This window comes from Apium graveolens, chromosome 3, assembly GCF_009905375.1.
Source record: "Apium graveolens cultivar Ventura chromosome 3, ASM990537v1, whole genome shotgun sequence".
NCBI lineage: Eukaryota > Viridiplantae > Streptophyta > Magnoliopsida > Apiales > Apiaceae > Apium > Apium graveolens.
The window spans coordinates 6,656,842-6,801,020 of NC_133649.1; the positions used below are offsets into that span (position 1 = coordinate 6,656,842).

At 33.4% G+C, this 144,179-nt stretch overlaps 3 protein-coding genes across 34 annotated transcripts; 2 read left to right on the forward strand and 1 right to left on the reverse strand.

Annotated features, from left to right (window-relative positions):
* The first annotated feature begins 28,456 nt into the window (after positions 1-28,456).
* LOC141710550 (uncharacterized) lies at positions 28,457-40,992 on the forward strand. 5 transcript variants are annotated; one of them, XM_074513109.1, is made up of 9 exons: positions 28,479-28,596; positions 29,621-29,719; positions 29,827-29,931; positions 30,596-30,682; positions 33,961-34,002; positions 35,233-35,368; positions 35,484-35,586; positions 39,506-39,635; positions 39,979-40,992. In XM_074513109.1, the coding sequence occupies exons 7-9, from the start codon at positions 35,565-35,567 to the stop codon at positions 40,775-40,777; spliced, it is 951 nt and encodes a 316-aa protein (XP_074369210.1). In that variant the 5' UTR covers positions 28,479-28,596; positions 29,621-29,719; positions 29,827-29,931; positions 30,596-30,682; positions 33,961-34,002; positions 35,233-35,368; positions 35,484-35,564; the 3' UTR covers positions 40,778-40,992. The 5 variants fall into 5 exon arrangements, with proteins under 5 accessions (XP_074369208.1, XP_074369212.1, XP_074369211.1 ...); XM_074513107.1 differs by lacking the exon at positions 29,621-29,719 and having other exon boundaries at positions 28,457-28,596; XM_074513111.1 differs by lacking the exon at positions 29,621-29,719 and having other exon boundaries at positions 28,457-28,596; positions 35,492-35,586.
* Positions 40,993-43,103: 2,111 nt separating this feature from the next.
* Positions 43,104-77,181, forward strand: LOC141711527 (transcription factor MYB60-like). Of its 28 annotated transcripts, none has more exons than XM_074514008.1 (13): positions 43,104-44,032; positions 44,125-44,238; positions 55,102-55,284; positions 58,937-59,029; positions 60,155-60,285; positions 60,401-60,497; positions 64,090-66,668; positions 68,875-68,940; positions 70,044-70,174; positions 70,326-70,441; positions 75,593-75,748; positions 76,019-76,148; positions 76,489-77,181. In XM_074514008.1, the coding sequence occupies exons 11-13, from the start codon at positions 75,613-75,615 to the stop codon at positions 76,973-76,975; spliced, it is 753 nt and encodes a 250-aa protein (XP_074370109.1). In that variant the 5' UTR covers positions 43,104-44,032; positions 44,125-44,238; positions 55,102-55,284; positions 58,937-59,029; positions 60,155-60,285; positions 60,401-60,497; positions 64,090-66,668; positions 68,875-68,940; positions 70,044-70,174; positions 70,326-70,441; positions 75,593-75,612; the 3' UTR covers positions 76,976-77,181. The 28 variants fall into 28 exon arrangements, with proteins under 28 accessions (XP_074370109.1, XP_074370104.1, XP_074370112.1 ...); XM_074514003.1 differs by lacking the exon at positions 55,102-55,284 and adding an exon at positions 56,988-57,301; XM_074514011.1 differs by lacking the exon at positions 55,102-55,284.
* A 2,791-nt stretch (positions 77,182-79,972) lies between these two features.
* Positions 79,973-80,659, reverse strand: LOC141713798 (uncharacterized). The gene has a single exon (XM_074517371.1). It carries the CDS (start codon positions 80,657-80,659, stop codon positions 79,973-79,975), a length of 687 nt encoding a protein of 228 aa, XP_074373472.1.
* Between the last annotated feature and the right edge of the window lie 63,520 nt (positions 80,660-144,179).

Here is a 144,179-nt window from a genome sequence, read left to right on the forward strand (position 1 = left end):
GAAAGTATCACCGTGGAAAGGACTAACGAGGTTTGGGAAAAAAGGGAAGCTAAACCCAAGATATGTCGGACCTTTTGAGATCCTAAAGCGCGTTGGCAAAGTAGCTTACGAATTGGCGTTACCTCCGCACATGGAGCACATTCACAATGTTTTTCATGTATCGATGCTCAAGAAATATAATCCAGACTCCAGGCATGTAATAGAATATGAGCCAATAGAGCTTCAGGCAGATTTATCATATGTACAGTGTCCGATAGAGATTCTAGAGGCAAGAGAGAAAGTATTGAGAAATAAAGTGGTAAAGTTAGTAAGAGTATTGTGGAGAAACCCAAAGGTTGAAGAGTCAACCTGGGAGTTAGAAAGTGATATGAGAGAAAAGTACCCTCATTTGTTTTCTTAGGATATTCTGAGGACAGAATCCTTTTAAGGGGGGAAGGATGTAATATCCGGGATATATCGTGTAATTATTTTTGATATTATTATGTGTGCCCAGTATCTATTCTGTGAGTTAATTGTTAAGTGTTATCTGTACTTGAATATTCAAAAATAATATTAATTGAGTATTTTAATTTTTATATGTCCAAAATAAAATATAGATAATTGTCATATCTTCCTAATTATTTTTATGTTGATTTATAGATTTATAAGAATCATATGAAATTTCTAAAAAAAAATTTCGGGTAATTAAAATCTATTTTATAAAAACGGGAACCAACCGACGTCAACCGTTGTTATGTTTTTGGAACCCGAAATTCTTCCGAGAACTCCTTCCTAACCTAATTGTAATATTCCGAGCATTTTTCATGTTTCGACTTTTTCGATCCGGCTTACGGTTTGTCCTGTGCGGGTCCCGGCGCAACATTTTCGATACAATATTCGTTTCGGTAAATCAATAAAACCCGTATTTTCGATAAACGGGAGCTTTTTATTAAACTATCCCAATTATCACTTCGTAATACGTGTAACCAGGCGCTGAGACCAAGACCGCAGTACAAATTGTACTAATTTGGATAATTATCCCGAAAACCGATACCGTTTGGATCAGTTTTTACAGATAAAAGTACTGTTTTATATCCAGAATGATCCAACGGGATACAAATTTTCCGTAATTATAAATAGCCTTTTTCCGTATTTTATTTCGTATCAAAATCATTTGCAGATAGTTAATTATATAATTTTCAGAGAAAAACCCTAATTACATAAACTGTTCTAAGAATCAAACAGCAAAACGAAGGCGTTACCGATCTCTGTTTTTAAAGCTTGAGTAACCAAAACGAAGGATTTGAGGTGTTCTATCAGATTCTGAGCTTTATTTCACTGCAGAAATCAAGGGTATTTTTCTAAAAATTTATTTATTTTCGAATTTATTTTATTAAAAATATGAATTTTTGTTCGGATGATTGTTTGTATGATTTGATGATTGCATGTTGTAGAGCTTGTTTTCCTGATGATTTTCATATGTCATACGTCTGATTTGGAGTTCAATAACATGCTCAAAAGTGGGTTTAATTTTCGAATTTCAAAATTAGGGTTTATAACCCGTATGAATGTTTTCAATTGAAATTTGGGGGTTTTTGATTCAGGGGTTATTAGCTGTTGATTTATAGTGGGTTGTGTTCCTTATAAAATTTGCAATCGATTGATATATAGCTCGTTAACAGAGGATGCTTGAATCGAAGAGAGTTGTGTTTTAAAGATTTGCGATGTTCGCCGGAAACCGACGATGTTCTTGGCCAATTTCCGGCCAGAACAGGGATGATTAGAATGTTTTAAATGCATGAACAAGTTCCTGGTGTTGTGTAGTGTTGATCTGGAGGTATTGGTGGGGTGAGGACGCCGGGATCGTCTTCTCCGGCCACCCCCGATTTTCCGGCGACTGAAACTGTAACATTGCATTTTAGTCCCTGTATTTTTGAAGATGGTGAAGTTTAGTCCTTGTAGTTTGCAAAGTTTTCAAAAATAGGATTCCTGTTTATAAAATGTTTAAAAATCATATTTCCTATTTTATTTTTATTATAAAAATTCATTTTTAATTTCTGAAAATTCTGAAAATTATTATTTTAATTCCGAAAATTATTTTTAATTCACAAATAAATCTGAATTAATTAGTTAATTAATTTCAGTTAATTTATAATTGATTAATTGGTCAATTAATTTGAAAATTAATTGATTAATTGATTTAATTAATTATTAATTGATTTTAATTAGTTATTTAATTAGATTTAATTATTTAAAAATGATTTAAAAATTCTGAAAAATAGTTTCGAGCTTTAAAATATTATTCTAAATTATTTCCAAGGCTCGATAATTATTCTAAAATTATTTCGGAGCCAAAATGGGCCAACCGAACCCTGTTTATTAACCCGAAATTGATCCAACGACCCGTTTTAATTCCGAAAAATGTTTTAAAAATCATTTTAAATACCCGAAAGCATATTTATGACCCGAGACTTCTTTATAGATGATATGTCATTGATTACGTGATGTATTATGTGTTATACGTGACCTGTTGTTTGACTATCGGTCTATATATTCGGTGTTTACTTGGTTATTGCATAGATTTCAATCCGTTAATCGGATTTGGGTAAAACGAAGAGTAGATAGAAGTATGTGTTGAATAGAATCCTGTGAGTTGATGATTGATAGATGCTTATGATATGTGAGCAGAAGAGGCAAGGCGTAGGAAAGGGAAACAGGTAGTTGAGGAGTAAGACAATTGTGATTGAAAGCAAGTGCAGGATAGTAAGCTAATATCAGGCAAGTGTTCTGAACTTTCTCGAGATATTGTAATTCTTGATAGTCTTGTTGACATTGCAAGTGCTTTGAAGCACGGAAACCTAAATCCTGATTTCAGTTATTGTTCTTGAGCTATGAACCATATTCTTTCTAAGCCATTGATTATTGTATACCCAAACACGAACCACAAATTTACGATACTACTCCACAAATACATACAAACTAAATACCAGACACTGAACTGAATTATTATATACTCAATCCATGATATCTTATGCTTTGAAAGACCAAATCCTTGAAACCCTGAAACGTTGTTTCTTTTGTCATCCAATTCTTTCATTACCCAGCATTCAAGCTTTGAAAGTACCTTGTTGATCCTTACAAGGATTGAAACCCTTTCATTGTTAAACATTTATTGTTGTTAATGATTTCGATTATTGTTTATTATTGCATATTCTGTTATTATGCTAGAATTGGATTGTTTTTATAAAATTGTGTACCAGATTCGTGGTCAGACCATATAATGGTCAAGTTAGGCCAATGTGTGCCTTGGATCCAGTAGTTAGAGCAATGCTGTGTGCCTTGCTCGGGGTTAGTGCGTGACTGATCAGCAGCCTAACCTTAGTTTAAATTAAAATTATAATATCCAATTCTAAATCATAATCCATTGTTCACTTGATATCATAACCATATTCACCTGATGATCATTATTCTCAGTTTTGTCATTGTGACTTGCTGAGCTAGTTAGCTCATTTGTGCGATGTTGTTTATATTCTTTCCAGTTAAAAAGAAAGCAGTTGGTAAAGAGGATCCCCAGTCCAGCGCGAGAGCTAGGGGTTCAGGTTGAGAAAGCTGAGCTAGTAGGCTTCTTTTGGAATAATTTAAGTTTGTAAAAGTTTGTAATAATGTTTAATACTCAGTTTGAATTTGAAATAGTTGGGATTTGAACGGTTTGTAATATATTAGTGTGTTTGGCTTGTGTGCATAATTTAACCTGTTGCGGTCCGTGGTGGTTGGTAAGTAGGGTCATTGCATATATTATTAGTATCTTTATTATTGTTATAAGCAGGTTATAATTAAGGTGTGTGTGTGGACCCCAAACTTCTGACCCGGGTTTGGAGGGCGCCACAAAAACTTTTTGCTATTTAGAGGAAAATATACTAATCGGGAGACATCACAACAATACTTTAACTCGTGTTATCCTTTATTTAAGTTCTAGGAAGTTCTCATACGGAACTTACTGCAATGCTCTTCCTTGACGTCTAGTCACATATAACGTTTATTCCTTTCTTCTTGCCATATCATTAGAAAGTCTTCTTCTACATCTATATATTTTATCATATTCGCGGAACAACTTAAATTTCTCGAGTTACCGATGTTTATCCATATTCCTATCTTTAGATTGTTCTACTTGGTGCTTGTTTATCCTTGGGTGGTTTATACTATTCCGATTCAACATAGTTCACAATATTCTCAATATCTCGACCAATATCTTAAATCAAATAATAATATCGATTAATTACAATCAATACTTGAATCTGATGACATGCCACAATCTCCTTTAAGCTGTATCGAACTTAGTTATCGGGTAATATTGTTCATTAATAAAAGAGAATGATTAGGTTTGGTTAACCTATCAATAATAATTCAAACAACGCTTCCTTCGGCTTTGGTTCTCAAGTGATTTTACTACGACGTCCCTTAACGAGATGTACTCATTTCCAAAATGGTTACGATAATATATTCGGCCTTTGATGTTGGTCTTGATTCTTCGTTAAATATAACATTTACTTATATATTCCACAATCTCCTTTCTTATACCAAGTCTATCAATATTTTCTTTTCGTACCTGGTCGTTAATATCTTATTTTAACTTTCACTACTTAATTGTACTCCCGTAATGCATTCCCTATCTCAATTTACAAATGTTTCATCAAATTCTTCACTTTACTTCTGTCACACATAATACCCATATATTATCTATATCATGGGGCATCTTGTAAAGTTTCTCTATCATCCTTTTGATTCCGCTTCCTTTCTCAGTTAAGTGCTCCATTCCCCTAGCTCATTATTTCTTCTTATCATATGCGAATCTTTCTTTCCAATAGTACTGACTGGTTCATCATTATATAAACTATTCCTGTGGATGACTTTGGCATGAAAGTTTTCAATTCCTAACTATTCGAACTCTTTTACTATCCTTGCTAATAAAATTAACAAAATCCATCTTTCAGTTTCGCGTTGCTCAATTAACTGTTAATCATGCAATTATCTTTTTCAATCAACTATAACTATCATCTTTAATCAATTCTAACCCTCATCCTTGTCTTATATTTGACTTTCTCTAATTGAAGATATATTTCAAATTTTTGGAGTCTGTGTAATTTCCGTACTTTTCCTTTAATAATCCGGGCTTCCACATCTTTAACTCACATACTATCATCGTCAATTCCTATCATATGTCGAATACTTTTATTCATAATCTTCTGGTATTTTTAAGTATTTATCATTACTTTATTGCTCTGTATATATATACAGCCAAATTCTTCATGAAATATCATTGTAAATGATAAAACCTTTTTTATTGTCTAACAACATCCATATTGGTGCAGATATCAATCTCTTCTTTATTCCTTCTTCCTTCTCTTTGCTTTATCTTGAACCTTTAGTTCTTGAAAATATTCTTCTCACTTGCATGTACAAACAACTTCTTATTTCTTTTGTCTATTACAAAAGGGCATATTCATCTAGATAAAGCCCTGCACAAATTTGCAGTAATATCGCGCTAATTCCACTAAACTTCTGAATTTTACTGGCGTCCTTACTTTTTCCAAATTCCTAATTGCTTTGATTTCAGATCTGAAAATCGCATTGGAAAAGTAACTTAATCTAATTGGAAGCGATTTCCATCTAACTGATCATTAGTTGATAAAATCAATCAATTAACTCATTTTAATTGATTAATTGAACCAAGTAATGACTAGCTAGATGATATCAAAACCAATTATATGAAGTCGGTTAGGTTATAGAAACCTTTTTTCAAAAACTGAAATCGCAATCATTTGGAGTATCAACCGGAAAATCAATAACACATGAAAGTATATTTTCTTCCTTTAGAAGTAGGGTATTTTCCAAAAATTTGGGTAGCATCCCCTCTGTATTGTTGACAACCAGTCGGACTCAAGCCGACACCAACAATCAACCAACAACCAACAACCATCTCAATCAACCACCATCAACCAAACTCATCATTTCTCCATACTTCAAAATATATCATGCTGATAACCCCATATACTATTAACTAACATAACATACATATTTTAATCGAATTAAGGTCATAAACAAACAATTAATTAATATAACCATACCTTATCTCAATTCTTTCAGAATATCACAAAATATCACTAATGAATATAAGATTATTCTACTATTTCTCAAAAACTTGATTCTAGGATTCTTCTAGTTCCTTTTTCAATTCAAGCTCTCTAATTAACAATTCATATTACTTATACATGTTCATAAATCCGTTTTAAGGATATCTTTTAATCTTATTTTCTATTGTTGACACTTGTATATAAATAATTTTAAGAAATTATACTGCACCTTTCAACTGATGGAACAACTCATTTATTCTTGACAATATGTGTTTATTCTTAATAGTTAACTTGTTTAACTTCTGATAACCAACACATGGTCTCAACAAACATTATCATTATCTTATGAAAATTTAATTGGTTTTAAAACATTACTTCTTAAAAATTTTGCAGTTAGATCACCATTCCTTCATCTCCACTTATGTCTTTCCATACGGAACCTTCGTCGCTGGCTCAGTCATGAGCGTCAAATTCACCATAACTCACTTACTTGAGTCGGAAAGCCTAACAATTTCTTGAAGAACACACTCGAAATTTATTCATAATTAGAATTTTTTCGATTCTCAAACCCTTATGACAAGTATCTTCCACATTGTTAGGTAATGAATTACGCACAAGGGGGGGGGGTGAATGTGTTTTTGTGTTTTATGCTTTTCTTGAACTATTTATGATTTGAACAAAGTAAATGTAAATCTTGCAGTGATATGTGTTAATACTGAATTTAAACAAGCAATAGAAGTGAACACATATCTTTCAAAACTCACTTAATTTTATATTTAAATTAAGAATGTTTTGCTAAAAAATTTCTAGGCTCTTTGTTGATAAAGAGCTTAGCTTCTTCCTTGAGAGAATACAAGATTTTTTATCTAAATTGTGTTACAACTAACAAAGGACCAGTGTTAACTTTATATTTCAGTTAACTGCTGGTTTACACAGTGTATAATAAGACATGCTATTAAATTTAGTAAGCTGTCACTAATCATTCCATTTTAGGAAAAGTATATCTTCCATTTCTGGCTTAGCATATCTTTGCATACTATATTAACTTTGATCTTCCTATGTCAGTTAATCTTCACCCTTGATACTGCACACTCTTCAAGCTGCTTTTTGTAGACTTGTCAATCCAACTGGTTGGATTATTTGTTGATTGTTAATCTTGGATATTGAACTGGTCTGCAATTTGTACTTTGAGATTTTACCTCGAGATCTCCAGTTAGGCATATAGAGATCTTTACATCTCGATAAGTATAATGACTTATCGAGATCTCTAATACTCTATAGTTAATTTGACTTGTAGAGGTCTTTGAGTTCTTTATAAGAGAATTTGGCTTATTGAGATCTCTAATTTTCATATCTTCACTTTGACTTATCGATATCTCTGAGTTCTCTGGTGACTTATAGACTTGTCGATAACTCAGAGTTCTCTAGTCAATTTTGACTTGTCAATAACTCAGAGTTCTCTAGTGAATTTTGACTTATAGATATCTCTGAGTTCTCTAGTGAAATTTTGACTTATCGATAACTCAGAGTTCTCTAATGAATGTTGACTTGTCGATAACTCTGAGTTCTCTAGTGAAGAAATGACTTGTCGATATCTCCAATCTTCATGTCTTTAATTTGGCTTGTCGATATCTCTGAGTTCTCTAGTAGGTTTCCTGAGTTCTCTATAAGTCATTCTAGAGTTCTCGAATGACTTCTCTATAACACAAAATCCGTGACTTGTAGAGATCTTGACTTAGAACATTTTCCCCAAAACAGATTTATTCAACTCCAAGCTTCTTCATAATTCTTCTGAGGCATGATCTTCTTGATCTTCTTTCAGATAGAATTCTTAGGCTTGATACTGTTTAAAGAAAAAGACTCAAGTCTGCTCCTTTGATAATTTTACAGACTTTAAATGTTACAAGTATAAAATGCAAACTAAGATTACAATACAACTTACTTAGGGTTGTCAATTTGACTTAGTCTTGTTATTGTACATGCATGTCTTGCACAACAATCTCTCCCAATTTGTGAGAAGATTGTTTAACACAAATTCATGCATGTTAACAAGACTAACCCAAAGTTATAATGGAAAATAAGATTGATATAAAGATTGACACAATTACAGCAATTGTACATTAGATGATTTAGAGTTTGAGTATTTACAAGCATTAGACAAAGACTGGAACTTTTGATTCTTCTCTAATGAGGTCCTTTAAATATACAAGAATTTCATGTTCCTCTATAATTGGAGTCCCTGTTAGTGCTTCTATCAGCTTGAGTCTGTCTTGCTTTGGATAACCATCTAACATTTCAATTCTGAATTTTGATAATGAGCCAGCTTTTACATTCAGAAATCTTCCATCTTTAGAAATTCTGCTCATCCCTTTAGCTTTAAGTTCTTCTGATCTTTTGATTTACATCTCAATTTCTTCATCATACTTTCTCATTTTCTCCTCATACTCTGCTATACCCCTTGTTCTTTTTTGCTCTCTTGCAATCAACCATTCAGCTATAACTGATCTCCATGATCTTGTTGCAGTATCCTTATCTTTCAACAAACTTATCACTCTCTTGATTTCAGTTGGAGAGAGAGTTTTCATCAAATTGCTGCCCAGAAAAGTGAAGGACCTATCTTGAAAGTAGATTCTTACTTCCTTTAAAGTAACAACCCATACTCTAACTATTTCCTCAGCCAATTGTTGAAAATAGACTTCATCTGAACTGCACCAGTTTAAGGGTAGAAAATCATCCTGCTTGAAACAATTCCAGATGGCCCTTTCAGTAACTTTAACTTTTTCTGTAGGCTTAGCTTTCTTAGGTTTTCTCCCAACAGACTTGAAATGAGTTTTGTGTGATGGTTTGACAGAAGGTAAGGTTGAGATTTTCTTAAGAGATGTTTGGCTTGTGGTGATTGGTATTTTTAGAAAAGAGTTAGCAGTTTGTCTGTATAGAAATTTTGGCTTAGAGGATTGAGGTGGTTTGATGTTTGAGGTTGTTGACTTTGAAGATTTAGCTAAAGGTTGAGCAAGTTGTGTTTGGATTTTTAGGGTTTGGTGTGGTTCTGAGCCATCATGATTCTTTTTACTTATCCTCTCACTTCCTCTCTTTTCAACCTCCTTCTTCTCTACTTGACTTTTGTCCTTGCCACTAGTTGCTTTAGAGGCTTGACTTAGATTTGAACCAGAAGGCTTTTGATTGTCATCTTTCTGCTCATCATCATCCTTGTCTTCCTTCAAATTGTAGTATGTTGTGGGCAACATAGTTTCAACATTTTGTAGATATCTCCCCAAGATCCTGATCATTTCCTCATCTTCAGGCTTTTTGTTGATTTTGGTATTTAGATCAGTTTCAAGGGTCACGATCAATCTCAAGTTATTCCTCACATAATGTTTAGGAACTGTGAAGTGTCTGCACTTTCTGGTTTGTGGGCCTATGTAGGCAATCCCCCTGCTTGGATGAAGATAGGTTTCAGGGAAAGTAGCTATCTGAGCATTTCTGAGTTCCTTTAGCAGCTGGATGTCCTCTGGAATAACTCTGTCTACTTTGACAATTATTACATCCATCTCAGATGCTCTCAGTTTTTGAAGATTGGTGAGAGACACCTGGAGACATCTGTCCAGTCCACAGTCATTTACATTTGCCACTATTCTCTTTTCTAGAAAGTTGTCAACCTTGACTAGCACCACTCTGAGAAATTTTATATTTTTGGCCAAAGATTTCTTGTATGTAGCATAATTGTTGTGAAGAGACACCCTCAAGACTGTCAGAAGTTCATTAAATTAATTATCTTGAAAAGGTCCTTCTGCAGCTTTCAAGAGTCTTTCTTTTCCAACATCATGAGTGATTTGAACTATTGAAGAACTTTGACCATGTTGAGTTGTAGAGATGACTTCTTTTGACTTGCCAGCATCCTTGGATTGTCGAATCCTAGCTTCCATCTCCCCCTTAGTCTTGGTGACAGGCATGATTAGGGGAGTTGGCAGTTCTAGCCTCACAGCTTCAGGCAGTGCATGCAATGGAATGTTTAGCTTTCCCGTAATGGCTCCCAAGGAAACAGAGTTTTGCATTTGAAGGTGCTTGTGGGAGTCCAAGAAGGTTTGAATGTCAGCCTGTTGACTTTGCACTAGAGTAGTGAGAGCTTGCACCCGAGCTGTGAGATTGTCATTAGAGGTTTGCAGAGTGGAGACTTGTTGTTGAAGTGCTTGAATTTGAAGATTTGTTGAAGTAGATGCAGGTGGATGAGAGCTTTTGGAGCCAAAGGTTGCTTCCACAACCTGTTTGATGCCATCCATGAGCAAGGCTGAAGGCTCATATCTTCTTTGATGAAGTTGTTCCAGCTTGACCTTTGTGTCATTTGAATGAGTGATTTGTTGTTGGAGCACTGTATGAAGAGAGATGAAGGATTGTTTGAGATTTTTGACTTCATTTTCAATTGTAGTAAGATCCATCCTTGACATTTGATCAGCAAAATGCTTAAACTTGGAGGTGATCTGTACTTGAGATGGTATAATCTCATCCATTTTGTCCTTTACCAGCTTTCTTATCTTGTCTTCATGACCAGTCAGCTTGAGTTCTAGAGCTTTACCAAACAGGTGAAAAGCCTTGAGTTGAGCTTTATAGACCTCAGCGACTGTATCATAGACATCTTGTGGAGTCAAGACCTTGGCATAGCTGCCAAGAATTGTAACATACTCATCCCTGAATCTAGCCAAGACTTGATCCATCTCCAACATAAAATCCTGAGACAGCCAGGCATCTACATTCTCATCATGTTCTTCATCATTCACAATCTTCTCCTTCTGTCTTTCAACATCTTCATTGTATGTGAGCATGATGGCTTGATAGTCTTGATTGCTCATATCAGAAGTGAGTAGATGCTGTGAGATATTTTCCAGTCTAGAAATCTGCTCAACTAGAAGATCATCTATAGATGTAGTTTGAGAGCCAGATTCTTGCAGCCATTGAGATAGAATGTGTGATTGTTAAGATTGTGAGGTTGAGGGTTGAGGGTTGAGCTGTTGAGGGATCAGAACCACCTGTGACTGAAATCACAGTTTTACTCACAGATTGCTCTGTGTTTATGATAGTGTGTTATCCTCCACTTGTAGTAGGAACCTCCAATTGAATTGGAGGGGATTTGACCGGGTTATTGTCATGTACACCAACCTCAAACCCTTGTGCTTCTTGGAAAGCACTGTCACTTGAAAGTGATAAACTTTCCTCCCCTATAGCAGGATCATTGGCAATTGTACTCTTAGTATCAACTGCTAATGTAATTTCTGCTAGGATTTTGAGGGGAGTTGTTCATACATAAGGAACCTCCAATTGAATTGGAGATGATTTAGATAGCTCCCTCTCAGGAGTACTACCCTCAAACCTAACAGTCTGTGAAGACTAATTTGCACATGAAGGTGCATTTAGTACTTCCATGGGGTCTTTAGTAAAAACTGATGAATCCCCCATGGTTTTGATGGTGTCATCAAGGTCTACCCCAGCTAGTAGCCTCTCACCATCTGATTATAGTATCTGGGTGGTGAGAAAGGTTTCTTGAACCAAGTCACTTGATTTAGCTTGCACTTGAGGATTATATTCAAGTGTTGTAGATGGAAAAGAAATTTGTGAGATAAGAAGTTGTTGCTCAGAAGTGAATGTTGGAAGCTCCCCCCGAATGGATGAGGGAGCTTCAATAGATGTGCTCTCATTGTGTGTGCCATCCTTGTTTCTCCTACCATACACTTAGATTTGATCAAGTGCAGGTTGTGCAGACTCTATACATGATGCATCGGGGTTAATGCTCTTTTCAATAGACACGCCCTGTTGAGAGGATGTATCTAGAGTCTGTTTGATCCCCATATTTACAACTGCATCTTTTTGGGAGGATACAGAGTTGGTTTGAGTGGTCTGCTCAGATTTCTTACTCTTTATTGATCTTTTGACCAATGGTGACTCAGCTTCAGTTTGGTCCTCACCACTCTCAGTCATAACTGATAGGGTCACCTCCTTTCTCTTCCTTTTACTCACCTCATCCTTTTGAGAAGATGAGGTGGTTGGTTTGCTAGCTACTAAAGGTATTGAAGAAATGGTTTCAGCTTGAGAAGGTCCCTGTGGGAGTTCCTGTGTTTGTACTTCCACAGGTTCAGGGACCATAGTTGTGCTAGGCTGTACATTTGATCTCATATCTGGCATTGGGTAAGAGTAAGTCCTAAATCTCTCCATCATATATGGAGTGATTTTCAGACTCACGTTTACCTTGTTCTTTGTAGTAAGTAAACCAAATATTATTTTGGACACTTGCTTACAGTTGCCAATTTTAGTATCAATATCATTCAACAAGTGTATGTCTGTGACTTTATGATTTAAAGTAGACATAATGAATCTAGGAAAGAATATTCCTTACCTCTAGCAGATAGGGCATGGTCAACCTGGTTGCAAGTTCTTCCAGGATTAATAGACCAACATTCAAGTGTCTGTTGTGGGCTATTGAGTACACAACTTCTGCAGCACACTTGAAATATTGTCATACCCTGTCTTCCTGCATGTGAAGGCCCTTACCACATAATCAAATATAAAGGACCATTCCTTCCTTAAGTTAGTCCTGTTCAAGCTTGACAAGTTGATTCTTCCACCATAGTTGATGAAGTCCATAAACTCAGTCAATTCATCAGGAGTTGGCACCTCCACCAAGTTTACAGTTGGCAGTCCCAAAACTCTATTCACATCTTGCTCATTGAACTCTATTTGTTGGCCTCCAATTGTGCAAGTTACCACCATAGAGAGAAAGTTATCATTCATATCAGTCCTACTACTGCAGTTGTCCAAAACTCATGCAGAACATCCAGATACAAAACTGGGTTAGCAGTCAAAGCTCCTGCAAGGTAAGATTCAGACAAAAGTTTCACAAACCCATTGAAACTATCAGGAGCTTGGTTAGCGTCAGTAAAATCCAGGTAGTTTGTTCCTTTCTCTGGAATAGTAGCTCTAACAATATTGAGTGCCATTGTTGATTAGTGAGAGTGAATGGGTAAGAAAAAAATAGTGAGAAAGAAGTAAAAACAAGAGAGAAATCGGTTTTGGATTGAAAAGTTAGGTCACTTGAGATCTCGAAAGTTGTAAGTATGTGTATGTATCGAGATGTCTGGGTATTTATAGTAAATTCAAATGACTTGTCGAGAACTCAAAAATAAACATTTGGAATTTGTCTATCGAGAAGTTATTTTAAGATATGAAAGACATATCGATAAGTTATTTTGTTAATTTTTGTAGAGAACTAAAAATTTAACTTATCGAGATGTCAAATAAATACCCAGTTTGTCCAAAATGGACTGAATTTGATTCCAATTTTTATTTGAATAAATCAGAATAAATTTGTCAAAAGTATTTTACCAAAATAATTTATTAAATTAAATTATTTCAGTTATGAGTTATTGATAAGTCTAAAAATTATACTTGTAGAGAACTCTGTGAACTAACACTACTAGAGAACTCTACAAGGACTTATCGATAAGTCATAATAAAGCTTATCGAGAAGTCACTCGAGAAGTATTGAAATGACTTGTCGATAAGTCATTTAGACTTATCGAGAACTCGGTTCTCTATATACTTTTGATCATTTTAAGTCTGCCTTGTGTTAATTTTACATATTAAAGATGTAAATTAACAGCTTAGCAGTTTACTTAGAATTTGAAAATTTCCAAGTTAAATTTTTGTTTTTGAAAAATAAATATGCAGAGATTTCTGAAATATTTATAATTCATATTTCAATTAATTTCCAATTAAATCAAATTAATTTTGATTTATTAGAAATTAATTTGCTGCAACACATTAGCTGAGTTCTTGCCTTAGGATGAAGAATTAAGCATTCCAATTTCACCTACAAGTCTAGTGAAAGTTGGTTCATCCAAAGGTTTAGTAAAAATGTCAGCTAACTATTTTTTTGTTGGAACAAATATGAGCTCAATGGTACCATTTGTAGCATATTCTCTAATAAATTAGTATCTTACATCAATGTGCTTTGTTCTAGAATGATTAACTGGATTAGCTACTATAGATATAACACTAGTATTGTCACACATGATAGGAATTTTGTGTAATACTAGGCCATAATCTATTAGCTGATTTCTAATCTTAAACACTTGAACATAACAACTTCTTGCAGCTATGTATTCAGCCTCTGTTGTAGAAGTTGATACAGATTGTTGTTTCTTGCTATACCAGGATACAAATCTTTGTCCAAGAAACTGACAACTTCCATTAGTCCTCTTTCTGTCAACCCTGCATCCAGCAAAATCTGCATCTTTGTATCCAACAGCTTCAAAACCAGTTCCCTTAGGATACCATAATCCCAAGTTTGGAGTTCCCTTCAAATATCTAAAAATCCTCTTTACAACCATCAAATGTGATTCTTTTGGATTGGATTGAAATCTTGCACATAGATATGTTACAAACATGATGTCTGGTCTACTTGCAGTTAAGTAAAGCAATGATCCAATCATTCCTCTATAGCTTAAAATATCTACACTCTTGCCTTTTCTGTCTTCATCCAACTTTGTTGCTATAGACATAGGTGTAGAAGCAGGTGAACAATCAACCATACCAAACTTTTTCAATAAATCCTTGACATATTTAGTTTGGCTGATGAAGATCTCATCACTTCTGTGACTAACTTGAAGTCCAAGAAAGTAGCTCAATTCCCCCATCATGCTCATTTCATATTCACTCTGCATAAGCTTAAAAAATCTCTGGCAAAGCTTTTCATTAGTAGAACCAAAGATAATGTCATCCACATAGATTTGAACTAGGATCATATCATCACCATGGTTTTTGTAGAAGAGAGTCTTGTCTATGATACCTCTAGTAAAACCATGTTTAAGTAGGAATTCTGACAATGTATCATACCAAGCTCTAGGTGCCTGCTTTAGTCCATATATAGCCTTGAGTAACTTGTACACAAAATCTGGAAATTCTGGATCTTCAAAGCCAGGTGGCTGTTGCATATAAACTTTTTCTTCTAGCTCACCATGTAGAAAGGCACTCTTGACATCCATTTGATACACTTTAAAATTTGAATGTGCAGCAGATGCTAGAAAAATCCTTATTGCTTCAAGTCTTGCAACTGGAGCAAAGGTTTCATCATAATCATTTCCTTCCTCCCGTGAGTAGCCTTTTGCACCCAACCTTTATTTATTCCTGGTAACTACACCATTTTCATCCATCTTATTCCTGAACACCCATTTTGTTCCAATTATACTTCTGTTCTTTGGTGCAAGAACTAACTCCTAAACTTTGTTTCTTTCAAACTGATTCAGCTCTTCCTGCATGGCAGATATCCAATCAGATCCATTAGAGCTTCTTCTATTTTCTTAGGCTCCACTTGAGACAGAAAGTATGCATGTAGGCACTCATTAGAAGTTGCACTTCTAGTTCTCACACCAGCAGTGGGATCACCAATAATTGCTTCTCTAATGTGACTTCTATCCCACTTTCTTGTGTGAGTTTGTTGACTTGTGCCTTCATCATTTTCTTCATTATTGGCATGACTTGTAGATCCTTCTTCTCTTTCTCCCCCTGAGTTTGTGCTATCAAATTCAGGTGTTTTAGATGAGCTTCTATTTTCATGATTTTCCTATCAGTAGTCTCTTCATTCAACATCTATTGTGCATTGACTTCATCTTCACAATCGAAATCACTATCAATATTGAGGTTATCAAATGCAAGGGCTTCAACTTCATTTTCATCAAGGCATTCCAAGCCTGGACATGTTTCATCATCAAAAGTCACATTTATGCTTTCCATAATCTTCTTTTGATCAATCACATAACCTTGTAGGTCGTCCTCACCAATGAATATCCCAGAAAAATTGCTTCAAAAACCTTTGAGTCAAATTTTCTCACATATTCAGAGTTGTCTTTCAAAATGTAACACTTGCTTTTAAACACATGAAGATTCTTTACAATAGGCTTTCTCTTAGACATGATTGAGTAAGGTGATTTGCCATAAGCCTTGTTGATGAGATATCTGTTTTGAGTATAGCATGCAGTGTTAACAGCCTCTTCCCAGAAACTTGTTGGCAAGTTGATATCTTGCAGCATTGTTCTAGCAGCTTCAACTAATGTTCTATTCTTCCTTTCAACTACTCCATTTTGTTGAGGTGTTCTAGCAGCTGAGAATTCTTGAACAATGCATTTGCTTTTGCAGAATTCACTCAATGTTGCCTTCCTGAATTCTGTTCCATTATCACTTCTCAATCTTTTTACACAATTATGATCTTCAGCCTGTTTTTCTATCTTCTTGATGTGCTCAATTATGATGTGTTGAGTCTCATCTTTAGAGTGCATGAACTATACCCAGGTGTATCTTGAGAAATCATCCACCATCACAAGTGCATATTTGTTTCTTGAAATTGATAAGACATTTAATGGCCCAAACAAGTCCATGCGAATAAGCTGCAATGATGGACTTATAGAATTAACAGTTTTTGACTTATGACTAGATCTCTTCATTTTACATTTCTGGAAAGCTTCACAGACTTCAACTTGAGCAAACTCCAGATTAGGCATGTCTCTTACCAACTCCTTTTTGACCAAGGTGTTAATTGCCTTGAAATTTAGGTGAGACGACTTTTTATACCATAGCTTACTTTGTTCTTCTCATGTCTTGGTGTAGAAGCAACAAATACCATCCTTATTTGTTGAGTCCAAGTATGCAAAAAACAAGCTTCCTTTTCTTGCTCCTTTCAGAGCAACTTCACCAGTTTTCTTGCTGATAAAAGTGCATTCTTCTTTGTTGAATAAAACTTTAAAGCCTTTGTCTGCAAATTGGCTAACAGTGAGAAAATTCACTTCAAGTGCATCTACCAGTGCTACATCATCAATGACAATATTTCTAGAAACAATCTTGCCATATCCCATTGTGAATCCTTTGCCATTGTCTCCAAAGGTCACCAAAGGGCCAGCCTTCTCCTCAAACTGTGATAGTAGGGCCTTATCACCTGTCATATGTCTGGAACACCTACTGTCTATGATCCATATGACCTTCTTCATATTTCCCTGCACACAATGAGTTTTAAGTGTGTTTAGCAACCCAAGCAGTGTTGGACACTTTATTCTTATTAACTGATTTAGCAGAAGTAGAATGAGTTGTTTCTGATAAAATAAAATTCAGTGAATGTTGTGCATTTTCCCTATCTGCTGTAGACCCAATTTTTTTTCTTTGAGGTCTACTTTCAGCTTGTGACAACTTTTCATTCAAGTTGCAAGGGATGCAGTCAAACTTGTCACAAAATGAGTAGGGATCATTTGAATCTGCTTCATTGCATTTGCAGGCTTCTTCAGCTGGCTTGCTAACAACCTTTTTATAAAGGTGAGTTAGGTGATTCACAGAGCCACATTTTTCACATTTCTTTCTTGGAGCATCTGCAACATAAGCAAAGTTGTTGCTTTTATTTATCCCAATTTTCTCATTTCTATTCTTCTTCTTCTTTCTTGCATCATCAGTTTTGGTTTCTTTGACAGGTGTCTTGGAACCTTGGTTATCCATGAGTTTTTCTTCAGTTTTGAAAGATTGAGTTGCTTCTGCATCTTTCTTCTCATTGTCTTCATCAGCAATTTCTTGCTTGATAATCAACTCTTCTTCACTGAAGTTAACTTCACATGCCTTGAACATAGGTCAATCAACCTTTTTCAGGATTGTTGGAACATTTTCATTTTCTGTTGCTTTTCCTTTGTAACCTATATTTTTATTTTTGTTGTTCAAGGCATCATAATCAAGACCAATAGCAATATTTGCACATGGCTTGTTTTTTCTCATGGTATTCTCAACCAACTCAGATGTATTCTTGAAGGACTTCAACTTCACCTCATTTTTTCCAGCTTTTTCCTTAGCACTGCTTCAATTTCACTTGCACACTTGAGCTTTTTCTTTAGATATGCATTTTCTTGTTTTACAGCTTCAAGCTCTACCAACAATAATTCAGCTTCTTGTTTCTCATTTTCAAGCTTCTCATTTATCTTTTTCAGTCTGCTAACTTCTTCATTAGCAGCAACCATACTTGTATGAATATGAAACATTTATGTGCTCATCTTCTCTATAGTTTCCTTATATTGACTCACATTTAAATCAATAGTAGTGAGAGTTGGTACATGTGATTTTGATGAGGATGATTCTCCTTGCCCCAAGGCCATTAATGCATAATTTCCAACTTCCTCATCTTCATCATTATCAGAATCATCCCAACTTTTTCCCTTTGCAATATAAGCTTTGCATTGCTGTTTCTTTAGAAGAGCTTCATACTTTGCTTCCGATTCAAGATAAGCTTTGTCTTTCTTTGCTTTCCTGGGTTTCCTGCATTCTGTAGCAAAATGACCTAGTTCATCACAGTTGAAGCACCTTATCTTTGATATGTCAACAGATCCAGTTTTGTAACCATTTTTGCTATCAGATGTGTACTTCCCTTTTCCTTTCCAGCTGTTATCTTTGTTGAATGATTGTCATTTACCCTTGAAGAATCTTGGCTTCTTTACTCTAATGTTAGAGAACTTTTTTTCCAAATAGGCCATTGACTGATCAAGCTCATCAAGTTCATCTAGGGTGTAGAACTCATCATCCTTCAATTCCAGAATGACTTGTTCATGTGAATCATTGTTTCTTTGCTCACTTGCTGAGGCAACTGGAATTTGAGATCTTGGTTCATCATTAGAGATCTGGCTTTCATTGACAATTAAAGCACTTGAGCCATCTACAACATGTCCTTGACCAGTTCTCACTGATTTCCTTTGAATCATTTCTAGTTCATATGTTTTGAGAATTCCATATAGAACTTCCAGTGTTATTCTACTCAAGTCTCTCCCTTCTCTGATTGCTGAAATTTTATGTTCCAAATGGTCAGGGAGTGTAAGCAAAAACTTCAAGTTCACTTCTTCAGCTTCATAATATTTGTCATGGAGCTGCAAGTTATTTATCAGATTATTAAACCTTTCTAACACATCAGTGATACTTTCTTTTGGCTTAGCCATGAAACCCTCATACTGTGAAATCAGTATCCTTCTTTGATTAGATCTAACTTCCTCAGTTCCTTCACAGAGTATTTCAATCTTTTCCCAGATCTGCTTGGCAGTGTCACAGTTGACAATGTTGTTGTACATTACATTGTCAAGTGATTCTATCAATATCAGTTATAGGCCACTATCCAGGGAAACTTTCTCTTTTTCAGGCTCAGAGTACTCAGAAGGATCTTTTGGAGCATAATGAGCTGGAATGACCATATCACCATCTGTAGATTCCTCAACTCTAACCATAGGAGTGAAGGGCCCATTTTTTAGAATCTGAATATAGAGTGGATTGGCCATCCTGATAAACAACAACATTTTCTTTTTCCAAAGAGTGTAGTTAGCTTTGTCAAAAGTAGGAATTTTGATACTACTGATTTTATGTGTATTCATTCTTCCAAGATCATGAATCTGTTTACTTTCAGATTTTGCTCTGATACCACTTGTTAGGTAATGAATTACGCACAAGGGGGGGTGAATGTGTTTTTGTGTTTTTATGCTTTTCTTGAACTATTTATGATTTGAACAAAGTAAATGTAAATCTTGCAGTGATATGTGTTAATACTGAATTTAAACAAGCAATAACAGTGAACACAGATCTTTCAAAACTCACTTAATTTTATATTAAAATTAAGAATGTTTTGCTACAAAATTTCTTGGCTCTTTGATGATAAAGAGCTTAGCTTCTTCCTTGAGAGAATACAAGATTTCTTATCTAAATTATGTTACAACTAACAAAGGACCAGTGTTAACTTTATATTTCAGTTAACTGCTGGTTTACACAGTGTATAATAAAACATGCTATTAACTTTAGTAAGCTGTCACTAATCATTCCATTTTAGGAAAAGTATATCTTCCATTTCTGGCTTAATATATCTTTGCATACTGTGTTAATTTTGATTTTCCTTTGTCAGTTAATCTTCACCCTTGATCTTGCACACTCTTCAAGCTGCTTTTTGTAGACTTGTCAATCCAACTGGTTGGATTGTTTGTTGATTGTTAATCTTGGATATTGAACTGGTCTGTAATTTGTACTTTGAGATTTTACCTCGAGATCTCCAGTTAGGCATATAGAGATCTTGACATCTCGATAAGTATAATGACTTATCGAGATCTCTAATACTCCATAGTTAATTTGACTTGTAGAGGTCTCTGAGTTCTCTATAAAAGAATTTGGCTTATCGAGATCTCTAATCTTCATATCTTCACTTTAACTTATCGATATCTCTGAGTTCTCTAGTAACTTATAGATTTTCGATAACTCAGAGTTCTCTAGTCAATTTTGACTTGTCGATAACTCAGAGTTCTCTAGTGAATTTTGGCTTATCGATTCCTCTGAGTTCTCTAGTGAAATTTTGACTTATCGATAACTCAGAGTTCTCTAATGAATGTTGACTTGTCGATAACTCTGAGTTCTCTAGTGAAGAAATGACTTGTCAATATCTCCAATATATATGTCTTCAATTTGGCTTATCGATATCTCTGAGTTCTCTAGTAGGTTTCTTGAGTTCTCTATAAGTCATTCAGGAGTTCTCGAATGACTTCTCTATAACACTAAATCTGTGACTTGTAGAGATCTTGACTTGGAATATTTTTCCCAAAACAGATTTATTCAACTCCAAATTTCTTCATAATTCTTCTTAGGCATGATCTTCTTGATCTTCTTCCAGATAGAATTCTTAGGCTTGATACTGTTTAAAGAAAAAGACTTCAGTCTGCTCCTTTGACATTTTTATATACTTAAACTGTTACAAGTACAGAATGCAAACTAAGATTACAATACAACTTACTTAGGATTGTCAATTTGACACAGTCTTGTTATTGTACAGGCATGTCTTGCACAACACACATGATTGAGGTAGGCTTCGCCTTCTTAACGTATTAATCGCTTGTCTGGGTTATTATTAAGAATTCCTTCATCTTCTTCTGCTGTCCAGTCAATCGCTTGCTTTGTTTAGTATACGCAGCTTTACTTTCTTATTTCTTTGGTTAATTTACCTAATACATTTCGCTAACTAATGAGATAACCATATTTGTACTCAAGATGACCAATCTTTCATACTATACGACATACATCACATGATTAGATGGCGTCCCACCAGACTCTTCGTCATTCCGACAAAGCGTCACATCATAACACTACTTGTCTCAATCAGTAATATTTTGAGAAGAGAAATGATTTGAAAGGGATACAATAAATTTTCTTTCCTTCTTGCCTCATATAACTTATTAATGAAAGAAGCTCATGCGTATTCAAGAATCAAGAAGAATATACGCTGTTGTATTATAGAAAAGAATGACACCGTTGGTCGCCATCCACATTTCACTTAGGTATAACGCCAGGGCTCTTTCGAGTAACAGGTTCTAAATCCAAGTCATATAATAACTTTGGAAAGTCCTCTGGAAATGCCTTATAAACAAATTAACTATAATAAATTCCTACTTATTGAGTCTTATATTTTTAGCGTCGTGCCTCCACCTTCGATACTTTAATAATTTGAACATAATCTCGTTCTTGCGGGATTCATAATCACAGTTTCTAATTTCGTCTATGCCACATAGAATAACCATTGATCATGCAACATATCGACTCTTTTGAAAGTAATAATATTCCTCTTCAAAATCGAGAGAATTTCTCAATCCTCTTCAATCATACTATGGCTTCTTTTGAATCAGCAAATCCTTTAAACTTTAATAGTTTCATGAATTGGATAAATGATGTTTCCGCATATTGATTCTATTGTTGATACTATTAAACAAGGTTTGCACTCTTCTCTATCAGGAAGATTTTAAACCTCTCCATAATAGCGGGTCCACATGGCCCTCTGAATTAACAATACTGAGTCTAGATCAAGTATCCTTCTGGGTAATCTAATGCTTATAAAAAACAAGAAACTGAAGTAGTAATTTTACAACCACATTTAAAACTTTTTTTTGTTTAAAGAACTTTTAAAAACTTTAATAGGAAATCTTTTTCGAAAACTTGTTTAAAATTTTAAAAATCGCATACATGGTCGTCATTACTATATGAGTTGTTTGTTATTCTCATAATCCACTAATAAGGTACCTAATTAAAGAAAACGGCCACATAAGGGTCCATCCACTTAAGTATATATTCTACCCTTTATTGGGTCCATTTCGCCTTCATTAATCGACGAGAACTTCATTTATCATTGCATGCTATCTTATTCATAGTTTTAACTCCACTATTGACATCTGGTACTATCTTTGATATTCTCATCGTCATATTTGATATCATAATTACAACCAATTAACGCAGTTCGATGTTCTGTCCGTAGATAATGTCATATCTTCTTGTTAACCTTAAGTATACCTAATAAGGTCGATGTGTTGATCCTTGCGCGGTGCCCGAGAAATGGCTGACAATAACAAGAACATCTCGCTAAAATATCTAGGGTCAACCGTTAATTACACAAAACTGGCAGCTTTGACTCTCCGATTTACTCGTCTGGTTAAAGACTAATAACTATTTCCCACTACGTGATCCTAAACTGAATCATACCAAAACTCATTTATCTCCTCTCTTATAAATTCTTGAAAGAATCAATCTCACATCCATTTTTAAACCATATAAAAATTAGGGTAGTTTACCCAATATTTGTCGAGCCGTTAAATCCTCGTAACTATAGGATTTGGGTACTCATTATATTTATAGCGTCAATATATTTGTCTCGCACCTATCTTAACCACATTTTATCTTAATACTCAATATCATATCCTATAATCTTAACTCAAACTCAACATGAGTTTACCTAAAGTCTTTCCTATCTTATATGCTCTGCCAATCTTATTTTAACTTCTACCTATTCTTATTTCAGAGACTAATAACATGTGGCTCTGATGTCAACTTGTAACATCCCCAAATCCGGGGTCAGGATTGGGTGTCACCAAAAAACTTTAAATAATATAAACTTGTATATTAAAATAAATATACAGATAACCCCTCAATTCCGGATCGTTTACAGGTTATGATATGAAACAAGTATCTAACCTTCTAAAATTTATAACAACTAAATAAAATTTTGTTATCACTTTACTAACTTCCTTGTCTTATTCACTCTGACATCTCCAACTTCCCGCAACTTGGATCTCTCCAATTTTGTTGTCTATTAAGAGCTATTCACTTTAATCCTCATTTGATACTGAAAGAAATAAGAATTCACAAAGCAAGAGTGAGCTAAAAATGCCCAGCAAGTATCATAATTGGTTTTCAGGTATTATGATCAAAAGGAACTCCCTGAAACAATCTTTAAATGATTTTATAAACATCTTTCTTTATTAAAATAGTTGAGCGAATAAAATACCGACCCATATTAACCTTCAATCATAGATAAAGAAAATCAACGAACAGTTCCCTGGTTCATTCCTGAATCAATTCTTTGTTCGGTTTTGTAATCATAAAACTTTTCAAGAAGGAATGCCATTAATGGCGATCAATAATAAATTATACTGGACACTATAATCAACACAATACTATAACCTGCTGATCAGTCAGGTATAGTACGGACCTATGTCCATCCGCATAGACCCACGTCATATCGGGTACCCAGGCCCATTCTGACCTCATATCAAAGGGTTCAGCCATCTTTGGCCCTTACATCAAAGGGTCCAGCCATCTCTGGCCCTTATCGTAACCATCCAGTCCGTAGAGTATTTTGATGTTAAATCATTTTTATTTCAAAACATCATGATTCAGGGTTCACAAATAACTCAGAACAATAGGTATTTGCTCAAGAGATCACCAATAATAATAAGGAACAAGAACAAAAAGGTACTTGCATAATTAAGAGTAATTGTAGTGAAATGTAAAATATTTAACTATTCTGAATTTAGAATAGGGAAGAAATATTTGCCTCAATTGATACTCTTTCTAACTTTCAATCATCATTTCATGTTCACCTCTATTCTGTATCCACTCATCTAATTTATCACACATAATCAGGCTTTACTTTTACTATCAGTGTCTGGGTTTGAATTCCTCGAACTATGTGTATCTATCATTAAAGATATTATTTCAATTAACCCCGGCAATATATAATTGTCTATTATACATTTATCCTTATCATCTACCCACCCGATAACAATAGATAAAGATCACATTAATCAGATAAAGTTTAATAGGTACGTGGATTCACAATTCACATAACACGTAAACACATAAGGAACGTATCACATAATTCATATAACATATGATTCAGTTCGTCAAAATATTCGACCCGATGTGTTTAAAATTGAAATCGAGTCGAAATATGACTTTTCGATAGTTACGCGACTCAGAAACATTTATAAAGTCAAGCGACCTTTAGAAACAAAAGATTTTATGTCTCGAAAGTATTTTTAATAGAAGCAGAATAATTTTTTGAGTCTAGACGCGTTCGTTTCGTAATAAACGGACGAACGATCTATTTATTATGAATAAAATAAAAATAATTCAATTAATAATATTAATTAAATTTAAATACCTTTATATATTTTTTAAAACCTCAAAATAATTTTTAAATCATTATTTGGCTTAATTATAAAAAAATACATTTTATTTAACTATTTATAGAATTTTTTTATTAATTAAATGAATTAATCAATTAATTAAAAACAAAAATAATTAATTAAAATAAATTATAAATAATTAAATCAAATTAAGATTTTCAAAATTAATAAAAGAAAATAATTCCTGGATTTAATATAATTCAGTTAATTATAAAAATAATTAACCAATTTAAATTTTTGAATTAAAATCAAAATTTGAAATTAAATAATGAATTTTAAATTATTTTAAAACATAAAATTCAAAAAAACAATTGATTTGGGAATTAGGGGTTTTAAGAATCAAACCCGGGTCAACAACCGGGTTGAAACCTGGGTCACGAAAAACAAATCGAATCCGGGTTTGAAGGTCCGCCGGAAACCGGCGACCTCACCGGACTCCGATGAGTCTTATCCATGGCAAAAATAATACGAAATGGTTCGGTTTTTCAGTCTAACGTGTGGCAAATCATCACAACAGTTCCATTACTAACATCAAGTCAATAAACGGCTACCAACTACGATTCTCCGGCCACAATCCGACAAACTCAAACTGTGTTCAGGCGAAAAGTAAATTCGATCAATCCTTAACAGAAAATAACGATACCTATCTCAAATTAAAGCTACTTAATTGTACAATCTATCCCTAAGATCAAAATCAACATTCATATAATAAATAATCAGAAAAATCAAAACTTAAAAATGAATAAAATAAAAATAAACAAAACTTCGATTTCATTGATTTAACAATCGTTTGATGCAAATAAGTATATGAATCGATTGCAAATGATTCAAGGAAGCTATACATATCATCAAAACAAACAAATAACCGCAGAATCAAAACCCCCCAAATTCAACATAAACCCTATAATCGAATTTTAAAATCCACTAACCTGAGGTATGATTTGATGATATAATCTGATAGAGCTCTTCATGACATTCAATTTGACTACAAACATGACATGATTTGCTTTCCAGATCACTTCACAATCAGGGTTTGAACTTTGCACAAATTGAAGAACATAAACCCTAATTTGAGAGAATTTCTCAATTTTTAATATTTTTTTTGATTTTTCTACAATTAAATAATAATAATAAATAAATAAATTCTATTTATAATTACAAAAATAATACCCCCAAAATTATTTAGGGCATAATTATATCATTTAATAAAAATAATTAGCCCAAAATTAATAATTAACGGGGAATATCTTTTAATCTAATAAATACAAAGATTATGTCAAAATTTCCTAAAAATTACGAATACTCCGAATATGCAAGAATATTGAATATTTGATAGTCCCGAAATTTTATAAAAATAAAAATACGATTTTTGTGGGCTTTGACGTCTCGGGAGGGGCCTGAGAAAATCATTTTTCACGAAACGAAATATTTTCTAAATTAACTAGATGTTCGGAAAATCAATATGGTATACGCCATATTATGCAAAATAAGGCCAATTGCTCTGTACGAACTATCAGCTTTTAAAACAAAACCTAGATAATATAACTTTTAATATAAATCCATTTAACACGTAATAAAATACCGGAAAAATATCCTGAATCACACAAAACACATATAGAACATAACATATAACATTTTATGATAAATCACAATGTATAATATCATAAATCACATAATACTCACTTAATATAACACAAAACAGTCGTAAATTTCCGATTATTACATCCTTTCCCCCTTAAAAAGATTCTGTCCTCAGAATCACGCTAAGGAACATATAACAATACCTTTCAAGTATCTCACTTCCAGTTCTTCAGATTGACTTCTCAGCCTTACAATTCCTTCATAAATTTTAACTCATAACATCAAATTATTACCCAACAGTCTCTTGCTGACATAATATTCAATCAGTTGTTCATACAACCCAACTTAATTGAGTTTCCATTTTATATATGTTGAAGCTAAATTACTCTTCCTGGGCATACACATATAAACACCCTATGAACTTGTTATACGTGTGGCGGTAAAGCCAACTCACTCATAATCTTCCTGCATATTTTACTACCTCAAAAGACCAACATAATGCATACTAACTTTATTTTTTTTCTAATTCTAATTAATCGTGTTCATAAACACTTTCAACATTTACTAATTGTTTAACTTCATTCTCCACGTATTTCTTCATTTAATCATCCTACCTATTAATCGCTTCCGAGCAAGCTCTTTAATCGTTCTCTTACTCTCCTCATCCATCCGTGAATGATAAATGAAGCCCAGGGTGCATTTGGTTCGTAAACGTTTCTGAAATTAACTCCAGAATTAAGAATTAAAGAGAAAATATCGACTGGATACGATTGACGCACGGACTTATTATCATGCCATAATTTCCTTTGATTACATCCGCATATATTCATCGAGCGAAAACTTTTTTCTATTTAGAGGAAAATATACTAATCGGGAGACATCACAACAATACTTTAACTCGTGTTATCCTTTATTTAAGTTCTAGGAAGTTCTCATACGGAACTTACTGCAATGCTATTCCTTTACGTCTAGTCACATATAACGTTTATTCCTTTCTTCATGCCATATCATCAGAAAGTCTTCTTCTACATCTATATATTCTATCATATTCGTAGTACAACTTGAATTTCTCGAGTTACCGATGTTTATCCAAATTCCTATCTTTAGATTGTCCTACCTGGTGCTTGTTTATCCTTGGGTGGTTTATACTATTTCGATTAAACATAGTTCACAATATTCTCAGTATCTCGACTAATATCTTAAATCAAATAATAATATCGATCAGTTACAATCAATACTTTAATCTGATGACATATCACAATCTCCTTTAAGCAGTATCGAACTTACTTATCGGGTAATACTCATTTAATATAACATAAAACAGTCGTAAATTCCTGATTGTTACACGAGCCCTATCTTTTAGGGCAAAGCATGGCTCGGCCCGATCAAAAGCATGTGCTTCAGCCCGATTAAAAACCCGAAAAAATGATTATTGTAATATATTTTCTTATATATTTATGTATTTACATTTACTATCATTATAAATAATACTTTAAACACATATTTTTTTATATATTTGTGACTAATAATACTATTTTTATACCTTATTGTGTGATTTTATGAAAGAATATATAGTAAGTACACTATATATATTTGGAGAACATTTATAAAATATATTATTGTATAAACATGTTTATTTTTAATCGAATTTAAATGTTTTCAAATGAAACAGTGTTTTCATATAATATTCTATACGAACTAATAAATTTTTGCAATAATATAATTACTAACATATATACTCCTCAGAATCCCTACAAACTCAATTCGTTTTAATTCAAAAAAAGTTCGGTTTGATCCAATCCGACCCGAAAAAAGCCCGGTAAGACCCGTCTCGATTACCAAAATGGGCTCTAATATTCTCGGAAAGCCCGGTCCGGTCAAAATTAAAACCCGAAAAGTCCGGATTTTTAAGGCCTAATCAAAATTTTTAAAAATTCGATTTACAATAAAAACAACGTAGTACACATTTTATACAATTACTAAAAAACAACGCAATTCAAAATTTTCAAAATCTATTTTTTAAAAGTATTGAGGTTAATTTTGACTATGTTTAAAGTTGTTTTTATTGGTTAAATTAAATTTCATTTGGTTGCAAGATTGTGGTTGTGGAAATAAAATAAAAAAAAAACATTTTTGAAATTATACAAAACGTCTATTATGCAAATATAAATATAGAACGGTCTCAAATGGGCTTACATTATGGACCAAGCCTGCTTCCAAAACGGGCTAATCACATTCATTTGCAACAATTTCTATCTGGACTCTCTCTAGTCCTAGGTTTGTCACACGTGTTCTTTTCACCGGAATTAACTTGTCGGAACCTGAATGACTTGAAACATATCATGTACGATCACTCTACTAACGACCAGGTATAAACACTTTTTTATTTTTGTTTTGATTCTTTATTTGTTTTTTACATGAATTACATATTTTCTTGGTATTAAACAGCGGTTTTATGCCTTAAAGCTTTGATCTTTCTTGGTAGGATTTAGTTCTTTATGTGTTTTTGTGTATGTATTAATTTTTTATATTATTTTGTATTGAACAGTGTGTTTATGGTATAAAGCTTCTATCTTTCATTGTAATTTTGTTATTTCATGATTTCTATGCATCAGGGATTGTTACTTTTTAGTGAATTGATTAGTCGTGATATTGTATGGTTTGTGTATGCTTTGCGCAATCGGGAGAGGGTTTATACTTGAATGAAGCCATACATATCAATATACCATAGGAGGGTACAATGTATGCAAGGGTAATCCTACTCGGGCCGTTTCCGATGAAGAACTTGGAGAGGGGATTTTTAGCGAGTATAGTACTTATGCCTTCTGAAACTCATTTTCAGGAACATTTCATTTTGTTAAAGGGTTCCGTTATACTCACACAGTTAAAAAGGTCTTCTTTAGTTTTTAAAAAAATAAAATGGATGACTTGACCTTTGATCGCTGAATATGTAAATGGAAATATAGGGTTTGTTGTCATGCTTTCTAAATTGGGAGTCACGTAAATAGGTATTAAGACACCTCATCATGGCCGCACTCATGTATTAGGTGTGTAATGTGTCTTTTACGCTAAGGTTTACATCAAAAATCATTTTATACCTTCTAGGCTATGATGTGATGTGCCACATTTGATTTACATTTTTCTAGCAATATTGTTCTGTGTAACATTTCCTTTTTTCCAGTCTCTAAATTTAAAGCAAAATATTTTTTTACTTTTTACTGCAAATCTACCTTTTCAACGCTTTATGATTAGTAATGAAGTGCTTCCTGTTTCTGTTATGGTGTGGTTTTTTAAGATGTGCGTCTGCATGCATATTAGTTGTATGAATTGTGTGTCTGCCTGCGTGTGACAAAACTTGTTACCTTGCCGCTCAACAATAAATTCTAATGGCAGGAGTTTCGGAATGCCCGTGTCAATTTTTTCTGTTGAAAAAAGGCCAAAGTGCTGTAGTATGTCAATTTCCACAAATCATATGCACATTATTCTTCCAAGGTTATGACAAATGTCAAAGTCAATAGGCTATCTCCAAGAATCGTTATATGTTTATGCGTGCTTTTTGTCCATTATAATGGAATGCTCTGTTACGTCCAATATTGCAGAATATGGAGGATGCTTTGGAAAAAAAATCTAAGAAATGTGAAGAAAATATTAAATATCTGAAGACACATGAATACAGCTTGAATGACACCATTTTAGATTGCAAGGTATGTTGTATCAGTATAACCATTTACCAAGTTCTAGTGTCAGCATGAGATTAACTCTCTTAATTATCATAGTTTGAGAAACAGTAAGAAGTCAGAATTTGTGTACCTAATGCTTAGAAAACAAAATGTCATGATTCTTAAAGGTTAATCAAGAAAAATGAATTTAGAAATTCCTTTTGATTTGTTATCTACCTTCAGCAAATAGGAAGAGAACGTCTAGGATACAACAATTCCATATCTGGAACTCTATTCATACTATAAATCCATGATTCATACTATAAATGCTACCTTTATATAATCCATATTTTTTTAATATAAAATCTCATTTCTTATCTTAGTGATACTCACCATGATTCCTTACGCAAAATTCTTGACATCTTACTTCCAGTAAGAAACTAAAGTATTTCTTTCTTTATAATGGTTAATAATGCTCTCTATCTCTAAGTCCTCGAAAATGTTCCTTCGACCAAAATGATCGAATTTGGAAAGTAAATCTTTAAGATTTATATGTTAACCTTGGTTTTGCAGAACAATCAATTTCAATTGCCTCAATCATTTTTTTGTATAACCGCCTTAAGATATCTTTTTAGTTACTTTTGGCAAGTATCATTTTTGGAATGGACCTATGACAGAAAGAGGTGACCCCTTCCAAAAAAATTTACAGGTAAAGAATATTCAACATATTCTGCGGTTGGCACAAGACTCGGGGTTCTCAAGTTCCATAATCTAAGGGTGTGCTTGGGATTAGACGGTAAGAATGATTTTGAAATAACATTTCAAGATAAATTAGATATAATTTTAGTCCTTACTATATATATTCAAGTTTTATGGAGACCATGTTTTTGTTGGAGAACACGAAGACCACTTATGTTCTGCAACTAAAGATGTCTTGCATAAAAACATTGCAAAATGTATTATTTTGTGAATTATGTTATACAAAGATCATTATTTTATTCAAAATCTTGAATATCATACATGTACAGCATGTAGAACATTACAAAATATTTTATTCTACGAAATATGTTTACTTTGCAGAACATTTGTTCAAATTGGAGAACATACACATTATACATATTAAACTTAAATAATCTTCAACAATTTTAAATTAGTGATATTCGTAAAACATATTTCACAAAATAATATATTTCATAGTATTTTGATTGCAGAACATAGGTGGTCTCTGAGGTCTCCATTAAAAATGTGGTCTCATATATATATATATATTCATATAAAGAGGGGGGACATGCGCTTGAACTTAAGGTCTTGATTAATTTTATAAGGATTTTTGATTAAAAAATTGAATGACATATTTGTAGAAATAGAACTCACTTACTGTATTTGAAAACAACCTTATTGTGTATTATCATTTGTCTTTAATTTATGTAATTATCTGACTGTCATCCTCGGAGTTAATGTTCTCATCTCTCCTACATATAAGGAAAGACCCATAATCTATATAGACTACCACATGTTATCTTCTTATAAAAACTTTTCCTGCCTCTCTCCTAGTTATTATTATTAGACTCTAATCATTTCTTCCTTTTCATTTTTTTTTGGGATTTGATAAATAAGCTCTACATTAAATTATTCGATCTCCGTTTTGATATTTCAAAAACTTAAATGTCCATAACTTTTATGCAACTCTCTCACCCATGTTATGAGTGATTCTATTATTTACGTATCAAATAGGAGCTAAATAGTAACACATAGAGCTTCTTTGTCGATTCCCTCAACTTTTTACATGTTTTTTTTTGAGAAAACTTTTTACATGTTTTTTGATTTTTCTAAACTGTTTCTACAAATATGATCATTTGTTTCAAATTTTAATACTTCAAAGAAGAAGATTCATATCAATAAATTTGAAAATATTATGTTACTCGGACTCGTCTAGAAGTGTCCGACATGGACACGTGTCCAAGTATCGGACTCGGCAACATTTTGGAAAATATGCATGTTTTTGGCTTAAAATAAGTGTCGGAGTCCGAGTGTCCATGTCCAAGTGTCGAGTGTCCGACACGGGTACTCAAAGGTAAAATGAAGAGTCCGAGTAACATAGATAATAATATCAAATAATATGAAAATAATTTATATATCTTTAAGATCCTTCTGCTCCTTCTTAGCTTCTCTCTGCTCCTGCTCCTGCTCCTGCTACTGTTCCAGCTCCTGCTTCTCTTCCTCAGGGTTTCTCTGGTATGGCTCCTGCTTCTGTTCCTCAGGCTATATAAGTAGGATTTATAGTACTCTGAGATCACTTGGTCTCATTCCCTATCCCATGATCCTTCGCCCTTCTTATAACAATTTCTTCAAATAGCGCCATTTCAAGAAGCACCTCCTCGACGTTCATGAGCTCGTCTGTTCGAACCGGCTGGTCCACTATATTAAGTTGCAAAAAAGTCATTGCTTCAGGATCGAGCCCTTGTGCATGATCACTTGTCTTGTCCCCCGCTTCACAGCCTCATCCTGCCTTTATTATTTCCGGCGGCATCCTGTAATTCACTGGAATTTGCGAGAACATCCTTCTGTATACTATTATCCTACATGCCTGCAGTAGAGACCTTAACTAGCTTTCCGTTCTTGTTATGTACTAAGTACTATCCTTTTATCAAGATTTTTTGAAGCCCTGCCCACCTCATTCATGAAAGATATTGCTTTCTCAGAGATTAACCCATTATTATCAAAGCAAGCCCCTTCGTACATTTTCTGCCCACCTTTATCTTTTGTCGAGGGCCCAACATCCTCTTTCAGACATGCTGCAGTTTGTTTTGATGGACGTCCCTCCAAGATCTTCACTCCAGTGTTTTGTTGACTTGCTGTAATTTCGAATACAAGGTTGGTTTTAGACCTCTGAAACTCAAATTAAGTGCATTTGATTTTCCAGAATATTTTTATAAGTGAGCCACTATGTCAGAAAGTTTTAACAAGGCCTATTCTTTTTCTTCTATGACAACTGTCCAGCCACGTTTTGGTCTAGGACCTAGAACAACCTCTCCGCATCCAGCAAATCCCTCACAGCTTGAAAGTTGTAGTCCATCTCAACTAGTTCACTGAGGTTCAGCATTGCTATAATTGGCCACAAATCTAGCCACTTGATATCTTATTTCATGATCAAATGAAAATAACAGGATTGCAAGCATTTATCGCTCTTTTACCTTCCACCAGACCATTTTGAGAAACCTCTTCAAATTTTTGACGTCGATATATTTGTAAAAACTCCACATGATTTTATGACCATATGTTAATGACCCTTCGAAAATTTTTCTTACATATACATATGAACTGCCCACAGCTTGCAATTGAGATTGGAAGTGAGTCACATCCTTCATGATCGAACGCATAATTCCCTGGAAAATCTTAAATGATCGCTTGTGATGACTTCCAACCCCATTAGGATTTTTAATTTAATTAATAATTGTAAATATACTATGTCATAAATTTATAATTTGATATTTGTTAATAAAAACTATCCCTCGTTGACCATTTCACTTTTTTGCATGTATATATATAAATATAGCTCAACAAGTTATTTTTAATTTTTTGAAAAAAACATTTAGAAAAAATAATGTAAACGTTTTAAGTGCGTGCAAAAAGTAATTGGACAGCAACATTTGAATGGAAGGAGTAATATTTGTAATTTATGATAAGAAATAAAATACTAACAAATTTTTAGATTTTAAATCATATTAATAGTATGTTAAATTTTTAATTTTTAGCTATAAAGAAATACTAAAAACATGAAGACAAATATTAACACTTTAACATTTGAAATTAAGTCAAGACATAAATATTTTCTTCAAAAAGAAAGTCGATAAATAAGAATTTTTGTAGCTTGCATAATCTTAAGCTTGGTATCTCTTTATAACATAATTTAAATTTATAATTTATAACGATTCAAATCTTATCATGTAAAATATACATTTGAGTTTTTTAATTGTAAAAAGCTTGTATAGGAATTTTAAATTTATATTATAGTTAAAATATATAAAAATATATAATATGACAATTGATGAATTGTATTTTTATATTCCCTAGGTTTTTTACTTGTGTTCTTTTGCCCGGAGTTGACACGAGCAGGTATAAACACTTTTTGTTTTGATTATTTATGTCTTTTTGTACATAAATTATATGCTTTCTTGTATAAACAGTGGTTTTTTGCCTTGAAAAGGTTTGATCCTTCTTAGTAATTCAGATTTCTTATGATTTATATGTAATAGCGGTTTTTCATTTGCATCTAACAGTGGGTTATGCTATAAAACTTTGATCCTCCTTCGTCATTCCCGGTTTTCATGATTTGTATGTATCAAGGGCTGTTACTTGTTAGTGATATGCGTTATCTGATTCCTTGGTTTCAAATTTAGGAACTTGGGTAGAATTAATTGGTTATGAGATCATATGGTTTATGTATGCTTAGCGAAATTGGGAGAGGGCTTAATGAACTAATGAAGCCATACATACCAATATACCATTACAGGGTAAAATGTATGCAAGGGCAATTTTATTTGGGCTCTCCCTGTGAAGATCTTAGAGAGGGGATTTTAGAGAGTATAGTATATACTATATATGAACATTCAGAAGCTCATTTTTGGGAAAATTTGAGTTTAACAACGAATATTTCATTTATTTAAAGGGTTCCATTGTTTGCGCACAAATATATAGTTCAATAGTTTTCAATAAAAAAAGGATGAATTAACTGTTAAATATGTAAATGGAAATCCAATGTCGCGTGCTGAATTATGAGGCACGTAAATTGGTATTAGAACACCTCATCACGGTTTCGCTCATGTAGTAGGCGAGTAGAGTAGCGTGTCTTCTTTACCTTCTAGGCTATCGCATGATAAGCCTTGTCATTTTGACAAGTTTTCGGTGCTATCACATTTGATTGACATTTCACTAGCGCATTCTTCCATGTAATATTTCCTTCTTTCCAGCCTCTAACTTTAAAGCTCAAATATCTTTTTACTTTTTACTGCTATATTTTACATTCTCAACACGTTATGCTTAGTAATGAAGTGTCATGTTTCTAATACGGGTGTGGTTTGTTTAGGTGTGTGTGTGGAATGCATTAAATTTGTATGAATTTTCTGTCTGTGTATGAAATAGCTTGTTTACCTTGCCGCTCAACAATTAATCCTAATGGTAGGAGTTCCGGATTGCCGGAATGCCTCTGCCAGACTTTTCTATTGAAACAGACTTTTCTATTGAAACAATGGCCAAAATGTCGGATTATGTTAATTTGAGCCTTCATTGATTGTATTACATCATCTTATCAAATATTAACGAATTACTTGATCATATAATTTTCAGAGCAGACAAATGCCCCAACCGCCCGAAATTCATTAGCTTTCATACATGTGGATCATGATGGGTATGATACTACTGAAAAGAGTGAATTGGAATATGGGACAATCTTACAAGGGAAGCAGTTGGTGATGCTTCCAAGGTAATGACAAATATCAAATTTGATATGCCATCTCCAAGTTTATAGTATGTGTGTTGGTGCTTTTGTCTGTTATAATTGCATTCTCTGTTATAATTGAATGCTTTGTTGTATTCAGTATTGCAGAAATTGCAGGATGGTTTGAAAAAGAAACATGAAAATAATATCAAGTATTTGAAGACACATGAATACATCATGAATGACACCATTTGATCTGCAAGGTATGTTGTATTACCATTTACCAAGTTCTGGTGTCAGCAGGAGATTAACCCCCTTCATTATGGTAGTTTGAGAAACAACAATAAGTCGGAATTTTTCTACCTAATGCTCATAAAATAAAATGTCATTAATCTTAAAGGTTTATCAAGAAAAAATAAATTAAAAAATCCTTTTTGTTTATTATCTACCTTCAGCAAATTAGGAAGAGAATGCATACCACATTTCTATATCTGGAGCTCTATTCATATAGCCCATATGTCTTTAATATAAAATCTCATTTCTTATCTTAGTGATACTGATCATGATTCCTTGGGCAAAGGCAAAATTCTTGACACCTTACTATCAATAAAAACTAAAGTATTTCTTCCTTGAAAGTGGCAAGTAGTACTTTTTTTGTAAGTCCATGAAAAAGTTCTCTTGACCAAAAAGACCGATTTTGAAAAGTAAATCTTTAGAGTTTATATGAAAACTATAATTTTTATTACTTTTGGCATAAGTATCTTTCTTCGGATGGACCTTTGATTTTTATTTAGAAACATATTACCCAATGTTTGGCTCGTCGTTTAATTTTTGAAGTTTAACCTTTTAGATCGTAACTAGCGTAATAACCTGTGTCACTTTCTAGAGTTTTTTATGCATGATGCAATTATAATGTTCTTAGGTGTTTTTTATTTGTAAATGTTGTACAATGTCTAACGTATATCAAATACAAGTTGATTGTTGATCAATGTGTATTATTTTCATACAAGACATTACCAAATTACATAACGTTTCTAATATAGCTCATTAAGCAAAATATATATATTCTTGTTTGTGTTGTATAATTTGTATATAATGAATGAATACAATCAGTGTACGTTTAAAACGAAACGATTAAACTTTATCAGTAGAATGCCGTTATTATGTTTACAAAGAAAAAGCTAAAAATTAACATATATGTTGAATACAGAGTTGACCAAAAATTTTGAATTTTATTTAAATAAACTATATATACTGGTCTATATTATTTTTGAGTTCACTACTAACTTACAATTAACTTACTCAATTTAAAAAGATAAAAAGTGTATAACTGAATTCAGAATGACTTGCAATCATAATATACAATAATATAAAATTTACACTACTATTAATATAGAAGTTGATTTTAATGAAAAATGTTAGTTTTTGAAATTCTACGTATGTATGTATGGAAAATGTTAGTTTTTAATTTACACCAAGGTTAACAAAGTAAAATTAAGTTATGTGTGTGTCAGCATGTAAATTATCGTATATTACATTTCTTAGTAAATTACGATGATTTCAATTATTTATATGCTAAATATATGATTTATGCACATGTGTAATCATTATTAACATCTAGTGAGACAATTGATTACTTAAATAACATGCATTTATAATTATTCAAAAATTAAAATTATGTAATAAATAAATTGCAATAATTTATATATGGTATTCACATTATCATTGACAAACAATCCATATCTATTTTTTAAGCAACCGAGTATCAATCATGGTTGTAGCATAAAAATAAACTATATATTGTAAAGACTTATTATTGATATTCATGATTTTTTTTTCAAGAATTCGAAGGAAAAATTGTAATTATATCATTATTTAAACCGTTTTTAAGTTTCTTTCATTACGACTATAATATTTCTTCATATAATAATTTGATAATATTGTATACTGTTCTTCTAAAATTAAATATTATTCAATTCGATAAAGTTTATAAATAACAGTTGAACTGTTTAATTCTTTCAAATTATTGAACAATATATTTTTTTTCTTTAAATAGTATAAAATGCATTGAATCAAATGCTACAATATAGTATAGATATAACTTTTATTTGAATAATTCAAGATATTAAAATAATTCAAAATATTTGTACAATATTATCTTGATCAATGAATATTGCTTATCTAAAAGAATTCTTTTTAAAAAGCTAGTTTTTTTAAAGTGAAAAATGAAAAATAAATCGATTTAATATATCATCGTAGTTTTAACAAATCTCGTGAGATCTCATATCGAATTTCAAATATTTTTAAAATCGGGACAAGTCCCAAAAACAATAATGTGCTACAAAAACAATAATGTGCTACCAGTGAAGTTAGTAATTTTAATACAAATAATCAATTGACTTGATCATATAAAGACCTCAAACACATTAATTTATATCAACATAAGATATTAAAAAATTTCACATTATTCGTAAGATATTCTCGCCGAACTTGTAATTTAAATTTACTAAACGTAGAATGTGACGATGTTTTTTGGCCGAGTCATGTAGTCAAATTTCGAGTATTTTTTTAACAATGGGCAAAGTTCTGATTTCAAATGCGAAATAAACTAAAATGCATTGACTCATTATAATTCGAATTTATCTAAATATGTAATACCAATATAGATTATTTATATATAAGCAATTCTATTTTCAATATTTTCTTTAAAAATTATATATGTACATTTTAATTACTTTTTATGATAAAAAATATGTTAAAAATATGTGAGATATATTTTTAAAACTAAAAAATGATTAAAAATGTGAGATCGAGGTCAAGTCAAGACTTGTTAAGTGAAAGTAGAACGTATTAGCTTAAGTTGATTAACTATCCTATTTAAGTACTCGGAAATTTTGAATTGGTAGGTAATTTTCGAATGCTTAAGTTGAGAATTATATATGATGGCTCGAAACTTAAAATATTGTTCTTTGTACTTTGAAAAATTGTTTAAAAATGATGTATATCTGGTTTGGACATATTTTTTTAATATTCTCTATGTTATCACTGTACGCTAATGTTGTTTTTTACTCTTATATGTCGTGAAAATATTATATGTTTAACGTTTCTCGTACATTTTACTAACAAAATGGTAATGTTTATATAATTGAAAGTTTAAAGGTACCACAACTCCCCAAGTAGGATTGAAAAACGTCATCGCACCAATTTTAAAAGTCAATAGTACAGTGGTACCCTGCTGATTTATTCAATTAATTTATTTTGTTACAAAAATACTTGAGTTGAATATGCTACTGTTTATCACCTTCACCGTATCATTTGAATGATGTTTTATAACACATATATTGAGGTGTAAAATGCCACGCTTATACATAATTTTAATTTTGAAACTTTATATTAAATAAAATTTAGAATCTAAATTTTATTTCATATAAGAATTAGAAAAAATTACCAAGTTTAACTATTACAATTTTACCCCTCAAATTGTCAAAAAGTCAAATATCAGTTGAATAAAAATGAAAGGGAGGTAGTACTTTTCAATGTGATATTAATGGTGATTAATAGAGGGGGATAAAGTTATTTAAAAAGAAAATAGTTGTTGACTTTTTGTTGAAAATAATAAAGTAGATTTTGTATGGTTTGTAGATAAGTTAGCAAGAAGTTATTACCCAAGTATCTTCCATTGGTATAAATACCCACTCTGCAACTCATTCTGTACAAAAGAGCTTCTCACTTCTCTTACATATATCTATACATACAATATATATTGAGAGAGAAGAAGAAGAGAGAGAGATGGATGAAAGAATGAGTGAGCCAAAGAGAGGACCGTGGAGTCCTGAAGAAGACATCATGTTGGTGTCTTACATTCAAGAACACGGTCCAGGCAATTGGAGACTTGTTCCCAGCAATGCTGGTATATATATGAATATAGTCTTTAATTATTTTATTGCAATAATTTGTTAAAATATATGTAACAAATGCACGAGTTAAATGAAAAAAAAGTTGTGCCAAAAGTTCCCGTAGAATAATAAAATTCCATTCTTCGAAAGTGAAGATGATGCCTTAGTGTTTACATTATTTTTTTTGTTTTTGTTTAATTACTCGTAATTTTTATGTATCACTTTGTGAGTTTTTATCTGCTTATATATCCTGATCAGTTGTGTACATTTTTATGTGATTTAACAGGGTTGCAGAGGTGTGGTAAAAGCTGCAGATTGAGGTGGAAGAATTATCTTCGGCCCGGTATAAAACGTGGAAACTTCACTATTGCGGAAGACCGTGTGATTATCCGTTATCATGCTCTCCTTGGAAACCGGTACCGGCTCTTTGGACTACTGACTCTTGTTTTTTTACACCGGAAAATTAAAAAATGAATTTATTGGCCCATCTCTTTTATGAAAAATTCTTAGAAGGGCTCCAATTATTTTAAACAAGTATTTTAAAAAAATTATTTAGATTTAAGAAATATAAATTCAAATTTAGATCAAGTCTACAACTACAAGTATAAGACAAAATGTGCATTTGTACAAAAGACAAATATTTCTATAAAGAATTTTAAATGCGCATTCCAATTGGAATGTATTATTCTTTCTTTAAATATATATTTGAATATTGATGGAAATAGCGATGCTAAATTTTTTTGGTTGCGTTACGTGTAGATGGGCTGCCATAGCTGCACGCCTGCCTAGCAGGACGGACAATGAGATAAAGAATTACTGGCATACCCATCTGAAGAAGAAGCTGGGTACAGTTAATAGCCCAGTTAATAGCTCTGCTGATGAGAGAGCAAAGAACAATAAAGGCTCTAAATATAATGGAGACGCACTGGACTACCTGAAGGCCTACTATGAAAAGAGGTTTAAGAATGCAACAGGGAAGTCAATGACTACTACACCACATAATAATGAGGAGAAGAAGAGTGTTTACGATGACACTGGAATCGCGCCCCCGGCATCGATTGAGAAATGGATGCTTAAAGATCCTTCTGCTCCTCTTCCTCAGCTTATCTCTGCTCCGGCTCCTGTTCTGGCTCCTGTACCTGTTCCTCCTCGTGTTTTCCCTGGCCGGCCTCCTGCTACTGTTCCTCAGGCTGTTTCTACTCCTGTTCCTGTTTCTGTTCCTAAGGTTTTTCTTGCTCCGACTCCTGCTCGGACTTCGATGGAGAAATGGCCCTTTGATAATTTTTCTGTTTATGTTCCCCCGGTTTTTCCTTTACCTGCTCTGGTTTCTGCTCCTATTCCTCAGGTTTTTGCGATTCGGCTTTCTACCCCTTTTACTCAGGTTCTTCCTGGTCGGGCTCCTGCCCCTGCCCCTTATTCTCAGGTTCCCCCTGTCCCTGCTGCTCATGCCCCTTATTCTCAGGTTCCCCCTGCCCCTGCTCCTAGTACCACATCGGGAAAGTTCAATATGTTTACTCCTGTCCATGACGGTCAGATTTCCTTCGGCCCATTTTATTGATCATCTGATCGGTAAATTTCGGTCCTAGTAGCTCGGATGGATGCCAAGCTTTGTTTGCTTTTAATTTCAAGTTGTAGTATGGTGCTGTCTACAATATTTACTTTGGGATTCAATCCTCTCTAAATTGGATTTGTAATACAGTACATTTTCGTTTTGCTAGTTAATTACAGTTATTTTCAATCAGTGCAAGGAACTAAAAGTTTAAGTACAATTCTCTTTTTCTGTATTCTAATTATGCACATCTGTAATTAATAATCTGAATAAATGTAATTAATAAGAGTAAAACTATCATTAATGAGTGTGACTGATGCAAAGTAACTACTAATTGTTACGGTTTTTTTTTTATGATTGTTAGTAGATGCGAAATAAATGTAATTATAAAAAGTAACTAAAACATAAAATTAAATATAGAAGTTACATAATTATACTTTATATTTTAAATTAAATAGAATAAATATAAAATAGATTTTCCAAATATTAATTAAGATATTTGGGGAAAAAATATTAATTAAGATGGACGGAGAAAATAGGATATTATTTAATATTAATTAGAAATAGGCCAAGGTCGTGAGCATATTATGGCACATATGATTTCACATTTCAACTAGACACCAGCTTGACTAAGAACCTGTTTGGCCTTTGGGCTAACTTAAAGTACACATGCTCTTAATTATTTTAGGCCAAAAATAAATTTTATTGAAAGAATGTTAGAAATAATAATTTTTTGATATTAATGGCTGAAAATATTGTTTGGAATATGCATTTGCCATTTAATATCCTATTTTATACTATATATATATTTGTCAAATTATTATCCAATTTTAATTTTTATAACTTATGTATTTGTGAGTTATGCTTTTACATGAGAGTTGGGCTCTTATTTGTGAGTTGCGCTGGGTTCTCACTTGTGAGTCGGCGGACTCTCATTTGTGCCCGTAACGAGTGAGCTGGGTCATGAGCCGACGCGTATTTAAAATTTTAATTTTTAAGAAAGAACACAAAAATTAAACATGTGTAGTTCCTCCGTCATTTTGTGTATTTGCATGGTTTACATACATGTACTATAAAAAATATAAAGGAAGCTTAGGAAAAAAGATAAGGACAATATGTACACGTATGCATGCACATATTTTGTTAAAATTTTAAAAAAATTATTTGTTTTAAAATTAAAAATTCCACTTTTGAATATTTTAGGAAAAAACCACTAATAAAAAATAGAATAAAAATAGTAAAACAAATGAAAAAGTACTTTTTAATATATATTTTATTTTAAAAAAATATTTACAGAGATACACTTACAACAAAAAACAACTAAATACAATTTTTTTTACATAGTTGCAATAAAAGAGAACTCAATTTTTAAACATTTTTAGTAAAAAAATTGAAAACAACATACCACGTCCTCAAATGGTATCTAATTTTACCAAGTGCTTAGAACTCAAGAAATGGATTCAAATATCATAACTCAAGAAATGGACTCAAATATCTATCATTTCAGTAAAAAAATGTTTAAAATATCATTTTTGAAAATTATATTCCAAAATATCACTTAATAACTGGTTATAATGTAACGGGCTATCATATAATGTTTTGAAAATATGCTGTAAGTAGCATTTTGTCCCTTTTAAAAAAAGGTTTTACCCACCCTCTACACTATGTGGCGTTAAGGTGTTTTGAATTTTGTTTGTTACGTTGTTTTGAAACGTAAACACCTTTTTTATAATCGTTTTTAAATTAGTATTTTTAAATTTAATGGTAGTATCATAATTTATTATTTTTTTCCCTATTTTTTAGGGTTTAATAATTCTCTTTCGGATTTTAAAAATATTAAAAAGTTGAATAAAATATACATATAATTTAACAAATTTTAATATTTTTGTATTCACTAATTTATTTTTAAATTTTAAAAATATTTAAAAATAATAATAAAAATTACATGGTTTAGGCCCTAAACAATAGAAATTAAACTCTAACCTAGGGTTTAGGGCCTTTACCAAAAATATAAATTTTAAATTTTAAGGGTGTAATTTATTTTATTTTTTAAATTTTAGAATTCACTAATTATTTTTTGGATTTTAAAAATAATTTTTTATTATTTTAAGATATAACAATTTTTTATTTGAACTTAAAAATATTTAATTTAAAAAAATATTATATATAAAACACTATGAAATAATGTTTTATCATTAAAACGCTACATAATATAATATTTCGTGTCAAAACACTGCATCCGTTATTAAAACGTTACATCTTTTCTTGTATAAAACACTGGTTTTATGCTATAAAGCTTTGATCTTTCTTGGTAATTCTAGATTTCTTGTGATTTTTATTTATAATTTTGCTGATTTCTTGTTTGTCAAATTCAGAAACTTGGTAGATTTGATTGCTAATGTGTTTTTGCTATAAAGCTTTGATCTTTCTTTGTAATTCAGATCTTTTCGTGATTCGTTATGTATCAGTGGTTGTTTTTTGTTTTACATATTCAGAAACTTGGGTAGATTTAATTCTTTATGTGTTTTGTGTATGTATTTAAGACATTTTTGTATTGAACAGTGGGTTTATGCCATAAAGCTTCGATCTTTCTTTGTAATTTGGATCTTTTCGTGATTTTTATGTATCAGTGGTTGTTTTTTAATTTCCATATTTAGAAACTTGGGTACATTTGATTGGTAGTGATGTTGTATGGTTTATGAAATCGGGAGAGGGTTTATACTAGAATGAAGCCGTGTATACCATAGGAGGGTTAAAAGTATGCAAGGTAATCCTAAGCTGGCTTTCCTGGTGAAGACCTTAAATAGGGTAATTTTAGTGAGTACAGATGAACTTTCTGAAGCTCATTTTTAGGAAGATTTGAGTGTAAAAATGAACATTTATTTAATTATATGGACACAGTTTGACAGGACTTGCTTTACTTTCTAATAAAAGCAGATGAATTGATCGTTGCTGTGTAAATGGAAATCTAGCGTTTGTTGTCACCCGTGTTGAATTATGAGGCACCTAAACCTTTATTAGGACATATCATCATGGGCACGCTTATGTATTAGGTGGGTAACGTGTCTTATACACTAGTTTGTAAATAAAAAAAGGATTTCTACCTTCTAGGAAACGATGTGATGTGCCATATCGTGTGCTGGGAGAAAAAGAGTGGGAAAAAGATGAGGAACAAGAAGAGGAGTATTTTCAAGCAGCCATTTCTCGATTGAAGTCCGAACAGGGAGAACCTGGGGAGCTGGAGCACGAGCTTGAGCCTAGAAGGTAATGCTTCCAAGGTTATGACAAATATAGATCTAATAAGTGTTTGTGGCTTTTTCTGTTGCTATTGAATGCTCTGTTACGTGATATTGCAGAAATCGCAGGTTGCTTTGAAATAGAAATATCTAATACTCAAGAAGTATGAAGACAATATTAAGATTTGAAGATGCGGGAAAATGTTGTAAATGACCCCATTTTAAATCTGGAAGGTATGTTGCTATGTTGTATTATGTCTTTCCAAGTTCTAGTGTCAGCGTGAGATTAACTCTTGCCATTGTTATAGTTTGAGAAACAATAAGAAGTCATAATTTTTATCTCACTAAGTCTTGTGCAGAAAAGTTTTGTGTAAACCTGAACGCGCAGATGAGATATGAGTGTCCTGTGTTATCCTCTTTACCCATTCTTGTACACGAAAGTGGAGACCTTCCACACACACCCTCTCTCATAGTTTTTCTGGTCTATGCATCTCTCAAAATCACATACAGCTTTATCATTCTAAGGTACACCAAACCCACATCTTCCCATCTCTACCTCCTTTGTTTCTCCTATCAATTTTCGAACTTAATTGTAATTCTCATCTCTTCGAAGTCAATAATCTTCATCAGATTTAAGAAAACTCATGAACTATTCGTCAATTTTTTCGCGGAGTATCATGAATCTATTCTCATTTTCACCACAATATTTAAAAGGAGTTGAAATTGAAAAAAACTTACAAGAGTCCGATTACGTTGCATTTCTTTAGTATAACTTTGATGTGTCTCTTTATCGAGTTATGATTGTTATCACGTGGATCTTTGGTATACGCATTTTAGAGGTGCGTTTTTATGGGTATTAAGGGCCGTAAATTTCAGGATAGGTATTTCTTCTCGATTGTAGGTATTTAGGTAATTATTTCTGTCCATTTTTACCAAGCAAGGACAAACATACTTTATTAAGGTAATTGTTGTAGAAAAATGTTGACATATTTAACTTATGTAATTATATGCTGATATGTAATTTGTTCAATAGAAATCAAACATGTTAAATGAAAATTCCTTAATTTGAAAATTCAGGTGCCACACAACCAATTTCTGTTAATTATTATAGGTTGGGTTAGTAAATGATTAGATAACTAATCTCTACTTTCTATTATATGATCTTCGTTTTAATATGTAAAAAACTAAAATGTCCATAACTTTTATGCAACTCTCTCGCCCATATTATGAGTGATTCTATTTTTTTATATCAAACAGGAGCTTAAATAGTAACACCTAGAGCTTCTTTGTGGAAGTCTACTAATATGATCATATGTTATTTAAATTTTGATGTGCGCCTGCAATAATTCAGGTATCAAAAACCAACTGATAGTAGCATAATTAACCGAATCTACATCATAGCGCTCAAACTCTCCGAACTGCCTGTAGCATAAATGAGGTATATGATCTATAAAATTTAAACAGAACATCGGAGTAATGTCACTCATACGGTGAAGATCATCTGACCGTGAGCACTGCATAGTGTAGCACTGCATAGTGTAGGGTCTCCACTTAATATCCTAGATATAATAGAAAATAACCCAACATGTTAGACGATTGTATAACAATAACATGGACAGGAATACAAATCAGGAAAACAACAATAACAATCCTCCAAGTCCTTACCTCTAGTCCTTACCTCTTCTAAAAGAGGCAACATTTGTTCTATAGTCGGCTTGTTATGGTGATTCCGGGTTCTTTTTCGGATTTGTACCAAAATCCATGGCAACAAAGGAGCCCCCTCCTACTGCGGTTGAGGGAAACTTTTCAATGAAATACCAAGCCGAGTCTGCAGCTTCGGTAAACGAATTATAAAAAAACCTTGTCAAACAAAGAAATAAGATACTATCAAGATAACAAGAAAATAGTGTAATTATTTGAGCTCTTTTAATTTTAAGAAAATACAATTAAAAAAGCTCAATATTATATAATCTGCTATTCATCAAATCTTAATATAATTTACCATCTAAACGAACACATAAGAATGCATTGGCTTAATACACCTTGTGAGAAACTCAATAGTTCAGAAACAGCTAACACGCTTATATTGTCATAACATACATTTACAACTGCACACATTACTCGTATATTATCATAACATACATTTACAACTCTACACATTCTCCCTTGTGTTTATTCTTCAAAATTATACTTGTTTATTTTAACACAACACTATATTCTCAAATCTTTTATCAAGATAACAAGAAAATAGTGTAATTATATCAAAACATCAGGAAAATTTGCAACTCACCAATAGTACCCACAAATTCCCAATAAGTTTATCTTTAGTAGTCCCATGAAACATGTAGGCATGAAACATGTAGGAGAGCAAGGCTGCTCCCCATGCATACGTAATGCATACGTATCAACTTGATCCACCTCTTCTAGGAATTGGATACAAGCTGAATGAACCGAGTGCTGTTTGTTGTTGGGAGCAATAAAAGTACCAAAGATGGTGGCTAGAACGACAATCTGTCGGAATTTGTACTATTCTCAGAATTGGCTGCAATATCTGAAACCTGAACCAATGATAACTCTGTTATGTTATAATAGTTTGAGCCAAATACCATGTTAAATGCCTCCCTGTCTGGGACATCAGAAAACAAAACTGGTTTACCTGTACACGGTAAACCAGTTAAGTACAACATATCTTGGAGTGTTATTCCCAGTATGTGTCCTCCAATTGTAAATACAATAAGGCCGGACTCATAGTACTCTAAGATGTTTTTTATGAATGGAACAAGCAAATCGGCATCCTCAATATTGAGTAGCCGAAAAAATAAGTTATTTGGAAGACTATCCAGAAAAGTAGCATCCAGACCGCGATATAATCTTATCATGACTGAAAGTTTAGCTGTTAGGTCACACAAACTGTAGAGGGGGGTGAATACAGTGTATAGCACAATCAAATCGAACTCTAATAACTCAAGTAACAGAAAACAAACTTTATTCAAAACAATAAACTCTGTTACAGTATGGAACTGTCCTCTCTCAGTGATGAACAAATATCACGAGAGCTGCTAGAGTTACAATAAATAATCTTCTCGATAATGATAACACTTATAGTGTAAACCCTATGTCTGTGTTTGTATACTACACAGTTACAAGATAATCGATAATTGATATGGAATATAATTCTGCTTCCTAAAATATATCAATCAGATATCTTTTCTTTCAAGTATTCCATTCTTCATAGAATTCTTTTTTCATGCATATCTCTTCTTACGTTTGTCTTGATCTTCTTTTCCTTTCAATCAGCCGCCTTCCTTATCTGAACGTTTCCTTTAAGTCCTGATATTATCTTCTGATAAATATCTCCTGAACCTTAAGTACTGATAACTTAAGTTCTGACTTCAGTATAAGTGCTGATTTGTCCTGTTTAAGTAAAATCTGAAAACTAAACATAAATCATATTAGTCATGACATTATCAAATATATCTAACAATCTCCCCCAACTTGTAAATTAGCATAATATACAAGTTTAACAAATATTTGATGATGTCAAAAACATTAAGTACAAATGCATGAGAATTTGACTAGATAACTACAACTTACAGTCCTTAAAGCTTTACCAATTTTAACTTCTGATAACAACTTCAGTCTGTATACATATCAGAATTTGAGCAGTTGTAGATTTTGACTTGGCTTCACTTTCTGATCTCTCTGATGTCAGGAGTTGTTCTGAGATAATTCTTTAACAAACATCTCTCAGCATATCTGAGTTCATCAATCATCATCCTTTTAGCATCTTTAAGTTCTGCAGAATCTTCATCAGTTTGAAAGATTGCAGCCCTGAGATCATTAATTTTAGCTTTCCTTATGTCCTGATCCAGTCTGATCAAATACGCCTTGTCAGACTCAAGATTGAATTCTACAGCCTTGTAACCCTGAAATGTAGTTATAATCTTAGCAGAGTTGGGCTTCATCTCAACAATATCACCCTTGTGATCTCTGTACTTTGGAAGATATGTGCTGTCAGACTTTACAGAATAAAGCCTATCCTGTCTCTGAACTTGATTCTTCAAATTGTTTGCAGCACTTTCTGTTATTCTGTCATTCACTTGAAGTAAGAATAATACATGTTCCAATTCTTCAAAATACTTCAGTGGAATAGCATTTTCTCTTATATGATAAACCCTACCATCTGTCATGAAATACAACAAGATGTGTTCTTTCAAGTAGGTATGGTAAACCATCTGTACAGATTCTAGTTGATTCAATCTTTCAGGAGTTGCTCCAATACCTGGTTCACTTAAGGAAGTTGGATCATTGGTTGTGTTCTGTACTTTTCTTTCATCAGCACTACCCAATCCAGATTTATCTCTTGCTTCCTTTCCAGTAACCACTCTTGCTTCAAAACCATTTGTAGCAGTCTTCAAAGGTTGAGTCTGTTTGGCTTTGGTGAATCCTGGTAGGAGTAACTTTGAAGGTTTAACATGAGCAATGTCAGAGGTTTCCTTTGATTTATCTTCTGATATCAAGTTAACTTGAGCTATGTCTGAGGTTACTTGCTTCTTTGTGATATCAGAACTAACTATATCTTTACTCTGAACAACTTGAGCCATGTCAGAGGTTGTCTTACAATTTTTCTTGAAGTCAGAGCAAGATCAGCATCTTCAACAGTAATTTCTTCATCCACAAGAGGCACATAAACCTTGATAGGTTCACCAACTTTCTCTTTGCCCTTGGATCTATCTGCAATTGTGATTTGACCTTGGTTGCTTCAGGATTTGTCCTTTCTTTTATCACAATGCCTTTGGCCTTAGGAAGTTTCTTTTTACCAACAGAAGCTTCAGATTTAGATTTGACTTTTTCTGACTTAAGTCCAGGTTCTTCTTCCATCAGACTCTCAAAATCCATTCCTGGATTTTCTTTCAGAAATAGCTGTCTTGATATTTCTTCATCAAGATCCAAAAGTTCATCATAACTTATCCTTTTACCAATAGCAGAAGTAATTCTTTTTCCAGCATCAGAACTTGTCATGTGACTTGTAATTTCAGCTCTTCTTGATTAGAAACTTCTACCTTGACCATGACCACCCAATTCAGAGTTTTCCTGGTCATCTTTTTCATCATCCTTCCCCTTCAGTGTCTGATCAGTTTTGCATTTGGACTTAATTACTTTCTCCCCCTTTTTGGCATCAGCAGTTAAGAGAAAAGAGACAAGCAATTCCACTGAAGCTTGGATTTCATCGAGTTGAGATTGCTGAGAAGCTTGATTTTTCAAAATATCATCAATCTGAGACTGTTGCTTCTCTTGGGTCTTCTCAATGTAAGCAACTCTGTCAAAGGTAGGTTGGAAGAAAGTTTTCTTGTCAATTTTCTTAACCGTTTCTTGCTTGAACAATTCTTCCTGAATTTTATGTAACTCTGCATGAGTTGTTGAATGGAGACCTTGCAGATGTCTAGTACTCAATGCAGTGACTCGAATCTGTGTCTTGAAATCATCATTAATTATCATCTCATCAGCTTTTGCCAAATGCTCAGCAAGAATCTTTTCAGATGGAACAAAGGTAACGGAGTTCAATTCCTTAGTCCACTCCTGTCCTCTAGGAGTTTCACTCCAAGGTACTGGTGCTTCTTCTCGAACAAACTTCTTGACTAGTTCAGATTTAGAAACAGTCTGTTGAGGTGCATGTCCTGAAGGACCAGCTGCAGTAGCATCTTCATTTATAGCAGCATCACCAGTATCATCAGCATTTACAGCATCAGAACTGACAGAATCCGCATCTTTTGTTAAAAGAACAGTATGAGAAGCAATTGAGACTTCAACATCCTCCTATAAGTGCTGATCTGCTTCTAAGTTCTGATCAACATTCATAGTCTGATGCTCACCTATATTCTGATCATCAACATCTAGATGCAGAGAAGGTGTTGTAGACAATTCTGGAGTTTCAGTAGCATCAGTAAAAGGTGTTGTTGATGGATTAATTGCTGTTGGAGCTTCTAAGTAGAGAACCTCAACAGGAAGAAGAAAACAAATTATTTCTTCTTCCGACTCTCTACAAAAAGAACAGCGAGTCGAATGATTCGCTCTTGTTGGCGGGGAGCTTCCAGCCTTTCTTCTTCCAATCGCTCAAGATGGCGATGGTAGTCCATGTAAAAGAACAGGAGGTGTGTGAGAACCTTTTGGGGAACCGAGTCCCAAATCTCATCAGGAATGGCAGTAACATGCCATTCCTGCTGCCATCCCTCACGGCTCAACTCCATATTGAAGGTTTCATAGTTCAAGAACATGTTGTAGTAATAGACATGTTTACACTATAATATGGAGTTGAGCCGTGAGGGATGGCAGCAGGAATGACATGTTACTGCCATTCCTGATGAGATTTGGGACTCGGTTCCCCAGGAGGTTCTCACACACCTCCTGTTCTTTTACATGGACTACCATCGCCATCTTAAGCGATTGGAAGAAGAAAGACTGGAAGCTCTCCGCCAACAAGAGCGAATCATTCGACTCGCTGTTCTTTTTGTAGAGAGTCGGAAGAAGAAATAATTTGTTTTCTTCTTCCTGTTGAGGTTCTCTACTTAGAAGCTCCAACAACAATTAATCCATCAACAACACCTTTTACTGATGCTACTGAAACTCCAGAATTGTCTACAACACCTTCTCTGCATCTAGATGTTGATGATCAGAATATAGGTGAGCATCAGACTATGGATGTTGATCAGAACTTAGAAGCAGATCAACACTTATAGGAGGATGTTGAAGTCTCAATTGCTTCTCATACTGTTCTTTTAACAAAAGATGCGGATTCTGTCAGTTCTGATACTGCAAATGCTAATTATACTGGTGATACTGCTATAAATGAAGATGCTACTGCAGCTGGTCCTTCGGGACATGCACCTCAACAGACTGTTTCTAAATCTGAACTAGTTAAGAAGTTTGTTCGAGGAGAAGCACCAGTACCTTGGAGTGAAACTCCTAGAGGACAGGAGTGGACTAAGGAATGGAACTCCGTTACCTTTGTTCCATCTGAAAAGATTCTTGCTGAGCATTTGACATGATATGATAATTAATGATAATTTCAAGACACAGCTTCGAGTCACTGCATTGAGTACCAGACATCTGCCAGGTCTCCATTCAACAACTCATGCAGAGTTACATAAAATTCAGGAAGAATTGCTCAAGCAAGAAACGGTTAAGAAAATTGACAAGAAAACTTCCTTCCAACCTACCTTTGACAGAGTTGCTTATATTGAGAAGATCCAAGAGAAGCAACAGTCTCAGATTGATGATATTTTGAAAAATCAAGCTTCTCAGCAATCTCAACTCGATGAAATCCAAGTCTCAGTGGAATTGTTTGTCTCTCTTCTCTTACCTGCTGATGCCAAACAGGGGGAGAAAGTAATTAAGTCCAAATGCAAAACTGATCAGACACTGAAGGGGAAGGATGATGAAAAAGATGATCAGGGAAACTCTGGATTGGGTGGAGGTCATGGTCAAGGTAGAAGTTTCTCATCAAGAAGAGCTGAAATTACAAGTCACAGGACAAGTTCTGATGCTGGAAAAAGAATTAAAAGGATAAGTTCTGATTAACTTTTGGATCTTAATGAAGAAATATCAAGACAGCTATTTCTGAAAGAAAATCCAGGAATGGACTTTGAGAGTCTGATGGAAGAAGAACCTAGACTTAAGTCAGAAAAAGTCAAATCTAAATCTGAAGCTTCTGTTGGTAAAAAGAAACTTCCTAAGGCCAAAGGCATTGTGATAAAAGAAAGGACAAATCCTGAAGCAACCAAGGTCAAATCACAATTGCAGATAGGTCCAAGGGCAAAGAGAAAGTTGGTGAACCTATCAAGATTTATGTGCCTCCTGTGGATGAAGAAATTACTGTTGAAGATGCTGATCTTGCTCTGACTTCAAGAAAAATTTCCAAGACAACCTCTGACATGGCTCAAGTTGTTCAGAGTAAAGATATAGTTAGTTCTGATATCACAAAGAAGCAAGTAACCTCGGACATAGCTCAAGTTAACTTGATATCAGAAGATAAATCAAGGAAACCTCTGACATTGCTCATGTTTACTCCTACCAGGATTCACCAAAGCCAAACAGACTCAACCTTTGAAGACTGCTGCAAATGGTTTTGAAGTAAAAGTGATTACTGGAAAGGAAGCAAGAGATAAATCTGGATTGGGTAGTGCTGATGAAAGAAAAGTACAGAACACAACCAATGATCCAACTTCCTTAAGTGAACCAGGTATTGGAGCAACTCCTGAAAGATTGAATCAACTAGAATCTGTACAGATGGTTTACCATACCTACTTGAAAGAACACATCTTGTTGTATTTCATGACAGATGGTAGGGTTTATCATATAAGGAAAAATGCTATTCCACTGAAGTATTTTGAAGAATTGGAACATGTATTATTCTTACTTCAAGTGAATGACAATGTATAGCACAATCAAATCGAACTCTAATAATTCAAGTAATAGAAAACAAACTTTTTTCAAAATAACAAACTCTGTTACAGTATGGAACTGTCCTCTCTCAGTGATGAACAAATATCACGAGAGCTGCTAGAGTTACAATAAATAATCTTCTCGATAATGATAACACTTATAGTGTAAACCCTATATCTTGTAACATGAGCAATGTCAGAGGTTTACTTTGATTTATCTTCTGATATCAAGTTAACTTGAGTTATGTCAGAGGTTACCTGCTTCTTTGAGATATTAGAACTAACTATATCTTTACTCTGAACAACTTAAGCCATGTCAGAGGTTGTCTTAGAAATTTTTCATGAAGTCAGAGCAAGATCAACATCTTCAACAGTAATTTCTTCATCCACAGGAGGCACATAAGCCTTGATAGGTTCACCAACTTTCTCTTTGCCCTTGGACCTTGGATCTATCTGCAATTGTGATTTGACCTTGGTTGCTTCAGGATTTGTTCTTTCTTTTATCACAATGCCTTTGGCATTTGGAAGTTTCTTTTTACCAACAGAAGCTTTAGATTTAGATTTGACTTTTTCTGACTAAAGTCTAGCTTCTTCTTCCATCAGACTCTTAAAGTCCATTCCTGGATTTTCTTTCAGAAATAGCTGTCTTGATATTTCGTCATCAAGATTCAAAAGTTCATTAGAACTTATCCTTTTACCAGTAGCAGAAGTAATTCTTTTTCCAGCATCAGTACCAGAGTTTCCGTGGTCATCCTCACCTTCCATACGGGATATTCAGATGGCTTCAGAATGGGAACTCTAATTGTCTCATATCGACTATGGATTTGTATCTTTGGAGGTTCTTCAGTTTTGGTGGGCTTAGTTGGAGTTTCTACTTCAGACATGATTGTTTTTGGATCTTAAACTGTTTGTGTGTTAACAGATAGGCTCTGATACCACTTGTTAGGTCACACACACTGTATAGGGGGGTGAATACAGTGTATAGCACAATCAAATCGAACTCTAATAACTCAAGTAACAGAAAACAAACTTTATTCAAAACAATAATCTTTGTTACAGTATGGAACTGTCCTCTCTCAGTGATGAACAAATATCACGAGAGCTGCTAGAGTTACAATAAATAATCTTCTCGATAATGATAACACTTATAGTGTAAACCCTATGTCTGTGTTTATATACTACACAGTTACAAGATAATCGATAATTGATATGGAATATAATTCTGCTTCCTAAAATATATCAATCAGATATCTTTTCTTTCAAGTATTCTATTCTTCATAGAATTCCTTTTTCATGCATATCTCTTCTTACGTTTGTCTTGATCTTCTTTTCCTTTCAATCAACCGCCTTCCTTATCTGAACGTTTCCTTTGAGTCCTGATATTATCTTTTGATAAATATCTCCTGAACCTTAAGTACTGATAACTTAAGTTCTGACTTCAGTATAAGTGTTGATTTGTCCTGTTTAAGTAAGATCTGAAAACTAAACATAAATTATATTAGTCATGACATTATCAAATATATCTAACATTAGCGCTTACAAATTCTTTTCTCATTATTATAATCTACAAAACAAAACTAAGTGGATTTGCTAGAGTCCTTTAATAAGCTGCATAAGACTCCCCTGACCCTCACAAACATCTAACTTCCCGCTAAACTTAGTTTTGTTTTGCAGATTATAACAATGAGAAGAATTTGTAGCCGCTAAACTTTCAGTCATGAAAAGATTATACCGCCGTCTAGATGCTACTTTTCAGGAGAATCTTCCAAATAACTCATTTTTCGGCTACTCAATATTGAGGATGCTGGTTTTCTTGTTCCATTCATAAATAGCGTCTTAGAGTACTACGAGCCCGACCTTACTGTCTTCACAATTGGAGGACACAGACTTTGAATAACAGGGTATTAGGCTCAAACTATTATAACATAACAGAGTTATCATTAGTTCAAGTTTCAGATAGAATAGTACCAAATGCAGACAGATTGCCGTTCTAGCCACCATCTTTGGTACTTTTATTACTCCCAACAGCAAACAACACTTGGTTCATTCAGCTTCTATCCAATTCCTAGAAGAGGTGGATCAAGTTGATACATATGCATGGGAGCATACATGTTTCATGCTCTCCTGCATGTTTCATGGGACTACTAAAGATAAAGCTGCCGAGAATTTTTGGGAGCTGCCGGGAATTTGTGGGTACTATTGGTGAGTTGCAAAGTTTCCTAATTTTTTGATATAATTACACTAATTTCTTGTTATCTTGATAGAAGATTTTAGAATATAGTGTTGTGTTGAAATAAACAAGTATACTGTTGAAGAATAAATATAAGGAGAATGTGTAGAGTTGTAAATGTATGTTATAAAAATATAAGAGTAATGTGTGGAGTTTTAAATGTATGTTATTACAATATAAGCGTGTTAGCGGTTTCTGAATTATTGAGTTTTTCACAAGGTATATTAAGCCAATGTATTATTAGGTGTTCGTTTAAATGATAGATTATATTAAGATTTGAAGAATAGCAGATTATATAATACTGAACCTCTTAGTGATTGCTTATTTGAGCTCTTTTAATTGTATTTTTTTTTAAAATTAAAAGAGCTCAAATAATTACACTATTTTCTTGTTATCTTGATAATATCTTATTTCTTTGTTTGATAGGTTTTTTTTATAATTCGTTTACCGAAGTTGCAGACCCGACTTGGTATTGCATTGAAAAATTGCCCTCAACCGCAGCAGGAGGGGACTCCTTTGTTGCTATGGATTTTGGCAGAAATCCGAAAAAGAACTCGAGATCACCATAACAAGCCGACTATATAACAAATGATGCCTCTTTTATAAGAGGTAAGGACTTGGAGGATTGTTATTGTTGTTTTCCTGATTTGTATTCTTGTCAATGTTATTGTTATACAATCATCTAATAACATGTTGGGTTGTTTTCTATTATATCTAAAATATTAAGTGGAGACCCTACACTATGCAGTGCTCACGACTAGATGATCTTCATCATGTGAGACATCACTCCGATATTCTGTTTAAATTTTGTAGAACATCATATGTCTCATTTATGTCACAGGCCGTTCGAAGAGTTTGAGCGCTATGATGTACGTCTGCAATAATTCAGATATCAAAAAAGTAGAATTTATTAGCTTTGGGTTGATTGACTATCCGATAGTTATGGACAAATGATGGTTTAATTATTCAAAAAGTATGAATTGGTAGATAATCTTTTCATCCTTAAGTTGAGAATTATTTATGTTAGTCGGTAACTTCGTTCGCTGCATTTTGATAATTTGTTGAAAAATGATGTAAATCTTGTCTGGACATTTTTTAAAATTGTCTATGGTATTAATGTACTATTATATGTGGTATCAAAATAGTTTTAACATTACTAACAAAAAGGTATTGTAAAAAGAAAATTGAAAGTTTAAGGGTACAGTACCACAACTCCAAAAGTAGGATTCGTATAGGTAATAGAACCAATTGTAAAGTAAATATTATGATGGTACCCCGCATAATATTCATTAAATTTACTTTCTTACAAAAATGTTTGAATCAAATATGCAGCTGTTTATCACTTCCACCGTACTATTTAATTGAATACTTGAGTGAGTATTTCTACTATGAAAGAGACTCGAGTAATAATTCCTTGTTGACTTACTTCCTTGCCTTAGGATCAGTCATACAAATTGTACATTTATTTATTATTACGAAAGTCGGTTACTAATTTTGTTTTACAAATTTTTATTTCCAATATATGAAACATCATTAATATCACACCAAAGGTTGACACCATCTCTTTAATTAATATTTGACTTTTTGATACGCGCATTGAGGTGTAAAAGAGTCACACTTATACATAATTTTTATTTTAAACTTTATATCAGTAGAAAGTTAAACTCTAAATTCTATTTGATATAAGAATTATTAAATAATACCAAGTTTAATATTACAATTTTACACCTAAAAAAATTTGTCAAAAAGTCAAAGGCTAATTATAATAGATGGAGATAGCAACATTTGGCGTGGCATTAATGATGTTTTATATAGTGAGAATAAAAATATGTAAAACAAAATTAATAGCTGACTTTTCTAAGAATAAATAACTGTTGTTTTTGTAACATTGATTCTAAGGTTAAGGTTAGTAGGTAATTCAACAAAGAATTATAACTCTAGTATCTTCTATCGGTATAAATACCCACTAAGAAACTCTTTTTATGGACTCATAAAAGAGTTTCTTACATCTCTTACATACATATACACCTACTATATAATATATATTTATATATATATATATGTTGCTGAAAGAATGCTGGAATATATATGAACATAATCTTTAACTATTTTATTACAATAATTTGTTGAGATATAAATGAAAAACAAGCTATGCCGAAAGTCCCTGGAGAATTATGAATTCTATTCTTTGAAACACAAAGATGATGCCTTGGTGTTTACGTTACTTTTTTTTTTGTTTTTTACTCTTTAAGTTTTATGTCTCACTTTGTAAGTTTTTATCTGCATATATACCCTGCATATATACCCTGAAGAAGTTGGGTACAATTAATAGCTCTGGTGATGAGAGAGCAAAGAACCATGAAGGCTCTGAACATAATGGATACTAATGGATTGGACTACCGAAAGGCCTACGATGAAAAGAGGTTTAAGAACGCAACAAGAGGGAACTCAATGAATACTACTCCGCAGAATAATGAGAAGAAGGGCGTTTACGATGATGCTGGAATCTCGCCCCTGACATCGATTGAGAAATGCCTGCTTGAAGATCCTTCTGCTCCTTTTTCTTAGCTGCTCTCTGCTCCTGCTCCTGTTCCGGCTCCTGCTCCTGTTCCTCAGGGTTTCTCTGGTATGGATCCTGCTACTGTTCCTCAGGCTATATAAGTAGGATTTATAGTACTATGAGATCACTTGGTCTCATTCCCTATCCCATGATCCTTCGCCCTTCTTATAACAATTTCTTCAAATAGCGCCATTTCAAGAAGCACCTCCTCGACGTTCATGAGCTTGTCTGTTCGAACCGGCTAGTCCACTATATTAAGTTGCAAAAAAGTCATTGCTTCAGGATCGAGCCCTTGTGCATGATCACTTGTCTTGTCCCCCGCTTCACAGCCTCATTCCTGCCTTTATTATTTCCGTCGGCATCCTGTAATTCACTGGAATTTGCGAGAACATCCTTCTGTATACTACTATCCTACATGCCTGCAATATGTACACTAAGTACTATCCTTTTATCAAGATTTTTTGAACCCCTGCCCACCTTATTCATGAAAGATTTAAAAGCAAGCGCTTGGTACATTTTCTGCTTACCTTTATCTTTTGTCGAGGGCCCAACATCCTCTTCGAGACATGCTGCAGTTTATTTTGATGGACCTCCCTCCAAGATCTTCACTCCAGTGTTTTGTTGACTTGCTGTAATTTCGAATACAAGGTTGTTTTTAGACCTCTGAAAGTTTTAGCAAGGCCTATTCTTATGTCTATGTCCAGCAAATCCCTCACAGCTTGAAAGTTGTAGTCCATCTCAACTAGTTCACTGAGGTTCAGCATTGCTATAACTGGCCACAAATCTAGCCACTTGATATCTTATTTCATAATCAAATGAAAATAACAGGATTGCAAGCATTTATCGCTCTTTTACCTTCCACCAGACCATTTTGAGAAACCTCATCAAATATTTGACGTCGATATATCTGTAAAAACTCCACATGATTTTCTGACCATATGTTGATGACCCTTCGAAAAAGAGCTTGCAATTGAGATTGGAAGTGAGTCATGTCCTTCATGATCGAACGCATAATTCCCTGGGAAATCTCAAATGATAGCTTGTAATGACTCCAACCCCATTAGGATTTTTAATTTAATTAATAATTGTAATATACTAAATTTATAATTTGATATTTGTTGATAAAAACTATCCCTCTTTGACCATTTCACTTTTTTTGATAGTATACCATTTCACTTTTTGCACGTATTTATATAAATATAGCTCAACAAATTATTTTTCGAAAAAAAAATATTTAGAAAAAATAGTGTAAAATATTTAAAAGTGCGTGCAAAAAGTAATTGGATAGCAATATTGGAATCGATAGAGTAATATTTAAAGTTTATGATAAGAAATAAACTAACAAATTTTAGATTTTAAGTCATATTAATAGTATGTTAAAATTTTAATTTTTAGCTCTAAAAAAATACTAAAAACATGAAGACAAATATTAACACATTAAATTAAGTCAAAACATAAATATTTTCTTCAAAAATAAAGTCGATACATAAATATGAGATAATGTGTAGCTTGCATAATCTTAAGCTTGGTATCTCTTTATAACATAATTTAAATTTATAATTTATAGCGATTCAAATCTTATCATGTAAATATACATTTGAGTATTCTAATCGTAAGAAGTATGTAGACGTATTTTAAATTTATATTATAGTTAAAATATATAATATGACAATTAATACATTGTATTTTTATATTCCGTAGGTTTTTTACTTGTGTTCTTTTGCCCGGAGTTGACTCGCCGGAACCAGAATTGGTTGGAAAAAAACCATATACAATCACTCTAATAACGAGCAGGTATAAACAGTTTTTGTTTTGATTCCTTATGCCTTTATATCTATTTAGTTAAAGATATGTATCAGTTTCAGTTAGCTTTTAATAATGCATATCTTAGATTGATTTGTTGTAGTTGTGTAGTATATAAACACAGTTTAGGTCATCACTTAGTGAATCGATCTCGAGTATCATTCGACCTAGCAGCTCTCAAGAACATCAGTATTTCTTGAGAGGATTTTGTAACAGTTTTTATCAGAAATATAAAAAGCTGTTATATTTTATTACTTGTTTGAAACATCGATTAGTGGTAGTTATAAATTTGGCGACTATTTGACGATGGTGTTAACTTATAAGACAACTTTCTTAGTCTTTTAAAGTTTTCAACTGGTCCAATAAATTTTGGTTTCAACATTTCCTTACCTTTCGAATCTCATCACTCCCTCCCCGGGAGGCACTTTCAACAATACTTTTTCTGTTACTTCGTACTTTCTGTCTTTATAGTTCTGGTCTGCATATCTCTATTGTTCATCCTGGGATGTCTTTATAGTTTTTTACTTGTGTTCTTTTGCCCGGAGTTGACTCGCCGGAACCAGAATTGGTTGGAAAAAAACCATGTAAAGCAGGTATAAACAGTTTTTGTTTTGATTCTTTATGCCTTTTTGCTTTCTTGTATAAACAGTGCTTTCTTGCCATTGAAACTGATACAAGTTTTTGGTGATATCACATTTGATTGACATTTCACTAGAGACATTCTTCCGCGTAATATTTTCTTTTTTCCAGCCTCTAACTTCAAAGCACAATTATCTTTTTACTTTTTACTGTTATTTACATTCTCAACATGTTATGCTAAGTAATGAAGTGTCCTGTTTCTAATACGGGTGTGGTTTATTTAGGTGTCCGTGTGGAATGCATTAAATTTGTATCAGTTTTGTGTCTGCCTGCGTGTATAAAATAACTTGTTTACCTTACCGCTCAACAATTAATCCTAATGGCAGGAGATCCGGATTTCCGGATTGCCTCTGCCAGACTTTCCTATTGAAACAATGGCCAAAATGTTGGATTATGTTAATTTGAGCCTTCACTGATTGTATTACATCATCTTATTAAATATTAACGAGATAGTTGATCATATAATTTTCAAAGCAGATAAATGCCCTAGCCGCCCAAAATTCATTAGCTTTCATACATGTGGATCATGATGGGAGTGATACTACTGAAAAGAGTGAATTGGAAAATGAGACAATCTTATAGGGGAAGCAGTTGCTGATGCTTCCAAGGTGATGACAAATATCAGATTTTATATGCCATCTCCAAGTTTGTAGTTTATGTGTTTGTGCGTTTGTCTGTAATAATTGAATTCTATGTTATAATTGAATGCTTTGTTGTACTCAGTATTGCAGAAATTGCATGATGGTTTGAAAAAAAACATGAAAACAATATTAAGTATTTGAAGACGCATGAATACATGAATGACACCATTTGTTTGAAGGTATGTTGTATTACCATTTACCAAGTTCTAGCGTCAGCAATAGATTAACCCCTTCATTATCGTAGTTTGAAAAACAATAAAAAGTCAGAATTTTTCTACCTAATGCTCATAAAATAAAATGTCTTTATTTATCAAGAAAAAATATAATAAAAAATCCCTTTTGTTATACCTTTATCAAAATAGGAAGAGAATGCATACCACATTTCTATATTTGGAACTCTATTCATAGATACTACCTTCATATAACCCATGTGTCTTAGTGATACTGATCATGATTCCTTGGGCAAAATTCTTGACACCTTACTATCAATAAAATCTAAAGTATTTTTTCATTGGAAGTGACAAGTAGTACTTTTTTTAAGTCCAAGAAGAAGTTCCCTTTGACCAAAAAAACTTATTTTGGAAAAATTAATCTTTAGAGTTTATATGAAAACTATACCTTTTTATTACTTTTGGCAAAAGTATCTTTCTTCGGATGGACCTTCAATTTTTATTTAGAAACATATTAACCAATGCTTGGCTCATCGTTTAATTTAAAGTTTAACTTTTTAGATCATAATAAAAATAAAATTCCTTATATCTATATTATAGTACAAACCATCTTTTGGTTAATTATCTACTCCTTGACTAACCTAACCTATTATATTTAATATAAATTGGTCAACTTGCGGGACCTGAATTTTTAAAATTGTAGAGATTTTATTTATATTTTATCATGTGTGATTTTTTTGAGCAAATTGTATATAAACATATTACTCTATTAGTATTACTATATGCGGTGCATGCATCAATATTTTTATATTATATCTGTTATATGACATAACATATATGTATTATTTAAAACGTCAGCAAGTCTCATAAACGTATACTATATATCGATAAATTGTAAGTTTATAAAATAACTAGGTTTAATATAATATTTAAAGTTCATAATGCACATTGTAGCAATCAAGGACCGGCATATTATTATTTTATTTTGAGTACAGACCAACATATTGTCTTTCAACTTTAATATTAATATTGATTGATGAATTTATATAGTTATATGTATATTGTAATTTGTTCATAAAGTCAAGCATGACAAAGTATAAATAAAATTTCCATAATTTGAAAATTTAGGTTCAGATGTTAACCAATTTCTATTGATTAATATTGGTTTAGTCGAGGTGTACATACTTGCTCAGAAAATGTTTTGTATTATAATATAATTATATTCTATTAGAATTTTATCTTTATTATGATTTAAAAGGTTATTATATAAAACTCTTAAAGGCGAGCCAAATATTGTTTAATATGTGTCCACAAAAAAATTGTATTTGAAGCTATATATTAGAACTTTGTTCCTCTAAGTTACTAGTTTTCCTAGAATCTCAAAATGATACGTGGATAACTTATGGGGATAGTAGAGCAAAAGGTTGGGAGTTTAAACTCTTCCACCTAGGTATTATTGGCCCCGGAGGTTTTGGGTTTTAGAAGTCTTAACTTAGCATTGTAGGCCCTCCTACATTTTTTGTAGGAGAAGTGGTAATTTAAAACATTCTTATGTTATTAATTGTATTTTAAATATATAAGATCGATTATTCAAACATAAAATTGAAAATTATTTATATTTGAATAGTTTTAAGGTTAGTCTTTAATTATTCAATTAATTTTTGGAGATCAATTGTTGAAAGAAGTAATACATGATTATTTGTTGTAATTAAATTTAGGGATATTTTTCTTCAGTATCAATGTATCATTGACCTTGTAGTTGGAGTCACTATATTCTTTACACTTACTGGTTGTACCATTACATCTTTACTTTTCTAAATTTATGATACCTTGCGTTAGTAAAACATTATAAAATCTTTAAGAAGTACCTATATAACCATTATATCGTCTTCCATCCAACATTTATTTTGCCATTTTTCCTCTATCAACTATGCACTTCCACAAAATAGGTAAAAAAAAATCACCTTTTACAAACAAATATGAAGAAAGAAAAAAGATAATTCATAAAGATGGGAAACTTATTGTTATTGCGATTTTTTTAATAAATTGAATTATTACTTTAGATTAATTAATAAGAGGGTTTATTAAGTTTGTTTTGTATTTCGAAGGAAAGTGAAATGTATTGTAACTGGCAGTGAGCAATTTATGGAACCGGTGAGTTAAGTTTATTATGTGTTTGTAAGAAATAAAATGTATTAATCGTATTCTAGTGAATAGGTTTGGAGCTCGAGGTCAAGTCGATACTTTTTAAGTGAAAGTAGAACGTATTAGCTCAAGTTGATTAACTATTCGAAACTTATGGACAATTAAATGTTTAAGTACTCGGAAATTTTGAATTGGTAGGTAATCTTCGAATGCTTAAGTTGAGAATTATATATGATGGCTCGAAACTTAAAATATTGTTCTTTGTACTTTAAAATTTTGTTTAAAAATAATGTATATCTTGTTTTGACATATTTTTAATATTCTCTATATTATCACTATACTTGACTTTTGCGGTCGGTGTCACTAATGTTGTTTTATACTCTTATATGTCGTGAAAGTAGACATTTTACTAAAAGAAAATATTTATAGAATTGAAAGTTTAAAGGTACCACGACTCTCGAGTAGGATTGAAAAACGTCATCGCACCAATTGTAAAAGTCAATATTACAATGGTACCCCGCAGATTTATTCAATCAATTTATTTTGTTATAAAGATATTTGAGTTGAATATGCGCATATTTTGTTAAAATTTTAAATTTTTTATTTTTTTAAAAATTAAAAACTCCACTTTTAAATATTTTAGGAAAAAACCACTAATAAAAAATAGAATAAAAATAGTAAAACAAATGAAAAAGTACTTTTTAAAATATATTTCTTTTAAAAAAAATATTTACATTACATTTGAAAATTATTATCTAATTTGTTATTAATTTCAATATATTTGTATTACATTTGAAAATTACGGTTGTGTTATCATTTTTTATTTTCTGTTTATAATATCAGATTCACATATTCATCAACTACGTAAATCATAGTTAACTGCTATGAAATGATAGCATGTCATATTTAAGAATTTGATATCACGAGATCATGCATATTTATAATTATTCAGATTTTATTAACTTTTTAATATATTTTATTACTTTATGTAATAATTCTCCGTCCATCCAAACATACTATCCCATCCCGTTGTTAACATTACATAAAATAACTTATATTTTTTCTGTTAATATCCGTATGTCTCGTTAACTTACCCATTTTTCTTAATTTTTTACCTTTTTTATTTTCGTACCTCATTTTAAATATAAACAATTGAATGAGACGAATGCAATATATTTTACACAAAATAACATATGTACATTAATGTACAAGTATTATTAACTACGAAATATTAACGTATACAGTAACGAAGATTAGTTATATAAATGGATAGATTTATTAAAATGTAATAGTCTTGGAGATATTAATATACATTATTTTTAAGAAGGTTTAAATATCATTTTACAATTTGGAGTTATAATCTTTATTTCATATTGAATAAATTAGCTTATCGAACCTCCTAATTGTACTATTATATAGCTGATAGTTGCTCATTCATTGATTTGCTAAAATGTAGATATATAACGCAATAATTCTAGTGCAAAGAGTAAGGCTCATTCAACTTCTGAACACAGAGCGTGATCTGATGTGACAAATGGAGCAAGCATTCTAACGATGCAGTCAACTTCTGAACACAGAGCGTGATCTGATGTGACAAATAGAGCAAGCATTCTAACGATGCAGACTTCAAGTTTTCAACCTATCAGTTAAGCAGTTTTCAACCTATCAGTTAATGTGCACTATAAGTTTTTTCTTCTTGATAGTTCGTTATATGTGTTTTATCATGAGGTATATTTGTGATTTTAACATGAGTCATATTTTAAAACCTGAACAAGATTAGTTTTGATGTATATACCTCGCATGTTAAAAAGTTGTTTTTTCATTCTTCAATTGTCTTACGCCGAGAGTAGTATTTCCGCACCAACGGTGGATCCGACGTCTTGATTTTAGTGCATAGGTTGGGCATCCTCTTAACCAAAATAGCCTTCCAGATATAAAAGCATAAACAAGACATAAGCTACTAAAATTATATTAAAATTACCTCGGCTCAGCACGTCATTTAAAACTATACTATAAATACCTCGAGGAAGGGAGTGCATCCTGTAAAATTATGTTGTTTTGTGCAGTCTCCAAACATCAGATACCTGTGGAGTGCGGAGATGGACTTCATAAGGTGACCATGTATTTCTTTTGCACAGTTTACAGAGTCAAATGCTTTCATATTACAAACAAAGTTCCAAAGGGTTTGTGGGGGATGATGATTTGAAGAACAAAGAAGAAACTGTTCAACATAATAGTAACTTAACAGCTGTACAAACAACGATTTGTTTTGATCTTCCTCCACACTCATCTTTACTAAAAGCATTTTTAGATTAGTTTCAGTCATATGTTGTTTAGGTTTTTTTACCAATTGTATCCTCTTAGAGTTTATATAAACCATAAGGATATTTACCCGAGAATCGTTTTGATTCCTCTTCAAAAAAATCAAAATTTGTATCAATATCTTTTATATAGATACCGAGTACATTCACCACCTCATGGGGCAAAAGCTAAAATAAAATATTGCACGCTAAATATGTTGTTTTTTCTGTATAGTACATGAACTTGTTTATATTGTTTTGACGAGGTAAATGTTATGGATATTGTTCTTTGCTATATCTTAATATATCCGATATTCGTAATATTGATCTCGTCAAAACAATATAAACAAGTAAGTTGATGCACTATACTGAAAAAGACAACATATGTAGCTTGCAATATTTTATTTTAACTCTCCTGAAAGTCTCTTTAGGCTTAGCCTCAGTGCTCCTTCCCTGTTTCATTTTCATCAAACAAATCCCAAATTGCACATCTTGTTACCGTCTGGTGCAGTCACAATAACCCTTTTCATAATTGATTTATAAGCATCCTCAGCTTGTGTAGAGTTGATTTGTTGCACCTTTTCATAATTGTTTTCTTGCTTCTCTGTATAATGTTGTTTGTTGTATATTCTTGTATGCAGGCTAACAGGCAGCCTGAAAAGAATCACAAAAATAAACCTAAGTGCTGAAAAAGTTAAACTTTTTGAAAATTCCAAATTTGCTTCTCTTGTCGCTGCACTTGTAGAGATGCTTGCTTTATCTTATAGTCCTGATAAATAATCGTTTCTTTTAAATGAAGAAAATTTTAGCTTTGCCCAAATGAGGTGGCGAATGTACTGGGTTTCAGTATAAAGGATACTGATACAAATTTTGATGTTTTTGAAGAGGAATTAAAACGGTTCTCGGGTAAATATCCTTATAGTTTATATAAACTCCGAGAGGATACAATTGGTAAAAAACCTAAACAACAGATGATTGAAATTGATCTAAAAATGCTTTTAGTAAAAATGAGTGTAGAGAAAGAACAAAACAAATCGTTGTTTATCCGGCTGTTAAGTTACTATTATGTTGAACAATTTCTTTTTGTTCTTTAAATCATCATCCCCGGCAAGCCCTTTGAAACTTTGTTTGTAATATGAAAACATTTGACTCGGTAAACTGGGAGAAAGAAATACATGGTCACCTTATGAAGTTCATCTTATGTTTGGAGACCGCAAAAAACAACATAATTTTACAGGATGTACTCTTGTCCTTAGGTAGTAATAGTATAGTTTTAAATGACGTGCTGAGCCGAGGTAATTTTAGTATAATTTAGTAGCTTATGCCTTGTTTATGCTTTTATGTTTTATGTTTTGCAGGCTATTTTGTTTAAGAGGATGCCCAACCTATGCACTAAAATCAAGACGTTGGATCCACCGTTGGTGCAGAAATACTGCTCCCAGCGTAAGACAATTAAAGAATGGAAAAACAGCTTTTTAACATGCGAGGTATATACATCTAAACTAATTCTGTTTAGATTTTAAAATGTGATTCATGTTAGAATCACAAATATACCTTATGATAAAACTCATATAATGAACTATCAAGAAGAAAAAACTTATAGTGCGCTTAACTGATAGGTTGAAAACTGCTTAACCGGTAGATTGAAAACTTGAAGTCTGCATCGTTGGTGCAGAAATACTGCTCCCAGCGTAAGACAATTAAAGAATGGAAAAGCAGCTTTTTAACATGCGAGGTATATACATCCAAACTAATTCTGTTTAGATTTTAAAATGTGATTCATGTTAGAATCACAAATATACCTTATGATAAAACTCATATAATGAACTATCAAAAAGAAAAAAACTTATAGTGCGCTTAACTGATAGGTTGAAAACTGCTTGACTGGTAGATTGAAAAATTGAAGTCTGCATCGTTAGAATGCTTGCTCTATTTGCCAAATCCAATGACACATGACTGTCACGCTCTGTGTTCAGAAGTTGAATGAGCCTTACTCTTTGCACTAGAATTATTTTCACAGCCTTCTATAAGTTGAACTGTCATGCTCTGTTTGAATTATATCTTCAAACAACGCTATTTCAAGAAGCACCTCCTCGACGTTCATGAGCTGGTCTGTTCGAAGCGACTGGTCCACCATATTAAGTTGCAAATAAGTGATTGCTTCAGGACCCAGTCCTTGTGCATGATCACTTGTCTTGTCCACTGCCTTCACAACCTCATCCTTGCCTTCATTATTTTTGTTGGCCTCTTGAAATTCATAGGAATTTGCTAGAACATCCTTCTGTATACAATTTGAACATCCTTCTGTATACTATTTTCCTGCAACAGAGTCCTGAACTAGCTTGCCATTCTCGTGATGTACTAAGTACTATCCTTTTATCAAGATTTTTTGAACCCCAACCCACCTTATTCATGAAAGAGACTAACCCATTATTATCGAAGCAAGCCCCTTCGTACATTTTATGCTTACCTTTATCTTTTGTCTGAGGGCCTAACATCCTCTTTGAGATATGCTGCAGGTTGTTTTGATGGACCTCCCTCCACGATCTTCACTCCAGTGTTTTGTTGTCTTGCTGTAATTTCAATTACAAAGTTGGTTTTAGACCTCTGAAACTCCAATTAACTGCATTTGATTTTCCAGGATGTTTTTTAAGTGAGCTACTATGTCAGAAAGTTTTAACAAGGCCTTTTCTTTTTCTTCTGTCACAACTGTCCCGCCACATTTCGGTTTAGGACTTTGAACAACCTCTCCACAACCATAGTAGATGAGGCCCCCATCCTATGTCTATGTCGAGCAAATCCCTTATAGCTTGAAAGTTGTAGTCCAACTCAACTACTTCACTGAGTTCAACATTGATATCGATATAACTGGCTACAAATCTAGCCACTAGATATCTTCTTTCATGATCAAATGAAAATTATAGGATTGCAAACATTTAACACTCTTTTACCTTCCACCAGACCATTTTGAGAAGCCTCTTCAATTTTTTGACGTCTGTGTATCCGTAAAAACTCCACATGTTAGTAGATGAGGCCCCCATCCTATGTCTATGTCCAGCAAATTCCTCATAGCTTGAAAGTTGTAGTTGAACTCAACTAGGTCACTGAGGTTCAACATTGTTATAACTGGCCACAAATCTATCCACTTTAACTTCTTTCACGATCTAATGAAAATAACAGGATTGCCAATATTTATTGCTCTTTTACCTTCCACCAGACCATTTTGAGAAGTCTCTTCAAATTTTTGACGTCAATGTATTCGTAAAAACTTCACATGTTTCTATGACAATATGTTGAATGACCCTTTGAAATATTTTCTTACATGCCCATATGGACCGCCCACAGCCTACAATTGAGCTTGGAAGTGAGTCATGTCCTTCAAATGATCGTTTGCAATGACTCCAACCCCATTAGAATTGTTAATTTAATTAATAATTGTAGATATACAATGTCATAATTTTTTAATAAAAACTATCCCGACAAAAAAAACTATCCCTTGTTGACCATTTCACTTTTTGCAAGTATATATATAAATATAGCTCAACAATTTTTTTTTAAATTTTTTTGTAAAAAAATTTAAAAAAATATGTAAAACTATATTTTATATGCATCTTTAAGTGGATAAAGAAAATTATTAACACATTAACATTAAAATTACGTCCGTAAATAAATATTTTCTTCAAAAGGAAAGTCAATAAATAAATATAAGATTATTTGTAGCTTGCATAATCTTAAGTTCAATATATTTTAGAACTTAATTCAAAATTTAAAATTTATAACGATTCAAATCTTATCATATAAAATATACATTTGAGTATGTTTAATTGTAAAAAGTATGTTTACGAATTTTAAATTTGTTTTATAATTAAAATATATTATATGACAATTAGTGAATTATATTTTTTTATCCCAAAGGTTTTTTACTTTTGTTCTTTTTCCAGGAGTTGACTTGTGGAACCTGGATCATTTGGGAAAAAACCATGTACAATCACTCTTATAGCTAGCAGGTATAAACGTTTTTGTTTTGATTCTTTATGTGTTTTTGTAAATAAATTACATGTTTTCTTGTATAAATAGTGGTTTTATGCCTCAAAACTTTGATCGTTTTTAGCTATTTTAGATTGCTTCTGATTTGTATGTAATAGTGGTTTTTCTTTTGTATCTAATAATGGGTTATGCTCTAAAGCTTTAAGCTTTCTTAGTAATTTGGGGTTTTCATGATTTGTATGTATCAGGGGCTGTTACTTGTGAGTGATATGTCTTTGTTGATTTCTTGGTTTTAAATTTTAGAAACTTGGGTAGAATTGATTGGTTGTGAGATCCTATGGTTTATGTATGCTTTGCGAAATCGGGAGAGGGCTTTTACTTGAATGAACTAATGAAGGCATACATACCAATGTACCATAGTAGGGTAAAATGTATGCAAGGGCAATTTTACTTGGGTTGTCCCCGTCTAGACCTTAGAGCGGGGATTTTAACAAGTGTTGTATATGTGAACCTTGTGAAGTTTTAAGTTTAACGATGAACATTTCATTTATCTAAAGGGTTCCATTATTTGCTCACAGTTATATAGTTTTTATTTAGTTTTCAATAAAAAAACGGATGAATTGACCCTTGGCTGTTGGATATGTAAATGGAAATCCAGTGTGCGTGCTGAATTATGAGGCACGTAAATTGGTATTAGAACGTCTCATCACTGTTGCTACCCATGTAATATTTCTTTTTTTCCAGCCTCTAACTTTAAAGCTCAAATGCACAATTATCTTTTATTTTTTACTGCTATTTTACCTTCTCAACGCGCTATGTTTATTAATTAAGTGTGTCCTGTTTCTAATACGGGTGTGATTTTCTTAAGTGTGCTTGTGGCATGCATTGAATTTGTATGAATTATGTGTGTCTGCCTGCGTGTATGAAAAAAACTTGTTTATCTTGCTGCTCAACAATTAATCCTAATGGTAAGAGTTCCGGACCGCCGGAATTCCTCAGCAAGACTTTTCTACCGAGACAATGGCCAAAATGCTGAATTATGTTAATTTGAGCCTTCACTAATTGTATTGCATCATCTTATTAAATATTAACTAGATACTTGATCATATAATTTTTAAAGCAGACAAATTCCCCAACCGCCCGAAATTCATTAGCTTTCCTACTTGTGGATCATGATGGGTATGATACTACTGAAAAGAGTGAACTGGAAAATGGGACAATCTTAGAGGGGAAGCAGTTGGTGATGCTTCCAAGGTTATGACAAATGTCAGAGTATAATATGTTATCTCGAAGTTCATAGTATATGTTTGTGCTTTTTTCTATTATAATTGAATTTTCTGCTATAATTGAATGCTTTGTTTTTTTTGCTAAGCAATTGAATGCTTTGTTATATTCAATATTGCAGAAATTGCAGGATGCTTTGAAAAAGAAGTATCTAGTACTCAAGAAACATGAGGACCTTGTTAAGTATTTGAAGACACGTGAATACAACTTTGAATGACACCATTTTAGATCCGTAAGGTATGTTGTATTACCAAGTTCTAGTGTCAGCAGGAGGTTAACTCCCTTCATTATTGTAGTGTGAGAAACAATAAGAAGTCAGAATTTTCCTACCTAATGGTCATAAAATAAAATGTCATTAATCTAAAGGTTTATCAAGAAAAAAAAAAAAATCCTTTTTGTTTATTATCTACCTTAGACAAATAGGAAGAGAATGCATAGCATACCGCATTTCTATATCTGGAACTCTATTCATAGGTACTACCTTTATATAGCTCATCTGTCTTTAATATAAAATCTCATTTCTTATCATAGTGATACTCACCATGATTCCTTACGCACAATTTTTGACATCTTACTACCACTAGAAAACTAAAGTATTTCTTTCTTGAATGTGGCAAGCAATACTTTTTTAAGTTCATGAAAAAGTTCCATTTACGAAAGAGACCGATTTTGGAAAATCTTTACTGTTTATATGTAAATTTATGTTTTATTACTTTTGGCAAAATTTTCTTTTTCCGGATGGACCTTCGATTTTTATGTAGAAACATATCAACCAATGTTTGGCTCATCGATCAATTATTAAACTTTAACTTTTTATATCATATTAAAAATAAAATTATAATATTCATATTAAAGTACAAACCATCTTTTGGTTAAGTATCTACTCCTGGACTAACCCGAACAATTACGATTATTAGAAATTGGTCAACATGCGGGACCTGTATTATCAAATTATAGAGATTCCATATATATATAGAGAGAGAAGTGATAATCCATGGAGGACTCTCTTATATAGAGTTTCTTAGAGAACCGTTATTTTAAAATATAAAATATATAATTTATTTTATTCTTCATCATATATAGTTACAAATTTTAATTACCAAATTAAAAACGAAGTTGCACAATTTTTTAATTTAAAAATTCATTGAAATTTAATGAAATAGTTTAAACTAAAATCACACTTTTACAAAATTATTCCACAGTAGAATTAAATTTAAAATCAATTTTTTTTCAAATTTCAGTTGTTAAACTTTTTATTATATTTAAATATAATTATTATTCTACATTAGTAACGAATTTGATTAAATTCTATAATAGTATAATACGATCAAGAGTTTTCTACGGTTCACTATATAAGAGGGTTCTCTTTTGAAGAAAGGACTATATATTTATATCTTATCATGTCTTTATTTCTATGAACAAATTGTATATATGCATATTACTATATAAGGTACATGTATCAATTTTTATACATTAAAGTTGAATTTAATATAATGTTCATCAATACTTTTATATTAAATATGTTATATAAAATAACATATATTTACTATTTAAAACGTCACCAAGTCCAGTAGACATGTATTAACTAATGAACAATAAGTTTGTAAATTAACTAGTTCTAATAAAATATTTGAAGTTCATAACTCCCATTGTACCAACCAAGGACCAACATATTGTTTATTTTATTTTGACTAAAAACGGGCATAGTCATATTGTCTTTCAACTTTAATATAAATATTGATATATGTAATCTATATAGTTATATTATATTTGTAATTTGTTTATTGATGTCTAACATGACAAAATGTAAATCCAATTTCCATAATTTGAAAATTTAGGTCTTACATGTTGACAAATTTCTATTAGAGCCGTAAACTAACCGAACTCGGACGAACTTTTAACGAACTCAAACAAATTCTTAATGGACCAAACATTGTTCGGTAATCTTATCGGAATTTTTTGTCTTAACTCAATTTCGGTAATGTTAGAACCTAACACAAATTGTTTGCGAACATATCGAATCGAACCGAAAGCGAACTTACATGAACTGTTCGTGAACATTTATATATAATTGAAAAATAATTTTAAATTTTATTTTATGTAAAAAATTGTAGCCCTATTAGTTAAATAATTTTTCATCAATAAAATATTTATTTGAAATAATTAAAAATATAGATAATATATATTAATAATAATACATATATTATTTACACTATTTTTTTCGAACTGAACTCGAGCTTGACGGAGGAACCGAACTCAAACCTAACACGAACCGAACTCGAGTCGAACACCTTAAAAGTTCGTTTCGGTTCGTTAAGATCGGATAATAAACGTTGTTCGAACTCGAGTTCGATAAGCTTATTGGACGAGTTTATCGAACTCGAACTCAGATGAACACGACGAGCTTGACGAACAGTTTGGTTCGTTAACAACCTAATTTCTATAAACGAAAATTGGTTAAGTTAGTCAAGGAGTACATACTTAAACAAAAATGATTTATACTTTGTTTTATGAAACATATTCTCTATAGTATCAAAATATTATTGACTTTTGTAGTTAGCGCCAGAACATTTTTTACCTATATCTTTACTATTCTAGATTTACAATATAAGTTACCAGGACTCTTCAAATTTGCCCTCATACTCGTGTTCTTCGAGACATGACATAGGTGTGGGTATGAGATCTGAGTCGAATCCCTCATATGAAAACCAAAAACTTTAACCTTAAGAATTCTAGTTCAAAATGATTGACAAGGCATCATAACAACTTAATCCTCTTAAATCTTGGGAGGGATGTAAATAGATTACTATTTTCATGTTACCCATTTGATTTATGTTACAAATATGATATAAACAATTATGTATATGTTTACTTTATGTACTAGAAGACAAGAATTTACAAATGTAATATATAAAAGGGAAAATCAATTTTTTATCACTCAAATATTTATTTCTTTAGAAACCTACCACCAAACTTATATTTTTATTTTTTTTGTCACTAATGTTACTTTTGTATTGAATTCTACCCCATTCCGTTAAGGTTGACTTCTTTCCGTTAAAACAACCGGAAGACGAAGAAACAACTGCCGGAATCTGGGTAGTCCAGAAACCGACACTGTTCCGGCAACTTATCATTTTTACGGTCAAGCCAATTCATGTTCAAATCGGCTCTGTTTTCTATAATTTTTCAGTCCAAATCACTTTATACAAACGCAACAATTCATATCTAATAACAACAATCACAACCGAAGTGCTTCTTGATGATTCCGTCGAGTTCTAATAAAAAATTCTGGTGAGTTTAAAATCCGGTAATAGCAAAATTGATTCAAAACTCAATAAAACTTAATACATATGAACCAATACACTCCTACAAGACTATTAAACCAATTTATACTAACAAATAATCACTTAACCAGTCAAGAAAATGAAGAAAACAAGTGCCGTCTACTTTTCCTGCGAACACAAAATTATAACCCAAAAATCACGATATAAAGACATGTGAATTCAAATTGAACAATCTATACATTCATAACTTTAAAATTAGTGAACGATTAACCAAAATAAAATACTAAAATTAACGTTTTTTAGACAAAGCTAACAAAATGGTTTAAAATGAAAAGGAAATGTAACGTCACAAAAAAAATAAAAATATAAGTTGGGTGGTAGTTTTCTAAAGAACTAAATAGTTGAGTGATAAAAAAACCGATTTTCCCTATATAAAAAGTAGGTATAAAAGTAGGTACAATTTCTCTAATGTGAAGGTTATATGCCGAATCCCCGCACCTGTGTCCAATTTTGGTTTCATATCCACGTATCCTAATTTTTTAAAAACTAAGAGTCTGACATCTGGATCTGCTCCCGTATCTGACACCTGTACCCGAATTCGGGTAACTTATTTACAATACCTTATGGTAAAACATTATAAGGTCTTAGAAAGTACCTATATGACCATCATATCATATTTTATCCAACATTTTTGCTTTTCCTCGATCAATTATGTACTTACACAAAATAGGTAAAAAAATCACCTTCACAAACAATTATGAGCAAGTGCGAAAGATAATTCATAATGATGGGAAACTTATTGTTATTGTGATTTTTTTTGTGATTTTAATGAATTGAACTGTTAATTTAAATTAATTAACAAATAGGGTTTATTAAGTTTGTAATGTATTTCAAAGAAAAGTGAAATATATTACAACTAGCATTGTGTTATTTATATAAGTGGTGATTAAAGTTTATTATGTATTGGTGAGATGTTAATTGTATTAATCGCATTTTAGTGAATAGGTTGGGAGCTCGAGGTCAAGTTGAGACATGTAAAATAAAAGTGGAAGGTATTAGCTAAGGTTTATTGACTAATCCGAAACTTATGGACAATTAAAGGTTTAAGTATTTGGAAATTTCAAATGGGCAGGTAATCTTCGGATGATTAAGTTGAGAATTATTTATGATAAATGGAAACTTAAAATATTGTTCGTTGTATTTTGAAAATTTGTTAAAACTGATGTGTATCTTTTTTGGACATTTTTTTCTCTATGTTATCACTGTACTCGTGACTTTTGTGGTTAGTCTCACAAATGTTGTTTTTTACTCTTATAAGTCCTGGTATCCTTATACGTTTTAACGTTTCTCGGACGTTTTATCAAGAGAAAGGTACGGTTAATAGGAATTAAAAGTTTAGACGTACCACAACTTCACATATAGGAATGAAAAAAGTAATCGCACCAACTGTAAAAGTCAATAGTACAATGGTACCCCATTGAATATTCATTGAACATATTTTGTTAAAAAAATATTTGAACTGAATATGCAACTGTTTATCATTTTCACCGTACCATTTAATTGATGTTTTTTGACACGCATATTGAGGTGTAGAAAGTCACGCTTATACCTACAGTCATTTTTATTTCAAAACTCTCTATCAAATAGAAATTTAGCTCTAAATTTTATTTGATATAAGAATTATAGAATATTACCAAGTTTAATTATAACGATTTTACACTTCAAAACTGTGTCAAAAAGTCAAATATCAGTTAAATAAAAATTAAACGGAGGTAGCACTTTTCAATGTGATATTAATGGTGATTTATAAAGGGGATAAAATCAGTTAAAAAGTCAAATATCAGTTAAATAAAAATTAAACGGAGGTAGCACTTTTCAATGTGATATTAATGGTGATTTATAAAGGGGATAAAATCAGTTAAAAAGAAATTAGTTGCTGACTTTTTGTTGAAGATATTAAATTAGATTTTGTACGGTTAGTAGGTAAGTGAGCAAGAAGTTATTAGCCGAGTATCATTGGTATAAATGTCCACTCTGCAACTCATTCTGTACAAAAGAGCTTCTCACGTCTCTTACATATATCTACACATACTCTATATATTAGGAGAGAAGGAAAAGAGAGAGATGGGGAGGCCACCTGTTGCTGAAAGAATGGGAGAACCAAAGAGAGGACCGTGGAGTCCTGAAGAAGACATCACATTGGTGTCTTACATTCAAGATCACGGTCCACGCAATTGGAGACTTGTTCCTAGCAATGCTGGTATATATATGTATATAATCTTTAATTATTTTAATACAATAATTTGTTGAAATATATGTAACAAATGTACAAGATAAATGAAAAACAAGATTTGCCGATAGTCCCTGTAGAAGTAGAAATTCTATTCTTCGAAACATAAAGATGGTGCCTTGATGTTTACATTACTTTCTTTTTTCTCTTGTATCACTCTTAATTTTTATGGTTCACTTTGTGAGTTTTTGTCTGCTTATATATCCCGATCAGTTATGTACATTTTATGTGATTTGACAGGGTTGCAGAGGTGTGGTAAAAGCTGCAGATTGAGGTGGAAGAATTATCTACGGCCCGGTATAAAACGCGGAAACTTCACTCCTGCAGAAGACATGATGATTCTCCGTCATCAAGCTCTCCTTGGAAACCGGTACTGGCTCGTTGGACTACTCATTTCTCTTGATTTTTACACGGGACAATTAAAAGATGAATTTATTGGCCTATCTCTTTTATGAAAAATTCTGAAAAAGCCCCTAATTATTTTAAACAAGTATTTAAAATATCTTATTTATGATTTAGGAAATATAAATTCAAATTCAGATTTAAGTCTATACAATTACAAGTATAAGACAAAATGTGCATTTGCACAAAAGAAGATTTCTATAAACAATATTGACCCGATTGGAATGTATTATTCTTTCTTTAAATGTATATTTGAATGTTAAAGGGAAATTACAATGCTAAATTTGTTTGGTTACATGTACGTGTAGATGGGCTGCCATAGCTGAACACCTGCCTGGTAGGACTGGCAGTGACATCAAGTACTACTGGCATACCCATCTGAAGAAGAAGCTGGGTACAGTTAATCAGGCTTTCCCTAGTCCGGCTCCTGCTACTGATTCTCTGGTTTTCCCTGCTCCAGCTCCTGCTCAGAGTCCGATCGGGCTGCATGCAAATACTTCCGCTTATGTTCCCCTGGTTTTTCCCTCTCTGGTTTCTGCTCCGGTTCCTGAAGTTTTCCCCACTCAGCTTTCTGCCACTGTTACTCAGGTTCCTCCTGCTCCGGCTCCTGCCCCTGTTACTGAGGTTCCTCCTGCTCGGGCTCCTTCCCCTTACTCTCACTCTCAGTTTCCTCCGGCTCCTGCCCCCTTTTCTCCTGCTCCTAGTTCCACATCAGGACGTGAGGATAGTGACCACATGCTCGGCATGTTAACTCCCTTCCGAGATGGTCAGATTTCTTTCAACCCGTTTTACTAATCATCCTATTGGTAAATTTCGGCCCTAGTAGCTCCACATGGATGAATGACAAGTCGTTGGGTGATAATGGGCTAAAGCTTTCTTTCCTTTTAATTTCAAGTTGCAGTATGCTGCTGTCTCTTTACTTTTCATTGCTTGTTTTGGATAATTTGGATTCTCCTGTAACATCAATCTCTATGGGTTTTTTAATTAAAGTATTTTTTTTCTTTTTGCTAGTTAATTAAAGTATTTTTTTTAACCGGGGCAAGGAATTAAATGTTTAAATGCAATTGTTTTAGTATTTTAATTATGGACTTATGGTTCGAACACATTTTAATATTTTCGGCAATCTGAAATTAATTGAAATGGTGACTTTTGCAGTTTATTACTTTAAAATTTCTTATACTGATGCCTGTATTATTTGAGAAATTAGTTTCAAACAAGCTTGACATTTTTCGACATTTTTCAACATTTTGCAACATATAAATTATTGATTTCAGTGGAACAAACTAAAATTTACTCCCCCAGTCCCTTTGAGTAGTTTAAATTTCTGATGAAGTGTCCGGCACGTATTTTAAGGTGCATAAAAATTATAGTTATGTAACTTATTTTTACAATTTTCTTTTTCTGAATAAAAGTTGAATGTTTTAATTTTTATTTATAAAAACAAAATTGTAAAAAAAAATTACAGAACTACACTTTATATGCACCTTAAAATGCGTGTCGAACACTCTCTAAAAAATGTAAACAATTGAAAGGGGTGGAGGGAGTAGTATTTTGAACTTGTTATATTCCATTGGAGTTGTATCAAAATTGCAAATTTTATAATTAAAATCTGTCGAAATCTTAAACCAGTTTCATTGTATAAACTAATTAACCCGATTAACAACATAGTGACAAATTTCATTCATGAAATTAAATTGAAATCGCTATTTCAAAATAAAAGTAATTATGTAAAAAATAATTAAAAACATTAAATTTAAACTTTTATAATCATACTTTTTATCTTAAATAGAATAAATATAAAAAAAATATTATCCAAATATTAATCAAGATGAATTGAAAATGTTAGATACCCATGTGCATCTAAAGTCTCATATGAATACACATTTTAACTATGACAACCCCAGTGCCGGTTACAGTTTGGGCCGGTCCTCAATTACAGAGGCCCACTAAATTTCAAAGGTCCTAGGCCTAAAATAAATTCGTTTGACTTCAGTAAATGAAAATTAAAATACTAAATAGCTAACTTCTTTTGTTAAAATAATAATCATACTTTTTTTCCAGTATAAAAAAAGGGAATCAAAGAGAGTTTATATAAGTATACGAACAACACGTTGCTTTTGACACATCTGGTTTAGATTCCTGACTTTGTTAAGTTTTTAAGTAGAGTACGGAAGATTATAAATAAAAATATTAAAATAATTTTACATTTTTTGTATAAATTATTAGTTATAAGAATAAAAAAAGAAAATAATTTATACAAGTCATAAATATGGAATAGTGTATGCATTTGAGATTTTAATGTTTTGTTAATAATCTATGAACCTTAAAAGATTTTCGTTGATTTTAATTAGGGAAAATAAATTCATACGTCCCTCAACTATTGGTGTTTTCTAAAATAAGTCGCTAAACTAAAGATTCCAACATTAACGTCCCTAAACTTTTAAATTTTTCTCACCGCAGTCCTTTCGTCAGTCAACCAGTAACGGACGTTAGGTTTTTGCTGACGTGACATGCGGGTTGAATATGTGGACTATTATGTGGACGTCCACGTGGGAAAAAATAAAAAAAATTAGGGTACATTATATATGGTCGTTACATTATATATATACATACATATATTATAAAATTAGGGTACATGTTTATAGTTTGGGGAAGATTACTTGAGAAATTGATTGAGATGAGATCTAATGGGAGTAACACTACAATCAACTCAAGCTCTGCATCGAAGGCACAAGCCATCTGTAAGTGCGGATTTGAATGTCCTATTTGGACCTCCAACAAACCAAATAGCAGGGGAAAGAAGTTTTTTGGTTGTCCATTGTACAAGGTGAAAGAAAAGTACTGTGGATATTTTCAATGGTGTGATGATGCTCTACCTGATAAAATTGAGTCTTTAAATTTCGAAGATGAAAAAGTTTCATCACTCCGCCTAACTGTAATAGAAGCAAAATTTGGTGAGTTGGAAGCTGTGAAGAAAAAGGAAATTAAAGCCCTGAAGTTTCAATTGCAAATGAAGGACAAAGATATTAAAGTTCTTGAATTTAAGTTGCAAATGTTCAAACTGGTTTTAGTTGTAATTGTTTGTGCCTTTGTAATCAATTTATGTATGTGAATCTTCCAAGTGACTTTGTAATCAGTTGACAAATTAAATTAGTGACTTTGAAATTGAAATTGAAATTGAAAGTTCTTTGCAAGAACAAATGAAGTTTTTTGCTTGATTGTCTCAAAATTGCTTTATAGCATAATTCTTAGGATTACAAAGCATAATTGTCTGAAAAGTAGGACACAACCAAAGCATTGGAGTCTCAGAAGTAGGACATAACAATAGCGGTACTTGAGTTTATTACATGAAACTAATGATAAAACCTAAAACTAAGGCTGACTTGAACTCTGGTTCTTTGCTTTCACTCTTGGGGCCTGGACGGGAGGTTGTGAGGAAGACACTCTTATAGTTGACCCAACTGTTGTGAAGTATACATGGCCATCTTTGTCAGACCTGTACACACCTACACCAACTGGAGGCAATGGAGGTGGTGGAGGCAAGACTTGCACATTCTTAGCTTTTGGTGGCCTTCCCCTCTTCCTTTTGATCTGTGGCTCTCCTTGAGAAGATTGTCCAGGTTGAGTTGAAGGCTTCCTTTATTGACTTGTTGTTTTTTTAGTCCTCTACAACATATGAGTTCAAATTTGAGTTAGTGCAATAAAGTAGATAATAACAGTCATAACTAGCAAATAAAACTTACATTTAGTGCTGCATGTGCCTTAGCTGCTTCACTCTGAGCCTTTTTAGCCTCAACTATTTTTTTTTTGAATTTCATCTATCTCTTCTGGACTTGCTTTACATGTTATTTTGTTGTGGCCAGCAACCATACATTGGCTACACCTCATGAGAACCCCTTTCTTACTAAGTTTAGTGCATGCACCATCCTCACCTTGCTCCCTCCTTCTATATTTCTTAGGTCTCCCTGGCATTCTTCTTGCCTTGGAAGGGAGTATGTCAGGGAATTCTGTTTTAGGCCAGTATAAAGACCCCTTCATGGGTTTCAGAAGCTGGGAATATGCCTCAATATATAACTCCTTCTTGTAGCAAGCATCTACTTTCTCCTCAGCCCTTTCATTCATACTGAAAATGGCAGTGCATCCATGACTACATGAGATGCCTGTTAACTCCCATCTCCTACAACTACAAGTATTTCTGTCCTTATCAACCACCCATTGTCCCCCATCAATGTCCCTAACCTCACAATCGGAGCCACCAGTCCAAGTGGACTTGCAGAACCTAGTCCTTTCAATGCTATAATTTAGCTTATTAATTATTCTAGGACAAATTTGAGTTTGAAGACCAGACATCCAATCTATCTTCTTATAAATTCTCTCCATTACTTGAAGTCTAATGTCATCTAACAATTCAATTATTGGCTTATATCTGGCCTCCACAATCCAACTATTGAAGCATTCAGATAAGTTTTTGTCAACCATTTCACATTTAGTTAATGTGCTAAAAAAAGCCCTTGACCAATAAGTAGGTTATGTTTTCAGCAAATCTGAGTGTGCAAGAGGAGAAATACCTTTAATTTCCTCCATATGAAGGTCAAACTCTTCCACGGTTGTAGATTTTGCAGCCATCCAAAACAGATTCTTCAACACTTGGCCTGGATGTAGTTTCTTCCAATTTGCCCAAATGTGCCTTGCACAACACCTGTGTTCATCCCTTGGTAGGATTTTATCAATAGCATGCTTTAGCCCCTGCATACAATTAGCATAATCACAATTACATGGTAACTAATAATAAATTAATTGAACAATTAGTATATTTAAAAAAATGGTACTTTGTTGATCGGTCATTAGAGTGTATCCATAGCCAGTGTCAAGCTCCAGGTCTTGTTTTAGTAGAGATATAAACCACTCCCATGTTTCAGTGGATTCAACATCCACAATAGCCCAAGCAATGGGATACATCCCATTGTTTCCATCCCTTCCAACTGCAACTAATATTTCACCCTTGACATAACTCTTTAGAAAACATCCATCCAGCCCTATGATCTTTCTACATCCCACCTTAAATCCAGTTTTCAAAGCATCAAAATAAATGTAAATCCTCTTAAAAGTAGAAACTTGTTCATTATCATTCCTCTCCACATTAATCTTGACAGTGCTGTCAGGATTTGACCTCATTATCTCAGCACCATAACCATACAACCTCCTGTACTCTTTTTGAATTTATCCTTCAATCTCGAATAGAGCCCTTCTTTTTGCAAGCCAACACTGATTCTTTGAAATAACCAAATTATGCATCTCAAATACATCGGCAGTGAATTCTCTAAGTTTCCATTTAGGGTTGGATCTCACCTTGTTACCAAATTTTCTAACCAACCAATCTGATCTAACGAACTTATGCTTATGCACAAGTATGCAATTATGCTCCTTATTGTATGATTTAACTTGAAAGGCACCAGTTGGATCTATTTTACTAGCAAAGAGATATCATGGGCAGTTTTCTCTACATTTAGCTTGAACCCTTTGCAAGTCATTTTTTAAAAACCAAATCTCTCTCTTCTGTTCAACAGCATAGTCTATAATAGCAATTTTTTAAAATCTCCCTAGCAGTGAACACCAAACCAACTTCAAAGTTAATGTTTTTCATTGGGGTTCTAGGGTTAAATGTTCTGAACTGTTTTTTAGAGCTGACCTTTTTCTTTTTTTCTTACTGATTCAACTTCATTATCATATGAATCACTTGATTCATCCTCAAATATCTTGTATGAATATGACTCATACTCACTCTCCCATCCTCGGTTCTCTGCATCAATCTCCTCACTGCCCTTATTCTTTTGCGTCTTATCAATTTTTTTAGTTATCAAACTACTAAGGGGTATATGCAGTTCATCATCATCATTAGCTGGATTACTCTTAAACCTATACACTTTCTTCTTCTTTTTCAGTACCTCTTCAAACTCTTCATCACAATCACTCAAATTCTGCATATACTCATCAATATCACTACCCTCACTGTCTTCTCCACTCTCACTACCCTCCTCACTCTCACTACCCTCCCCACTATCACTATCCTCTCCACTCCCAACATTCTCTGCATTATATTCAGAGTCATCTTCACTAGACCAATCACATATTTCATCAATTTCACAAGAATGATCAACATACAAATCTATTCTACGAGTTTTCAAAGCATGATAACACATTAAGTCTACACTATCATCATTCCACAGAATCTTACAATTATAATCATCAAATGGAGTACCAAATTTGTGCCAATAAATCTAGAACTCCTTATAATCAAGCTCAGTTCGAATGTAATTCTGAAACATTGGAAGAGACACAGTGCTTTGATTATTAAGAATATTGACCTTACCTCCCTCATAGATTTTCCCACCATCATTACTTCCCGAAGAATATACAAAGTGATGTCGGACTCCATCTGAAAAGTAGCACAAACCGTAATTAGTATCGATTTATCAGTAACAAAATTGAAAGAATTACAACCGTATTTACCTTAATCCCAGATATGAACCCTCAATTAAGAGCCTAACCCTCAGTTATGAACCCTAAAACCCGTTCATTTATCCCCTTCTCTTTCTATATATATTAAGAACCAGTTTGTTTACATATATGATAGTCACGTGAGAGGCAAGTGTGTTTTTTAAATTTTTCTTTTTTTTTTGTTAATTTATTTTTCCACATAATAGTCCACATATTCAACCCGCATGCAACGTCAGCAAAAACCTAACGTCCGTTACTGGTTGACTGACGGAAGGACTGCGGTGAAAAAAATTTAAAAGTTTAGGGACGTTAATGTTGGAATCTTTAGTTCAGGGACATATGAATTTATTTTCCCTTTTAATTATCCATGAATTTTGATAGAGTTCATCCAAAAATCTTGTAGAGTGTTGTTAGGGGGAATACACACAAGTATAGAACCAAATAAACAATGCAAAACACACACTCAATATATGACGCGGAAAAATCCACATCCCAACTTGTATTATTAATCAAAACAATTATCAATAATACAATCAATCTCACCAAACGGTATTCACTCAAGCGATACTTAAGTCAAACAATACTCAAACATACATTAAAACAATAACATGACTATGTATATATAGTCATCACAAACTTAGCCAACAAGACATACCTAATCTGATTACAATAATAATTCTCTATCCATACAATTATTACCCATTTCCATTATAATAATAATTGTCAACACATACAATTATTACCCAACTCAATTATGATAATAATTGTCTATCTATACAATTATTACCCAATCCAATTATGTTTTCTATCACCAAGCCCATACTACCTATTGGGTTTAACCCCAACAATCCTCCCCTTCAACCCAATATGATTTCATGCACAACCGAATTAACGGTCACCATCAAGCCATTGACGTCGATCCGTCAATACCTGCCCTCGAACAATAACCCCTCCTTCTAGTACAAAAAGATTTCTCTTATCGTTTCGACCTTTGAGTATCTCTAAATCTCCTTTAGTGACTTTCAACATACTGTTCTTCATCATAACAGTATATCCCAAATCAACTGATTTACCCAACAAAATTAGATTTCGATTTAACTCCGGTATGTATCTTACTTGAGTTAACTTCTGAACACGACCGTTGTGACGTTTCATTGTTACCTCACCAATGCCAGCAACCTTTACCGTTTTACCGTTCGGTAAAGTTACCATCTTTCCCTCACACTTTTTATAGGACGAGAACCACTCCCTCCTACCACATATGTGATGAGAACATCCCGAGTCAAGCACCCATTCTTCTTTTGATCCCTTCTCTTCTTGAACCAAAAGAACATCTTCATCAGCTTCTACAAGCGAAACACTACCCCCTCGATTGTTTTTCAACTCTCTCAAGTCTTCTCTTGCCTTTGGACACATAAATTGTATATGACCTAATTCCTCACAATTAAAACACCTAATATTAGGGTTATGTTTCCTAACATACTTCTTTTCCGTGTCACGCGCACGTACCACGAATGCACTTCCATCAGATGTATCACTCGATTCTTGTTTCATCAGTCTTTCGGCCTCCAGAAGAACAACAATAGTCTCATCCAAATCTAACTTCGTTTTCCCAACCAATAAAGAAGTCATCACAGTATTATACTTCTTCGGTAGAGACACTAGTAGTAGAACAGCTTTGTCCTCATCCTTCAATTTTTCATCCAAATTATTCAGCTGGTTGATTAAGCCATTAAAACGATTCAGATGATCTCTTAAATCTCCGTCTTCTTCCATCTTGAGCCCGAACAAATCTTTCTTGAGAAGCAGCTTGTTGGCCAAAGACTTTGAGTGATAAGTCTTCGTTAACTTCTCCCACAAATTCTTGGGATTGTCCTCTTCAAGAACATCATACTTGATTTCCGGTGCAAGGGCCAACTGGATCGTTGATGCCGCACGTAACTTCATATCTCCCCACTTTGTATCATCAATGTCAGTAGGCTTCTTCCCTCCGAGAGTCGCATATAACCCTCGTTGAATTAACAGATCTTTTACCGTGCTTTGCCACAAGGTAAAATTGTTTCTTCCATTAAACAATTCAATCTCAAATCCCCCAACCTTCTCCATCATGAACCTTGGCTCTTTATACCAATTGTTAGGGGGAATACACACAAGTATAGAACCAAATAAACAATGCAAAACACACACTCAATATATGACGCGGAAAAATCCACGTCCCAATTTGTATTATTAATCAAAACAATTATCAATAATACAATCAATCTCACCAAACGGTATTCACTCAAGCGATACTTAAATTAAACAATACTCAAGCATACATTAAAACAATAACATGACTATGTATATATAGTCATCACAAACTTAGCCAACAAGACATACCTAATCTAATTACAATAATAATTGTCTACCCATACAATTATTACCCATTCCCATTATAATAATAATTGTCAATGTTAGGTCACACACACACTGTAGAGGGGGTGAATACAGTGTAAAGTACAATCAAATCGAACTTTAATATCTCAAGTAACATAAAACAAACTTTATTGAAACAATAAACTCTGTTACAGTATGGAACTGTTACCTCTCAGTGATGAACAAATATCATGAGAGCTGCTAGGGTTACAATGAATAATATTTTCGATAATGATAACACTTATAGTGTAAACCCTATGTCTGTGTTTATATACTACACAATTACAAGATAATCACTAATTGATATGGAATATAATTCTGCTTCCTAAAATATATCAATCAGATATCTTTTTTCCAAGTATTCTATTCTTAATAGAATTCATTCTTCATGCATATCTCTTTTTATGTTTGTCTCGATCTTCTTTCATTTAATCAGCTGTTGTCCTTATCTGAACGTCTTTCAGTACTTAAGTTATGATATCCATCTTCTGATGATTATCTCCTGATATTATAAGTACTGATATCCTTAAGTCCTGACTTCCAGTAAGTACTGATTTATCCTGTTTAAGTAAGATCTGAAAACTAAACATAAATCATATTAGCCATGACATTATCAAATATATCTAACAATCTCCCACAACTTGTAAATTAGCATAATATACAAGTTTAACAGATATTTGATGATGTCAAAAACATTAAGTACAAATGGATGAGAATTAGACTAGATAACTACAACTTACAGTCCTTAAAGCTTTACCAATCTTTAATTTCTGATAACAACTTCAGTCTGTACAAATATCAGAATTTAATCAGTTGTAGATCTTGACTTGGCTTCATCTTCTGATCTCTCTGATGTCAGGAGTTGTTCTGAGATAGTTCTTCAACAAACATCTCTCAGCATATCTAAGCTCATCAATCATCCTCCTGTTAGCATCTTTAAGCTCTGCAGTATCTTCACCAATTTGAAAGATTGCAGCCCTGAGATCATTAATCTTAGCTTTTCTTATATCCTGATCCAGTCTGATCAAATAAGCTTTATCAGACTCAAGATTGAATTCCACAGCCCTGTAACCCAGAAAGGTAGTTATAATCTTAGCAGTGTTGGGCTTCATTTCAACTATATCACCCTTGTGATCTCTGTACTTTGGAACATATGTGCTGTCAGACTTAACAGAATAAAGTCTTTTCTGTCTCTGAATCTGATCTTTCAAATAGTTTACAGCACTTCCTGTCAATCTGTCATTCACTTGAAGTAAGAATAGTACATGCTCCAATTCTTCAAAATACTTCAATGGAATGGCATTTTGCCTTATATGATAAACCCTACAATCTGTCATGAAGTACAACAAGATGTGTTCTTTCAAGTAGGTATGGTAAACCATTTGTACAGATTCCAGTTGATTCAATCTCTCAGGAGTTGCTCCAATACCTGGTTCACTCAAGGAAGTTGGATCATTGGTAGTGTTCTGTATTCTTCTTTCATCGGTACTTCCCAATCCAGTTTTATCTCTTGCTTCCTTTCCAGTAACTACTCTTGCTTCAAAACCACTTGCAGCAGTCTTCAAAGGTTGAGTCTATTTTGCTTTAGTGAATCCTGGTAGGAGTGTCTTTGATTTATCTTCTGATATCAAGTTAACTTGAGCTATGTCAGAGGTTACTTGCTTCTTCGAAATATCAGAACTTACTGTCTCTTGACTCTGAACAACTTGAGCCATGTCAGAGGTTGTCTTAAGAACTTTTCTTGAAGTCAGAGAAAGATCAACATCTTCATCAGTAATTTCTTCATTCTCAGGAGGCACATAAACCTTGATAGGTTCACCAACTTTTTCTTTACCCTTGGATCTTGGATCTATCTGCGGTTGTGATTTAGCCAATGTTGCTTCAATATTTGTCCTTTCTTTTATCACAATGCCTTTGAGTTTTGGAAGTGTCTTTTTACCAGAAGCTTCAGATTTAGATGTGACTTTTTCTGATTTAAGTCTGGCTTCTTCTTCCATTAAACTCTCCAAGTCCATTCCTGGATTTTCCTGAAGAAATAACTGTCTTGACATTTCTTCATCAAGATCTAAAAGTTCATCAGAACTTATCCTTTTACCAGTAGCAGAACTAATTCTTTTTGCAACATCAGAACTTGTCCTGTGACTTGTGATTTCAGCTTTTCTTGATGAGAAACCTCTACCTTGACTATGACCTCTACCCATTCCAGAGTTTCCTTGGTCATCCTTTTCATCATCCTTCCCTTTCAGTGTCTTATCAGTTTTACATTTGGACTTAATTACTTTCTCCCCCTTTTTGGCATCAGCAGGTAATAGAAGAGAGACAAGCAATTCCACTGAGGCTTGGATTTCACTAAGTTGAGATTGCTGAGAAGCTTGATGTTTCAGAATATCATCAATCTGAGCTTGTTCTTTCTCTTGAGTCTTCTCAATATAAGCAATTCGGTCAAAGGTAGGTTGGAAGAATTTTTTCTTGTCAATTTTTTGAATTTGTTCCTGTTTGATGAATTCTTCCTGAATCTTGTGTAGCTCTGCATGAGTAGTTGAATGGAGACCTTGTAGATATTTAGTACTCAATGCAGTGACTCTAAGCTGTGTTTTGAAATCATCAGTATTTAACATCTCATCAGCTTTTGTCAAGTGCTCAGCCAGATTCTTTGCAGATGGAACACAAGTAATTGAGTTCCATTCCTTAGTCCACTCCTGACCAGCAGGAGTTTCACTCCAAGGCACTGGTGCTTCTCTGGTAACAAACTTCTTAACAAGTTCAGATTTAAGAACTGTTTGTTGAGGGGCATGTCCTGAAGGACCTGCTTCATCAGTATCTGCTTGTAGAGCAGCATCACCAGTATCTTCAGCATTTGCAGCATCAGAACTTACAGAATCAGCATCTTCTGACAAAACAACAGTATGCGAAGCAATTGAGGCTTTAGCATCATCTTCTAAGTGCTGATCTGGATCCAAGTTCTGATCAACAGCCATATCCTGATGCTCACCTATATTCTGATCATCAGCATCTAGATGCAGAGAAGGTGTAGTAGATAATTCTGGAGTTTGAGCAGCATCAGTAACAGGTATTGTTGATGGATTAGTTGTTGTTGGAGCTTCTAAGTAAAGTACTTCAGGCACAACCAAGTTCTGGATATCAATATCAGCACTTGTGCCTGGGTCAACAGGAGATACAGACTTTTGAACAGGAGACACAGATGGTGTGTTGGCCTTTTCAGTAACAGCTTCCTGAGTTGGAGTTGATGGAGAAGTAGTGACTTTAGCAGATTCCTTTTCTTGTGAGATCAGAGATTCCTGATCTCCTTCCTTAGCTACTGTTTCTTCATCATCTGAAACTGGCCTTTTTTCCCTCTATTTCTTGTATCTCTTTGAAGATATGGATTCCTTGGGAGTTTCATCAACAGTCATTCGTCTAAGCCTTTTGAGAAGCCTAGATCCCCCAATTGCAGAATCCTTCTGAGAAGGAACTTTCTCAGCTTCTTTGACAATAGGTTCTGATGTAGAAACCTGTTCCTCACTGTCAGATTCATCTCTCAAAATAATCCTCCTTCTCTTCTGAGGTGTTTGAGGAACAGTCTTTGTCCTCTTAGGCTTGGAAGATGAAGGCTTGACAGTAGGTGCTGAGGATGAGGGTTGAGCGGTCTGTGAAGTGGAGAGATATGATTCTAACAGGTAAAAAAATTACTGTACGGGTATGTGAACCACTATCCCTAATGATATTGACTGTTAATATTCTACCCAAACATAGTCTGATTTAAACTGAAACTATTTTTAGATTTTATGCACAAATAAGTCAAGTAAAGAATCAGAATTTAATATCAGAACTTAGACTTATATCAGAACTTAACAGTTATCAGAACATAATTTCTTAACTCGAAAAATGAACGCCTATTTTAGTAAGTCCTCGCACAAATTCTAATTTAGATTCTTCAGAACTTAATCATCAGAACATGCAATCAGAACTTGTCCTCAGAATTTGTGCAATGTGACACATAAAATGTTTATCTAAAATAACATGGATCACAACAGTTATTTTCATCATTCATATGGAGTGTTTAGTGTGTGCATTAAGCTAATTATCAGACAAAGAGTAGAGTCTGATTCACTTCAGTACATCTTAGAAATAAGGCATAACTAAAATTTTACTAAAAACCTGTCATTATTATGAAACCTACTTTTGAATGAGTTCATGCTTGAGTCCACCTCAACTATTTTGTGCTAATTTTATGCATCTTTTTAAATTCCATTTTACAGTGGCTTCTTAGTGTAAGTGAGTCACGACTGCTTATCAGAATTTATGTTATTATCAGAGTATTTCTCCAGTAATCATAGAGTGTGAAAAGTCACCAAGAAAATATTTTGCTTTTCTGATGCATATTTACTTAATACCAGCAATGCACTTGGGTCGTTCCTTCCACATTTTTACTCTAGATCTCAAAGGAGTACCTGAATTTTAATCCTTGAATCTTTTCTTTTTCTTTTGATAAGAGAGGTTTATCAGCACTTAATACATTCAACAGATTTACTGGCGTCAGAACTTAACATATGAGAAGCATTATTCTAGTTTGTGACTTAGTAATAAGATAGACAAAGTAAACTAAACTAAGCTCAATATCAGAATTTGCTTATGTCAAATATATTTCCACAGAAATAATTACTTCTAACATGGGATCCCTAGTTTATTTAAGACTACTAGGTCAGCATCTAGCACAGGTATCCTCATAGGATTGAATGGTTACATAAACAGACATATCATTTTCAGAGTTTAGAAAGTGACATCAGACAACAGTCAGTACTTAAGCAAATTTTCAATTAAGCACAGAATACACAAAGAGAGTAATTTCTGTAAATACTGATCAGAAAGTCTGATGCATCAGAACAAAACTAAGCAGATTTAGAGAAAGAACCTGAAACCATTCCAAGTTCATTTACCAATCTTGTAAAAGTAGCTTCACACAGTGGTTTTGTGAAGATATCTGCTAGTTGTTGATCTGTTGGAACAAAGTGCAATTCCACTGTACCTTCATCCACATGTTCCCTTATGAAGTGGTACCTAATGCTGATGTGCTTTGTCATTGAGTGTTGAACTGGATTACCAGTCATAGCAATAGCACTTTGATTATCACAGTAAATAGGGATTTTGAAATATGTTAACCCATAATCCAGTAACTGATTCTTCATCCAAAGAATCTGTGCACAACAGCTTCCTGCAGCAATGTACTCTGCTTCTGCAGTTGATGTGGAAATTGACTTTTGTTTCTTGCTAAACCAAGAAACCAATCTGCCTCCAAGAAATTGACAGCTTCCACTTGTGCTTTTCCTGTCAATTTTGCAACCTGCAAAATCTGCATCTGAGTAACCTATTAGTTTAAAATCTGATTCTCTGGGATACCACAATCCCAGATCAGCTGTTCCCTTAAGATACTTGAATATTCTTTTCACAGCTGTTAAGTGAGGTTCTCTTGGATCTGCTTGAAATCTTACACAAAGACAGGTAGCATACATGATATCAGGTCTACTAGCAGTTAGATAGAGTAGAGAGCCAATCATACCTCTGTAATCAGTAATATCTACTGATTTACCAGTATCCTTGTCCAGTTTTGTTGCAGTGGCCATGGGAGTGGATGCACTTGAACAATCTTGCATTCCAAATTTCTTCAGCAAGTTTCTGGCGTACTTAGTTTGACAAATAAAAGTGCCTTCTTCATTCTGCTTGACTTGAAGGCCCAGAAAATAGCTAAGTTCCCCCATCATACTCATCTGATACCTTGACTGCATCAGTTTGGCAAACTTCTTGCAAAGTCTGTCATTTGTAGAACCAAAAATGATATCATCAACATAAATCTGGACCAGAAGTAAGTCCTTTCCATGGTTGAGGTAGAATAGTGTTTTGTCTATAGTTACTATGTTAAATCCACTTTCCAGAAGAAACTGAGCTAAAGTCTCATACCATGCTCTAAGAGCTTGCTTAAGTCCATAAAGTGCTTTATCAAGTCTGTAGACATAATCTGGATATTTGGAATCTACAAATCCTGGAGGTTGTTCAACATATACACCCTCCTCCAATTCTCCATTGAGAAAAGCACTTTTCACATCCATTTGAAAGACAGTAAACTTTTTGTGAGCAGCATAAGCCAAAAATATCCTTATGGCTTCTAACCTAGCAACTGGTGCAAATGTTTCATCATAATCAATTCCCTCCTGTTGAGAATATCCTTTTGCAACCAGCCTTGCCTTATTCCTTGTAATTATGCCATCACTATCAGTTTTGTTTCTGAATACCCATTTTGTACCAACAACAGATCTATTCTTTGGTCTTGGCACTAGGGTCCAGACTTTGTTTCTTTCAAATTCATTTAACTCTTCTTGTATTGCTTGTACCCAATCATCATCTTGAAGAGCTTCTTCCACTTTCTTTGGCTCAGTCTGAGAAAGAAAAGAATTGTAAAGACATTCGTTAGAAGTACCTGTTCTAGTTCTGACACCTGCATCAGGATTTCCAATTATCAAATCAGGTGTATGTGATTTAGTCCACTTCCTTGCAGATGGAAGGTTTTCTCTAGAACTGGATGCTCCCCCATGATCCATGCTGTCTTCAATTTCATTTTCTGATGCTCCCCCTGAAACTATGCTCTCTGAGTTGGATTCTTCAGAATTTAGATTTTCAGTACTATCAGAACTTGGCTTATCAGAACATGACGAATCAGAACTTGAAGAGCCGGATGTATGTTCTGATGCTTCTTGAGATGTGGTAATATCTTGAGTATGCCCCCCCTGCATAGGTGTATCTTCCTTTGGCGTAGTCACCACAGTTTCAATAACATCAGAGTTTAATCCATCAGAGTTTGCAGTATCAGGACTTATATTGTCAGGATTTTCAGTATCAGAATTTGAGTCTTCATTTTCAAATCTCAGTTGATCATGATCAATAAAATCTTCAAGTCTAGTAATCTTCTTGTCATCAAAAGAGACATTGATATATTCCATGACCACTCTTGTTCTCAAGTTATAGACTCTGAAGGCTTTTATGGAAAGTGGATATCCAACAAAGATTCCTTCATCAGCTTTTAGATCAAATTTGGATAGCTGTTCAGGATGAGTCTTAAGAACAAAACACTTGCATCCAAATACATGAAAATACTTCAGATTTGGCTTCTTGTTCTTCACCATCTCATATGGTGTCTTTCCTTGCTTGTTAATGAGTGTTGCATTTTGAGTAAAATAAGCAGTCTACACAGCTTCATCCCGGAAATAGGTTGGAAGCTTTGCTTCTTCAAGCATTGTACGTGCAGCTTCAATGAGAGTTCTATTCTTCCTTTCAACAACTCCATTTTGCTGTGGAGTTCCAGGAGCAGAGAATTCCTGACTAATTCCATGGTTTTTGCAGAACTCTTCCATTATCAAATTCTTGAACTCAGTGCCATTATCACTCCTTATAGTTTTCACAGAGTCTTTGACCAATTTATCCAGTTGATTGACATGATCAATCAAGATAGATGCAGTTTCACTTTTTGTGTGCAAGAAATACACCCATGTGTATCTGGTGAACTCATCCACTATGACCAAAGCATATTTCTTCTTTGCAATAGACATGACATTCACTGGACCAAATAGATCAACATGTAGTAGGTGATAAGGCTCAAGAATTGATGATTCAGTCTTGCTCTTGAATGAGGATTTTCTTTGTTTAGCCTTCTGACAAGAATCACAAAGGCCATCAGGAGCAAATACTGACTTTGGCAGTCCTCTCACAAGATCTTTCTTGACTAATTCATTTATATTGTTGAAATTTAAATGAGAGAGTTTCTTGTGCCAATTCCAGCTTTCTTCAATTGATGCTCTACTCATCAGACAGATTGCAGAACCATCAGTACTTGTTGAAAGCTTAGCTTCATAAATGTTACCACGCCTGTATCCTTTCAGAACAACTTTGCCTTTAGATTTACTCACAACTTCACAGTGTTCTTCAAAGAAATCAACATGATAACCTCTGTCACATATTTGACTTATACTCAACAGATTGTATTTAAGTCCTGCCACGTAAGCATCAGAACTTGATTATTATTAGAATTTAAAGGTCATCAGAATATGGCTTCTGATCTTGTTACTGGTGCAAATGTTTCATCATAATCAATTCCCTCATGTTGAGAATATCCTTTTGCAACCAGCCTTGCTTCATTTCTTGTAATTATGCCATCACTATCAGTTTTACTTCTGAACACCCACTTTGTACCAACAACAGTTCTATTATTTGGTCTTGGCACTAGGGTCCAGACTTTATTTCTTTCAAATTTATTTAACTCTTCCTGCATTGCTTGCACCCAATCAGCATCTTGAAGAGCTTCTTCCACTTTCTTTGGTTCAGTCTGAGAAAGAAAATAATGATAGAGACATTCATTTGATGTTGTTGTTCTAGTTCTAAAACCTGCTTCAGGATTTCCAATAATCAAGTCAGATGTATGTGCTTTAGTCTACTTTCTTGCAGATGGAAGGTGATCTCTAGAACTGGATGCTCCCCCATGATCCATGTTGTCTCCATCAACATTTTTCTAATACTCCCCCTGAAATTATGCTCTCTGAGTTGGATTCTTCAGAATTTGAGTTTCCAGAATTATCAGAACTTGGCCCATCAGAACTTGATGAATCAGAACTTGAAGAGCCTGTTCTTGGTTCTGATGCTTCTTGAGATGTGGTTGGATCTCAATATGCTCCCCCTGCACAGGTGCATTTTCCTTTGGCGTAGTCACCACAGTTTCAATAACATCGGAGTTTAACCCATCAGAGTTTGCAGTATCAGGATTTAGACTATCAGAATTTACAGAATCAGAATTTAAAACTTCATTCTCAAATCTCAGCTGATCATGATCATTGAAATCTTCAAGTCCAGTAATCTTCTTATCATCAAAAGAGACATTGATAGATTCCATGACAACCTTTGTTCTTAAATTGTAGACTCTGAAGGCTTTTGTGGAAAGTGGATTTCCAACAAAAATTACTTCATCAACTTTTAGATCAAATTTGGATAGCTGTTTAGGATGAGTCTTAAGAATAAAACACTTGCATCCAAATACATGAAAGTACTTCAGATTTGGCTTCGTTTTCTTCACCATCTCATATGGTGTCTTTCCATGCTTGTTGATAAGTGTTGCATTCTGAGTAAAACAAGCAGTCTGCACATCTTCAGCCCAAAAGTAGGTTGGTAACTTTGCTTCATCAAGCATAGTTCTTGCAGCTTCAATAAGAGTTCTATTCTTTCTTTCAACAACTCCATTTTGCTGTGGAGTTCCAGGAGCAGAGAATTCCTGCTTTATTTCATGGTCTTTGCAGAACTCTTCCATTATCATATTCTTGAACTCAGTGTCATTATCACTTCTTGTGATTTTCACAGAGTCTTTGACCAATTTATCCAGTTGTTTGACATGATCAATCAAGATAGATGCAGTTTCACTTTTTTTGTGCAAGAAATACACCCATGTATATCTGGTAAACTCATCTACTATGACTATAACATATTTCTTCTTTGTAATAGATATGACATTCACTGGACCAAATAGATCAACATGTAGTAGGTGATAAGGCTCAAGAATTGAAGATTCAGTCTTGCTCTTGAATAAAGATTTTCTTTGTTTTGCCTTTTGACATGAATCAAAAAGGCCATCAGGAGCAAATACTGATTTTGGCAGTCCTCTCACAAGATCTTTCTTGACTAGTTCATTTATATTGTTAAAATTTAAATGAGAGAGTTTCTTGTGCCAATCCCAGCTTTCTTCAATTGATGCTCTGCTTAACAGACAGATTGCAGAACCATCAGAACTTATTGAAAGCTTGGCTTCATAAATGTTACCATGCCTGTATCCCTTCAGAACAACTTTGCCTGTAGATTTGCTTACAACTTCACAGTGTTCTTCAAAGAAATCCACATGATAACCTCTGTTACAGATTTGACTAACACTCAGCAGATTGTGTTTAAGTCCTGAGACTAGAGCTACTTTTTCAATGATGACATTCCCAAGATTGATATTGCCATATCCCAGAGTTTTTCCCATGTTGCCATCTCCATGAGAAACTCCTGTTCCAGCTTTCTCCACAAAGTCTGATAGCAGGGCTTTATTTCCAGTCATATGTCCTGAACATCCACTGTCCAGAACTAGGATGTTTTTCATGTTGCCCTGCAATCACAAAAACCACTAATGATTAGTTTTAAGGACCCAGACTTGCTTGGATCCTTTGGCCTTATTGTTAGGTCACACACACTATAGAAGGGGGTTGAATACAGTATTTACTACAATCAAATCGAATATAAGAACTCAAGTAACAGAACACAGATTTTATTCAACACAATAAACTCTGTTACAAAGAACTGTTCTCTCTCAGTGATGAACAAATTATCACGAGAGATGCTAGGGTTACAAAGAATAATATCCTCGAATAAGATAACACATATAGTGTAAACCCTATGTCTGTGTTTATATACTACACAGTTACAAGATAATCTTATAATTGATATCGAATATAATTCTGCTTCCTAATATATATCAATCAGTTATCTTTTCTTCCAAGTATTCTATTCTTCATAGAATTCTTCTCCATGCATATCTCTTCTTATGTTTGTCTTGATCTTCTTTCCTTTCAATCAGCCGTCTTCCTTATCTAAACGTCTCCTTAAATCCTGATATTATTACCTGATAAATATCTCCTGATAACTTAAGTTCTGATATCTTAAGTCCTGACTTCAGTATAAGTACTGATTTCCAGTTAAGTATTAATTTGTCCTGTTAAGTAAGATCTGAAAACTAAACACAAATCATCATTAGACATGACATCACAAATATATCTAACAATCTCCCCCAACTTGTAAATTAGCATAATATACAAGTTCAACAGATATTTGATGATGTCAAAAATATTAAGTACAAATGCATGAGAATTTGACTAGATAACTACAACTTACAGTCCTTATAGCCTTACCATCCTTAAAGTCTGATTTCAGCTTCAGTCTGTATATCCTTCAGAATTTAAGCAGTTGTAGATCTTTGACTTGGCTTCAATTTCTGATCTCTTTGATATCAGGAGTTATTCTGAGATAGTTCTTCAACAGACATCTCTCAGCATATTCAAGTTCATTGACCATCCTCCTTTTAGCATTTTTCAATTCAACTGTATCTTCACCAGTTTGAAAGATAGCAGCCCTGAGATCATTTATTTTAGCTTTTCTTATATCCTGATCGAGTCTGATTATAAAGGCTTCATCAGACTCCTGATTGAATTCAAGTCCCTTAATACCAGAAAATGTAGTGATGATCTTTGCGGTATTAGGCTTCATTTCAACAATTTCTCCACTGTGAGATCTGTACTTAGGACAGTATGGGCTGTCAGACTTTACAGAGTAAAGCCTCTTTTGTCTTTGAATATTTGATTTTAAATAACCTGTAGCATCATCTGTTGATCTGTTTTTCACTTGAAGTAGGAATATAACATGTTCTAGTTCTTCAAAATACTTCAATGGAATAACATTCTTCCTAATATGGAATACCCTCCCATCTGTCATAAAGTATAACATAACATCTTCTTTCAAAACAGAGTGGTAAACCATTTGTACAGATTCAAGTTGATTCAATCTCTCAGGAGTTGTACCTACTCCTGGTTCACTCAAGGAAGTTGGATCATTGGTAGTATTGTTTACTCTCTTCTCTTTAGAACTACCCAATCCTGATTTGTCTTTTGCTTCCTTTCCTGTAACAACTCTTGCTTCAAAACCACTTGATGTAGTCTTCAAAGGTTGAGTCTGTTGAGCTTTTGTAAAACCAGGTAGTAACATCCTTGAAGGTTTAATATGAGCAATGTCAGAGGTTTCCTTTTCTTTATCTTCTGATATCAAGCCAACTTGAGCTATGTCAGAGGTTGCTTGCTTCACTGTAATATCAGAATTTACTAAGTCCTGATCTTGAACAACATGAGCTCTGTCAGAGGTTGTTTGAATATCCTTTTTCTTCAAAATCAGACTAGCATCTTCATCAGATTTTGTCTCCAGATCCATGATTGGCATATATACAGTAAAACCTCTATAAATTAATATAGTTGGGACCGGAGAATTCTATTAATTTAGAGAGGTATTAATTAATCGATAAATTAATAATTATTAATTTATAGAGAATTTTCGGTAGCAAACAAAATTAACTTTTGATTAAATTTTTATTCACATAAATTTAAATAAAATGAATTGTACAATTTATATTTTATACTTAATTCAATTAATTCAATGTATATGAATTTAGAAAGTCAATGTAATGTACAATATATTAGATTCAAAGTCCATATAGTGTATAAGTTAAATTCATTGTATTTTACATAGAAAATATTCAATGTATATTAGGAAAATTCAAAGTACATGAATTAATTTAATTCATTGTATTTTACATAGAAAGTATTCAATGTATGTGTAGTCATAAAATATATTATATATACTGTATATACAGTACTAGATTGGGGGAAAAATTATACAAACAAAACAATGGCTTCTCATCTAAAAGGTGTCACAAAATCAACAATGACGGATGAAGCAAGAAAAGCATTATGTGAGTATAGAAGAGATTGCAAACACCATCCTTGAAAATAGTGTTGAAGATGATCTTGAAGACGATACAACACCGTTGGAGCCGGTTACACGTAAAGAAGCACTCAAGGCATCAAAAATGCTTAATAACTTTTTGATGCAACATGAAAGCACCACACCCGAGCTTTTGGATGCAATAAGGAAGATTAGGGATGAGCTTCATGTTGATTTAAATTATATGAAAAAGCAAACTACAATTGAATCATATTTTACAAAGATGTAATAGCTATATTTTTATGAATATAAGGGAATTATTAATTTATAGTTTTATTGGGACCATATTTTTATACAGGGTTTTCAAAAAAATTATTATCTTATTATCTTATCGAAATTGATCATTTTTTGAACTGGCCCAAGTCGGGACCAGACAAAATTATTAATTTAGAGAGACTATTAATTAATCGAGTATTAATTTACAGAGGTTTTACTGTACCTTTACAGGTTCATCAATTTTTTCTTTGCCCTTGGATCTTGGATCTTACCTCCACTTGTGATTTGGCTTTGGTTGCCTCAGAAATTGTCTTCTCCTTAATCACAATACCCTTAGGTTTTGGAAGTTTCTTTTTAACAACAGAAGCTTTAGACTTGGAGTTGAAATTTCCTGCTTTAAGTCTAGCTTCTTCTTCCTTTAGACTTTCAAAGTCCAAACCTGGATTTTCTTTGAGAAATAATCTCTTTGAAATTTCTTCATCAAGCTCCAGATGTCCAGTAGAACTTATCATTTTACCAGTATCAGAACTTATTCTTCTCCCAGTATCAGAACTTAATCTCTGTATAGAAGTTTCGGTTGTCTTTGATGAAGAACCTTTGCCTTGACCATGACCTCTACCCATTCCAGAGTTTCCCTGGTCATCATTTCCATCATCCTTACCCTTCAGTACTTGACTAGATTTGCATTTGGACTTAATCACTTTCTCCCCCTTTTTGGCATCAGCAAGTAAAAGAAGAGAGACAAGCAATTCCACTGAGGATTGGATCTTATTGAGTTGAGTTTGCTGAGAAGCTTGATTCTTTAGAATTTCAGAAATTTGATCTTGTTGCTTCTCCTGAGTCTTTTCAATATACCCAATTCAGTCAAAGGTTGGCTTGAAAAATCTGTTTTTTTCCAATTTTATATTCATATCTTGCTGGATCAGAGATTCTTGAATTTTGTTCACCTTGTCATGAGTTATTGAGTGTTGACCTTGAAGGTGCCTTGTACTCAATGAAGTAACTCTAAGCTGTGCCTTGAAATCATCATTTATCAGCATTTCATCACCTTTAGCAAGGTGCTCAGCAAGAATTTTTTCATTAGGAACAAAAGTAACTTTGTTCCACTCCTTAGTCCACTCCTTTCCTCTATGAGTTTCACTCCAAGGTACTGGTGCATCCTCTCTAACAAACTTCTTGATCAAATCAGCTTTGTTAACTATTTGTTGAGGTGCATATCCTGAAGGACCAGCTGCATCAACATCTACATTTATAGCAGCTTCACTATTAATTTCAGCATTGTCAGCATCAAAACTTACAGAGTCTGCAGTATCAGCATCCTCTGATAAAATAACAGTATGGGAGGCTATAGAGGCTTCAACATCATCCTCTAAATTCTGATCTGCAACTAAGTTCTGATCAACATCCAAATTTTGATGCCCACCTAAAATCTGATCTTCACCATCTAGATTCAGAACTGGTGTTGATGGAATATCTGTATTGAAATCAGCATCCAAAATTGGTATTGTTGGTGGAGTGAGTTGAGTTGGTGGAGCTTCCAAGTACAGAACCTCAGGCACAACCAAGTTATGTATGTCTATTTCAGCATTTGTACCTGGGTCTTCAACATGTACTGGATTAATGATAGGAGACATAGGAACTCTATCCTGAGAAGTTTCTTGAACTTTAGTTGGTGACAGTGGTGGTGTAGATTAAGTGGCTTCAGCAAATTCTGGTTGTACAGAAGGAAGAGATTCAATCACAATTGGGTCTTTTGGGATCAGAGATTCCTGACCCCCTTCCTTAGCTGCTGCTTCCCCATCTTCTGAATCTGACTCAACTGTGTCCCTGTAAGCTCTTTGTTTCTTCACTTTCTTCAAGGAAGGAGACACCGTGGGAGCTTTATAATCAGAATTTATCTTTCTAAGCCTTTTGAGGGGTCTAAAACTCCCAATTTCAGTCTGAGAAGTGATCTTCTCAGCTTCTACAATAACAGGTTCTGATAGAGGAACCTATTCCTCATTATCTGACTCATCTTTTAGAATAATTCTCGATCTCTTCTGCTGAGACTGAGGTACAGTCTTTGTCCTCTTGGGTTTGGAAGATAAAGGCTTCACTGGATGTGCTGAAGGTTGAGGTTGAGAAGTTTGAGGTTGGTGAGAGATGGTATGTTCTGATGGCTGTTGTGTTGGCTGTGATGTGTTGGTGGGTGAACATCAGGGTAAACAGATGTGTATGTTTATGGATCAGTATTTACCAAGATCTGTTTTACTGACTGAGGAATATGTAATGGTCTCAACACTTGTTTCTTATTGTCATTATTTAACAAATCATTAAAAGCCCTTTCTGCAAGCTTAAAGGGTGGAATTAAGTCACTGGCAGGTTGGGGTTCATCACAATAGAAAGTATGTATAAGCTGACAGAATCTAGCAAAGTATTCTACATTCCTATCCTCTATCATCCTATCCCCTATGAAACCTAGCACAACACTTGCAAAATCAAAACGAGTTTGATGAATAAGGGCATACCCGATTTGCTGACTCATGATGGGAATAACATCAAAGTTGGAGCATTTATTGGCGAATGCCTTAGTGATACAATCAAAGAAAAAGCTCCATTCCTTTCTGATATTTGATCTTTTTAGTTGATCCAGCTTTCCCAAACCTTTCTCATAGCCCAGTCTGGCCATAAGCTGCTGTAAGACAGGATCCTCCACTGTTGAGAATGTGCAACCTTCAGGTAAGTGGAGAGCTTTACGAACTGCTCCGGGAGTAACCACATGCTCGACATCTCCTGATGTGAAAACAATTCTTAGAGTACCAGTAGCACCACCATCATCAAAAATCCCAGTTCGCCAAAATGTAAACACTTGTTGGCTTGAAATAGTTTGAGGTTGGGTCAAAGCATACCCAATCTCACTATATGCTAACAAATCTTGCACAAAGTGCAGATCTGATGAAGCTTCAGCCTTATTCAAGATTGCAGCATAGTTATTTGGTATAAACTTGGCTCCATCAATAATTAAATCATTGGGCGCCATCAGAAATAAGTGAGAATTTAGTTTTCCTGAAAGGTGTTTGATGAAATGTCTGTATAGAAACCGTCAGAAAATGTGAGAGAGAATAAGAAAAGAGAGAGAGTGAGTAGAATAAAAATGAACATAAAAAATTTGAAAATCTTTTATCTCTTTTACTTAGACACCCCACGTGACAGCAGTTAATGAGTAGTGGAACAGACTTTTACACCTGTCAGCCATGCAACAGTTAAGGCAAAAGTTAATGGGCACGGTAAATAAGTAATGATTACTTTGCACGTTCAGTTTTAAAAAAAAACTGTGCCCACTAAATAAATGATTATTACTGCTTTAACTCACATAAACCAATATTCTGAGAAAATATAACCATTCAAGTAATGACCAAAAATAAACCAAGTAAATAAATTCTGCCACGTAAGCATCAGAACTTGATTATTATCAGAATTTAAAAGTCATCAGAATATGGCTTCTTAACTCAAAAAGTGAATGTTTATTCCTGTAATTCTTCACACAAATACTGATATGGGTACATCAGAACTTAATCATCAGAACTTCCATCGGAACTTGTCCTCATAATTTTATACAACTGACACTTAAACTGTTCATCTAAAACAACATTGATCACCACAGTAATTTTCATCATTCATAAGAAGTGTAAGTGTGTGCATTTAGCTAAATATCAGACAAAGAGTAAAGTCTGATTCACTTCAGTACATCTTAGAAATAAGGCATAACTAAGAACTTTGCTCAAAATCTGTCATTATTCTGAAGTCTACTATAGAATGGGTTCATGCATGAGTCCACCTTAACTATTTTGTGCTCATTTTATGCATCTTTTGAAATTCCTTTTTACAGTGGCTTCTCAGTGTAAGTGAGTCACGACTGCTTATCAAAATTTATGTTGTTATCAGAGTATTTCTCCAGTAATCAGAGAATGTGAAAAGTCACGAAGAAAATTTATTTTGCTTTTCTAATGCATATTACTTAATACCAGCAATGCACTTGGGTCTTCCCTTCCACATTTTTATTCTAGACCTCAAAGGAGTACCTGATATTTTATTTTTATTTTGATAAGTGAGGTTTATCAGCACTTAGTACATCCATAAGATTTACCAACATCAGAACTTAACAGATAAGAAGCACTATTCTATTTTTTGACTTGGTAATAAGATACACAAAGTAAACATAACTAAGCTCAGTATCAGAATTTTCTAGTGTTAAAAGATTTCCACATAAATAATTACTTCATACATGGGATCATCAGTATGTTATAGACTACTAGGTCAGCATCTAGCACAGTTATCCTCATAAGATTGAATAGTCACAGAAACATTCATATCACTATCAGAGTTTAGAAATTCACATCAGACAACAATCAGTACTTAGAAAATTTCAATTTAAGCACAGAATACACAAAGATAGTAATATCTGTAAATACTGATCATAAATTCTGATGTATCAGAATATAAACTAAGCAGATTTAAAGAAAGAACCTGAAACCATTCCAAGTTCATTTACCAATCTTGTAAAAGTAGTTTCATATAGTGGTTTTGTAAAGATATCTGCTAGTTGTTGATCTGTTGGAACAAAATGCAATTCTACTGTACCTTCCATCACATGCTCCCTTATGAAATGGTACCTAATGTTGATGTACTTTGTCATTGAGTATTGAACTGGATTACCTGTCATAGCAATAACACTTTGATTATCACAGTAAATAGGGATTTTAGAATATATTAACCCATAATCCAGTAATTGATTCTTCATCCAAAGAATCTGTGCACAACAGCTTCCTGTAGCAATGTATTCTGCTTCTGCAGTTGATGTGGAAATTGACTTTTGTTTCTTGCTAAACCAAGAAACCAATCTGCCTCCAAGAAATTGACAGCTTCCACTTGTGCTTTTCCTGTCAATTTTGCATCCTGCAAAATCTGCATCTGAGTAACCTATTAGCTTAAAGTCTGATTCTCTAGGATACCACAATCCTAGATCAGTTGTACCCTTTAAGTACTTCAAAATTCTTTTCACAGCTGTTAAGTGAGGTTCTCTTGGATCTGCTTGAAATCTTGCACAAAGACAGGTAGCATACATGATATCAGGTCTACTTGCAGTTAGATAGAGTAGTGAATCAATCATACCTCTGTAATCAGTAATATCTACTGATGTACCAGTATCCTTATCCAGTTTTGTTGCGTGGTCATAGGAGTGGATGCACTTGAACAGTCTTGCATTCCAAATTTCTTCAGCAAATTTCTAGTGTACTTGGTTTGACAAATAAAAGTACCTGCTTCATTCTGCTTGACTTGAAGGCCCAGAAAATAGCTAAGTTCCCCCATCATACTCATTTGATATCTTAATTGTATTAACATGGCAAACTTCTTACAAAGTCTGTCATTTGTAGAACCAAAAATGATATCATCAACATATATCTGCACAAAAAGTAAGTCATTTACATGGTTGAGATAAAACAATGTTTTGTCAATAGTTCCTCTGTTAAATCCACTTTCCAGAAGAAACTGAGCTAAGGTCTCATACCATGCTCTTGGAGCTTGCTTAAGGCCATAAAGTGCTTTATCAAGTCTGTAGACATTATTAGGAAATTTTGAATCTACAAAACCTGGAGGTTGTTCAACATATACTTCTTCCAATTCTCCATTAAGAAAAGCACTTTTTACATCCATTTGAAAGACTGTAATCTTTTTGTGAGCAACATAAGCCAAAAATATCCTTATGGTTTCCAATCTTGCAACTGGTGCAACTGTTTTATCATAATCAATTCCCTCATGTTGAGAATATCCTTTTACAACCAGCCTTGCTTTGTTCCTTGTAATTATGCCATCACTATCAGTTTTGTTTCTGAACACCCATTTTGTACCAACAACAGATCTGTTCTTTGGTCTTGGCACCAGGGTCCAGACTTTATTTCTTTTAAATTTATTTAACTCTTCCTGCATTGTTTGCACCCAATCAGTAACTTGAAGAGCTTCTTCCACTTTCTTTGGTTCAGTCTGAGAAAGAAAAGAGTGATGGAGACATTCATTTGATGTTGCTGTTCTAGTTCTTATACCTGCTTCAGGATCTCCAATAATCAAGTCAGGTGTATGTGCTTTAGTCCACATCCTTGCAGATGGAAGATTATCTCTAGAACTGGATGCTCCCCCATGATCCATGTTATCTCCATCAACATTTTCTGATGCTCCCCCTGAAATTATGCTCTCTGAGTTGGATCCTTCAGAATTTGAGTTTCCAGAATTACCAGAACTTGAGTTTCCAGAATTATCAGAACTTGGCCCATCAGAACTTGATGAATCAGAACTTGAAGAGCCTGTTCATGGTTTTGATGCTTCTTGAGATGTAGTTTGATCTTCAATATGCTTCAGAGTTTGCAGTATCAGGATTTAGACTGTCAGGATTTACAGTATCAGAATTTAAAACTTCATTCTCAAATCTCAGCTGATCATGATCATTGAAATCTTCAAGTCCTGTAATCTTCTTATCATCAAAAGAGACATTGATAGATTGCATGACAACCCTTGTTCTTAAATTGTAGACTCTGAAGGCTTTTGTGGAAAGTGGATATCCAACAAAAATTCTTTCATCAGCTGATGGTTAATGTTCTTATTCTTCCTGCAAAAAGAAGCTAGGTGGTTAGAATTTCCACAGTTATAACATTTCTTTCTAGGAGCATTAGGAACAAGCTTATAATCATTGCTTTTATTCACACCTTCCTTTCCATTCCTACTTTTCCTAGGTGGCTTTACCTTGTTTACATTCTTAACATCTTTCAGCTTATGCTTAAGCTGCTTCTTTATCATCAAGCCTATGTAACTTCAGTTGGCTTATCCTGTTTTGGTTTGTCATAAGTTAATTTCTCTTTAACTTCTGATTTATCAGTATCAGACTTTACAGCTACAAACTTAACAGGATTTACCTTTGGCTTTTGTTTAACAACTATAGGCTCAATTTCTACAGTTCATTTATTATTCTTATCATCTCCATAACCTAAGCCCTCTTTCCAATTTCCACTACTTAACAAATTCTGAGTTGTTCTGCCAGAGTTACTCCAAGTCCTGATAATCTCTCTTTCCTTTTCTAATTTAGTTTTTAGAGATTCATTCATTTTAAGCACTTCATCTCTAACATAGAAAGCATCATCTCTATCTTTCTGAGTTTGATGGAACATAACTAACTCTTTTTCTAATTAATCATTCCTCTTTTTATAAGCAAGATTTTCAGAAGTTAATCTTTCACATGTTAAAGTTTGATCTCTATAACTAATGAACATGGTTTTAAGATATCTTCTCAACTCATTAATATCATCAGTATGAAAAGCATAAGTTGTTTGAGGTACCTTTAACTCGGCAGCTTCAGAACTGCTATCAGCATTTGCCATCAAGGCATAGTTCACCTCACTTTCAGAATCTGAAGTGTCTGTCCAGCTTTTCTTCTTTGTGACAAGAGCCTTGTCTTTGTCACTTTTTCCTTTCTTGCAATCAGGAGATATGTGGCATTTCTCACCACAGTTGTAGCATTTGACATTTGAGTAATCTCCTCTGTCAGACTTTCCTCCTTTGCCTTCAGATTTCCTGAAACCTTTCTTATCAGAACTTGCACCTTTCTTGGAAAACTTATTTCCCCTTCTGAATTTCATGTAAGCTATCTTTGTGACACCCTTCACCATAAGAGCACACAATTTCATCATCTCTTCATCAGCATCCATCTCAGATAGACTTTCAGTTTCTGAATCCTCATCACTATCAGAACTTGATGACTCAGTATCAGACTTTGTGATGAGTGCCTTTCCTTTGCCTTTCTTTGAGACAGCCACTTTAGGGTATTCCTCCTCAGCCTTAAGAGCAATTGTTCTTGACTTTCTCCCATTCCTCTTGCTTCTTTGTTCCATCTCAAGTTCATAAGTCTTGAGCATACCATAAATTTCATCAAGAGTAGTTTCATCAAGAGCATAGTTGTCTCTTATAGTAGTTGCTTTCAAGTCCCAACTTTCACGAAGAGCTAAAAGAAATTTAAGATTGGTATCTTCAAGATCATATTCCTTATCCACCAGTGACAGATCATTCAAGAGTTTGACAAATCTGTCATATAAACCAGTTAATGGCTCATCAGGTTTAGAGTCAAAGTGCTTATACTCTTGAGTGAGTATAGTCTTCATGTTCTTCTTAATTGAATTAGTTCCCTAACATCTTGTCTCCAAGGCATCCCATATCTCATTTGCATTCTTGCAGTTAATTACCCTATTTGACATGACATTATCAATGGCACTATGCAGCAAATGTCTTACCTTTGCATCCTTTGCAATAGATGAGATATCTTCAGCTGTATATTCACTTTTCTCCTTTGGTACAGACTGTGCTGGCTGATCTGCAACTACAACAGAGAGCTTGGTTGGCTTATATGGTCCTTCATTAATTCTATCAAGGTATTCTGGATCTGTAGCTTCCAGAAACATAGACATCCTCACCTTCCATATGGAATACTCATAAGGTTTCAGTATGGGAACCCTAATAGTCTCATATCGATTATGGATTTGAAATTTTGGAGTTTTTTCAGTTTTGGTGGGCTTGGTTGGAGTTTGTGTTACTTCAGACATGATTGTTTTTGGATCTTAAATTGTTTATGTGTTAACAGATCTGCTCTTATACCACTTGTTAGGTCACACACACTGTAGAAGGGGGTTGAATACAGTGTTTACTACAATCAAATCGAATATAAGAACTCAAGTAATAGTACACAGATTTTATCCAACACAATAAACTCTGTTACAAAGAACTGTTCTATCTCAGTGATGAATAAATTATCATGAGAGCTGCTAGGGTTACAAAGAATAATATCCTCGAATAAGATAACACGTATAGTGTAAACCCTATGTCTGTGTTTATATACTACACAGTTACAAGATAATCTTCTAATTGATATCGAATATAATTCTGCATCCTAATATATATAAATCAGTTATCTTTTCTTCCAAGTATTCTATTCTTCATAAAATTCTTCTCCATGCATATCTCTTCTTATGTTTGTCTTGATCTTCTTGCCTTTCAATCAGCCGCCCTCGTTATTTGAACGTCTCCTTAAGTTCTGATATTATCTCCTGATAAATATCTCCTGATAACTTAAGTTCTGACAACTTAAGTTCTGATTTCTTAAGTCCTGACTTCAGTATAAGTACTGATTTCCAGTTAAGTACTGATTTGTCATGTTAAGTAAGATCTGAAAACTAAACACAAATCATCATTAGACATGACATCACAAATATATCTAACACTTATTAAGTTTGTTAGCATTTGCAGCGGATTTAACTTCAGAGTTTATGCTAACATTTTTCATATCAGATTTTACAGTATCAGACTTTGCATCAGAACTTACACTAGAAGGAATAATGCTAACTTTCTTTAAAGAAGGTTTTATTTGATAATAATCATAGTACAAACTATGATATTCCTTACAAGTATAAATGGAATGCCATAAACTACCACAATGAAAACAAGGATTTTGTGGTTTAAACCTAACAGTCTGACTCTTAACTCCTGATTTAGGAGGTAAAAAGTTTATATCATTATTCTTCCTGCAAAAAGAAGCAACATGGTTAGTGTTTCCACAATTATTGATTTTCTTTCTAGGAGCATTAGGAACAGACTTATAATTATTGCTTTTATTCACACCTTCCTTTCCATTCCTATTTTTCCTAGGTGGCTTTACCTTGTTTACATTCTTAATCTCTTTCAGCTTATACTTAAGCTGCTTCTTTGTCATTAAGCCTATGTTAACTTCAGCTGGTTTATCCTGTTTTAATTTGTCAGAAGTTGACTCTGCCTTAACTTCTGTATCAATATCTTTCATCTTTTCAGAATCAGACTTTACAGTTTTAGCTACAAACTTAACAGGATTTACCTTTGGCTTAGTAGTCTGTTTAACAATAATTGGCTTAATTTGTTCAGTTCCTATTTCACTTTTATCATCTCCATAACCTAATCCCTCTTTCCAGTTTCCACTACTTAGCAAATTCTGAGTTGTTCTGCAAGAGTTAGTCCAAGTCCTGATAATCTCTCTTTCCTTTTCTAACTCAGTTTTTAGAGATTGATTCAATTTTAGCACTTCATCTCTAACATAAAAAGCATCATCTCTTTCTTTATGAGTTTGATGAAACATAACTAACTCCTTTTCTAAATAGTCATTCCTTTTCTTAAAAGCCAGATTTTTAGAAGTTAACCTATCACATGTTAAAATCTGATCTCTATAGCTAATGAATATGGTTTTAAGATAAGATCTCAACTCAGTAATATCATCAGTATGAAAAGCATAAGTTGTTTGAGGTACCTTTAACTCAGCAACTTCAGAACTGCTATCAGCATTTACCATCAAGGCATAGTTCACCTCATCTTCAGAATCTGAAGTGTCTGTCCAGCTTTTCTTTTTTGTGACAAGTACCTTGCCTTTGTCACCTTTTCCTTTCTTACAATCAGGAGATATGTGGTCTTTCTCACCATAATTATAGCATTTAACATTTGAGTAATCTCCTCTGTCAGACTTTCCTCCTTTGCCTTCAGATTTTCTGAAACTCTTCTTATCAGAACTTCCACTTTTCCTGGAAACCTTCTTTCCCTTTCTGAATTTCCTGTAGGCTATCTTTGTGATACCCTTCACCATAAGAGCACACAATTTCATCATCTCTTCATCAGCATCCATCTCCATTTAGACTTTCAGTTTCTGAATACTCATCATCATCATCAGAACTTGATGAATCTGAATCAGACTTTATGATGAGAGCCTTTCCTTTGCCTTTCTTTGAGGCAGCCACTTTGGGGGATTCCTCCTCAGCCTTAAGAGCAACTGTTCTTGACTTTCTCCCATGCATCTTGCTTCTTTGATCCATCTCAAGTTCATGAGTTTTGAGCATACCATAAATTTCATCAAGAGTAGTTTCATCAAGAGCATAGTTGTCTCTTATAGTAGTTGCCTTCAAATCCCAACTTTCAGGAAGAGCTAAAAGGAATTTAAGATTAGAATCTTCAAGATCATATTCCTTATCCACCAGTGACAGATCATTCAAGAGTTTGAAAAATCTGTCATATAAACCAGTTAATGACTCATCAGGTTTTAAGTCAAAGTGCTCATACTCTTGCGTGAGTATAGTCCTCCTGTTCTTCTTAATTGCATCAGTTCCCTAGCATCTTGTCTCCAAGGCATCCCATATCTCCTTTGCAGTCTTGCAGTTAATTACCCTGTTTCACATGACATTATCAATGGCACTATGTAACAAATGCCTTACCTTTGCATCCTTGGCAATAGATGAGATATCTTCAGCTGTATACTCACTTTTCTCCTTTGGTACAGTCTTTGCTGGCTGATCTGCAACTACAACAGAGAGCTTGGTTGGCTTATGTGGTCCTTCATTAATTCTGTCAAGGTATTCTGGATCTGTAGATTCCAGAAATATAGCCATCCTCACTTTCCATATGGGATACTCAAAAGGTCTCAACATGGGAACCCTAATAGTCTCATATCGACTGTGGATTTGAGTCTTTGGAGTTTCTTCAGTTTTGGTGGGCTTGGTTGGAGTTTGTTCTTCTTCAGACATGATTGTTTTGGATCTTTACTGTATATGTGTTAACAGATTAGCTCTGATACCACTTGTTAGGTCACACACACTGTAGAAGGGGGTTGAATACAGTGTATAATACAATCAAATCGAATTAAGAACACAAGTATGTAACAAAGAATAATCTTATTAATAAAATAGTTGCAATGGAACCGTTCTCTCTCAGTGATGAACAAATATCACGAGAGCTGCTAGGGTTATAATGAATAATATTCTCGATAATGATAACACTTCTAGTGTAAACCCTATGCTGTGTTTATATACCACACAGTTACAAGATAATCTCTAATTGATATCGAATATAATTCTGTATCCTAACATATATCAATTAGTTATCTTTTCCTCCAAGTCTTCTATTCTTCATAGAATTCTTCTTCATGCATATCTCTTCTTATTTTAGTCTTGATCTTCTTTCCCTTCAATCAGCCGCCTTCCTTATCTGAAAGGCTTCTTAAGTCCTGATATTATCTTCTGATGAATATCTTCTGTTATCTTAAGTTTTGATAACTTAAGTTCTGATATCTTAAGTTCTGACTTCAGTATAAGTACTGATTTCCAGTTAAGTCCTGATTTGTCCTGTTAGTCAATATCTGAAAACTAAACACAAATCATTATTAGACATGACATCACAAATATATCTAACAGAGTCATTCGAAGCAGTTATCAGAATCAGTGTGAAGACCTCAAGGATTTCTAGTGAAGTTGGTTATATTTGGTAGAAGACTTAACGGTGGTTTGTACGGGTATAATACGAAGGCCTGAGAGCGGAATTAATCATTTGTGAACCAGACCTTTGTACTAGAAACCAGTGATCCGTGAAAGGAAACGGAGTATTATTTTTAGAAATACTGTTAAGTGGTTTTTGTACTCGAGAAGATTAAAAATATTTTAAAGTGCAAAATCCCAGAGATTAGAAGCCTTGAAGATACAGTGGAGTACAACCTGAGTATTTACAGGATTTATTTTAAATCAATGGATGATTATTTTTATTAAATGAATAAATGAAAATCAATTCATTTATTTATTTAATTTTATATCAATAATTGATTTTAAATAAATAAATTAATACTAGATTTATTTAATTAAATAAATAAATGAAATCTCATTTATTTATTTATTTAATCGAATAACAAATGCTTATTTATTTCCTGTGCTCGTTGACTTGCATGCATGTGTGTACTGTTTTAAGAACAAAAGAAATGAATTCAGAAGACTTGCAAAAGAAACAAGGAATTGGCAGGTTTTTGTTTAAGTTTGTTTTGCAAGAATAGACAGGCGTGGACTTCACGCACTCATGTTGTAAGAACAAAAGTGAAGCGCGTGGAATCAACCTCCCTCTTGCTGCCTTGGTTCTGCGTAAAGCAACGCGCGAGACTTGTGTAGCTGCAAGAAATAAACACAGAGTTGTAAACAGAGTTGGTAAAGAAATTAATAAAATGGCAGCTCCGAGATGTTTGTGTTGAGGCGCGCGTGAGTAAAACTTTTTTCTATTTTCTTCGTTTATTCGGCCACGTGCATGCAACGTCCCTTCCTGGTTGCCTAGTTTATTTGGAGGTAAAAGAAAGAAAAACACAAGTCCTTGCACTACTTCTACTCAGAGTCGCAACTAACTCGAGACACAGAGTAACACAAGGTCGCAACTAAGTTTGATCAACAATATAAACTAAGTATTGTACAAGGACTACTCTGTTTCACAAGTAAAGGTTCAAGAGAGTAATATCAAGTCGCAAGTAACTTGTGATTTTAAGAATTAATACAAGGCCAAGGCTGTACAGGGAGTAATAGGTGTCGCAAGTAACTTTGTCTAAAATTTTCTAAGGCAAATTTTTTCACTCATCCTGGTCGCAAGTAAAACTAGTGAAGCTTCAGGGACGCAAGTAAATGTTTTTGCAAGCTATATTGATTTAAATTACTTGGTCCTGGTGCTGCCACGTGTCCTTCTTCTCTCTCCAGCCTATAAATCTATATAACCAAATAGATGCAGATTGCATTTACGTCTCTCCATTTTTACAACAGTGCGGAGCTTTTGCAAAATTATCTAAGCACTCTTTGAAAGCTTGATTTGACAAGGAGAGGTCATGTCCAATTTGATTCACACCATTTAAATCCTTACAAACTTGTAATACTCATTATTTAAAACTCCCTTGATTGTATTTAATATCTTTTGATAAGAGCTTTAGATTTTTAGAGTGATAAGAAGAACCCTAGATTTATAGATTATTGCTTTGGTTCTTTTTATATTTTTAGCTTCGAATCTTTGTATTTGGAGTTGTAAGCAAACCTTCGGGTATTTATACATTTGAATAATAAGAATATTTACCTAGAATCTCTTTATGTATTTATTTCGTTTTAGTTTTGATATTTCACTGCAATTAATTTTAGAAAATGAAGAACATACATTCACCCCCGCATATATGTACCTTTTGGATCTAACAGTAATCATCTTGTTTAAAACCTCTCCTGCAAGATTGGAAATCATAGGTGATAAGGGATCACCCTGCCTTACTCCATTTGACATCTTAAACTCTGAAGTACGGGAACCATTAACCACGACAGACAATCTGATTGTCTTAAAGAAATCTTCCATCCATTGAATCAATCTACACCCTAACCCCATACATTCCATTGTCTTAAATAAAAAGCTTCAATTCACAGTATCAAATGCTTTTGCAAAGTCAAGTTTTAAAATTAGCCCCTTACTCCTTGTAGAATTTAAAGAATGATAAACCTCATTAACTACAAAAATGCTTTCAGCTGCCTGTCTGCCTTTTACAAAACCAATATGGCTCATATTTATCAGCTTCTCATATACTGAGCTGAGCCTGGCAGCCAACACTTTTATCAATAATTTTGTTGAGCTATTGATAAGACTTATTGGCCTAAAATCACACATATTACTAGGAATCTTCACCTTGGGGACCAGAGCTATGAATAAAGAGTTAAAACCTTTGGGAAGCACCCCTGAGCTGGCAAATAAATTAAACCCTTCAAGAACTTTAACTTTCAAAAAAGGACAGAATACCTTAATATATTCATATTGAAACCATCTAGGCCTGGAGCATTGTCATTACTGAAATATTGTAAAGCCAATTCTAATTCCTTCATCTCAAAGCTTTTTCCTAAGAAATTCACCTCTTCCTCACTTAATCTTCTGTCTATCAGTGAGTCCAACTCAAATACTTCATGATTCTGTGAATTGTAAATACTTCTAAAATATCTAAAGAAAGCATTTCTAACCTTCTTTAGATCACTCAACACCTTCCCATCTACCACTATTTTATCAATTATATTTATGCATCTTCTTTTTTGAATTACCTTAAGAAAGAACTTTGTGTTTTTATCTCCTTGCAAATTCCATTGAACTCTTGCCTTTTGCCTTAACATTAATTCCCTCTTTTTATAGCATGCCTCTAGTTTTGCATTACAGTGTAAAACTTCAACCCCCCAGGAATGATTGTTGTCCAAATAATTTAGTCTTTCTTTCAATTTCTCAATCTCCACTTCCAACTGATCTTTAGCCCCCTTGCTCCATTGCCTTAAGCCTAATCTAAAATACTTCAAGAGAACTTGAAAATTCTCTTAAGAACCATTTCCTTGACACTGTTTCCAGAAATTCTCCATTTCTTTCCTGACCTCCTCTTCCCCTAACCACCAATTAAATGCTCTGAAAGGTATAGGATCACTATTAATTTGTCTAGCATTCATCAGAATGGGTCTATGATCAGAGATCATCCTATTTAAGGCAAACACTTCCCAACTGCCCATAGTAAACCAAATGTCATTTACCAAAAACCAGTCCAGCCTGCTACACTTACCAATAGGACCAAACCATGTGTATTTTTCATTGATAATCCCAATATTACAAAAATTATTATCCTTAATAAAGGTCTTAAACCCCAAAAGATCCAATCTTCCGTATTTACAATTTGCACTTTCACAGTTGTCCTTAATATTGTTGAAATCTCCAACCACACAAATCATTTCATTTGTAGCAATTCTCAAGACTTCTGAAAGCTCTCCCCACAAAATTCTCTTACCTTGTAAGCTTAAAGGTCCATATACATTAATCACATGAAAAATTTCACCAGAAATTATGCATTTGAGCGGAACCCACTGCCAATTTTTATTTGAAGCCACTCATATCCCTTGATAACACAATTTATCCCAAGCTAAAACTAATCCTCCAGACAAACCATCTAAATTTTTTACCAACCACCCTATTTGGTCATTATTCCATATTGCTCCCTCCCAAAAATTATTCCAACTTACACATTTTGTTTCCTGCAAACACAAGATATTTACCCCCTTCCATTTGACTAAATATTTAATCATTCTTCTATTCACACTACTACATAACCCTTTGTAATTCCAAGAAAATATTTTGATATTTTTTGCTAACATAGTAACCTATCTTAACTAACGATCACTATGATCCTCAAACAATCACTTACTTATAACTCTCCATGCTGCAGTTGAGCTGCAATCCTTTCAAGAACAATCTCATTATCACTTACTACAGCTAAACTCATCTGCTCAACACATTCGACTATTTCTCTAGCAACTTCCTCCTTTGAGGTCTCTACTTTTTCAGAGATAGTTTTCATATATCCATCAAGCCCCAAACAAGGTCCCAACCTTCTATTATTACCAAATCTCTTTCTATAACCTAATTTAAGACCTCGTTTTATGTCAAAAGGATTTTTATACTTTTTTCACTTCTTCTTTGGACTACCAACCCCTTTAACTTTGAGCTTATCAATTCCTTTACATAGAGATCCATGAGATTGATCAACAGAGCCTACACACTCTGAGCTAGATGACCTTGCAACTACTTTCTCATGACAAGAGGAATCAGAACTTAGAAGTGTATCTCTATTTAGTTGCAAGATTTCCAGCCTTGAGACTTCTCCCAAACCCTTTTCATCATTCAAATTCAATTTCAAATTACCTTCATCCAAATTTTTCAACTCTAAAGGAGATATCATCTTAGGAGTATCTAGAGCTAACCCTTTCTTATTATCCCTTTCCAAATTCAATGCTCCTGAACTTATAGCAGTATTACCCTTATCCTCAATATCTTCCAAACCCTTTTTATCATTCAAATTCAATTTCAAATTACCTCCATCCAACTTTTTCAACTCTAAAGGAGATATCATCTTAGGAGTATCTAGAGCTAACCCTTTCTTATTATCCCTTTCCAAATTCAATGCTCCTGAACTCATAGTAGTAGTACCCTTATCCTCAATATCATCAGTAACTGAATAAGACTCTTCCACCTTTCCAACATTTGACTCCTTATCTACCTCCAAATGTTTATCCTTGCAAACTAAATCCTTCTTCTTTTCCTTTACTACAACTTCCAGAACACTACCAGAACATACATTGGTTGAATCTTACTTTTTAACTTCTCCAGCTCTGAGATTTCACCAAATTTAACTGGAAAATTTTTTCCATTGACTAAAATATTCATTTTTTCCTCAACTTTTTCTACCCTATTAGTGGAGAGACAAATAATTGGGTCAAAGAACTCACTTTCTCCATCCTTTTGATAAGACCAGCTGACCCAATCCCCCATCCATCTAGTGTAAACCTTTAAATTTTCTTCTAGCCAAGCATTCATAGGAATCCCATATGATTGTAACCAAACTGTCCTTGGGATAGCCAAGTATTTTTCTTCAAACTTTCTCAAACCCTTAAACCATTTATTAAAAGATTCATTCCCAAACTCTTCCCAACTCCTCTCACTCATTTTTCCAACAAAAACTTTCTAGAGTTTAGTTCAATTACATTTACCTCTGAAATTCCTTCTGCCCTTATTTTTAACTGCAGAGAACTCGCTGTTTCATCATCTTTTGAAAAAGCAACTTTAGTATCAAACAAACCTTCCTCAATAATTTTGTCTACAACAGCTTCAATATACTCAAACATCTCTGTACCCAGATCCTTGCTTATCTTATCATGCTTATTGTTGTTGTTACCCTTAAATTCTACTCCCCTCTTTTTTGTAGTGCCTTACCCTACCATCAAATCCTTGTGACTTTCCAAAGAGACCTTAGAATTATTCAATTTACTAAATCCTTAATTTTGGTCTCCAAAGCCTTGCTTCCCATTAAGACTCATTTTAATCTTAGAACCTAAACCCCTATTTTCTTTTGCATTTAGAATTATTGTTCCTGCCTCCAATTCTGAAATAGTCTTGACAAATCCAAATCTTTTACCTTTTTTGTCCCTCTTTCTAGGTAGAATAATGTCTAATACCTTCCCAGTTCTCTTAAAGCAATCCCAAATCTCCCATGCTTTAGCCTTTTCTGGAATTTTATATAAAAAAATCGTAAAGGTTGAAGATAAGTTAAGCTTACTAAGCCCAACCAAAGTCTTTGAGTATTTGTTCTCCAACGTCACTCCTACTCTTGCCAGCTGCCTCCTCCTGAGAACCCTTCATGCCCACCTTTGATCCATCCTCCTTAGCTTGGTTGATTTGAATTTTCTTCTGGTTGCTTGCACCCATAGAGCCATAATTGGGTTTATACTGAAGTTGTTTCTCCTAATATATGTATTTTTTTTTCTCTGGATCAGTTGATAATCCAAATTTGGATTTTTTGATTAAAACTGAAAGTGTAGTTTGGTTTGTTTTAACCTGAGACAAATATAGTGAGCGACAAATTATCTTTTGGTAGTACAAATATAGATATCTATAATTGATAAAATAATATATATTTTATAATTTAATTAATTAATAATTAAATTAATTGTTATAGTAAATATTGTTTTAAAATTTAACTTAGTAAAAATTTAATTTAATAAAAATTTAATTAGTAGAATAACTTGACTATTTTATCATTAATAATAATATAGATCTCAATATTAATTAGAATTTAAGTTGGTAGAAAAAGTTAATTTTAATATTAATTAGAATAATATAAAATTCTTTGAGAAAAAGAGAAGATAATGATATATAATTCATTATAAATTAGAACTTAAATTGATAGATGTCATTGATTTCAGTTTCAATTAAAATTAAAATTGATGGACCAAATAACCTAAACTTTGAATATTGATATAAAGAAATTAGCACTAATGGACGGGATATGATTTGACGATGCTATGAAATTGGAGGATAACTTCGATTAATGTGAATGGCCAAGGAGTAGAGAACATGTGGGCTAGCGGTGATATAGATTTAAAAGGGTTCTAAAATGGAAAATTAAAATTAAAAAGTTTAATCTAATAAAATAGAATATTAAAGTAAAGGTAATGAAGTAATTTCAGCGAATGCTGACCCGCCTACTACCAAACTTTTAATGTCTTATTTATTATAATATAGTACTAGCCTAAAACCCGTGCGATGCATGATTGTTTTAAATATTTGTTATTTTATTATTTTAATTTTAATTTTTTACTAATTATAGTTGTTAAAAGAGTAAATAATATGCTGCTTTTTTATCCCGATATCATTATATCGACCAACGAATTATTTTTTAGTTCAATTTATTTTTATCTTGGTTCAATAGTATAATTATTTTGACACCGTCAGTAGTATCTATTATTCTATTTTATCCCGAACACCATATATATTTACCCAAATACCGTCTCATACTTTGTTTTAGGGGTTTAATAATTTTTACGATAATATTAAATAAGATAATTATGTCAAAATAATAAATTAATTAAGTTAGGGCAATGAAGTAATTTCAGCAAGTACCGACCGACTATCAAACTTGTGATGTTTAGTCTAAACACATGCAATGTACGATTGTTTTAAATAATTGTTATTTTAATATTAATATTTTATTAATTATATTTGCTAAAATTGTAAGTACGTCTGAATAAGTAAAGCAGAATATATCTTTTATTATATTATAATACCTATTTTATTATAATTATGTTTTAGAAAAAGATAATTTAATAAACTCGCTAAAAAATATAGTCTCAACTCCCATCTGTAACAATTTCCCATCAATGTTGGAGAACTATTCTCAGGAAAAATATGTTTAGTTCAATCTACCTGTTAATTTGGTTTATCAACATTAATTTTAAAGTCGTGAACATGAATCTTATCCAATTTACGATAAAACTCTCTTTTTTCCTGTCCATTTTTTTGTAATAGTATAGAAGATAATTATGTTAAAATAATAAATTAGTTAAGTTGGGCAATTATGTAACTTCAACGAATACCGAATTACTACCAAATTTTTAATATTTCGTCTATTATAATATTGTATAGATTGATAGATAAATAATCAATATATATTAAAAATAATTGTGCATAATAATTTTAGAGAAAAATTTGTTTTATTTGGAAAAAATTAAAAAAGGCAACATGTTTTACTTAAAAAAGTTATATATTAAAAAGAATTGTCTAAAATATTTTTAGAGAAATAGTTGTTTTAGTTGATGAAAATAAAAAAAAGGCAACGTATTTTACGGATTAAGATAATTGATTTGATATTAATTAAGGACAATTGAGTTAAATATTAAAAAAATTTAAGGAAGGACAATTATGTAATCGAAGAAAAGACCATATCAACCAAACTTTGAATATTACGTCGTCTTTTATATAATAGTAATAAATTCATCATATAATTCTTTACTGACTACCACTTTTATTATACGAAATATAATAATATAATACAAAAGTATATAGTTCTATTTTTTAATATTGACTCATGATATATATTAATTTTAATTTAGACCACTAGATATATTATACATCGATGAATTATATTTAGTTTAGTTTTAAAAAACAATAATCAAACTTTAATATTTATTTTTGTCAAAATCATAATATACATTAATTTTATTTTAGGCCACAAATTATCATCTGTTTGATTTTAATATGTTTAAAAGTCTTAAACATAAAAATCATTGTGAAAAAATTAAGTTTTTAGCTTATGAACTCTAAAAACCTCACCTTTTGCGAAGAAGGGAAATGAAAATTTGATGAAACAAATAACCGGAGAGTTTAGAACATTGATCGAAATAAACTTGTTGATCTTTTGACTTCCCCAGCACCCATCCCATTGTTGTGAATTGTGATCGATAATCTATAACTGTAATTGATGAATCTTTTAAACAGTTTGATATAAAAACTATTAATCGGGCCGGAAACGCATCAAACTATGCCCGACTAATGTTTAAATTTTTTATTGTATTTTCTTATTATAATACTAGTAATAAGGTTACTAAAAGTTTATAATTAAGGGTAATTTGGTAAAAGCATCGTGTACCAAAAAACAGGTACGTATTAAAGTTTTTAATATTTTGTCTTTTATATAATAGTAATAGATAGATAAGTTGACAATTTTCAACATTACCTTCCAGCAAATTCAAATAAAGTACAAGACTATCGTAATTAGTTTAACAGGCTTCGTTAGGGATTGCTTTTAAAAATTGGTGTGTTGTTAGAAAAAAATGTTAGTCAAAAAAGTGCTGTAGAAAAAATCAAATGTTTGTTTGGTAATATTTTTAATATGTATATGTTTTGATGTAAAAAATTTTAAAAATAATATTTTTAGTAAGGTTTGATGTTAAAATCAGCATCGCTTCCCGCAAAAGCTGAAAAACAGTTTTTTGGAAAAGTATCAGGGGTCTTACTATTTCTAACAGCAGATTTTACGCCAAAAGCACTTTAAAAGCTTACCAAACAATTTTTAAGCTGTTTTTGAGCAAAAAACTGTTGTTGTTGCAACAACAATCCCAAACACACCTTAAACCAACTTACAACCAATAATAATAGTAAATTTTGAGCACGGTTGGATAGCTCAAGTGGTAAAGGGCTTATCCTCTGTCGTCACAGATCCTGGGTTCGAATATTAAAAGATTTTATTCAAATATTAATTAAGATGAATTGAAAAAATTATGTATATTAAGGATAGATACAGGCGGCGACCATGTGCATCCGATGTCTCATATAAATACACATTTCAACTACGACCACCCCCTAAACTACGAGCCCGTTACAGTTTGGGCTGGGTCTAAATTACAAAGGCCCACTAAACTTCCAAGATCCTAGGCTTAAAATAAATTCTTTTGACTTTATTATTCATTAAAGTTATTATTTAATAACATCATAGATTCTTTTAGATAAATTTAAATATATATTATATCAATATTCCTTCCAATGTATAAAATTTATTTATAAAATATTTTTAAATTTTAAATTATAATTGACTTAAATTTTTAATGCGTAAATTAAAATTATAGTTACTAACGAAAAAAGTATAAAGAAAGGGAAATCAAATACCAGGGGTGGGGAATGGGGTTAGAGGAATATTGGGTAAACCTTAAACTAAAAAAGGGGAAAGAGATTGACATTTTTAATAAAACAAACAGCAATAAAGAGAATGAGCCCAATGAATTCCCTTTCTGTAATATCCGGGATATATCGTGTAATTATGTTGTTAATAAATGATTAGTATATGTGTTCAGTATCCATTATGTGAATTAATTGTTAAGTGTTATCTGTATTTGGATTTTTAAAAATAATATTAATTGAGTATTTTAATTTTTATATGTCCAAAATAAAATATAGATAATTGTCATGTCTTCCGAATTATTTTTTATGTTGATTTATGGATTTATAAGGATCATATGAAATTTATAAAATCTTTTTCTGAGTATTTAAAATCTATTTTATAAAAACGGGAACCAACCGACGTCATCCATTGTTACGTTTTTGGAACCCGAAACTCTTCCGAGAACTCCTTCGTAACCTAATTGTAATATTCCGAGCATATTCCATGTTTCGACTTTTTCGATCCGGCGTACGGTTTGTTCTGCGCGGGTCCCGGCGCAACATTTTCGATACAATATTCGTTTCGGTAAATCAATAAAATCCGTATTTTCGATAAACGGAAGCTTTTTATTAAACTATCCCAATTATCACCTCGTAGTACGTGTAACCAGGCGCTGAGACCAAGACCGCAGTACAAATTGTACTGGTTTGGATAATTATCCCGAAAACCGATACCGTTTGGATCAGTTTTTATAAATAAACGTACCATTTTATATCCGGAATGATCCAAAGGGATACTAATTTTCCGTAATTATAAATAGCTTTTCCCGTATTTTATTTCTTATCAAAATCATTTGCAGATAGTTAATTTTATAATTTTCAGAGAAAAACCCTAATTTCATAAACTGTTCTAAGAATCAAACAGCAAAATGAAGGCGTTACCGATCTCTGTTTTCAAAGCTTGAGTAACCAAAACGAAGGATTTGAAGTGTTCTACCAGATTCTGAGCTTCGTTTTACTGCAGAAATTAGGGGTATTTTTCTATATCTTATTTATTTTCGAATTAATTTTATTAAAAATATGAATTTTTGTTGGGATGATTGTTGGTATGATTTGATGATTACATGTTGTAGAGCTTGTTTTCCTGATGATTTTGATATATTATACGTCTGATTTGGAGTTCAATAACATGTTCAAATTTGAGTTTAATTTTCGAATTTCAAAATTATGGTTTATAACCCGTATGAATGTTCTTAATTGAAATTTGGGGGTTTCTTATTCTGGAATAGATAGATGTTGTGGTATAGTGGATTGTGTTCTCTGTGAAATTTGCAATCCAGTCGTATAAGTTTCATGAATCAATGAGGTCTGTAGAGATGGGAGTTGTGTTTTGAATATTTTCGAAGTTCGTCGGAAACTGGCAAACTTCACGGCCAAATTCCGGCCAACTCAGGGATTGTTAGGTTGTTTTGATTGCATGGTTGTGTTCCTGGTAGTTTGTAGAGGCGATCTGGAGCTTGTGGCAAGGTGAGGAGGCCGGAATCGTGTTCTCCGGCAACCCCTGCATTTTTCGGCGACGGGGGTGTAAAATTGCAGTTTGATACCTGAACTTTTGGGGACGATGCAGTTTGGTCCCTGAAGTTTCCAGACTTTGCAAATTTAGGATTGCTGTTTTAAAAATATTTAAAAATCATATTTCCTATTTATTTTCATTATAAAAATTCGATTTTTAATTTCTGAAAATTCTAAAAATTATTATTTTAATTCCGAAAATTATTTTTAATCCAAAATAAATCTGAATTAATTAGTTAATTAATTTTAGTTAATTTTTAATTGATTAATTGGTCAATTAATTCGAAAATTAATTGATTAATTGATTTAATTAATTATTAATTGATTTTAATTAATTATTTAATTATATTTAATTATTTAAAAATGATTTAAAAATTCCGAAAAATATTTTCGAGCTTTAAAATATTATTCTAAACTATTTCCATGGTTCGATAATTATTATAAAATTGTTTCGGAGCCAGAATTGGCCAACTGAACCCTGTTTATTGCCCCGAAATTGATCCAACGACCTGTTTTAATTCCGAAAAATGTTTTAAAAATCATTTTAAATACCTGAAAGCCTGTTTACGACCCGAGACTTATTTATAAATGATATATCATTGATTATGTGATGTGTTATGTGTTATATGTGACTTGTTGGTTGATTGTCGGTATGTATATTCGATGTTTACTTGTTCATTACATAACTTTCAATCCGTTAATCGGATTTGGGTGAAACGAAGGGTAGATAGAAGTATGTGTTGAATAGAATCATATGAGTTGAACATTGATAGATGTTTTTGATATGTGAGCAGAAGAGGCAAGACGTAGGAAAGAGAAACAGGTAGTTGAGGAGTGAGGCAGTTGAGATTAGAAGCGAGTTCAGTGTAGTAAGCTAATACCAGGCAAGTGTTCTGAACTTTCTCGAGATATTGTAGTACTCAGTAGTCCTGTTGATATTGCAAGTGCTTTGAAGCACTGAAACCCAAACTCTGATTCCAGTTATTGCTCTTGAGCCGTAAACCTTATTCTTTCTAAGCCATAGATTATTGCATACCCAAATACGAACCTCAAGTATACGATACTACTCCACAAATACATACAAACTAAATACTGAACACTGAATCGAATTACCCACACACTCAAACCATTGTATCCTATGCTTTGAAAGGCAAAATCCTTGAAACCTTGAAACACTGATTCCTTTGTTATCCAACTCTTTCATTACCCAACAGCTAAGCTTTGAAAATGCCATATTGATCCTCATGAACTCTGAAGCCATTTCAGTATGAAACATCCAATGTTGTTAATGATTCTGTTTATTGTTTATTATTGCTTATTCTGTTATTATGCTAGAATTGGATTGTTTTTATAAAATTATGGACCAGATTCGTGGTCAGAACATATAATGGTCAAGTTAGGCCAATATGTGCCTTGGATCCAGTAGTTAGAGCAATGCTGTGTGCTTTGCTCGGGGTTAGTGTGTGATTGATCAGCAGCCTAACCTTGGTTTTTAAAATAAAAGTATAATATCCAATTCTAAATCATAATCCATTGTTCACTTGATATCATAACCATATTTACCTGATGATCATTATTCTCAGTTTTGTCATTGTGACTTGCTGAGCTAGTTAGCTCATTTGTGCGATGTTATTTATATTCTTTCCATTTAAAAAGGAACAAGTTGGTAGCGAGGATCCCCAGTCCAGCGCGAGAGCTAAGGGTTCAGGTTGATCGAGTTAAGCTAGCATGCTTATTTTGGAATAATTTAAGTTTGTAAAAATTTGTAATAATGTTTAATACTCAGTTTGAGTTTGAATGGTTGGGATTTGAACGGTGTGTAATATAAGTAGATGTGTTTGGCTTGTGTGCATACTTTAACCTGTTGCGATCCATGGTAGTTGGTAAGTAGGGTCACTGCATATTATTATTATCTTTATTATTGTTATAAGCAGGTTATGAATAAGGTGTGTGTGGACCCCAAACTTCTGACCCGGGTTTGGAGGGCGCCACACTTTCCCTTTGTTGAATACCCCCAAACAAATGCCCCCTAACATTAATGGAGAAACACAAAGGTCATCCACTTGAATACATAACACTCCCTCTTGGATGACTTGTACTAACATCATGCCTCATTAAAACCTTACTAGGAAAAACTCAATCATTTTAATATAACTACAAGATGTCCCAAAGTTGCGCATTCCAATATTATGCACTAGTTTCGCAAAAGATGATGTTGGAAGTGATTTTGTGAACAAATCTGCCGGATTTTCACATGAGCGAATTTGACAAACATTAATATCTCTCATTTGCTGAAGTTCATGAGTGAAGAAGAATTTTGGATCAATTTGCTTTGTCCGATCTCCTTTAATGTAGCATTCCCTAGTCTAAGTGATACATGCTTCATTTTTTTTCGAACTGAACAGTAGGAGTTTTTTATTAACTGAAAGGCCACATGATTCTCGAATGTGGTGGACTAGAGACTTTAACCACGCACATTCTCGACTTATTTCATGAAGTACTAACAATTCAGCATGATTCGAAGAAGTTACTACAAGAGTCTGCTTTGTAGATAACCAAAATATTGCAGTATCGCCATATGTGAATATATAACCTTTTTGTGATTTTCCTTTGTGTGGATCAGACCGATACCCTGCATATGCATAGCCAACTAATTCCACTTTTGAGTCTTTAGAATAAAACAAACTCATATTCATTATTCCTCGAAGATATCTAAATATATGTTTCACACCAGTCCAATGTCTTCGAGTTGGAGCAGAACTATGTCTTGCCAAAAGATTAACATAAAATGTAATATCAGGGCGTATACAATTGGCAAGATACATTAGTGCACCAATGGCACTAAGATATGGTACTTCTGGACCAAGAAGTTTTTTTCCTTTTTCTCTTGGGTGGAATGGGTCCTTTTTTCTTTTCTAGTGATCGTACAATCATAGGCGTACTCACAGGATATGCTTTATCCATAATAAATCGTTTAAGAATCTTTTCAATATATGTTGACCGGTGGACAAAGATTCATTTTTCATATATTCAATGGTTTCCTGAAGTTCATCTGGGGTCCCAATTATGTTTAAATCATCAACATAAACTGCAATGATAGTAAACCCCAATTTCGTCCTTTTAATAAAAATACATGGACATATTACATTATTAACATATCCATCTTTCAAAAGGTACTCACTGAGACGATTTTACCACATACAACCTGATTGTTTAATTGAGTAAATCTCTTTGGGTCATGAACTATATGCTTTAGGCATCTTTAATCCATCAGGGATCTTCATGTAAATGTCACTATCGACTGACCCATACAAGTAGACAATAACAACTTCCATCAAATTTATTTGAAGCCCTTCTAAAATTGATATAACTTATTAAAAATATGAATGTTGTTGCGTTCATTACCGGGAAATAAGTTTCTTCATAATCGATTCCCGGTCTTTGTGAGAAGTCTTGAGCAACAAGGCATGCCTTGTATCTCACAATTTTATTTTTCTCATTTCTTTTGCGCACAAATTCCCATCTATATTCAACGTGGTTTACACCTGCAGGTGTTTGGACAATAGATTCAAAAACTTGACATTTTTCAAGTGATTTCAATTCTGCCTCAATAGCATCTTTTTACTTTGGCCAATCATTTATTCTTTTTCATTCATAGGTCGATCTAAGCTCATGATCCTCAATTTCCTCAGAAATTTCAAGTGTAGCTGCTTATGCAAATATAGCATCCATGGAAATTTCTTTTCTATTCCACCTCTTTCCTGAAATGACATAATTTATCGAGATCTCTTCATTATCAACAATTCCAGGTGTTTGATCATCCTTGTAAGGCGTCTCTTCAGTGATCAATTCTATGATGTCCTTTGATGTATAAGCTTGTTTATCTAGTTTCCTTGATTTTCTAGAATTTTTATATTTGGATCCAACTGCTCTACCATGCTTCTGGAGGGCTTTAGACTCGTTTACTCGCAAAACTTTATTATCTTCGTCTGGAATTTTGATTTTACAAGGAACATTGACAGCTGGTACATGTGACTTTATCACTGTCTTGACATTAGCAAATATATCAGGCAGTCTATTTGCCACTTCTTGTAGGTGAATAATCTTTTGAACTTCAAGTTTACATTGATTTGTACGAGGATCATAATGAGACAAGGACACTGCATTCCACAAAATTTCTTATTTTTTTTCAAATTTTATCTTATCTCCCACTAATACAGGAAAAACTGTCTCATCAAAGTGATAATCGGCAAATCTTACCCTAAACAAATGCCCAGTCATGGGCTCCAAATATTTAATAATTGAGGGAGAGTCAAACCCAACATATACCCTTAATCTTCTTTGGGGTCCCATTTTTGTTCGTTGGGGAGGAGATATCAGAACATAAACTTGACACCCAAAAACTCTTAAATGAGAGATATTCGGTTATTTATCATTTACAAGTTGTATAGGGGAATATTGATGATAAGAAGTCGGTCTTAACCGAACTAAAGAAGATGCATACAATATCATATATCCCCATGTAGAATTTGGTAAAAAAAAATTCATAAGTAAAGGTCTAGCAGTCAATTGTAGCCTTTTAATGAAAGATTCGGCTATACCATTTTGAGTGTGTACGTGGGCAACAGAATGTTCCACTTCAATACCAATTGACATATAATAGTCATTGAAGGATTGGGATGTAAATTCTCCTGCATTTTCCAATCTAATTTTCTTTATATTATGATCAGGGAATTGTGTTCTCAACCGAATTATTTGAGTAAGGAGTCTAGCGAATGCCATATTACGGGTGGACAGTAAATTAACATGTGACCAACGTGTCAAAGCATCAATAAGTACCATAAAATACTGAAATGGTCCACTTGATGGAGTATTAGGTCCACATATATCTCCTTAAATTCATTCTAAAAATGATGGACATTCAATCACAACTTTAGCAGGTGATGGTTTCGTTATTAATTTTTCTTGAAAACAAGCAACACAATAAAAATCTGTGGACAATGGAATAATTTTATACTTTATCGTATGTCCATTTAAATTTTCTATAATTTTTCACATCATTGTTGAACCCGGATGGCTTAAACGATCATGCCATATAAGAAAATTTGTCGGGTCTAATAATTTTTGGTTTATCACCATGTATGATTCAACTGGATTTATAAAAGTATAATATAATCCATAATTATATGATGAGAATTTTTCCATAATTTGTTTCCTCCCTGAGAGTATAGTTGTGATACATAAAAAGTCATCATCATTTTCATTGCCCGTCTCAATATGACAGCCATTCTGACGTATATCTTTGAAACTCAAAAGGTTTCTTTTTGATCGGGTGGAATACATTACATTTTTGATAAATAAATATGTACCCTTAGATAACAATATATTTGCTCTTCCGAAGCCATCCGATATTGTGTTTACATTAGTTTTAGCTAAAATGAGATGCAAGAAATATTCTTTATTTTTAAGAATTGTATGTGTTGTTGCACTATCCGTCAAACAAAAGGATTCTTCTTCTTTTGCACATGATGAGAAGCTTCCGACCATATTTTTATCTTCTATTAAACAAATGTATAAATATAAATTAGAAAGATAATATCTCAAACATTTCATAAAAAAAATTACATAGCAAACATAAACCAACCACTTAAATGTTCAAACATAAATATTTTAATATTTAAATAAACAAGCAATGTGTTTAATATATGATTTAATTATTTACACCACCAGATTTGGCCATCTCCACATCACCATCTTCAAAGAAATCACCGACTTCCATATGTGTAAGGTTCGAAGGATCAACTTGGCGTCCACCTCCAAAATGTACTTTAAGATGGGAAATTCCCAAATGATCAACTCCTTCAATGAAATTAGTTTTAACATTTTTCAAAGAGGCCTGATAATGGTCAACCAGATGCTTAGAGGTATGACAGGTACGACTCCAATGTACTTTCATTCCACAGCGATGACAAGTACTTTCAATCCTTTTATCCATCATATTTACTTCAGGCTTTTCCTCATTTTTCATCCACTTCTGGTGGTGAGATTTTCTTTAAAATTTTAAGAATTTTTTATTATTATGACCTCGACCATGTAAGAAACCACGACCGCGAGCATATCCACGAGCACGTCCAAATCCACGCCCACGCTCTCGTCCACGTCCAAAATGCTTACTTGGCCCAAGATCATTATTGGTCACAACATTCACTTCAGGGAATGGTGTTGAACTAGTTGGTGTTAGGGGGAATACACACAAATATATAACCAAACAAATAATGCAAAATACACACACAATATATGACACAGAAAAATCCACGTCCCAACTTGTATTATTAATCCAAACAATTATCAATAATACAATCAATCTCTTCAAACGGTATTCACTCAAGTGATACTTAAGTCAAACAATACACAAGAATACATCAAAACAATAACATGATTATGTATATATAGCTATCACAAACTTAGCCAATAAGATATACCTAATCTGATTACAATAATAATTATCTACCCATACAATTATTACCCATTCTCATTATAATAATAATAGTCAACACATACAATTATTACTCAACTCAATTATGATAATAATTATCTACCCATATAATTATTACCCAATCCAATTATGTTTTCTATCACCAAGCCCATACTACATATCGTGTTTAACCCCAACAATCATCCCCTTCAACCCAATATGGTTTCATGCACAACTGAATTAACAGTCACCATTAAGCCATCGACATCGATCCGCCAATACCTCCCCTCGAATAATAACCCTCCTTCTAGTACAAAAAGATTTCTCTTATCTTTTCGACATTTGAGTATCTCTAATTCTCCTTTAGTGACTTTCAACATATTGTTCTTCGCCATAACAATATATCCCAAATCAACTAATTTACCCAATGAAATTAGATTTCTATTTAACTCCGGTATGTATCTTACTTGAGTTAACTTCTGAACGCGACCATTGTGACGTTTCATTGTTACCTCACCAATGCCAGCAACCTTTACCGTTTTACCGTTCGGTAAAGTTACCATCTTTCCCTCACACTTTTTGTAGGACGAGAACCACTCCCTCCTACCATATATGTGATGAGAACATCCTGAGTCAAACACCCTTTCTTCTTTTAATCCCTTCCCTTCTTGAACCAAAAGAACATCTTCATCAACTTCTACAAGAGAAACACTACTCCCTCCTCAATTTTTCTTCAACTCTCTCAAGTCTTCTCTTGCCTTTGGACACATAAATTGTATATGACCCAATTCCTCACAATAAAAACACCTGATATTAGGGTTATGTTTCTTAACATACTTCTTTTCCGTGTCACGCGCATGCACCACGAATGCACTTCCATCAGATGTGTCACTTGATTCTTGTTTCATCAATCTTTCGGCCTCCAAAGAACAAAAATAATCTCATCCAAATCTAACATCGTTTTCCCAACCAATAAAGAAGTAATCACAATATTATACTTATTCGGTAGAGACACTAGTAGTAGAACAGCTTTGTCCTCATCCTTCAATTTTTCATCCAGATTATTCGGCCGGTTGATTAAGCCATTAAAATGATTCAGATGATCTCTTAAATCTCCGTCTTCTTCCATCTTGAGCCCGAACATATCTTTCTTGAGAAACAGCTTGTTGGCCAAAGACTTTGAGTGATAAGTCTTCGTTAACTTCTCCCACAAATTCTTGGGATTGTCCTCTTCAAGAACATCATACTTGATTTTGTTATTCCCAAACAATCTAACAAAGAATTACAGAAGGGGGGGTTGAATTTACTTCCTGATTCTTTTTGAATTTTAAGAACAGTTCTACTATGAATATATAACTGTGTTTGATTTAGCAATGGTGTGGAATGAAAGTAATAAGTAAATCAAATCACAAAGTAATTAAATACAGGTATGTAAAAACTTTCTGGTGGATTGAACTTATCCACCAGAGATATATATTAATAAGAGAACTCTGTGTTACAAAGTTGTACACGGCTTCTTACAAGTTAAACTCACAAGAACAAAGAAATTTTTTACAGATGTGGCTTTTTCTTTTCTCTAGTAATTGCTTACTTGCTTAGATAAAATGTTCTACTTGCTACTCTTGGTTTATATATCACCAAGTCACATGATAAAGAGACAAACAAATAAGACAAAGTGTTTCTAGTCTAATCTCATGCTTCTTCATTTCTCAATCCAGCATCTTTGAATATCTTCAGTTTAGCATAGAAATGGAAATGCTTCTTTGTTCTCTAAAACCTGAATTAGGCTGCCACATTCCATTTGCATACTACCAACGCATGTGACTGTCAAGTCACTATCAACTGCTCTTTTGAATTTGATCATCTGTTGAAACTTCATTTGATCATCCGTTGAAACTTTGGCTGATCATCCGTTGAAACTTCATTGGATCATCCGTTGAAACTATGGTTGATCATTCGTTGAAACTTAGTGAAACATCCGTTGAGATTGTCTTCATGGCAATTAACTCCATTTCATTTATACAAGATTACAAGGAATCTAATATTTACAATTAACCAACCTATCTTGCATATCAATCTAGTAGTCAACATGACTTAAACATTCTACAACATCTAGTTCACTAAGGCATTACAATATGCAGAAATGTGCTACTAAACTTATTATTACATAAGCTACTCTTTCAACGGATGTTGAAAGTGATCATCCGGTGAAATCTACAAATACACTAAGTAATATATACTGAGTGTTTTGTTTAACTTATCATCAAGTTCACAACATATTCTAACTATCTCCCCCAATTTATGTCTACTAGAATTGTAGCCATAAATTAAGAGAAACTTGATGATAACAAAACACTCTTTGAGTACAGACTGAATTGTAGTAGATAAAATTTATAAGTGCTGCAAATTAATGACAAACATATAGAGGAAGGTTTGTAGAGATTCTCACAAGCCTTTTTCAAGATGCTCCTCTAGATTGAGCAAATTTGGATTACTTTCTTGATTGTCTGAACTTCTTCCCAACTTCACATTATTTTCCTCAATTTGATTTTGGAGTTGCCTGTAGAACTCAGATTCATCTTCATTTGTCTGATCCAGCTTTTCTTGCATCTTCATGAGAGTTTCATTGCTTAAAATCTTTAGCTGATCTTCCAATTTGAAGAATCTTCTGATGCACTTTTCATCTTTAAACTCCATTATCCAATATGGCCTCAAATGCACCCTATCTCCATTAAAAAAAATTGTTAATACTCTTGGGAGTGCATTTGGTCCTATCCAGCTATTCCTTATCTCCTCAATCTTGTTTAGTACCATTTTCTTGGAAACTATGTTGAACCTAAAATTCTTCTTGATTGAGGTGAAGATAGTCACCAAGGTATGATAGCCTTCATTGAGAATCCTGTGAAGGGGCGAAGTCATTTCTCTTCCACCCTTGTACCTAAAGACTAATCTTTCTGAAAGATGTCTGTAAGAATCAATAGCTCTAACTTCATCTATCTCTTCCAGATAAAGATTTATGTCTGAGAATTCTTTAATGTCACAAATGAAGAATTGATCTCCCTTGTTGATAGTTGGTTTGGGTGTGGTCAGTGATTTGGATTGAAGTTTGACAGGCTTGGCCTTCTTTGTGGCGCCCTCCAAACCCGGGTCAGAAGTTTGGGGTCCACACACACATACTTTATTTATAACCTGCTTATAACAATAATAAAGATAATAATAATAATATGCAGTGACCCTACTAACCAGCTACCACAGACCACAATAGGTTAAAGTATGCACACAAGCCAAACACACCTACTTATATTACAAACGTTCAAATCCCAACTATCCAAACTGAGAACTGAGTATTAAACATTATTACAAACTTTTACAAACTTAAATTACTCCAAAAGGTGCCTACTAGCTTAACTTGATCAACCTGAACCCCTAGCTCTCGCGCTGGACTGGGGATCCTCGTTACCAACTGGTTACTTTTTAACTGGAAAAGAACATAAACAAAATCGCACAAATGAGCTGACTAGCTCAGCAAGTCATAATGACAAAACTGAGAATAATGATCAATATGGCATTTTCAAAGCTTGGATGTTAGGTAATGAAAGAATTGGATAACAAAGGAATCAATGTTTCAGGTTTACCAAGAATTGGTCTTTCAAATCATAAGGTACAATGGTTTGAGTATATAAGTAATTTGGTTCAGTGTTTGGTATTTAGTTTGTATGTATTTGTGGAGTAGTATCGTATATTTGTGGTTCGTATTTGGGTGTACAACAATCAATGGTTTAGAAAGAATAAGTTTTACGGCTCAAGATCAATAACTGGAATCAGGGTTTTGGGTTCAGTGCTTCAAAGCACTTGCAATATAAAACAGGACTATCAATCCACTACAATATATCTCGAGAAAGTTCAGAACACTTGCCTGGTATTAGCATGCTATACTTCTATAACTTTCAATCACAACAGTCTACTCCTCTACTATTTGTTTCCCTTTCCTACGTCATACCTCTTCTGCTGACATATTATAAGCATCTATCAATATTCAACTCATACTATTCTATTCGACATATACTTCTATCTACCCTTCGTTTCACTCAAATCCGATTAACGGATTGAAAGTTACGCTATAAACAAGTAAACACCGAATATATAGACCGACAGTTAATCAACAAGTCACATATATAACATATAACACGTCAAACAATCCATGATATATCATTTATAAAGGAGTCTCGGGTCATAAACAGGCTTTCAGTTATTTAAAATAATTTTTGAAACATTTTTCGGAATTAAAACGGGTCGTTGGATCAATTTCAGAGTAATAAACAGGGTTCGGTTGGCCAAATCTGGCTTCAAAACAATTTTATAATAATTATCGAGCCTTGAAAACAATTTAAAATAATATTTTAAAGCTCGAAACTATTTTTTGAAATTTTTAAATCATTTTTAAATAATTAAATCTAATTAAATAATTAATTAAAATCAATTAATAATTAATTAAATCAATTAATTAATTAATTTTCGAATTAATTGACCAATTAATCAATTAATATTAACTGAAATTAATTAACTAATTAATTCAGATTTATTTTTGAATTAAAAATAATTTTTTGAATAAAAATAATGATTTTTAGAATTTTCAGAAATTAAAAATGAATTTTTATAATTAAAATAAATAGAAAATATGATTTTAGAATATTTTTAAAACAGGAATCCTATTTTTGCAAATTCTGGAAACCTAGGGGACTAAACTTCATCACCTACAAAAGTACAGGGACTAAACTGCAATTTTCCAGTCCAGTCGCCGGGAAATACAGGGGTGGCCGGAGAACACGATTCCGGCATCCTCACCCCACCATCTACTCCAGATATAATCTACAGATAAACATGAACACAACCATGCAATCAAATCACATCAATAATCCCTGTCTTAGCCGGAAAATGGCCAAGAACATCGCCAGTTTCCGGCGAACCGACGAAAACTTAAAAACACAACTCCCTTCGATTCAGACATCCTCTGTTAAAGAGATATATACCAATCGATTGCAAATTTCATAAGGAACACAACCCACTATAATACAACAGCTAATAACCCCTAAATTAAAAAGCCCCAAATTTCAATTAAAATTATTCATACAGGTTATAAACCCTAATTTTAAAATTCGAAGATTAAACTCAATTTTGAACATGTTATTGAACTCCAAATCAGTCATATGACATATGAAAATCATCAGGAAAACAAGCTCTACAACATGCAATCATCAAATCATTCAAACAATCATCCGGAAAAAAATTCTTATTTTTAATAAAAATAATTCGAAAATAAATAAATTTCCAGAAAATAAACCCTTGATTCTGCAGGTGTATGGATCACAGATTCTGGTAGAGCTCTTCAAGACCTTCAATTTGGTTACTCGAGCTTTCCAAACAAAGATCAATAACACCTTCAAAAGTTGGTTTGATTTTCAGAAGATTATATGAATATAAGTATTTTCTCTGGAAAATTATATAATTACTAACTTCGAATGATTTTGATACGGAATAAAATACGGTAAAAGGCTATTTATATTTAAGGAAAATTAGTATCCCGTTGGATCATTCCAGATACAAAATGGTACGTTTATTTATAAAAACTGATCCAAACGGTACCGGTTTTCGGGATAATTATCCAAACCAGTACAATTTGTACTGCGGTCTTGGTCTCAGCGCCTGGTTACACGTATTACGAGGTGATAATTGTGATAGTTTAATAAAAAGATCCCGTTTATCGAAAATACGAGTTTTATTGATTTACCAAAACGAATAATGTATCGAAAATGTTGCGCCGGGACCCGCACAGGACAAACCATACGCCGGATCGAAAAAGTCGAAACATGGAAAATGCTCGGAATATTGCAATTAGGTTAAAAAGGAATTCTCGGAAGAGTTTCGGGTTATAAAAACGTAACAACGGATGACGTCGGTTGGTTCCCGATTGTATAAAATAGTTTTTAAATGCTCGGAAAAAGATTTTATAAAATCCATATATTTCCTATAAAATCATAAATCAACATAAAAATAATTAGGAAGATATGACAGTTATCTATATTTTATTTTGGACATATAAAAATTAAAATACTCAATTAATATTATTTTTAAACATCCAAACACATTTAACACTTAACAAATAATTCACAGAATAAATACTGAACATATATAATAATTATTTATTAGCAAAATAATTACACGATATATCTCGGATATTATATCCTCCCCCCCTAAAAGGATTATGTCCTCAAAATCTCCTAAGAAAATAAATGAGGGTACTTTTCTCTCATATCACTTTCTAACTCCCAGGTTGACTCTTCAACCTTTGGGTTTCTCCATAATACTCTTATTAACTTTACCACTTTATTTCTTAATACTTTCTCTCTTTCCTCTAGAATTTCTATCGGACTCTCTACATATGACAAATCTGCCTGAAGCTCTATTGGCTCATATTCTATTACATGTGTTAGATATATTTGATAATATCATGTCTAATATGATTTGTGTTTAGTTTTCAGATCTTACTTAAACAGGACAAATCAGTACTTAACTGAAATCAGCACTTATACTGAAGTCAGAACTTAAGTTATTAGTACTTAAGGTTCAGGAGATATTTATCAGGAGATAATATCAGGACTTAAAGGAAACTTTCAGATAAGGAAGGCGGCTGATTGAAAGGAAAGAAGATCAAGACAAACGCAAGAAGAGATATGCATGAAGAAGGAATTCTATGAAGAATAGAATACTTTGAAGAAAAGATAACTGGTTGATATATTTTAGGAAGCAAAATTATATTCCATATCAATTAGCGATTATCTTGTAACTGTGTAGTATATAAACACAAACATAGGGTTTACACTATAAGTGTTATCATTATCGAGAATATTATTAAATGTAACCCTAGCAGCTCTCGTGATATTTGTTCATCACTGAGAGAGGACAGTTCTACATTGTACAGAGTTTAATAAAGTTTGTTTTCTGTTACTTGTGTTCTTTAAATTCGATTTGATTATGCTATACACTGTATTCAACCCCCTTCTACAGTGTGTGTGACCTAACAAGTGGTATCAGAGCCTATCTGTTAACACACAAACAATTTAAGATCCAAAAACAATCATGTCTGAAGCAGAAACTCCAACCAAGCCCACCAAAACTGAAGTTTCTCGAAAGACACAAATACATAGTCGATATGAGGCTATCAGAGTTCCCATACTGAAACCATCTGAATATCCCATATGGAAGGTGAGGATGACTATATTTCTGGAAGCTATAGATCCAGAATATCTTGATAGAATCAATGAAGGACCTCACAGGCCAACAAAACTCCCTGTTGTAGTTGCAGGTGAAGCAACAAAGTCTGTACCAAAGGAGAAGAGTGATTACACTGCTGAAGATATCGCATCAATTGCTAAGGATGCTAAGGTACGACACTTGCTGCATAGTGCCATTGATAATGTAATGTCAAACAGGGTAATTAACTGTAAGACTGCAAAGGAGATATGGGATGTCTTGGAGACAAGATGCCAGGGAACTGATTCAATTAAGAAGAACAGGAAGACTATATTCACTCAAGAGTATGAACACTTTGACTCAAAGCCTAATGAGTCATTGACTGATTTATATGACAGATTTGTCAAACTCTTGAATGATTTGTCACTAGTTGATAAGGAGTATGATCTTGAAGATTCAAATCTTAAATTCCTGTTAGCTCTTCCTGAAAGTTGGGATTTAAAGGCCACAATTATAAGAGACAGCTATAATCTTGAAGAAACAACTCTTGATGAAATTTATGGGATGCTCAAGACTCATGAACTTGAAATGGAACAAAGAAGCAAGAAGAAAGGAGGAAAGTCAAGGACAGTTGCTCTTAAGGCTGAAGAAGAATCCCCCAAGGCAGCTACCTCAAGGAAAGGCAAGGGAAAAGCGCTCATCACAAAGTCTGATACTGAGTCATCAAGTTCTGATAGTGATGCTGACTCAGAAACTGAAAGCTTGCCTGAGATGGATGCTGATGAAGAGATGATGAAGCTGTGTGCTCTTATGGTGAAAGGAATCACAAGGATTGCATACAGAAAGTTCAGGAAGGGAAAGAAGTTTTCCAGGAAAGGTGCAAGTTCTGATAAGAAGAGTTTCAGAAAATCTGAAGGCAAAGGAGGGAAGTCTGACAGAGGAGGTTACATAAATGTCAAATGCTACAATTGTGGTGAGAAAGGCCACATATCTCCTGATTGCAAGAAAGTGAAGAGTGACAAAGATAAGGCTCTTGTCACAAAGAAGAAAAGTTGGACAGACACTTCAGATTCTGAAAGTGAGGTGAACTATGCCTTGATGGCAAATGCTGATAGCAGTTCTGAAGCTGCTGAGTTAAAGGTACCTCAAACTACTTATACCTTTCATACTGATGACATTAATGAGTTGAGAAGATATCTTAAAACCATGTTCATTAGTTACAGAGATCAAACTTTAACATGTGAAAGATTAACTTCTAAAAATCTTGCTTGTAAAAAGAGGAATGATTATTTAGAAAAAGAGTTAGTCATGTTCCATCAAACTCAGAAAGATAGAGATGATGCCTTCTATGTTAGGGATGGAGTTCTTAAAATGAATGAATCTCTAAAAACTGAGTTAGAAAAGGAAAGAGAGATTATCAGGACTTGGACTAACTCTGGCAGAACAACTCAGAATTTATTAAGTAGTGGAAACTGGAAAGAGGGCTTAGGTTATGGAGATGATAAGAATGATAAAGGAACTGTAGAAATTAAGCCTATAGTTGTTAAACAAAAGCCAAAGTTAAAACCTGTTAAGTTTATAGTTGTAAAGTCTGATACTGAGAAATCAGAAGTTAAAGAGGAATTAACTTCTGACAAACTAAAACAGGAAAAGACAACTGAAGTTAACATAGGCTTAATGACAAAGAAGCAGCTTAAGCATAAGCTGAAAGATGTTAAGAATGTAAACAAGGTAAAGTCACCTAAGAAAAATAGGAATGGAAAGGAAGGTGTGAATAAAAGCAGTGATTATAAGCCTGTTCCTGATGCTCCTAGAAAAACATGTCATAACTGTGAAAGTTCTAACCATCTGGTTTCTTTTTGCTGGAAGAATAAGAACATATACTCCTTACCTTCAAAGTCAGGAGTTAAGAGTCAGTCTGTTAGATATAGGCCACGAAGTCCTTATTTTCATTGTGGTATTTTATGGCATTCCATTTATACTTGTAAGGAATATCATAGTTTGTACTATGATTATTATCAAATAAAACCTTCTTTAAAGAAAGTTAGTATTGTTCCTTCTAGTGTAAGTTCTGATACAAAGTCTGATAGTGTAAATGCTGATATAAAAAATGTTAACATAAACTCTGATGCTAAATCCGCTGCAAATGTTAATAAACTTAATAAGGCCAAAGGATCCAAGCAAGTATGGGTCCTTAAAACTAATCATTAGTGGTCTTTTTGAATGCAGGGCAACAGGAAAAACATCCTAGTTCAGGACAGTGGATGTTCAGGATATATGACTAGAAATAAAGCCCTGCTATCAGACTTTGTGGAGAAAGCTGGCCCAAGTGTTTCTTATGGAGATGGCAACATTGGAAAAACACTGGGATATGACAATATCAATCTTGGGAATGTCATCATTAAAAAAGTAGCTCTGGTCTCAGGACTTAAACACAATCTGCTGAGTGTTAGTCAAATCTGTGACAGAGGTTATCATGTGGATTTCTTTGAAGAACACTGTGAAGTTGTAAGCAAATCGACAAGCAAAGTTGTTCTGAAAGGATACAGACATGGTAACATTTATGAAGCCAAGCTTTCAACAAGTACTGATGGTTCTGCAATCTGTCTATTGAGTAGAGCATCAATTGAAGAAAGCTGGAATTGGCACAAGAAACTCTCTCATTTAAATTTCAACAATATAAATGAACTAGTCAAGAAAGATCTTGTGAGAGGACTGCCAAAATCAGTATTTGCTCCTGATGGCCTTTGTGATTCATGTCAGAAGGCTAAACAAAGAAAATCTCCATTCAAGAGCAAGACCGAATCATCAATTCTTGAGCCTTATCACCTACTACATGTAGATCTATTTGGTCCAGTGAATGTCATGTCTATTGCAAAGAAGAAATATGTTATGGTCATAGTGGATAAGTTCACCAGATACACATGGGTGTATTTCTTGTACACAAAAAGTGAAACTGCATCTATCTTGATTGGTCATGTCAAGCAACTGGATAAATTGGTCAAAGATTCTGTGAAAATAATAAGAAGTGATAATGGCACTGAGTTCAAGAATTTGATCATGGAAGAGTTCTGCAAAGACCATGGAATAAAGCAGAAATTTTCTGCTCCTGGAACTCCACAGCAAAATGGAGTTGTTGAAAGAAATAATATAACTCTTATTGAAGCTGCACGAACTATGCTTGATGAAGCAAAGTTATCAACCTATTTTTGGGTTGAAGCTGTGCAGACTGCTTGTTTTACTCAGAATGCAACACTCATTAACAAGCATGGAAAGACACCATATGAGATGGTGAAGAAAAAGAAGCCAAATCTGAAGTATTTTCATGTATTTGGATGTAAGTGTTTTGTTCTTAAGACTCACCCTGAACAGCTATCCAAATTTGATTTAAAAGCTGATGAAGGAATTTTTGTTGGATATCCACTTTCCACAAAAGCCTTCAGAGTCTACAATTTAAGAACAAGGGTTGTCATGGAATCTATCAATGTCTTATTTGATGATAAGAAGATTACTGGACTTGAAGATTTCAATGATCATGATCAGCTGAGATTTGAAAATGAAGACTTAAATTCGGATACTGAAAATCCTGACAGTCTAAATCCTGATACTGCAAACTCTGATGGATTAAACTCTGATGTTATTGAAACTGTAGTGACTACGCCAAAGGAAGATGCACCTGTGCAGGGGGAGCATACTGAAGATACAACCACATCTCAAGAAGCATCAGAACATACAACTGGCTCTTCAAGTTCTGATTCATCAAGTTCTGATAAGCCAAGTTCTGATAGTTCTGATAACTTAAATTCTGAAGGATCCAACTCAGAGAGCATAATTTCAGGGGGAGCATCAGAAAATGTTGATAAAAACAGCATGGATCATGGGGGAGCATCCAGTTCTAGAGAAAATCTTCCATCTGCAAGGAAGTGGACCAAATCACATACACCTGACTTAATTATTGGAAATCCTGATGCAGATGTCAGAACTAGAACAGCTACTTCAAGTGAATGTCTGTATAATTCTTTTCTCTCTCAGACTGAACCAAAGAAAGTGGAAGAAGCTCTTCAAGATGCTGATTGGGTGCAAGCAATGCAGGAAGAGTTAAATGAATTTGAAAAAAAACAAAGTCTGGACCCTAGTGCCAAGACCAAAGAATAAATCTGTTGTTGGTACAAAGTGGGTGTTCAGAAATAAAACTGATAGTGATGGCATAATTACAAGGAATAAAGCAAGGCTGGTTGCAAAAGGATATTCTCAACAGGAGGGAATTGATTATGATGAAACATTTGCACCAGTTGCTAGATTGGAAGCCATAAGAATATTTTTGGCTTATGCTGCTCACAAAAAGTTTACTGTCTTTCAAATGGATGTGAAAAGTACTTTTCTCAATGGAGAGTTGGTAGAGGAAGTATATGTTGAACAACCTCCAGGCTTTTAAGATAACAAATTTCCAAATCATGTCTACAGGCTTGATAAAGCACTTTATGGCCTTAAGCAAGCTCCAAGAGCATGGTATGAGACTTTAGCTCAGTTTCTTCTGGAAAGTGGATTTAACAGAGGAACTATTGATAAAATATTGTTCTACCTCAACCATGGAAATGACTTACTTTTGGTGCAGATATATGTTGATGATATCATTTTTGGTTCTACAAATGACAGACTTTGTAAGAAGTTTGCCAAACTGATGCAGTCTAGATATCAAATGAGTATGATGGGGGAACTTAGCTATTTTCTGGGCCTTCAAGTCAAGCAGAATGAAGAAGGCACTTTTATTTATCAAACCAAGTACACCAGAAATTTGCTGAAGAAATTTGGAATGCAAGATTGTTCAAGTGCATCCACTCCCATGGCCACTGCAACAAAATTGGATAAGGATACTGGTATATCAGTAGATATTACTGATTACAGAGGTATGATTGGCTCACTATTCTATCTAACTGCTAGTAGACATGATATCATGTATGCTACCTGTTTTTTGTGTAAGATTTCAAACAGATCCAAGAGAACCTCACTTAACAGTTGTGAAAAGAATTTTCAAGTATGTTAAGGGAACAGCTGATCTGGGATTATGGTATCCTAGAGAATCAGACTTTAAACTAATAGGTTACTCAGATGCAGATTTTGCAGGATGCAAAATTGACAGGAAAAGCACAAGTGGAAGCTGCCAATTTCTTCGAGGCAGATTGGTTTCTTGGTTTAGCAAGAAACAAAAGTCAATTTCCACATCAACTGCAGAAGCAGAATACATTGCTACAGGAAGCTGTTGTGCACGGATTCTTTGGATGAAGAATCAATTACTGAATTATGGGTTAACATATTTTAAAATCCCTATTTACTGTGATAATCAAAGTGCTATTGCTATGACAGGTAATCCAGTTCAACACTCAATGACAAAGCACATCAGCATTAGGTACCACTTCATAAGGGAACATGTGGATGAAGGTACAGTGGAATTGCATTTTGTTCCAACAGATCAACAACTAGCAGATATTTTCATAAAACCACTGTGTGAAGCTACTTTTACAAGATTGGTAAATGAACTTGGAATGGTTTCAGGTTCTTTCTCTAAATTTGTATAGTTTTTGTTCTGATGCGTCAGATTTTATGATCAGTATTTACAGATATTACTATCTTTGTGTATTCTGTGCTTAATTGAAAATTGCTTAAGTACTGATTGTTGTCTGACGTGAATTTCTAAACTCTGATAGTGATATGAATGTTTCTGTGATTATTCAATCTGATGAGGATAACTATGCTAGATGCTGACCTAGTAGTCTTTAATATACTAAAGATCCCATGTTTGAAGTAATTATTTCTGTGGAAATCTCTTAACACAAGCAAATTCTGATACTTAGCTTAGTTGAAGTTTACTTTGTGTATCTCATTACTAAGTCACAAACCGGAATAGTGCTTCTTATCTGTTGAGTTCTGATGTTAGTAAATCTAATGGATGTAATAAGTGCTGATAAACCTCACTAATCAAAAGAAAAAAGAAAAGGAAATAAAAATCAGGTACTCCTTTGAGATCTAGAGTAAAAATGTGGAAGGGAAGACCCAAGTGCATTGCTGATATTAAGTAATATGCATTAGAAAAGCAAAATAAATATTTTTCTTGGTGGCTTTTAACACTCTATGATTACTGGAGAAATACTCTGATAATAGCATAAATTCTGATAAGCAGTCGTGACTCACTTACACTGAGAAGCCATTGTAAAATGGAATTTCAAAAGATGCATAAAATGAGCATAAAACAGTTGAGGTGGATTCATGCATGAACTCATTCTAAAGTAGACTTCAGAATCATGACAGATTTTGAGCAAAGTTCTTAGTTATGCCTTATTTCTAAGATATACTGAAGTGAATCAGACTTTAATCTTTATCTGATATTTAGCTTACTGCACACACATACACTCCATATGAATCATGAAAATTACTGTGGTGATAACTGTTGTTTTAGTTGAACGTTTCGGTGTCAGTTGCATAAATTCTGAGGACAAGTAATGATGGAAGTTCTGATGATTAAGTTCTGAAGAAACGAAATCAGAATTTGTGTGAAGAATTACAGAAATGGGCATTCACTTTTCGAGTTAAGGAATCATGTTCTGATGACTGTTAAGTTCTTATATAAGTCTAAGTTCTGATATTAAACTCTGATTCTTTACTTGACTTATTTATGATTAAAATCTGAAACAGTCCTATTTAAAATCAGAATATGTTTGGGTGAGATATTAACATTCAACATAATTTGGGTTCGTGATACACGTCTATGCATAATAATTTTTACTTGTTTCGTGTGCACATTAAATCCTGTTTTAAACTTCCAATGACTGTTATTATTCTCATCAGTCTAGGGAGACGAGGTAGAATTATTTCTACCTATAACCATTCAATTTTCCTTGCGTCTCTTGGCATTCTATTGGCTATATAAACCAACACCTCATTCCAGCCAACACATCTCTCATTTTCTCTCAAACTCATTTTTTTTCATCACAAACATGGTTCACTTTAACTTAGTTCTGAACTATGACACTTTCACTATCACTTTGAGGTAAACTGAATGGCAGCAGGAATGGCATGTCACTGCCATTCCTGATGAAATCTGGGACTCAGTTCCCCAAGAGGTCCTCACAGACCTCTTGTTCTTCTACATGGACTATCATCGCCATCTTGCGCGTCTGGAAGAGGAATAGAGGGAAGCTCTCCGACAGCAGGAGCGAATCATTCGTCTCGCTGTTCTTTTTGTTGAGAGTAGGAAGAAGAAATAATTGCAGCTATCTATTTCTCTTCACCGTCAGCTTTGTCTGGCTTCTTAGCTAAGGACTAAAGCTGTTGATGTTAGGATTTGTAGCTTAGGACAATCTTGTACTTTTAAGCATGTAATTTAAATTTCATGAAATGTATTTGCTCAATATATTAATGAAATTTTATATTTATGCAAGATTTTGTCTCTGAGTCATTTGATATTCTGATAACATTTTAAATCCTGATACTAACCATATTCTGATGACCTTTTTAGCTCTGATACAAATCAAGTTCTGAATCTGACGTGGAAGTATTTGTTTACTTGGTTTATTAATTGTCATTCTCTCATTAGTCATATTTTTACAGAATATTGGTCACGCAGTGATAAAAATTTATTAAGTGGGAACAATTTTAAATTTTAAAATAAAACTGAACTACCTTGATTAATGGGATTACTTGGTAAGTGGAACGGTTTTTCCTTGAAAAACTGCATGTGATAAGTAATGATTACTGCATACCCGTGCCCATTAATTATCTTTTACTGCTGCACGTCTGACAGGTGTCTCAACGGTTACTTTTTCTACCGTGTATAAGTAAAAGAGAGAAAAGATTGTAAAATCTTTTATTTACTTTCATATTTTCTCTCTCTTTTTACTTTCATTCTCTCTCATCTACTGACGATTTTTCATAAAGACATTTTCTCAAACACCTTACAGGCAATCTTCTTTCTCACGAATTCTCATGGAACCCAAGGACATAATTTTCGATGGAGCTACGTTTTTTCCTAATAACTTCTCTGCGATTCTTAGCAAGTCGGAAGCACCCTCTGAACTTCACTTCATTCAGGACTTTCTTGCTAGTTCTGATATTGGGTATGCTCTGACTGAACCCGAAGCAGTCTCTGGTACTCAAGTACTGGAGTTCTGGAGAAGCGGTGTATATGATGATGGTGGTGCTCAAGGGTCCCCAAGTATTATTTTTTCATCAAGGGAGGATGAGTATGTTGTGACTTTGTCTACGGTTCGACAAGCACTGCAGCTACCTGAGAACTGTGTTTATTCTACTGTTGATGAGCCAGTTCTTCAAAACATGATGGCCAGTCTGGGATATGAGAGGACATTGGCAAAGCTTGGCCAGTTGAAGAGATCTTTCATAAGGAGGGAATGGAGTTTCTTCTTTGACTGCATAACTAAAGCTTTTGCAAACAAATTTTCCAATTTTGATGCAATTCCCATATTCAGCCAACAAATCGGGTATGCTCTCATAAATCGAACTGATTTTGACTATGCAAGTGTTGTTGTAGGTTTTATTGGGGACAGAATGCATGAAGATAGATCTACTGTTTATTTTGCTAGATTCTGTCAGCTTATCTATAGCATCTGTTGTGATAATAAGCCCCAAAATTATGGTGAATATGATCCTGTTAAGTACACTGCACTATATCCTGATGTTCAACCATTGGAACCTCATCCATCAGCACCTACCACCTCTACTCAACAACCACAAACTTCTCAACCTCAACCTTCAGAACCTACAGTGCAGCCTTCATCTTCCAAACCTAAGAGGACTAAGAAAGTACCTCATACACATCAAAAGAGAAGGAGATTCATTCTGCGAGATGAATCAGATGCTGAGGAACAGGTTCCTGTATCAGAACCTGTTGTTCTAGAAGCTGAGAAGGTCTCTTCTCAGGAGGATGTTGATATTGGGAGTTCTAGGCCCCTAACAAGGATTAGAAAGCGTAATTCTGATGATACAGCTCCTAAAGTCACCTTAAAAGCTACAAGATTCAAAACATTGGCAAAAATGCCTGAAGATTCTGGTAAAGGAATGGAAGCAGCAGCTAAGGAAGGGGAT

What these genes read in the sequence shown, in the direction of transcription:
- LOC141710550 (XM_074513107.1), top strand. Translation starts at nt 35,565, where the DNA reads ATGACACCATTTGATCTGCAAG. An exon ending in GACACCATTTGATCTGCAAG is followed by an intron (nt 35,587 to 39,505) that starts GTATGTTGTATT and finishes GTGATTTAACAG; the next exon opens with GGTTGCAGAGGTGTGGTAAA. An exon ending in CATGCTCTCCTTGGAAACCG is followed by an intron (nt 39,636 to 39,978) that starts GTACCGGCTCTT and finishes CGTTACGTGTAG; the next exon opens with ATGGGCTGCCATAGCTGCAC.
- LOC141711527 (XM_074514008.1), top strand. Translation starts at nt 75,613, where the DNA reads ATGGGGAGGCCACCTGTTGCTGAAAGAATGGGAGAACCAAAGAGAGGA. An exon ending in ACTTGTTCCTAGCAATGCTG is followed by an intron (nt 75,749 to 76,018) that starts GTATATATATGT and finishes GTGATTTGACAG; the next exon opens with GGTTGCAGAGGTGTGGTAAA. An exon ending in CAAGCTCTCCTTGGAAACCG is followed by an intron (nt 76,149 to 76,488) that starts GTACTGGCTCGT and finishes ATGTACGTGTAG; the next exon opens with ATGGGCTGCCATAGCTGAAC.
- LOC141713798 (XM_074517371.1), bottom strand. Translation starts at nt 80,659, where the DNA reads ATGGTTGACAAAAACTTATCTGAATGCTTCAATAGTTGGATTGTGGAG.